General features: G+C 40.4%; 1 pseudogene; it reads right to left on the bottom strand.

Annotated features, from left to right (window-relative positions):
• Positions 1-30,587: 30,587 nt before the first annotated feature.
• Positions 30,588-132,181, bottom strand: LOC101716237 (E3 ubiquitin-protein ligase RBBP6 pseudogene; annotated as a pseudogene).
• Positions 132,182-144,179: the final 11,998 nt, after the last annotated feature.

Below are 144,179 nucleotides of genomic sequence, written 5' to 3'. Positions count from 1 at the left end.
GTCTGCTGCACTGTCTCATAGTCCCTCTGTCTTGGGTCTGAATCATTCTGGGGCTGGTTCCTCAACTGCCTAACTGTGAACCTCTCTGCTGTTACAGCAGCTCACAGTGTCATCTTAAGAACAGGTATTCTTCTGAGCCCGCTGTAGACAGGTAGGTCTGTGGATGCCATAGCAGCGTTGCGAGTTGCGCAGAACATGGCTAGTCAGCCCTCACCCCGGCAGCAATCCACTGGACCCCCCCACCCCCCACCCCGCTCCTCTGCACAGCCACCTGGTTCCACACTACAAAAACGCAGAGGACACCGGACCACCAGACCACCGTACTGAGTTAGAGTCATCTTCACCTCCCATCAGGACCGGGACTATCTTCAGGGGAAGGGCAGCTGGAACCTACAATACAACTCTGCAGAGTTCAACCCTACAGGAGGACAGGGAACTCAACTTGGGACTTGCAGCCAGAAATCTGCCTGAATCTCATGGGTCTGCAACTAGCTTGCTGAAACTCATTGACTTATATCTGCACACTGCAACCCACATTGTCTATTGTGACAGCAGAGACATACGCTGAAAGAGACCCTTCATCTTCATGGTTATTTTTTATTCCCAAAATTAGTTTATTATTTTGGTTTTTTCTCTTTTCTTTTCTTTTGCTCCTCTTATCTTTATTTTTTTTCCTGACTCTTTGCAAATATTTGTTCTTCTCTCTTTTCTTTTCTTCTTTCTTTTCTCTTTCCTTTCTCTCTCTCTTACACTCACTCTCTTGCTCTCCCACATTGTTCATTTTCCCTTTTTGTCCCTGTTTTGATCCTCATTCAGAGTCCTTCTTTATTTTCCTATTATTCTCTTTTTCCTTCTCACCTGTGTCCTCTGACCACACTGCTAACCTTCCCCTATCCTTTTTCCCATCTATCCCTCCCTCCCCAGCCCCTTCTAACTCTCTGTCCCAAAGGGTAAAGTTGTTATATTGAAGAGTTTATTCACTATATGTTGGGTTGGTCCTCGATCTTGATTTAATTCACACAGCTAAAGGTGATAGATTAATAACTACCACAAAATGTCATTTTCAAAGATGTACTTGATTCAGTGGTGTTGCTGATTGTATCACTTGGGCTAAGGTGTTGGTATTGATCTAGTCAATGAACCTTCCTCGTATAAGGAAAATGAGATAGCCTTAGAGTCATTAGAGACTCAAAACTTAAAGACCAGCTATATCTGGAAGACACTTCTGAGAAGCAATCATTCCATAAGGGTTCTAATTATAAGCAACCAAGATACCTACAAAAGCAATTTCAAACTATCAACCCAGGAGTTAAACCAAGGACAGTACCAAAAACAAAAATGAGAAGACATTTAAGCAAGGCACAAACTCAGACTTCCACCCCACCAAGGGTAAATCCTGGGGGAAATGAGATGGAAAAGTCTCATAACCAACCACCTGGATACCCTGAACTGATAGCACAGGAAGTAACAAGACAGATGAATGAGGCTCTAGAAAAGCTCAAAGCAGAAATAATCTCCCAGATATCCGCAGAGATGGTGAGCAGAGTGAAAGACATGATTAGATGATCTAGGACAGAAACAGATAAAAAAAACAGATGTGTTCAGAAATATGCTGGAAGCCATGAATACCCAGCATAAGAAAGAAATGGAAACCATGATCGCCCAACATAAGAAAGAAATGGAATCCATGAAACAGATTCAAACAGATATTCAGGAGATCAAAAACTCCATTGAAAGTATCCACAGCAGATTAAGGGAATCTGAAGATTCAGATATAGATATAGATATAGATATCAGATATAGAATATATATATATATCAGATATAGAATATATAATCAGATATAGAAGATATCAGATATAGAATACAGGATTGCAGTTAGAGACAATGAAAATAGAGATTTCTTAAAAATAGTAAGGGACCACGAGAAATCAATCCAACAACTGCTAGACGATGCAAACAAGAATAACATAAGACTGACAGGAGTCCATGAAAAAACAGGAGAAAGCACAATTGACATAAAAAAACTGTTCACAGAAGTAATAGTGGAAAACTTTCCAGACAGAGGTAGAGAATTGGACATATAGATAAGTGAAGCATACAGAACTCCAACTAGCCATGATCAAAAAATATCTATATCTAGACATATAATAGTCAAGATCCCAAAAACCCAACAGAAAAATAAAATCCTACAAGCAGTTAGAGAAAAAAACAAATCACCTACAAAGGAAGCCCATCAGAATCACAGCAGACTTCTCAACACAAACCCTCAAATCAAGTGAAGTATTTCAAGCCCTAGAAGAAAATAACTTCCAACCTAGACTGTTGTATCCTGAAAAATTATCTTTCAAAATTGATGGGGAAATTAGATACTTTCACAACAAAGAACACCTGGGAAATTTCATGAACACCAAACCAGCACTACAGGCAATTCTAAACAATATCCTAGAAAAAGAGCAATGAAGGTCGCAACTCCATGAGGCCCAACAGAGGGAAGCCACCAGGCAAGGTAAGACACTAAAGGGAAAGGGGGGAAAATAAAAAATAAATGAACCAACAAAAGTAAAACACCATGACAAGGATAAATCAATATCTATCAATTATAACCATCAATGTTAATGGCCTCAATTCACCAATCAAAAGAAATAGACTGGTAGAATGGATTAAAAAGGAAAATGCAACAATATGCTGTATACAAGAAACACACCTAACTCAAAAAGAAACTCATAGACTGAAAGTAAAAGGATGGAAACAGTCTCCACACCACAGGAACCCAGAAGAAAGCAGGGGTAGCAATCTTATTTGCAGACAAAGTAGATTTCAAACCAAAACTAATTAAGAGAGACAAAGATGGTCACTACATCCTTGTGAAGGGAACAATCCAAGAGGAAGAGATGACAATCCTAAATATTTATGCACCAAATACAAATGCCCCCAACTATACAAAACAAATATTAATAGACATGAAAAACCAAATGAACACTAACACAATTGTAGTGGGGAACCTCAATACCCCTCTGTCACAAATAGACAGATCATCTAGACAAAAAGTTAAGAAGGAAATTCTAGAAATGAACCAAGCTATTGAACAAATGGACTCCATAGATGTTTACAGAGTATTCCACCCCACAAAATCAGAATACACATTCTTTTCAGCTGCACACAGGTCATTCTCCAGAATAGACCACATGCCAGCTCATAGGACATATCTAAGTAAATTTAAAAGAATTGAAGTTACCCCCTATATATTATCAGACCATAGTGTAATAAAATTGGAGATCAATAACATAAGAAACCACAAAACACCCACAAACACATGGAAATTGAATAACACCCTCCTGAACAACCAATGGGTCACAGAGGAAATTAAAGAAGAAATTAGACAGTTTCTACAAGTGAATGATAATGTCAGTACAACATACAGGAATCTGTGGGACACAATGAAAGCAGTTCTATGTGGGAAATTCATAGCAGTGAATGCCCATATTAGGACAACAGAGAGAACTCAGTTAAATAACCTAATGCAGAACCTCAAGCTCCTAGAAAAAGAACAGCATAACAAACCCAAAGCTCATACAAGAGAAGAAATTATAAAGATCTGAGCAGAAATCAATGCAATGGAGACTAGGAGAATGATACAAAAAGTCAATGAATCGAAGAGCTGTTTTTTTGAAAGAATAAATAAAATTGATAAACCTTTAGCCAACCTTATCAAAACAAGGAAAGAAAAGGCTCAAATCCATGCAATTAAGAATGAAACAGGTGAAGCCACAACACATCCAGCAGAAATTCAGAGGATCATCAATACCTACTTTGAGAACCTGTACTCTAATAAAATGGAAAACACAGAAGAAATGGACAGATTCCTAGATACATATGAATTGCCAAAGTTAAATAAAGAAAATATAGAAATTCTAAACACCCCAATAATAATGAGTGAAATTGAAATTGTAATGAAAAATTTACCAACAAAGAAAAGCCCAGGTCCTGATGGGTTCACTGCTGAATTCTACAAGATATTTAAAGAAGAACTAATGCCATTACTCTTTAAACTCATCAAGGAAATTGAAAGGGAAGCAAGGCTTCCAAATTCTTTCCTGGAAGCAAATGTTACTTTGATTCCAAAACCAGGGAAAGACCCAACCCAAAAAGAGAACTACAGACCTATCTCCCTAATGAACATAGATGCAAAAATCCTCAACAAGATACAGGCAAACAGAATACAGAGTGTCATCAAGAACCTCATACACCCAGACCAAGTCAGATTTATCCCAGGGATGCAAGGATGGTTCAACATTTGTAAACCAATAAAAGTAATACACCATATAAACAGAGTCAAGGACAAGAACCATATGATCATCTCAATAGATGCAGAAAAAGCATTCAACAAAATCCAGCACCCATTCATGATAAAAACCCTACAGAAAATTGGAATACAAGGTATTTATCTTAACCTGATTAAGACTATCTATGATAAACCAACAGCCAACATCATACTAAATGGTCAAAAACTGAAAACTTTCATGCTAAAATCAGGAACAAGACAAGGATGCCCACTATCAGCACTCCTGTTCAATATAGTTCTGGAAATATTAGTCACAGCAATTAGAAAGGAGAAAGAAATAAAAGGAATGAAGATAGGAAGAGAAGAAGTTCAACTGTCATTATTTTCTGATGATATGATACTTTACATAGAAGACCCAAAAACCTCCACCAAAAGACTTCTAGACTTAATTGACAGATTCAGTAGAGTAGCTGGATACAAGGTCAACACTTAAAAAACAATAGCCTTCTTGTACACAAATAACAGACTCACTGAGAGAGAAATTAGGGAAACAATTCCTTTTACAATAGCATCCAAAAAATGAAATATCTAGGAATCAATCTAACAAAGGGAGCAAAAGACCTCTACACTGAAAACTACTGCACTCTGAAAAAAGATATCAAAGAGGATACAAGAAAATGGAAAGACATCCCTTGCTCCTGGGTAGGAAGAACCAATATAGTGAAAATGGCCATACTTCCAAAACTACTATATAGATTCAATGCAATGCCAATTGAAATTCCAACAATATACTTCACAGAACTAGAGAAAACAATCCAAAAATTCATTTGGACCCATAAGAGACCTAGAATAGCTAAAGCAATTCTAAGCAACAGAGACATGGCTGGGGGTATCAAAATCCCCAACTTGAAACTATACTACAAAGCTACTGTGATAAAATCAGCATGGTACTGGCAAAGGAACAGACCTGAGGATCAGTGGAACAGATTAGAAGATGCAGAAACAACTCCAGACATGCTCAGCCACCTCATCTTTGACAAAGGGACCAACCACCATCCTTGGAGGAAAGATAGCCTATTTAATAAATGGTGTTGGAAAAACTGGATTTCAACCTGCCAAAGATTGAAACTAGACCCATACCTATCACCATGCACTAAACTAAGATTGAAGTGGATTAAAGATGTAAATATTAAGACCAAAACACTAAACTTGCTGGAAGTTAAGTTAGGTAGAACTCTTGAAGACATTGGCATAGGAAAAGACTTCATAAACAAAACCTCAGCATCACGAGAACTAGCGGAAAGAATCAACAACTGTGATCTCATCTTATTAAAAAGCTTCTGCACTGCAAAAGAAACCACCAATAGAGCTAACAGACAACCTACAATATGGGAAAAAAATTTTAGCAGCTGTACCTCAGACAAAGGACTACTATCTAGAATATATAAAGAATTGAAAAAAGTCAGAGCTCCCAAATCCAAAGACCCAATTCAAAAATGGGCATCTGAAATGAACAGACATTTCTCAGACAAGGAAGTAAAAGCAGCAAACAAATATATGAAAACATGTTCAACATCACTCGTCATTCGAGAGATGCAGATGAAAACAACACTGAGATTCCACCTCACCCCACAAAGAATGGCTGCTATCAAGAAATCAACAAATAACAAATGCTGGTGGGGTTGTGGGGAGAAAGTAACCCTTCTCCATTGCTGGTGGGAGTGCAGACCGGTGTAACCACTGTGGAAGTCAGTATGGAGATACCTCAAAGAACTAGGACTAGAGGTCCCATTTGACCCAGCTATTCCCCTGCTGGGTATCTTCCCAAAAGAATTAAAAGAATCATACCACAGTGATATATGTGCACCCATGTTCATAGCGGCACAGTTTGTAATAGCCAAAGCTTGGAAGCAGCCCAAGTGCCCATCAACTGGAAACTGGATAAAGAAAATATGGGTTTTTTAAAAATAAAATGGAGTACTACTCAGCCATAAAGAATGAAAAACTAGAGTCATTTATAGCTAAATGGATGCATACCGAGGCCATACTCTGAAGTGAAATAAATAGGACACATGTGTAAATACTGAATAGTTTCACTAGTGTGAGAAACTGGTAGTGTAAACAAGGGTTAAAAATGATTAAAATGAATAATTGATAATTTGAAATAGGAAAAAAGGTCCAAAGATGAAGGAGTGAAGGGAGGGGAAGGGGAAAGGAAAAGAGGGAAAGGAAAAACTATGAGAAAGGAAAAAAAAAAGGAAATGAAATCTATGTAAATAGGGAAAGGCGGAGGGGGTGAAGGGTGCACAGGTAATGGGGAAAAAAATAAGAACCAAGATATATCATGTACAGGTACAAACATCCAATGATAAATGTAAATGAATTGTATACCTAAAATGTACCAATAAAAGAACTAAAAAAAAAAAAAAAAAGAGAACAGGTATTCTTCTTAGCTCCTTGCATACATACGCACTCTGCAAGGTTCCTAACATGAGCAACATTTTGAAAACTGAGGTTTAAAAAGGCTCATGCCCAAAGATACACAGGAAGTAAGTGTCTTGGGCTAAACCTGTCAGCCAGCTCTAAGATACACATTCAGTTCACTCTTCTGTGCTACCTCTAATGAGGTGCAGACAGGGCTGCTGGCCTCTGGCTGTTTCTGGGGAGAGAAGTCAGTCCTGGAGTGGTTGCCATCTCCTGGAGCTCACTTTTACCCCAGGCTACTTGCTGGTGAGGCTGGGGGATTTTCACAGGTGCTGGAGAGTAGACATCCACGGATCACAATGACCATGTTCCTTTAGCTAAGATTAAAGCTGGCACCTGGAGGACCAAGCTTGGTGAAGGGATGTCAATCTACTTGAAGGGGAAAGACAGGGCAGAAACCTGGATAGGTGGATGTAAAGCCTGTCTAGTTCAGCTCAGTTTCAATATATGGTCATCCCCTGGGATCTATGGGAGGGATGTGACAGTTTATTCCAGGACCCCCTTAGCCCCAAGGGTAACAAAATATTAAGATGCTTAAATTCCTTATATGAAATGGCTGTGCGGTATTTGTATATAATCTATGCAATCCTATCCTACACTTTAAATCATGTATAGATGGCCTACAATACCTGATGCCATGTAAACACAATGCAAATAGTTATTTTACTATATTGTTTAGGAAATAATGACAAGTAAAAAGGTCTGTCAGATTCAGTACAGGTGTATTTATTTTTCAGAATTCAGGATTCTGAAAAATCAGAATTCAGGATTGAAGCCAGGGTCTTAAACATACAAGATGAGTGTTCTACCACTAAGCTACACCTCAGCTCAGTACAGATGCATTTTTTTTGTTCTTTGCACATGTTAGACAAGCTCTCTGTTCTTGAGCTATCTCCATCCCAGTCCTAAGACACAATTTAAAAAAATATACTTTCTTTGAATACCTGAATGCTGAGGACCAGTTGTCCATGATTCTATTTTAGAAAGACCAGGAGGAAGTGGTCTTTAACATGGATGGATCCCCAAGACATCTTTATTTTTAAGTTAGTACATAATTTCCATGGCTATACTAATTTACATTCCCACCAACAGTGCAGAAGAGTTCCCTCTTCCTGCCTCCTTTCCAACATTCACTGTTTTTTTTTTTGTATTCTTGATGATAGACTGATTCTGACTAGGGTGAGATGGCATCTCAATGCACCTTTAATTTGCATTTCCCTGATGACTAAAGATGTTGAGTAGTTTTTCATCCCAAGATGTCATTTTTGAATGAAAAAGACAATTCATCAGCAGATAGGATGCTATGTATGTGAAGTAGCATATTTATATGCAAACACCACAAAGTTCCTGTGGGCATTTTGGAGCACACACATGTCTGTAAGGTGATGTTCCTCACTTGGGCTACTACAGAAGGTGGGACTGGAGAGATAGTCATGGAAGACTTGAGCCTTATCCAAATATTTTCATTTTAATTACTTTTTAGTGGTGCTGAGGATGGAACCTGGGCATCTAGGCATGCTGGGGAGGCACACTACCATCGAGCTGCATTCCCAGGTCCAAGCAAAGTAGATTTGTGGATGATTGTTGCAATTAAATGAAAAGCTTAAACCTATAGTTAAAAAAATGAAAAGGCTATTCATTTCTATAGCTGCCACCTGAGGGCTACCATTTGACAAATCACATTTACATCCTCTGTATACCAGAGATCCAGGGCTTCTGTCTGCTGCTCTGGGACTGGGTCTTCAAGTCAGAAATAGCACAGATGGAAGTTGGGTAAGTTCCCAGTGTCCTTGACTTTGAGTCAGGGCTGGTGGTCTCTTTCTTCCAGGCTTTTTCTTTCTTTCACTCTCTCTCTCTTACATCTCCTTAATCCATTACTTTTAAGGTAGCAAGCCAGAACAGCAAAGGCTTGGAGGTTCTTCATTCTAGACCCATCTACGTTTGACCAGGGAGTAGGAATGGTGTTCTGGAGAGAGGGATGGGCCACCTGTTTCCACTGCACACTGCCCCAAGGCAATGGGAGACTCCTCTCTAAATTGTGCTCAGTCCTGCAAAGCAGGTGGATCTTTCTAACAGGGCATTCTTTCTGATTCATGAGACATGGGATTAAAGATACTGCCTTTCCTCTTTACCTTAATCTCCAATAATCCCCAATAATCTCCCTGCTGAAGATGGCCAAGTCTTCAGTGGGGCTGACTCGTACTTCCTCTGGCTTGGGCAGCTGGGTGCCTGCCTGAGCATAGTCTCTTTGGGTTTCAACTCCAGTGTCTGGATGGGACCTGTAACCTGGAAAATTGACCTGCTATCAGAGGAAAATTCTTGCCTCTCTCTTGGCTATGTAACAGCGCCTTGATGTGCATATTCCAAGGGTACAAATCCACACAGCCAAACAGAAGATTTCAGAGTGCAGAACTTGTAACTTTCCTTCTTGATCTCCAACTGGAGTGGCAAGGAAGCCCAGACTTCCTTGTTGGACATTGAAGTCACATAACACAGCAAAGGATTTGGTGATAAACCAACATGAGGGGTGAATTTGAAGATTTGGAAGATGAAAATGATGGTTCACTTGGAAATAATGGCATTTTATTTTGATATAATTGATGACAATGCAGGGATATGTGGGACAAAAATCTTTATTTCCTGGTATAAATATGTAGCTGGTGACCCTTCCTTGACAAGGCAGCCCAGTATAGAGACCAGGACATGGATTCTGGAGGCAGAATGATGTGAGTTCAAATTTGAGTTCTTCCATTTCCTTGAACAAAACAGTCATCTCTCTGAGCCTCACTTTCCTCACCAGAAAAGTCAGTCCATAATAATTGTCTCCATAGTTGTGAAGCTTTTATATATATATAACACATACTGGGTGCTCAGTACATGGCAATACCATTATGTTATCATCTATGCTACATTAGTCAGGTGTCATAGTTACAAGTGATATAAACCCAATTACAATAAGATATGAACAAGAAAAGGGAATTTATTGGCTTATGTAACTGAAAGGTCTAGAAACTTCAGGCATGATTTAATCTAGGTACTCACAACTGGACCATAAGGAATCAGGCTCATGTTTTCCTCTCAGCTAGATTCATCCAGGTGATGGTGGAGAAGGATGACAGTACATCTAGATTTGATTCTTTAATTCAGTTGAACAATCCTAAGAGAAAAAAGGACACATTTGCCAATAATTTAAGCAAATTATCAGATAACTCTAATTGGAAATGTTCAAGTAGATCATCTTTCTGTCCCTAAGACTATCATTATGTCTGAGTATTGGTATATTAAGGTCGTGTATTGCTCTTGTGTCTGTTCTTGCAACCAGGCACTGAGATAAACGTCACATGAACCAAAGAGAATTATCAGGATAATGCTAAGGAACTTGGTATAGGTGCTATTATTAGAAGGAGGAATAACAGACTCTAGGCAGGCAAAACCAATATACTCCCATGACTAGGGCATGTTTTTAGTCAATTCTCTAATTGTAAGATTGAGTCAATCTTGAAAAATTAGAAGATTATTGATCAGTAGAAGCTTGCCATTAATTTCTCCTCCCCCTCCCCTTGCTTTTCCTCTTCCTCCAGTGCTGCAGATTGAACCCAGGCCCTTGCACACACTAAGCACACACACTCTACCAGTGTGCTATACCTCTAGCCCATTGCTATTGATTTCTTTAGCTGCTTGTAAGTCTTCTGATTTTGTAGTTTTTCAGAAATGCAAGTGAGTGACTGAGTTATATGTACTTTCTAATAGGTATGCAATAATATCTTTTGAAATTACCTATTGTCTTAAATGGCCATAAGATTAATCAAGCTAGAGTTTTAAAAGTAAGTACAGTGGACTTCTAGAAAATGTTTTCAGATCTTATTATCAATGTGGAGGGAGTTTAATAGATATCTCACATCCCAACCTGCGTTAATTCCCCTAAGATATGTGTTGCTCATTGTTTATTAATTGGGTACCTTTGGAGGCAGAAGTTCCTAAAATATCAGAAGGTTATTTCGCCATCAGAGAACACTGGATTTGCTTTGTTCCATTCACCAGTGATTGGCTAAGCAGCATGACATGAATGAGGGAGGGGCAAGCCCACCCAAAGGGCACAGTAAGTCCGTAAATAACCAATATAAAACAGAATGCAGATGCAATGGAAAATGTACAAGGGGCTATGGAGGATTCAGGAAAGGATACTAAACATTTTGGAAGCTTAAGTCCCTTCATGGAAGGGAGTGCACTGAAATGAGCTTGGAAGGGTGTGATTATGTTGGTGGACATTTTCTTGGCAAAATAAGTCTGGTCTTGGGGTTCAAATGAGAAAAGAGTTTCTTTTCATAGCCCCCAAATAAGAAATACTTAATTTCATAGTAAGTTTTTGATTTCTTAAAATGCTCTCACAAGCATTATCCAAGAATCAGAGAACCAGGGTTCTCTCAACTGCTTACTACCAATTTGGGACTTAGCTCTGAGGGTGACTTGCCTTGTAACAAATCTCTGTCCCCTGGCTTTTTTGCTTCCCATCCTTCCTTGAGCTGTGCATGGTGGACGTTGTGGCTCGATCTGGAAGTTAGATGAAAACATTGCACGTTTCAGAACTTCACTACTCCTAGCACTTTGCACCTTTAACATTACATGTAAGTAATGGATCATAGCTCATTAACAAGGAGCTGTGAGACAAGGCTTTCCCCTTCCTCAAGCTGATGGGAGCTCAGTGCCCAGCAAAGCCGGGTCACTGTGTTGGTTCCCTAGTGATCATGCGGGCTGGGCTTTTTGACAGTCTCTGAGGCTGCTTCCTTTATTCTGTGCACTTTTAGCATGGCTCATTAGTTTGTGCCTTGGACTGTCTTTTTGCTATTTTTTTGGAAAATAATTTTTTGGATTTTCCTTGTCTGTTGCTCTATGCTACAACCAGATTGAAAGGCAACCCAGACAGGAGAGGATTCTCCAGGACTAAGCATGGAGTTCTGAGGCTGTTGGGGTTTAATTTCTGCCATGGCACGGCTGCTGCTCTGGCTTTGGTCAGGTGTTTTTTCTGTCTCAACTGGGACCTCTCCATTTCTGGAAAAGATAAGATCCTTCTTGGAGCAGGGACACACTTTCCTGCTCAGGCTGCCCATCCAGAGACCCTGTGCTTGAGGCACAGGGCCTTGGGTGGTCTTAAGGCTTAGTTCAGAAGAAGTGGGGAAAAAAGAACACCCTACTAGGTGAGTGGTGGCCCAGGGCCCCCCTGAGGTCTTCCCTGTGCATCATGTACTGACATCAGTCTTTAAGAAAATTAATCTTTACTTGGCAAAACTTGCATATACTTATGGTGTACAACATGATGCTTCAAAAATGCACACATTGTGAGATAGCTAAATCTAGCAGATTAACATATGTATTACTGCACATGCTTATCATTTTTTTGTGGTGAGGTCATTTAAAGTCTCTCTTAGTGACTTTCAAGTGCAATACAGTCAGCTCTGTCTGTGGATTGAAGATATTTTTTAGTGTTTTTTTTTTTTTGTACCAAAGATCGAACTCGGGACCTTGCACTTGCGAGGCAGGCAGCAGAGCCACTGAGCTAAATCCCTGGCCCAGAAGATAGTTTTTAGAAAATTGTGTTTGTTTTGAACATGTACAGATTTTTCATGTCACTATTCCCTGAATAATATGCTGTAATAACTACTTACAGAATTTTTGTTATATTAGGTATTATAAGTAGAGATGATTTAAATTATGGGGTTTAAATGTAGGTTTTATACAAATACCACACCACTTTATATAAAAAACTTGAGCATCCTTGGGTTTGGCTAACCATGAGACTTGCTAGGACCAGTCCCCTATGGATACCATAGGACTACTGTCCATTGTTATTAATATAGTCATCACGTTGTACAATAGATCTCCTGAACCTATTTCTCCTGCCTAACTGAAATGTATATTTTGGCCAACATCCCACCAACATGCTCCCTGCTAATCTTTATCAGATCTCTTTTCTTCTCTCCTTTGTTAGCCAGGTCCTGGTCCCAGGCGCCCCTCCCCAATTCTGCTCAGCCCTTCAGAGCTTCCTGAGGGTGTGAGTGGGTGGTAGGTGGCAGGGGAGCACCCGAAGGCAGTGTCTCTGAACTCATGGGCCCTCTTGCTACCCGAAAGGGGAGAGCTGGCTTTATAGCCAAAATTGCTGGCATACCATGTGCAACTGTGCCAACCTAAACACTTTTTATATAGAAATCCCACACATTCTTCCTATGAAAGCCATGAACCTAAATGCGAAGGATCAGAGACCTCCTGATATTTGGACTCATTTAACATGAGAGAAACGTGAAAGCAGGATGCTTTGTGGGTGTGCACCCTGAGAGCTGTAGCCACAAGAAGGTGCCAGGGTGACAGGATTACAGCCAGGAAGAGGAAAATATCTGTGCCCACAGCCTGGCTGGAGAAATTTCTGGAGGAAGGGAGGGAGCTTGTGACTGGAGGGGCAGGAAGGCTGAAATCAGTACCTCTGTGCTCCGCTTCCTTTCACCTCTCCTGTGGGCAGTTAGGAATGGAGTGACTGGGTGGCCTGTGTGGGGGCAGGCCGTTCAGGGACACCCCAGGGAAGAAGGCTGACTGGCTGCTTCATCGAGTTGGGGTTGGGCTTCCCTGGGAGATGGTTTCGGACCCACTAGGACATTTCTGCAGGTACAGTTGAAAGGGTAGTGTATCAGGAAGGAAAACAAGAATACAGGATACCAATTCTCTTTGGTATATGTGGTGTATGTGCAGGTGTGTGGGGGGTGGTGGCATGGATTCTTTTTCAGCTAGCGAATGAGCTGTGGAGGTTTTCTCTGAGTTGCTCTGGGGACACACCATACTGGGGTGATGAAGAGTTGAGAAAGCTTCCTAAAGTCCTTGGAGAGGCCTCTCAACTCTAGGACTCAAAGCTAGAGAAAGCATATACTGCAGGCATGGGGAGCAGAATGCATTTATCACTATCAATAAATAGTAGGGGCACCTTGCTGAATACTTTTTGTTTTGTTCTGCAGTCCCGAGAATGGAACCTAGGCCCTTCACACTGAGCTACATCCCCAGTGCTTTTTAAAAATTTTTAGATGAGGTCTCAATAAGTCATTAAGCTGTCCAGGCTGGGCTTGAACCTGTGATCCTCCTGCCTCACTTCCCCAGAGTGCTGGAATGGTGTGTGCTACCATGCCTGGCTTGCTGAATGGTTTCATAGACCTGACTATCTGATCCCACAATACTCCTTGGGATAAACAAAGTAGGGAGGTTTTCTCCTCCCCACCCTTGTGTTTTCATTTATTTTATCAGGAGAGCAAGGTGCAGAGAACTATGGTATCAAGCCAAGAGTCTGACCTATGTTTTGGAGCATCTAGTTTTCACCTCCTTTATAGTTTGTGGACCCATGAAACAGCTTTTCCATGGAATTTTGGCCACTTGAAATACAGTATCTCATCTTGAGTACCAGTTGTGATTCCAATAGGTTTATCCCAGGGGCAAGGAATTGGCTTGAGCAGCTCTCAGGGACAGCAAACTCAACACACATGTTTCAGCTCAAGGTGTGCTGGTTTAGGGAACAAACCCCAAAACTTAGACCATGGGACATGGCTTTCTCCTTGATGAAGCTAATCTTCTCAAGCTCTCTTGGTACTTCCTAGAAAGACATCCTAGAAAGAACAAATTAGAAAGTTAGCCCTGAGCCTCCAGCATTAAGAGGTCACAGAGCAGAGCCTTTTCTATGTTTTAGAAATAGGTTTGTCTAGAGAGAGCTACAACTATTAAAAAAATCTACTTTTAATCATCATAGACGCAGTTCCTTCGGGCCTGGGACTTTGCTGGTGATGTTGGCCCACAACTTTTAATGCTCTTGGAGCAGTATGGCTCTGTGGCAGCTTTGAAGGTCCCAAGGGTTCTGTCACTTGAAATGGCAGGGAGTATTGCAGGGCACAGTGGACTTGATTGGGTGAGGCAGAGCCAGGTCTAGGTTCAATTCTATACTGTGTACCCTGCTGGCAATGTATCCTCGGGAAGTTCCTGGAACTCCCCAAACTTGGATTTCTTATCTGTAAAGTCAAGACAGTAACAATATTTTAGTCATGGGATTATTTCAAGGAGTAAATAATAATATAAATTAAAAGCACTTAGCTAAGTGTCTAAACTAAGTAAGCTATGAATAGATGTCAACTTGTTACTGCTGTTGTTTTATATTGTCTTCAGAGTATACTTTGATATTTGAAGTGATAACTGGCCAAGAATAGTACCATTAACTACCAGGAGTTTGAGATCAATAAATGTCACATTTCACCAACTTTTAAAGACTAAAGTTGCTGAATGTTCATGTAAATAAACTATTTAGTAGAGTCTACCCTCGAAAACACCCAAATTAAGGAGAAAATCTCAGGTGTTTCAATATTTCTCCACTGTTTACTTCACCAGAATAAAGTTTTATTCAATTACCAATTACAGCTGGTACTCTGCCTAAAGGAACATTGAGATTTCCAAAGAGGTAAAGTAGTAAAAATAGACGGTTTTCTTCTTCAGCGTGACTGATGCTGGGCCTTTCTGAGCACTCACTGTCTTTGGGGCTATTTGGCTCCTTTATGCTACTGCAGTTCTCTCCTGTTTCTCTTATAAAACTGGGGGCTTGTTGAAGGAACAGACCAGGTATCGCTCATCCCTGTATCCTAGACTGTGGTGAACATTCAGGGCATATTTGTTGTAAGAAATATCATTGGTGAATGATTTTCCTACCCAGTGAGGGTGAATAAATGAGTGGAACTCATCCTTTCCTGTAAGAAGTGCCCCAGCGGGTGGAGAAGGCAGATGTTCACATCAACCACACTGTGTCTGATAAAACTATGTGCAGGCAGGAGTTTTTGGTTGGTGGCTTTGTGGGTTTTTTTGTGGTTTTTTTTGGTACTGAGAATCAAATTCTGGACCTTGTGCTTGTGAGGCAGGTGCTGCGCCACGCCACTGAGCTAAATCCCTGGCCCTAGGCAGGAGTTTTGAATTGGGATGAGTCCTCTAAGGTGTCCTTGGAGACTCCCTAAGAGGACATGGGCTGAGCTGATTTTAAAGGAAATCAGATTACAGTGCTCAAGTTCTACATCAACTCTCTCCTCAGAAGTGCTGCCTACAATTGTGCTGTGATAGCCTGTCCCTCCAGATCACTCTTTGTTTTGTTCCCTCAAATGGCCAGGGAAAGTCACATCACCTCTTACTAATTCTGAGTCTCACCATGGGAACTTGCTCTGGAGGGTAAAGGTGTTGGAGCAAAAAGGTTGTATTTTGGCACGTTGGTTTTGATGAACCTCTGTAAATGAACACCAGAAACTAATCTTTCTATTATTTCTATTATAGGCTGGGTTCTCTGGAAGCAGAAGCTGAGAAAGAATTTGCAGGGACAGATATTTAATGGAGATCAACACCTGCCAAGGGAAAGGGGTTGAAGCAGGACTGGGCAAAAGACATTAAGCTACAATACGGACTCTACAATGGTGTAGATGGCCAATGGGAAGCACCGGAGCAAGTATTGCCCACCAAAGTTGCCCTCATTGGGCAGAAGAAGCAGAGCAGCTGGCCCTGCTGCAGCTGAGGCTGACCCTGGAGATGTGGATAGTTGGAGGTATCTGCAAGCCTCACATCCACAGCTGGGCAGCAAGGGCTTCCTTGGAGGGGATCTTTGTGGTGCTTCTCTGAGCTTACCATGCATCCCTGTGCAATACACAAGTCTGCTAAGGGTGAAGTGGAGTGTTCAGAAAAGATGCATCTTGGCTTGCATTGAGGTGTTATGAATTCAGATATTTTGTAAGCGAAGAATTTCTGGTCAACAACCTATCTTCTTCTATCCCTTACGTAGTGTCAAAAATTGCATGCCTCTGAAAGAAGCATTCTCCCAAAGAAAATAGGGCACCTCTAAGCAAGAGTGAAGACATCATTATTCCAGAGGCAATTAACTCATGGGCTGGACTTGCGGTTTCTCAGTTTCTGTGTAAGATGGACAATGGATCTACTCACCGTTGGCCTACGTGTCAATCTCTCATCTTGGAATTAGAATTCAAAAGTAAGATGATTGTGAGGGGATGCATTTTAACACATTTATTTGAAACTGAAGCCATTTATTTTTTCCTAACTGAAACTAGATCTGATTTGGCTACTTGGCTTGACAATAAAGACTGTCTTGCCAAATAGGTTACATGGCAGACATTTCCATGAACTGAATGATCTGTATATCAAAGGCCAAGGTTTTGATGAGAATGTATTTGAAACATGTGATGAGATAAAATAGTTTTATTAAAAATTGTATTGGCTGGAAGGGGAAGTGAGGAGTAATTGCTAGAGGGTGCAGGATTTCTTATTAGGGTGTTGAAAGTGTTCTGGAATTAAATAGTGGTTGCACAACATTATAAAAATGCTAAAACCCAGTAAACTGTATACTTCAAAAGAGTGACTTTAATTGTATGTGAATTATATCTGAATTTGTAAAGCAAAGAATCTATATTGGTAAAACTATACTAAAAATATAAAGTATTTTAATTTTCCCAACCCTCTCAGTTTAAACAAGGGGTCTCTAAGTAAATGAGTAGCAGGTACGATTACCAGTCATCTGAGAAGTTTTGGTAGAGTCTTTTTGGTATATTTCCCAGAATCAGGACAATGAATGACTAATGACTTGGTAACACTTATGATTTCATGTCTCATAGTTTCCATTTTTTTCTTTCAATAAAATTGAAGGAGGTTCAAGTTGATTTGTCAGCTGGTAGGCCATTATGAATTTTTTATAATAGATTATTATGTAATTTGTGGCATTGTAATGCTTCTTTCATTCACATTTTGTATTTTGGGCAAAGTTTCCTAGAGTTTTCTCTCTCAAAATATAAAGTAGGAATAGAATTGATTTTGGACCCTATAATTTTCATGAATGAAAAAGTGTCTTTCCAATTATTTATAAAAATTTATATCTATATTATTTTGAACAATTATATTCTGATGATTATTGAAATCATAATTTGGCCCAGAAAAAGCTGTTCAAAATTTACAAACTTATAGTGGATAAAAAATTAAAATTTCACTTTTTTTGTATGTAGTAGAAAAGAATGCTAATGATGACCATTTATGAAAACATTTTAAGCATAAAAGCATATGACAATTGTTAAAAAGTACAAAAAACAAGTGGAATGAAAATACTAACTCAGAGAAAAAATGAAACAATTAGTAAAGAAGTATTTTCATGCTTTTTATTAATTTTGGGGGTGTGCTGGGATTGAACCCAGGGCCTCACCTATGGTATTTAGTGCTCTGTCACTGAATATACCTCCAACTACTTTATGTATTTAAAAAATTGATAATGGTGGATACAAAATTACAAAATTGCTCTGGTATTTTGATTCCATTGGAACATTTAAAAGAATGCTAATATTTACAATATTAATGGTATCTTCAGCAACTATTTAAATTTATAATGAATTTTTTAAATGTCATTCATCTGAACACTGTACAAAGGGTCTATGAATTTTTGAACCACTTTTAGAAGGCACACAAACTAAAATAATTGGAGACCACTGGCACTGGGACTCTAGAAGGGTGACTGGATCTGCTGGGTGGGTGGAGCTTTACAGAGGAGGTGATGGTGAGCTGCACCTTGACAGATAGAGGAAGGTGTCTGCCAGGTGAAGGGGCCCTTGCCCGCTGCCAGCCTGGGGAGGCTGATGTTTTAGGGCCAAGGCCAGGTGCTGTCATACTCACTGGCATGCTCATTACCATAACCTTGAACCTCATGAATGTGGCAACTAGTACCATGGGACCTGAGTAAGGGAAGCAGTGAAGTGGTGGATCAGCAATTTCGCTTTAAGATGACCTGGCCATTTGCTGACTACTGGCAATACTCTGTGCCTTACCCTCTGCTTTCTCTTCCTGTTAGCCAAGTCATAGCACCTCTGTCATTATCCAGCCACATCCTGAATTAGCTTGGCTCCAAACCCCTATTCCCCTCCTTTGCCCCCGATTACAATCTCAGGGCCTAGAGAACAGCACAGCTTGTTCATTCCCAGCTTCCCAGAAGTCAGGCTGGCATTTTCCATCCCTGTGACCCATGGAGTCAATACTATGAGATTGGATTTGGAAAATGGACAGGAATAAATTTTTGAAGAGCAGAAGCAGTCTTTGTTTTCTGTCATTTTAGCAAGAAAGAAAATCTTTGGTAAAGTTGGTGGTGGGGGGGGGGTCAGGTGAGAATGCGGTCTTGGGTAGGAGAGTTTCCAGTGAACTTGAAAAGAAACTCAGGCCTTTTCATCTTCTGAGCTGAGTTCAGAAGTCTGTAGATGTCTTTCAGGGAAGAGAATCTGGGCTGCCGACCTCAAACTTGTGTTTGTGTTTAATGGGGAGCCACAAAGCAGGTATGGTGCTCTGAAGAGTTCTCACGCTTCTCGAAAATGTCACAATGGGTGCCTGTCTAGGACAGGCTGTCCCAGGACAGCTTTGGGGCACGGTCTATCCAGACAAGACCTTCAGAGGGGTATCTGCCTCCCACTTTCAGTATGGATTCTGCTTGTGTGCATATTTATTTTAAAGTGTGTATCCAGATGTGTGGGTTTTCTGGAGGGGACTTGGGAGGAGGGAAGCAAATGTGGCTGTGCAGAATGTTTTGAGCCGCAGCCACCGAGATCCAGAGGAAAATAGTTTACTTTTTCCAGCCTGCCCAGATGGACTGTGCATGTGGGTTGTTAGCTCTGGCAGCGACTTCTGGGCTCTGTAAACATCGCTGTGGTCCTCACCCCCAGGACGTCGTGTTGACTGTCATGCCTTACTGCCTAATTGGCTCTTGCTGAGGGTGAGGGCTGCTTCTTTTTGGTCTCTCTTGTTCTAGGGGAAGCCTCAGGAATGGCAATGGGAGAGAAGTTCTTTGGTTCTGTCCCTGAAAGTCCTCTTATTCATTTCCTGACAGCTAAAAGGGATCTGTCTTCAATTCCAAAGGATGATCTCCATAGCATGTGTGGGTCACATGGCAAGTTCAATTAGCTGTTTCAAGGTGCTTCTGCGAGAGAGAGCACTGGAGGCCAGTCAGCCTCCGGCCCTTCCCTCTAGCTCCCTTTCCCCACCATCACTGTTTGTGTTCCTTTCCGGGTCCTGTTTATGTTTCCCCTTCTGGATGAGCATGTTTGCTTTCTGCTCTCTTCATCTCAGCCGCCCAGATTGAGCCAATGGGGCCACATGTTCCATGGACACATGTACATGTGGAGCTAAGTCATGGACAGAGGCCAAGTGCCAGGCTACCCCACCAACAAATCACACCCATTCCCCAGCCTGCTCTAGCCCTTCTGAGACATGGGTCTATAAATCGAGCTGTGACAAGTCGCCTGGGAACTTCCTATGCTGCTGGCAGCTCCACACCCATGCAATTCCGTTTTCTTATAAAAAATTCATTCCCACCTCCAGCTCAAAACAGAAGGTCAGTTATACCGACACCTACTGCACACAGACTTTGTATTTTCATGGAAATATTTTCACTTTTGAAATCCAGCTCCTTGGGTTCCTTCCCTTCCCCCAGTCTCCACCAGTCCCTACCCGTGGCAGGAGCAGCCAGTGCAAAGGCGTCAAACTTGGAGGATGTGCACTTCAAGAAGTTATTCCAGTGGCAGTGAGGGGGATCCCCAGAATCACTCCCCCCAAAACTCTCCTGTCAGCAGGGGAAGGACATTGAGAGAAACACCTAACATCAGAAGACTGAACCTGGACAGAGTCCCTTGGTACATGGTTGGTCGTCTTAGTGATGATCTTGGGGAGCTTTGTCATCATCTCTGCTTCTCTTTCCTCATTTCTTAAATAAGAAATAATTTCACAGGAGGAAATGTTACCTTCAGGCACATTGTAAGTTTCCACCGTCGGGATGTTTTATAGAATGGTACTTTCTCTTTATGAGTGGACCAAGGGACGCTTTTTGGCTTTAATATGGATGTCAATCCTTTGAATTAAGGCATCTGTCTCCAGAAGTCTTGAGTTAAAATCAAATATATGAACTTAGGGAGGAGTTGGAGTAGCCATTTGTTGATTTTGCTACTCCCCATTCATGCTAATAGCACCCCATTTCCTTTCCAGGAAATTACCTCATCCCAGTTCTGTGCATTCCAGGGAATTAGCTCACCCTCAGGGTAGATTGTCAGTCAAGGCACTGCACTCTCCTGGCCAAGCAGTGGGCACGTTACCAAAGCAGGCCAACTGGATTCTCCCCTGGAGCAGCAGCAAGAGTCGGGACGTAGGATACACAGTCATGTTATCCTGCAGCAAGACCCCCAGAGAAGCCCTGATCTTGTTCCTTCTGACCTGGGGCAGTGGCAGCTCAAGGAAAGATTGAAATTAATGTTTCCTACCAGCCTAGTGCCAAATGAACAGAAAATAAACTTCTTCTTGCCTACCTGAGTTGGTGAACATAGAGGTCAAACCGCAGGGTGTCTAACATCATGCTGGGGATAAGAAGTTAATCCATGAATACTGACTGAGAATGGAACTCAGAAATGCTCCAAGAACTTTTTCCAAATTATAAAACACTGTAATTCAGGATGGCCAAACATATACTGTATGTCTTCCTGTGTCTGTGCTAAATAAGAATGGAACTACATCTCTTCATCCTCTTCTCATCAGCCTCCTCCTCCTCCTCCTCCTCCTCCTCCTCCTCCTCCTCCTCCTCCTCCTTCCCCACTCCTCCTCTTTCTCCTCCTCCTTATCTTTCTCCCTGTCCTTCTTTTGGGGCTGGAATGGGGCCCAGGGCCTGGGGCATAATAAGCATGTTCTCTACCACTGAGCTACACCTCCAGCTTCTTTCTCTTTTTGTTTTCTTCCTTACAGTGGAGGATGAAAATAGTCCTTTGTTGGATAGAGGCTGATTCAATCTGCATCTCTTACTGACTGTATGTAATCAAGGATTGGGGCCGGGGATTTAGCTGGATGGTTTTGCTGCTTGCTGCGCAAGAACAAGGACCCAAGTTCGATCCCGGTACCAAAAAAAAAAAAAATTTCTACCTCTATGTAATCAAGGATCATTGTAGCTGGATGATCAAATGTTCTGGGTCCATAATTGAAGTCTGCAACTGAGTTTGTCATTCTGAAACAGCTTTTCTGGAACTGAAAGTTGTGCCCACCCAGTTTAATAAGCCAAGTGGAAGGGGCAAAGTCACAGTGCCTCTCTCTTCCTCACTAGTGGCAGCCAAAGTGAGTTTCTTTCTTTTTTTTTTTTTTTTGGTACCGAGGATCTAACTTTGGACCTTGTGCTTACGAAGCAGCTGCCGGAACCACTGAGCTAAATCCCCAATCCCTAAAGTGGGTTTCTTGCAAGCATGCACAAGTCTTCCTTTGTTCCACTGGTCTTCAGAAAGAATATTTTCTTTCAGGATAACTTTTCACTGCTGAACTCACAGGCAACCTTGAGATGAGCTACATTTCCTAAACAGGGCTTACCTGTTAAAGTGCCAACAACAAAAGGAAACTCTGGTAACTATGTGAATTCTTCAGTAGAGAGGGAGAGTGCTCCAGATGGGTCTCCAAGAGCTGGAATTCTGGGCCACACAATCCCAGGAAATAGGTGGATGTTATCTCAGGACCTGTCCATAACTGAATTGTTGAAATAGTAACAACTTCCACTTCCTGTAATTGGGCCCAGTGGCCACTGAAAGGTCTACAGATACACTTTTACTAGTCTTTCCAATTCTCTTTTGTCTTAGTCATAGTAATTAATGCAAGCTGCTGTAACAAATGTCCTCCAAATTCCAGTAACTTAATACAAAGTTGTCATCCATGGGAATTGGCTGAGAGCTACACATCTGTACTCGCAGCTCTTCTCTAAGCAGTGACTTGGGGATCATTGCGTGGCCTGCTCACCTAGTCCTGTGGACAGAAGAGAGAGGGCCAAAGAAGCACTGGACATGGAGCTGCTTCACGCAGAAATGCTACTCCCTTGGCTAAAGCCAGTCAAGTGGTCAACTTCACTGGAAAGGCATCTAGGGCATAGGAAGGCAGCTCCAGGGATCAGTGAGCTCAGGTCACTCCGCAAAGCCTTCTAGGATAGGTTTGCAACCTCTGTAATACTAAGGTGAAAGTAAAGCATTAAGGAGAGACAAGTGTTCTTCCTCAGCAATATGCTATGTTAGGCAGACTGGACACTTGAACTTAAATGAAGGAAGTTCTTTTAGTTACTTTCAGGCAGGAAGATAAACTTTTGCTGGGTGATACTAGAATTTTGCTAATGTCCAGGTCCCTGAAATTTAGGTGAATGGTGTGATTATGGCCTTGTTGAGGGCTGAGCCCCACACAAAGCCCACACTCAGCTCCTCCGGCTCCTATAGGCATCACTCTTAGAAGTGACAAACACGGAGGGAATCTTCATGGAAATCCCATGTTCACTGAGGAGGTTCCTGTTAGCCCAGTGCTTGTCCATTTGCCCTTTAATTTTCTATTCAGATTTATGCTTGGGGCTTTTTTGCTCAAAAACAATGTGGGTGATTTCCATTGGGTGGTTCTGTCGTCTGGTGGGTGACCCTGGAATTTTATTCTTTGTGCTCTGATTTAGAACAGAAGCACACTAAAGAAAGAGGATGAGGTGGGCCGGGGGGGACCCTTCCTGACTCAGTTATAATGTGAATCAGTAATGAAGCTCTAAGTTCAATGCATGAGAAGAAAATATTGTTCTCTGTCCATCCATCTCCTGGTTCTAATTTCCAAGAACTAAGAAAAGAGCTTGAGAGAATGAAGAGGAAATAATAAAAGTCATGAGGAATTTGGGAGAAATAATCAAAAAGAGATTGAACTCAGGATGAAAACATAAGGGCAAATTTGGAGGCTACAGGCCTGCAGACCAGCTCCAGAACCCATATGCATTTTGAGTGGCTTCTGGTTTGTTAGTCCACACAGTATTTTGAAGAAAATGTGAATTAGGACCCTGCTTATTCTTGAAAAAAAATTAAAATTTGGAACAACATTAAGCCTGTATTCCAGCAAAGAAGTAACTGACCCAACTGGGCAGTGGTTGCCCCTTCAGACAGAACCATGGTTGTCCCTTCCTGCTGCTGATGGTTTCCACCTCCCAATTGCAGCCCTAACATAAGCCCCTGTAATGTTTACCTGTTTCCACTTCTTATTCTCAGCGCATAGCCTTCCTCTGTGCTGGCTGCCTGGCCTCTACAGGTATTGGAGTTTGTATGCCCTGACCTATGGGACTGCTATGCTTTAAAATTACTGAAAAGCATGTAAGACAATGAAGAACTGGCTATGACAAATTCTTAAATACAAAGGTAAAATAGGGATCACCTCCTTCAGAGAATTTGGTTAATGTATCAGGGTGATAACTTGAGACTCTGTTTCCATGGTAATCATAGCCTCAATGGTCAAGGATATACAGGAAATGCCAGGTGTCTTTGTATTGCAAGTGAGAGGTTGGATGAGATCTCTGCTGATATTGCATAGGGATATGTGGATGGGAGGAGAGGGAGTGGAAGCAGGGAGGATAGGCATCTGCTTCAAGGAGTGTCATTCAGATTAGGGAGGACTGACTTGGTGCAACACTAGGTAAGATCAAAGGTTGTCATTTAAACTGAGAGAGATCTCAGCATTTGTTTATTGATTGGAATGACTCAGTAGAAAGAGGAGTTCGAGATGCTGTAAAGAAGGGCTCAACCAAAGGTGTGAGGTCTCTGAGTCAGTGAGAGGGGGTGGAATTTGGTCTTGAAGCACAGAGTATCCACACATTAAACTAAGAGAAATGACAGAGATAAGGGAGAGATGAAGTGAAGTGGGTATATTTGAATGTTCAGATGGGAAATGTTCTGATAAATCTAGCCCTTGTCTTCTTTTCTATTATTACTGATAAGTATACTGAAATTCTATTAAATTTAATTTATCAGGTCTTACTTTTATGTAAGGTTGTGTGAGTTGTTCACTGCTCAAAGGCACCTAGCCAAGGGTATGAACTGTGGTAAAAGTCTAGTCCATGCTCTCTGCTCATAGCAGTATGACCTGATGTGGGGCCAAACCCTCTGGAGAGAGGGATATTCTCACCCCTTTTATTTTTAGTTTGCACAAAGCATCTTAGAGGCTAGAAGGGATGCTCCTTATTTTGTTCTCTAGTTTTTTGGGAACTAATCCTGTCTCAGAAACAGAAATGTAGGATTCCTGAAAGAAGAAGCTGTCTTACCAACTGTTGTTACCAACAACCCCCATACCAGCATATGATTTCTCCTAATATGGTTCATGGTATACTTTAATAATATTTAAATAGATGTCTTATAAAAAATGAAAATTAAAAGTAAAATAACAGGAAAGGCAAGCACAGAGTCATCAGTCAGCACCACAAAATGACCCTGAGGAAAAGGACCTGCCTACCCTTGCTGATAGCTCATGGGGCTGACATGCACCCGCCTCCATGTGCAGAGGGGGATTCAACCTGCTGTGTTGGTCCTGGTGAGTATTCTGCATGGAAAACCTGTCTTGGGGGCCTGTGATGATGTCTTAGTGAAGTTGAGACCCCAGGAGGAGGGGTCTGCTGGTTGAGCTGAGTACTCCATAAGGGCCCTTGGGCAATCTGACTCAGTATTTCCTTTACCAGGAAGACAAGACCTTCAAGAGTCTTGTTCTTTAGGACCATCTCGTTCTTTTATTACATTTTCTTCAGTCTTTAAATTCTTCCCACATTTTCCTCAAAACCATCCTACCCCTTTTCATTTTCATTCCTTTTCTCCCAGAAAGAACAGAAATGAGAAATGTTGGACTGTCCATCACATAGACTAATTGGCAGTGAAAAGCTATGATTATAAGGCTGTCTTGAATTCTAATTTTTAGTCACGAGGCCTCCAACAAGTAACCTCTGAACCTCTCTGGGCCTCCTCTTCCGCATCAATAAAATATTTTAAGGATAAATGAAATGAACATATGTAAAATACTTAGGGCTTGGCCGTAAGTAGGTACTCAGAGAAGTGTTGAAGGGTGGTCATGTCCCTGTTGCCATCATTATCAACATCATTTTGATACACTGATGATGTCCTAGGTGCACTGCAAAATTCTAATGATGCCCCTAATGCAGTCATAAATCTTGAGGATTCTTGTTTGACGGAGTGAATTTTTCATATTGCTATACTCCCTCTTTCTATTTTAGAAGATTGTACACCCGCTCCCAGATGCCAGATCACATTAGCCTGGATGCTTTCTCTCTTCACCTGGGACCATGCCCCCTTTCCCTCCACAGGAGAATGTGAAGGTTCCCTTACAATCTGTGAGGAGATGGACCTGGACATGTCAGCTCCTGAGTTTTTCCTGCGTGTGGTCAGAGTCTACGAATGTTCTAAGTGTGAGTGCTTCTCCATGGTCCTTGCCAGCACTTCACACTCAGAGTGCAGTAGATGCTGGAGGATTAATTCAGAGCCTAAGTGTTGGAGGCAGGAGGGCAGTTGGGTCTGCTGGACACAGGCAGCTTTGTCTTGTCTGGAGGACCTTGGGGACAGCCTCATTTAGTCACTTTTATAATTACTGTTAGTGAGAGACACTTGCCCTAAGGGAGAGCTGCACTCTCTGTGGTGGCCTTGGAAGGTCCCAAGATGGTTCCTTTCCTTGTGCCTGAAGCTATGGTGTCACATTGGCTCCTTGTCATCTGGTTGCCAGTGGTTGGAAATGTGAGTGGTATTTCCCTCTACACGGGCTGGGGCTGCCCCCCACATATTTCTGGGGAACTGGCACTCAGATCCCTTTCCTTGACTCTTTGTTAACATGTACTTCAAATGAATGGGCAAAGCCTGGCGCCAGGCCTGAGTCCTCTATCCTAGAGGCATTGTGTAACACACACATATGGCCATACCACCCACCAGCATAGCATCAAGGTCCCAAGCATATGATGAGCCTGTTTTTTCAACAGAGATGGTTTAAATAAATGGATAAAATAAACACACCCTCTCCCAGCAGCACATGTTCAAGGTCACTCAATGAGAGGAAATGGGATAAAAAAAAATCATGAGTTGAATGTTAAGTCCAAGGCAAACCCCATTCCAGATATGTCTTTTTTTTTTTTTTTTAACTTTTGAGTGTAGACACAATGGATGAATGTTTGCTTAGGGAAATATCTGGATATTTGAATTCAGATTCCCATGTGATATTCTTTCAGCCTATTAAGTAAGATAGTTGTTCACCAAAGGGGTCTCATGGAGATGGGGTTTGAGATCAATGTAAGTGTCAGAGCATGTTTGTTCCAATGGTGAATCCTCTGGACTGGCTATATCCAGATGCCTTGTGAAGCCAGTAAAATTGCAGATACTTGGGGCTCAGTCTAGTTCTTAGAAGCAACAGAACCTAAGAATTTGTATTTTTACAATGCTTCCTAGGAGATTTAAAAATACATGTAAATCTGAGAACTATTGATGCAAAGGTTATGAAGTAGAATCACCCTCAAGCTGGACACAGTGGTGCACCCTCTAATCCCAACTACTTTAGAGGCCGAGGCAGTAGAATCACAATTTTTTGGTTTTTTTGGTACTGGGGATTGAACTCAGAACCTTGCACTTGAGAGGCAGGCACTGCACCATTGAGCTAAATCCTTGGCCCTAATAGAATCACAAATTTGACCCCAGCCTGGAAACCTAGCAAGACCTTGTTTCAAAACAAAAAATGAAAAGGGCTGGGAATATAGTTCAGTGGTATAGCGCCCCTGGGTTTGATCCCTAATACTGAAATAAAAAGTCATCCCAAAATACTCTTCTATTTTGATTATTTGAATCTTTGAGGGTGGGTCCCAGACATCTGTATTTGCTAAAAATCCCACAGTGGTTCCATTGGAGCAGCACTGCCATGGGTCTCGGTGATTTTCCCAGTTTTGTTGGAGAATGAGGGTGTCAGGGATGGGTGTGGGGCTCTCCTTAAAATGTGCGTGCCAGGTCTTTAGTTTCTACACAGCAAGTTCAGAGTGGGGCCCAGGAATCCATATTTAACAACCTATTCTGCATGCTCTGATGTGGTCCTGGGTTTTTGAAGGCAAAGACTCTCCTATGGTTTGAATGTAGTTTGTCCCCACCAAAATGCATGTAGAGACACAGTCCCCAGTACAGAGGTGCTGAGAACTAGTGGGACCTTTAGGAAGCTTTTGCGGTCATGGCAGCAGAGTTCTAGGAATGGGTTAGTGCTTCCTTGTGGGAATAGGTTAGCTATTCTGGGAGTTTGGTCCAGCCTTTCTCTCTTTCTCAAGCACCCATTTGCTCTTCTACTTTGTCATGAGTTGAAGCTGTGCCGGGCCCTCACCAGAAGCAGTGTCTTCCTAGCCTCTAGAACCATGAGATAAATTTCTTTTCTCTACAGATTACCCAGTCTCAAGTATTCTGTTAAAATAACAGAAAATGGACTAACACAGAGATCCATCTTATGGCCCTTGTGGACTCTTTCTGCTTCCCCAGGTTGTGGAGATTTTGAGGCTACCTGCTTTCCCGGAACTGTGCTGACGCCTGTCCCAACCTGCACTCTCAGCATTGGAGGTAGCCCTGCCCTCTGTGGCTGTGTACATATCTGCAGTCTTTTCCAGGGGATTATTCTAAAGTGTTTCCCACCTTTTCTTTCATCTGAGTTTCATTTCTCTTGGGCCATGATGACAGGTGCCAAAGAGATATCTGGATTGCACATTCTGAATTTAAACAAAAATGTCTTGAAATGCAAACACTATTTTCTACCCTGTGAAGCCCAGAAATTTTTGCTGTTTGCAGTAAATCAGTGCTATAAAACTAGGTATGGGGTGGGGAAGGCAGAAGACTTAGCTATTTTGGCTCACTTATACTTACCATAAACAGAAATTGTGTTCATCAAGAATGGCTGAAAACCCCATCACCCTTATATTCAGGTATCTAGGCAAAATCTAATGCTTTCTTTCCCCCCTTTTCATAACAGTTTATATTTTGGGGTGAACTGTAATTTTATCAAGGTAGTATATGCACATACAGTGTATTTAAAAATTGAATGACACAATACTACTGATAACAGAAAAAACAATTGTCCCTAAGGACACATTTTGCAGCATTTCCCAGTGAATTTCTTGTCAACAGTTTTAAAAATTTATTTTCTATTATTTTTATTAGTACATGTTTGCAGTAAATAATAATCACATTCATTGTGGAAAGTTGGTACATGTACATAACACATTTTAATTCTTTTTATTTCCTCTTCCTTTCCCCTTCCAATCATCTCTAGATCTTCTTTCCATTTGCCAAAGATCTGTCTCCCTCTTTCCCATTGTCTGTCTTTTATCATTCTTTAAATTATTTGTACTATGCTTTTCCCATATAAAAGAAGCCATATAATATTGAAGCTTATGTGTCTGATGTATTTCACTTAATATTATGATCTCAGGGTGCATCCATTTTCTTAAAAATGACTTCTCTATTCTCTTTTTCTTGAACTTCTTTACGGTTAAAACTCCTAGCTTAAACCTTTAATTATTTATCTTTTATCTTGTTTTTTCCATTCTGGGTCTTTTTTTTTTTTTTTTTTTTGCTTAAATTCTTTTATTGGTACATTATAGGTATAAAATATGCTTACATTTCTCATTGGGTGCTTGTACCCGTACATGATGTATCTTGGTTCTTATTTTTCTCCCATTCCCTGTGCTCCTTCACCCCCTCCACCCTTCCCTATTTACAAAGACTTTGTTTTCATTTTTTCATTTTCTCATAATTTTTCCTTTCCCTTCTTTCCTTTCCCCTTCCCCTCCCACTTCCCCTACCCGCTTTGGATCTTTTCTTCCTATTTCAAATCATCAATTATTCATTTTAATCCTTATTTACACTTTCAGTTTCTCACACCAGAGAAACTATTTGGTATTTACACATGTGTCCTATTTATTTCACTTAAGAGGATCACGTCAATGTGCATCCATTTAGCTATAAATGTCTCTAGTTTCTCGTTATTTATGGCGGAGTAGTACTCCATTTTATAAAAAAACCATGTCTTCTTTATCCAGTCTGCAGCTGATGGGCACTTGGGCTGTTTCCAAGCTTTCACTATTACAAACTGCCACTATAAACACAGGTGCACACATATCGCTGTGGTATGATTCTTTTAATTCTTTTGGGAAGATCCCCAGCCAGGGAATAGCTGGATCAAATGGGACCTCTAGTCCTAGTTCTTTGAGGTATCTCCATACTGATTTCCACAGTGGTTGCACCAGTCTGCACTCCCACCAACAATGGAGAAGGGTTCCTTTCTCCCCACAACCCCCCCAGCATTTGTTATTGGTTGATTTCTTGATAGTTGCCATTCTTCCTGAGGTGAGGTGGAATCTCAGTGTTGTTTTCATCTGCATCTCTCAAATGACCAGTAATGTTGAACATTTTTTCATGTTTATTTGCTGCTTTTACTTCTTTGTCTGCATTCTGGGTCTTTTCCTTGATTGAAGGGTTACTTTTTATTTATTTATTTATTTATTTATTTATTTATTTAAGTTTACTGAAAACTTTTATTATAATTAAAACATGACATAACGGGGTTGTAATGAATTCAGCAAATCATTCTGCTGATATTTTAGAATTTGTATCAGCTTTTGCCAGGCAATTAAAAAAATTCAAATGTGAAAATTTCACAGTAAACTCCACCTCAACTACTTAATGGTGGTTAAAAATAATAGGCCCTAGCAAAGCGTCTCATGTTACACGGTTACAACTCACAGTTCTGTACAAAAGTTCATGTTATAAAGCTCTGATGTAAAAATCAAATAATCAAGCAGCGATATTTTAAGTGCAGCACAGGGTCTTCCATGTCATTATTTAGAAGGCTTGAATTTTTACATTATAACAAAATTTAATACGGATGACTTAGTAATTAAATCAATTAAAAAAACTGTCCTTTTACACAGGAACAGATTTCACTTTTCAGTCATCCTACTCCTCCTCCTTTTCTTTATCTTTGCTCTTCTTTGACTTTTTTTTCTTGTGTTTGTGTTTCTGGCTTTTTTCCAATTCTACTCCAGTGCCTGCATGTTTCGTGTGCTTCTTATGTTTTTTGTGTTTCTTGTGCTTCTTCTTTTCTTTCTTTTTCTTTTTCTTCTTGCTGCCCTGACTTTCTGCTGAGCTGGCACTGCTACTGTGACTTTGGGTCTGGCTTGCAGAAGGGCTGTGACTTCTACTTGGACTAACACTAGGGCTGCTTTGACTCTGGCTCCTGCTTAATGCCGACCTGTTCAACTGCTGGTGCGTCCAGGCTCCCTTTTGCTTTCTCTACCATTTTATCTTTCAGGTCCTTAGAAATGTTTCCAGAAGTTTCCTCTTCTTTCACAAATACATTACTTTCACTGTCGCTTTCATTATAGTCTGGTTCGAAAGCAGCTTCATCAGTTTCTCTAGTTAGGACAGAGGAGGGTCTAGAGGAGTGACTTAACTGGGGTTTAGGCTTTGGAGCATTCTTGTCAATTTGCCCAGCAATGTGTTCCTTTTCAATCTGTGGGTCTGGTGGGTTAGGTATATAAGGTCACTTACTGGCACTTGATTCTTTACTGTTCCGTGCCTCTAATACATGTTTCTCACGATCCCTACAAGAATTTTTACCTACAGATTTTGTCTCTTCAGTTGAGTGTTTAGTATCACAAGGGGACTTATGATCATGAAGTTTTTTGTCTCTTGAGGAACTAGAACTACTTTTGTTTGGAATCTGCCATTCCTTTTTTAGGCAAATCTCTCTCCTCCTTTGGCTTATTTTTCTGTCCAGATGCAGAATCTTTATTCCTAGAAGAAGACTCTTTTCTTCTTGTTAATTCATTTCTTTCATCTCTCCATTTGGATCCTGAATATTCTCTGTTGTCACAGTCATTTTTTTTTTGTCTCTACTGGGAGTAAAGTCTTTATTTGAGGAACTATGAATGGAGTCATGCTTTTCAGAAGTTCAAGTCTCTTTGGAAGATTGAGATAGATTTTTGAAATTTCCTTGTTCATTTAAATGGTCCAAATTACTATCTTTTTCCTGTTGAGTGTTAGTCTTCCTTTTTTCAGGATTTCCCTTTTCTAATATTGAATGAGCTCAATCTTTGGTTTTCCCCTTTTCACTAGATGTAGAATTTTTTGAACTTTTTACCTCATGTTGCATAATTTTATGGCTCACTTCCTTGGTGAGTTTCTGAATGTTCTCTGATGGCTCACTTTCTTTCTCAGTATACTTAACCGTATTTGATGGCTTAGTAGCAAGATTTGTAATAACACTAGAAGGCTTTCCTACTCTTGTTATAGGCTGTGTGGATTTAATATCTTCTTCTTCAGATTCAAAGTCATTTTTATCCCATTTGGACTGAGGAACCTGGATCATCATCTTCAGCAGGAGCTGTATTGTCAATATTATATTCTTCCATAGTTTTAATTAATGTTTGCTTTGTATCTGTTTTTTCTTCAGATTTCTGCACAAGACTGCCGCCAGTTGAGTTCGTACTGGTATAATCCACAAGAGTTGAGCTGGATCCTTCAGTTCCAGTTACTTTTCGTTTGATCTTTCCTTTGACTTTTTCCTATTTAATTTTGCTAGAGGTTGACTCCAACTTTTCAGAGGGCTCTTTTGTACTAGATACATTTTCTGTACTCCCAACTTTTTCCCCAGTTTCTCTGTTGAGCTTAATTTTTTTTGGCTGGGGCAGATGAGGATGGAATTTTGTCTTTTGCTGGGGACCAATCCATCTTTTCAATATCAGGTTCCATGTTGCACTTTGGTGATGGTTTCATTATTTCAGTTACTTCTGGTTTAGAAATTTTCATTGACGAAGACTCAAAATCTTTATCTCCACCTTTTTCTCTTTTTTCCCTTACTGTTCAATGGGCTGTTTTTCTCATTAGACCTCTTGGCCTTTTCTTCTTTATTAGTTAGCTTTTCTGATTTGACATCCTTGGAATAATCCTTTGTCTTTTCCTCTTTGACTGGCTTTATCTCTGGGTGTTCTTTTGCTGATTTAGAGTGAGCTTTCCTGAGGGTACCAATGATCTTTTCATCCTTCTGAGAGGAAGATGATGATTTATCAGAGCCAGTCTTTGGAGTCTCCTCTTTGGCTTTTTTTCAGTGGCGGTTCAGGCCTAGGAGATTTTTCATGTTCTCCATCTAGTTTTTCTTGGGGTCGTTTAGCAGGTTTTACAACATTTTCTTTTTTGGACACAGCATATCCATCATTTTTCCATTTGGTCTTGTCACCTTTTGGTTTTGGTTTATCTTTTTCTCTCTTGTCTTTTTCAGACACTGATTTATTTATTTTTAAAAATTTTATTTTATTGGTACATTTTAGGTATACAATATAATGACATTCATCATTGGAAATTTGCACCTTTACATAATCTCTCTTGGTTCTTATTTTAATTCCATTCCCTTCCTTATCCTCCCTCCCCCTCCCAATTCCCCTTCCCTTTTGCCTATTTTCTTCCTATTTCACATTATTATACCTTTTAGTCCTTATTTACACTTTCAGTTTCTCACACCAGAGAAACTATTCAGTATTTAAATGTGTGTCCTATTTATCTCACTTAAGAATATGGCCTCAATGTGCATCCATTTAGCTATAAATGTCTCTAATTTCTCATTTTTTATAGCTGAGTAGTATTCCATTTTATTAAAAAACCACATTTTCTTGATTCAGTCTCCAGTGGATGGGCATTTGGGCTGTTTCCAAGTTTTAGCTATTACAAACTGTGCTGCTATGAACTTGGGTGCACATATATCACTGTGGTATGATTCTTTTAATTCTTTGGGGCAGATACTCAGCAGGGGAATAGCTGGGTCAAATGAGGCTTCCAGTCCTAGTTCTTTGAGGCATCTCCATACTGATTTTCACAGTGGTTGCACCAGTCTACACTCCCACAAACAATGGAGAAGGGTTCCTCTTTCTCTACAGCTCTGCCAGCATTTGTTATTGATTTCATGATAGCAGCCATTCTTTCTGGGGTGAGTTGGAATCTCAGCATTGTTTTCATTTGCATCTCTCAAATGACTAGTTGAACATTTTTTCATATGTTTATTTGCTATTTCTACCTCTTTGTCTGAGAAATGTCTGTTCATTTCAGATGCCCATTTTTGGATTGGGTCTTTAAATTTGGGAGGTCTGATTTTTTTAAGTTCTTTATAGATTTTAGATAGTAGACCTTTGTTAGACACTGATTTAAAAGTGATGGATTCTACATCCATTGATTCATGCCAAACAGGTGTAGCATCATCTCTGCTTGGGAGAACAATGAGTCTGTCTTATTTTCTTCAACACCTGTAGGTTCTCTTGATTTCCTTGATTTCTCCTCGCCTTTTCTTGTTTTCTGTTTTTCTTATGCTTAGTTCCTTTACCATCTCCAGGAACACTTTCACTGTCCTTCTCTTTAGTCTTTGTACTATCCTTCCGGTTATGACACTCCCTTGTTGAAAGCTTCTCTGGATAATTGCCACCTATATTTCAACTTCTATGACTTTGTCCAACATAATCTTCTCTGCGACCTCCTATGAAGGGTGAATTCCTCACATTAACAGGTAAAAACCTCTCTGGAGAAAAGTTCTCTCTGTTTGTGGAGGGTCTAGGCTGTGCTCCAGCATCATATGCTTTATAGTATTTTTCATACCACTCTCTATATTTTCTCTCCCGATAACTCTCTTTTTCAAATGGATCTCTAATATCCACATTCCTCCCATAATATGCTTTCATGTCATAAGGTGGTAGAACTTCTCTGTATCTATTAAAATGTTCACATTCGGTTTCTCCTTGAGGGACATTACGTTTGTTGGGAGATTGTCCCCTAAATGCTTGAGGAGATCTTGATCGTGAATGATAGCAGCTATATGAGGTGACCTTGACCTAGATCAATGATATCTGTGGGATCTAGACCGAGATCAGTAATTGTGACTCTTGCCTCTGCCTCTTCTGGGGTATGGAGGTGATCGTGGATAGGAACGAGAATGTGAGCGGCTGAGTGATGGAGAGTAAGAGCGTGAGCGTGTTGAGCCAGATCTTGATTTAGAGTAAGTATATGGACTTCTTGAATATGATGACCCACTATAGGGAGATTTAGAGCTGGAAAATGAGCACTTTTTGAGTCTTTTTGTATTCCATCAATTCCTTAGCAAAATCATTTGTGAACTCATCTAGCTTGGAGTTTTTCTTTTCCTCTTCTTTTAGTCGGCGCTGTTCTCAATAGAATTCCTCCCTGGACAAAGGTGGTGCTTGTGTTGTTGGGATGGTATTTGAATGAGCTGCCTGCACTCCTGATGATACCCAAGTCATTGTTAAATTGGCTGGAGCTGGAGGAAACCCTGGAGGAGGGATGTCCTGGAGGAGGGATGCTACACCAGCAGGTGGTGGCTGGCCAGGAGGAAACTGAGGAGAAAACTGTGGGGGAGGAACTCCTGGAGGGAGAGGAAGTGTATGGGGTGGAGGTGGATACAAAGGAGGTGGTGGAATAGACACAAAGACTGGAGTCGCTGGCAGTGATGGGCCTCGAGTCCTCTGTGATCTTTCACTGTGGTGTCTACCCACAGTTTATACTTCTGTAGCAACTTTTCTCCCCTCTTCTAATTTGCTGTGGTGGAGAAACTAGATATCCAAGCTTGTTGGAATGTTCCCAACCTGGTTGACCACCACCTGGATGAGCAGCATTTATTCTTACTGGACCAGTTGTGGGGATCAGCTGTTCGTGTAATAATGACTGTCCAAGCAAAGATGGAGTTCCAAGAACAGGCACCTGATAACCCTTCTCTTCCATAAGAGCAGTGATTACAATTTAAGAAATTCCCTTTGAGTGCTCTGATGCAAGGGCTGCAGCTGGCAATATTTTATTATCAGAATCATGGAAAGGTCCATCTGATTTTACTGAATAGACAAATGTGGAAACAGTTGCAGTTATGTCAGGTACAGGAGCTGGGGTAGAAGACGGATTTTCAGGTACAGACGGGGCCAAAGAAGACTGACTTGAAGTTAATGAAGATAAAGAGGGAGCCAAGTGGGTAGATGAACATGTCACTGGAATCATCAAAGGATCTTGTTGTTGTGATATTGGATATCTCATCTGAGGTTGTAGGTTTCGTTGAATGAGTGGTCTTGGAGGTGGTATTGGAGGTAGTGGTGGAACTAACTGTTTTCGTAGTCTTTTTGTATAGCCAGTTTCATTTTTGAAGTTAGCAACAGCCCTGCCATAAAAATTTGTTGGCAATTAAAGCATCAGGAGAGACATCATTCCGATGACATGTTGGACATGTATGCTCATCGGATTCCAGGAGTGCTGTTCTTATGTACATTCATCACAATAACTGTTTCCACAGCAGGGAATGACAACAGCGTCAGTCACAATATCTTTGCAGATCAGACACAACAATTCATCTGGGATAGGATCATCTTCTTCTGAAGAAGAAGATGGTTCCTCTGGTAAGAAGGGTGGTTTTTCTTTCTTTCCAATTGCATATGCTTCTGCATCTGTAGTTGGTATTGCATATTTTCCAGTGTTTGTAAGCATTGCACCTTTCATGTTAGGATCTTTTACTTCTATCATAAAACTTCTGGGAATTCCAGTGCTCTTTTTAATTCTAGGTCCAGATTCAAAGTTCTTATCCTCATTTGTTGCGCATTTCTTAATATAATGGCCAGCTTTACTACAATGGAAATATGTACAAGACAGAGGTGGTGGTTCTAGAGGTTTCTTCATGTAATTAATTGGGTTGTATTCATGGCCAGACTGTGACATCATTGCTTTAATTTTATCTTTTTTGGAAGCATTGGCTTCAGCCAGATTGGCAGTCTTTGTAAGCTGGGCCAGAGTAATAGATGCTGAAGAGTCATCAGTTGCTTTTGTAGTTCCCATTATGGGTTCAGTTCGACTTATATGTCTTGCTTGTAGACTTAACACCTCCTATAGGAATTCTTCTAACAATTACAGATGAATTCTTAGGAATTAGAACATTATCATCAGTATATTCAAAATTTTCTTGCTGTTAGGTCCACTTCAGGGTGGCTGCTTTTCTTAAATTAAAAATATTTTGTAGAGATCTCAGTCCACAGACAGCTGGCTCCAAGGCAGGGCAGCATGGCAGAGGGGCAAGGTAGGGCAAGTAGAAAAAACAGCAGCAGCACAGTCTACTTTGTCTTTATTGCCCAATCCTTTCTTGACATTTTTTACTTAGCTCTGATATTTAAAATTTTCAAAATGTCTTCATTTTTAGGGTATCCTGATATTACTTTATGGGTATAACATCTTCTATTAATTCTTGGGAGTTACTGATTTCTGAGATTTTTATTTTCTCTCTCAATGGCTTTTGTCACTTTGGAGACCTGGGAAGGACCCAGCCTCTTGAACTGAGGGCCAGGGAGGGCTGTGTTCTGGTTTTGAGGTGAGAGGGAACTGTAGGTTTCATTGTTAGAATGCAGCTTTTTAAAGTACTCCCAGGTCTGTGCCTTCATGTTCAGGGTCTCTCTGGTTCTGTTACCCATGGCTCATGTGGTCCAGTTCCAAAGCCCCTCACTTTCTGGAGGTCATGGAGTATTTGAAAGGTGGCTAGTCAGAATAGAGAGGTGCTATGAATGTGAGACATGGGATTGTGAAGACTACATTAAAAAGATAAAATATTTCATTAGTATTTTAAAAAATGGAATTACATGTGAAAGTGACAATATATTGGATATACAGTCAGCTTTGTATTCATGGGTTCCATACCCATGAATTCACCCGAGTGTTATAGTAGTAATACTATGTGAGTCATGATTGTGTAGGTATTATAAGAGATTTAAATGTGATTTAAAATATACAAGAAGACATGCATAGGCTGTATGTAAATACTATGCCATTTTGTATGAGGGACTTATATATTCACTATTAAAATTGATTTTACCTTTCTTATTGTGGCCACTGGGAAATTTTAAATCACACCCATCATATTTTCTCTGATGGTGCTGCTCTATTATGGCTGTAGGACGAGGATCCCGTGGTCTAGCTGCTCTTCGTGCAGGTCTACATGTCTATTGGAGTTGTGGCTTCTCATTCCTGACTCTTCCTGGACTCAGCAGGACAAATTGCTTGTTTTTCCTTGGTTTCAACTTCCTCTGTTCAGTTTAGGGCAGCTATCAACTCCCCATCTGCTTTCTACCTTCAAGGAGTTGATTGATGTATCTCCTCTTCTATTTTCCTAGGATTTATGAGTTTCATATTTTTCCTTTCCTGTCATTTTAGTAGGATTTTGAAAAGGAATGGAGATAAATGCATATGCTTAATCTGCCACTGATAGGTTTTAATGGCCCCTTGAATTAAATTAAATTGTCTGCTTTAAGGTCCATGATAATTTCCCTTTCATGCTTAGAGTCTTACTGTTGGCTACATGGGCTGCCATAATCACATACTACAAACTGGGTGGCTTAAACAACAGGTTTTTTTTCTTACAGTTCTGGAGGCTGGAAAGTTCAAGATCTAGATGCCAGCTATTATCCTCAGTTCCTTATGAAGGCTCTTTTCTTGGCTTGTTGTGTCCTCAAATGGTGGAGAGGAGAGAAAGAAGAGGCCAGTTTTCTGGTCTCCTCTTTTAAGGGCACAAATTCCATCTTGAAAGTCCCTCCCTCATGACCTCTCTAAAGCTGATCACCTCCCAAAGCTCCATCTCTAAATACTGTCACTCTGGGTGTTTGTACTATGACTCTGGGGGGACATAAGCCAGTCTGTGGCAGTAACCATACTGGGTTATCCTCCTTGCTTCTCTCCCTGATACACTTCCACCAGGATGGTCATCTCAAAGTTTCGGTCATGTTTTCTGTAGCAAAACCTTGCTCCATCACCTTAATGCAATGGTTAAAGATATTTTTGTCCAGGAATGAATAATTCAATTTTAAAACTTATTTGGGAAAGCAAAGGACAAGAATAGCCTAGACAATCTTTTAAAAGATGATCAAATTTGCTGGACTCATAGTGTTTGATTCAACTCTACTAATGAGGTTAATGTGGCATTAGCAAAGGTCACATATATTAATGGAACAGAACAGAATATCCAGAGAAAACCCATATATACTTGACTAAATAAAATTTGACAGGCGTGCCAAAGCAATTGGGGAAAATCTCTTCAGTAAGTGGTTATGGAACAAAGGGATATTCATATATTCATATATTCATGCATATGTGTATATATTTGATCTCAAGCCTTAGTTTATGTTATGAAGAAAAATTAAAGATAAAAAAAGAAAAATTAAAGATTGATGTAATACGAAGAATAATAAATAAAAAATAATAAAGGTAATAAATAAAGCTAATAATAAAGCTAATAAAGCTACTAGAAGAAAACCTAGGGAAATATCTTCATGAATTTTGAGAAGACAAAAATTTATTAGAGTACAGAAAGCATAAATCACAAGAGAAAGTAATATAAGTTAAAGAAAGAATGTTAAGTTGGACTTCATCAAAATTTTTAAATTCTGCTTGTAAAAAAATAACACTATCAAGAAAAATAAAGAGGCAAGCTACAGACCAGGAGAAAATACTCACAAGACATATATCTGACACTGGATTTGTATCAGTAATATGTAAAGAACTCCTGTAACTCAACAATAAAAAGACAGCTCAGGTTTTTTTTTTTGGTACCAGGGATCGAACTCAGGTCCTTGTGCTTGCGCAGTAGGTGGGGAAACCACTGAGCTAAATCTCCGGCCCTGTCAGCTCAGTTTTTAAAAAATGGACAAAAGAGATAAAGACAGTTTAACAAAAGCGTAAATATGAGTGGTCAATAATCACATGAAAATACGTTCAATATCATTTATCATAAAGGAAAAGTGAAATAAAATCATAATAAGAAACAATTATACACTACCTGAAAGGCTCAGCACCAGCAACTATTTGAGAGGCCTTGAGTGGAGAGGACATAGCACATAGTGCTTGATTGAGTAATATCACAGTCTCATCCCAGAAAGTTTTAGCTCTGCTCCATGGCACTAAACAAATATTCCATTATCTTAAAATGTTCCAATTAATGGGGCAAGTTTAAGAAAACAATGGAGATGATATAAACAGTAAAGTCTTTTAAGAGGAACAAAGAGATTTGATTGTGTAAGCAATTTGAGCAGCCTATTTTGGGAGGATTTTCTAGGTTCCCAGTATATCCCACTTATCTTGGTCTTCAATGTGCTTACTGAAGAATGGAAAGGAGTCAGGAGAACACTGACTTTTTAAGAGCTATCATTTAAGATTGGTGTTCTTGTTGTTAAAGAGCTTTGTAGGCTGCATTGGATGCCTACTTTTCTTGGCTTCCATTAGTGCCATAACCTGCAGTGGACTGGGTTGGGTCATACTGGCTCCCCAATATGTAGGGCCAAGTGCTATTTGAGTGGGAGTGGGTTTTTCTCTGAGGTCAAGGGAGCTGGTAGCCTTCAGAGACACTCAGAACATCAGGGGCCCCATTTACAAAGTACTTTGAATGGACCACATGTCACAGGAGATTCAGGACTGGTTTGGTGTCAGCACCCTGCAAGGGGGGTCTTGTTAGTTGACCTAAGAGATTCCACTCCAATGTGCTGAAGATGGATTTTAGGTTTGGACTTTGCTGAGGCTAAGAAAGATTCATTGCAGATTTGTGTTTACTTGTCTGGCTTTTGTGGTATAGCCAGTGTTTTCCCTTGTTTTAGGTTATCTTTGGCAGCAGGGCAAGAAAAATAATCCAGGATGTCTTGGAAGTTTAAGCCTATGCTATATGGGCCTTTTAAAAAATATTTGGTTATCCAGCAAGATATTTCTTGTGTTTTTACATCTAAAATTTCTCTGTGGTTTGGCAGTACCAAAGCTTTTCATGGCTGCCAGTCATATCTTAATTGGATCACCTTGTGGAAATTTTAGAGCAATTTTCCTAGAATTTGGTTCCCATTTCTGATGCCAGCTCAGAACTCACTATCTAAGGTGAGACAGACACACAAGCACCTCATTTCCCTTCTCTTTAAAGGGACTTGTGGCATTGAAAAAATACCTTCCAGAGAGTACATACTCAGAGAAAAATTTTCCTTTCTTGGCAAAGGATGTTCCTTGCTATCTCTGTTACCTCTCACATGATAACATTTGGAAATTTTATTATGTAAATGGCAGAAAATTCAAAGAAATGAGAGAAAAACTTCATATGCCTTCCTCAGCTTATTGCATTTAAAAATATGCTTATTGGAGTCTCATAAACTATCAATGTATCATAAACTACAAATATACTTTGCCATTTTTCCTTACAAAATTATAAGCTCCTTGATGGCAGCGAAATATTTGTCTTCACCTTTTGAACATCAACCAGGGTGTCTGATGAGTGACAGACACCTGGGATGCATTTGTGGAAGTAAAATGCTTGATATATATATATATATAAAACACAAGTAGGTATTAAATGTGTTTTCCAAAAATATTTACTGTTAATGGCATGAGATATATGGTTTTAATGAAAAAAGAGAGATATAAACTTTGCACATAATAAGATTTAAATTTTGTTATAAATGGGCACATATAGCTGCATATAGAAAAGAGATTAGAAGAAAATATATGAAAATAGCAAACAAGGCAATTTCAGGGTGGTAAGATTAAAAGGTAGTATTAATTCTTAAATTTGTGATTTCAGTTACATTCAAATTATGCACAATAACCAGGCATTCCTTTTATATTAGAAAAAAAAAGAACTTAAAAATTTTGTCCATTCATTTTATAAAAATCATTTTTCTTGAACATTTTAAACCAAGATATTTTTATTGGATTAAAAATGAGGGCAACTGGGCCAGGAATTTAGCTCAGTGGTGCTGCGCCTGCCTCACAAGTGCAAGGTCCTGAGTTTGATCCCTGGTACCAAAAAAAAAAAAAAAAAGATGGCAACTATTTTCTCTTTGGTTGGACAATCGTACCAAGCACTATGTGGAACACTTCACATGCTCATCTCTGGAAATTGCTACTCTGTGACCTTGTTCTGTATGTCTTCTTGTTCCCATTTGACAGGTAAGGAATTGGCGCCCACAGAGGCTAAGAGCAGCTGCTCCAAAGAGGGTGTCTGGGCTTGGCCCAGTGGAGGCTGGGGCTTGGGTTGAGCAGCTCAATCTATGCATGGCCAACTAGACTCTGTGTCATCATGGAGCCTGTAAGTTTCACACTATCCTCTTTGCTCTTGTTTACTTATTAAAAAGTGTCCCAGGCATATTGTCTTCTTGAAGTAGTCCTTTGTAATGAATTCCTAGAGACTTAATAAACATAGGTTAACAATAATAGCAATAATAAATGTTATATGTATAGAGAAAAAGAACCAATTGGGGAGCATATCATATTTTTTTATATTTCATATTTTTAACAATAGTTGCAGGGCACATTTTCTAGGTAATGTCATTTTGTAATGTTTTAATTTTATGTAATGAACATGTATTATTTTTAGTCAGAAAGGCAATGAAAAAATGTGAGAAAGAGTGGAATTAATTCACAGCTTGAAGCACGGTCAGCAAATTTTTTTTTTCTGCAAAGGGCCAGACTGTAAATAATTGCAGCTTTGCAGGCCATATGGTCTGTGTGGCAGTTACTTAGCTGTATTACTCAGCTCTGCCAGGGTCATGCAAAGGCAGTCACAGTATTGCACAGAGCAAAGATCTTGGCTGTATTCCAATAAATCTTTATTTACAAAACCAGGCAGGCCATACATGGTCATGAGCCATAGTTCGCCAACTTTGTCAATTAGTTTCCTGTAGCCACTGTCACAAACGACCACAAATTGGTAGCTCAGATTAATGGTACAGATTTATTCCCTCACAGTTTAGAAGTATAGAAGTCTGAAATCATGACACTAGGGTAAAATCTAGTTATCTGCAGGCTGCATGCCCTATGGAAGCTCCAGAAAAGAATCTGTCTCTTCCAGGTTCTAATGCTGCAGGCACTCCTTGGCTTGTGGCCACATCACTCCACTCTCTGCTTCTGTAATCACATTGCCGTCTCCTCCTCTGTAATCAGATTTCCTTCTGCCTGTCTTATAAGGACACTTGTGTTTACATCGAGCATCCACTTGGATATTTGAGGATCATCTTCTCCTCCCAAGACCTTTAACTTAATCACATTTGGGAAGTCCCCTTTTGCCATAAAAGGTAACATTTATAGGTTCCAGAGATTAAGATGTGGATATGGGGGATCATTAATTATCCTATCACAACCTGGTAAAGTAACAACAGGGTAGGGGGTTGCATTATAAAGAACATTGATTTAGGAGCAGACTTAATTAAATTGGAGGCCTGGCTCCAGCAGGAACAGTGCATAGTCTTGGGAGACTCATTTTACCTCTCTGGCTTTTAGCTTTTCTCACCTGTGATGTGAAGGAATTAGACAATATGACCTCCTAAGACTCTTTTTTAGCTCTGTCATCTTTAAATTCTCTCTCTCTCCCCCTTCTCTCCCAGCACTGGGGATTTATTCCTGAACCTTTTCCCTGAGCTATATTCCCAGCCCTTTTTAAATTTTTTATTTGAAGATAGGGCCTTGCTAAGTTGACCAGGCTGGGCTTGAAATTGTAAAAATTTTCATTTTGATAGAGAATATTTTAAAAATATCTGCCTTCTTTCATAGTGACCTTTACCATAAATGATAAGTAGCTTTCTACTGAGTTGCATCTAGGAAGATTCAATATTTATAAGCAAAATAAAAAAGATAAATTTTAACTATTTCCAAGTTAATATAAGCATGAAAAATTATAGGTCAGACTTTGCATAAAGAATGAGACTTTAAAGATTTTATATGCCACTCTGTACAGAAAAGCACTTGAGTCCCATAAAAGTTCATGCACAACTTGAAGATGAAGGATAATAAACTCAGGATGATGGGGTGGGTGTTGAATTATTCAATGGAATTAGCTTAAGAAAATGTCCAGAAAGACATGTTCTCAGATTTTCTACTGGCCTTAAGGGTGAGCTATGATTCTGTCTGGAATTTTCCTGGTGAAAAAGGCAGAGAGAAAAAGATAATCATGAAAGAGTAACACTGTTAATAGAATTTTAAAATAAAATCTAGGAATTCCTACAGCATGAGTGATAGTTCCCATGAGTCTCCCTCATCAGGAACACAAGACTATTTTGCAACATCAGATTATTCAGTAATGCATCCAACAGATGTTCATTGGTTGTTTTCTATGTATCTGGCACTGTCCTACTGACAAGAAGATAGTCATGAACTGGATGGAAGTGCCCCTGTCTTCTTGGAGCTTATAGTCTGGCAGGGAGTGGGAATGTTGACAAGCTTAAGGAGGTTCTGAATGGGAAGAACTAAGAGACACAGAAGTGTATAATGGAGGATTTTATGTGTTGACCAGTTGTGGGGGGATCTCTCCGAAGAAGTGATCCAAGGTGATCCCTTTGTGGCATTCACCAGACAGAGTACAGGAGGGAGTTTCCAGGCAAGACCAAAAGAATGGCCTGTTTGAAAACCAATGCAGACATATGTGGTTGTCCAAGATCACTGTCCAGTGTAGTGGGATGAAGAGAGAACAGGATACTGACTAGTGTGACATTGTGGAAAGCCACATTAAAGATGTTGAACTTTATTCCATGGTTAATTGAAAAATGTACCAGTTAGAGTACCATTAGCTGCTGTAAGAAATAAACTTCAAAGTTTCAGTGGCTCGGCACACATTTCAGTCTATTCCCGACTCTCTCATCAGGCCAGTGAGGTGTTTCTGGTGGTTGGGCATCTTTCTCCCAGCTGGTGATTATACTGTATGTCTCCTCCATCCTTCAGTCTTCCTGCAACAGTGAAGGGGAGAGATATAAGGAGTGGAGAACGTAGGCATGCTTAGCCACCTTGGCCTCCAAAATGATTATTAGTTAGGGTTCTCTAGAGGAACAAAATCTATTTAAAATATATGTATAATTATACAAAGAGAATTATTAGGTAGGCTTACAGGACCAGAGGTAAAAGAGTCTGAATAGCCTTCTGCAGATCAAGGTGGAAGAATCCAAAATGACTATCTACATACTAGAAGATCCAGTAGCAATTGAAGGTCAAGGCCTGGAAGTTCACGGTACAGTCACTGGTATGAGTCTGTGTTGAAACCCTGAAGAATAACTAGACACCAATGCTCAGTCCAAAGGCAATGGACCTCTTCTAAAAAGGCAACACTTCCTTTTTCTTTCCCTTTTTATTCTGTCCAGGATACAAGCCCATTTGTTTGAGCCACTCACACCCAGGATGAGTCTTCCCCACTCTGTTTTCTGACTTACATGTCAATCATCCATAGATTCACCTAGCACTTTATTAATCTGCTAAGTGATCCTGACTCAAATCAAGTTGACGTATCACAATTAATGATCAGCACGACATATTGTTTCCACATAACCCGCTGGCCAGCTGTTGTCACTAAGCCCCACCTAGAAGCAGTGGGTTGGAAATATAGTCCCGGACTGGGCAGCTGCTTCATAGCAATAGCCCCACTCTGAAAAGGGGAATGGACTGGGGGCCCCTTGTTAGCTGAATTGTCAGCAGGACAGAAGTGGGATCAATTCTGAGTGTTAAAAAGACCATCCTGGATGCAGAATAGAGACTGGAGAGGAGGGTCAAGACTGGATGCAGAGAGGTCAGGCAATAAGTATGATGTAGTAGCAACTGTCATAAAAGAATTCCATAGGGGATCTCACAGTGACAGCTGAAGACATGAATTCAACATACATTTAAGTGCAAATTGTTAGAGCAGAGGTATCAGTTAGAAATGTAGTCACCTCTCAGTATCTGTGAGGGACTGGTTCTAGCGGATCCCCCAACCAGGTACAAAATCTTTAGGTGCTCTCGTCCCTTACATAAAATGGTGTTGCATTTGTGTATAACCTTGGTACATCCTCCTATGCATTTTAAATAGTCTCTAGATTATTTTTAATATTTATAATACCTAATATAATGTAAATGTTATATAAATAGTTGTTATGATACATTGGTTAGGGAATAATGGTAAGAAAAATGGTCTACGTACAGACACAATTTTCCCCCCAAATATTCTCCATTCACAGTGGGTTGAATCTGCAGATATGGGTGGAACTTACGAATGTGAAGGGCAGCTGTACATGTAAGCATAACAAACAGAGAGTCACTTTTCCTTCTATAACTCGAAGTCTGTAGGTGGGCTGCCCATTGTCTGATGTCAAAGGTGAGGAAAGAGAATATTGAGGAGTATATTCCTCTGTCTTCTGTGTCTCATCCTTAATGTGTCATTTTCACCTGGTCACAGGATTGTGGATACTCCCCAAGACATGAGGAAGGGGAAAGAATGATAAGTTAAAGCTGATTCATTACAAGGCTTCAGCATTTTATTCAGGAAGGGAAGAGAAGCCCAATTCAGGGTTACCCATATGCTTCTCGTGGGTCACATGACATCCCTGGGTGCCAGGGAGTTTGAGAGGTTGAGTACAGTATTTTAGAAGTATGTGTGTTTGCATGTGTGTGTGTAGGAGGGAGGCTTGAATTCTAGGGCATACCCTGGAAATGAGAGCTGGGCCTGAAAAAAAGTATACGCTGCTTCAATAGGAATACAGTGTGGAGTGTATTATTCCGTATTGAAAATAACTGTATCCTCATGGTCAGGGACATGAAGGCTCCTTATTTTATCCAGTCTCTCCAAACACCTATGAGATGGTTTCTGGGTGATCATCCCTTATCCCTTCCTACTACACAGGTAGACACCAGTGGAGGAACCTTCTTGAATGTCAGGGACAGATACCTGGATGGCTGTCCCCTTTACCAATGGCACTGCTCAGTGATGCTGATACTGGTCACATGACCAGAATGTGTAGGGACACTGGAGAAGGTATAGTTGTTCAGCTACGGAAGAGGTGGGCTCTCAGGCCAGCACTGAGTCATACCCTTCAGAGAAGTAGCCGCTGTGCAGGAGGAGGGAGCAGAGACAGGCACAACTAAGAGAGTTAGGAGAGTTGGAAACAACCCTAAGAACTCTCCATCGGTGAGCCTGGTCTTTTCTCAGGACTGAGAAGAAAGGTGCTCAGTTGGAGGGGGATTGAGGAGACAAAGGTAGGGTTGAGGTGGTCCCTGCACAGCAGAGTTTGGGGAGAGTTGACTAGAGGATGCTGAAGAGGCCCAGACAGGGCCAGGCCTGAGGTTTCTGTTGGCTTCAGTCTGAATCCTGATCACAGAGCTTGGAAAAGCCTGCAGAGGGACAGCAGGGAGCTGGCTTGGTTCAGGGTGGGAATCTGCTGGAGAAAGAGTAGGAAGAAGACCCTCAGTCACTGTGCAAAGGATGGGTGCATTCCAGCAAAGCCTTGTTGGCCTGAAGATTGGCCACATTAGCACATCTTCCACATTAGCACATCTGAACGTTCTTGAAGGCTTCAAGAAGCCCTGCAAGAAGTCAGGACACTGAGTTGGACCAGGGTTTCTCTCTCAATCTTCTTGACAGTGGAGGCCTTTTATCACTCCATGTTATTAACCTCCATGGAACAGTGTTCTGTGAATTATCCAGTTTGGCAATGGTGGCTTAACACAAAAGTCTTCTTTAAGGATCTCTGCTGAGAAGAGTTGTTAAAAAATTGATGAGCCCTGAATTTGAAGAAATATAGGAATACATTCACTTAAAAAATAAATTATATAAATTATATCTAGTATATATAAATTATATATAGTTGAGCCCTCAGCGATGCATCCCTTCCAGAGTAATTTGGAAATGATTTAAGTTGACAAAATAGTTTTAAATTTTTAGCCTTGGTTCTAGTTGTTATTAGGAAGGAAAAGTGATGCTAAAGATAACGATGAAAACCTAACTATTAAAAGCAGTGAAGTTTTTTTTTTCATCTTTCTGGTGCTGGTCATTTGGTCCAACTGTAAGTGGTCCCTAAAATGTTGAAAATATAAAGAGAAGAGTTGGGTTTTCCCTTAGCTCTTCCTCAACAGCAAGTTCCTTGGTCTCCAATTCAAGTTTATTAACCTTCCTTGGCTCTGTAAACCAGAGGAGTAAAGAGTCTCTGTCAGGCCACAAAGGCACCACAGGTCTCTGTTCCATGTCAAAGAAACATAGGTTCCTTAAATTTGCATGGCAGGTAGTCTGCCTTGCTCTAAAGGTCTTTCTATCTCTACCTAAAATTATTTTCTTTCAGTACTGGGTATTGAACCCGGGGCCTTTGATACTGAGCTACATCCCTAACCCTTTTTTATTTTATCTTGAAACAGGATCTTGGTAAGTCACTAAAAATGTCCAGGCTGGGCTCAAACTTGCAATCCTCTTTCATGAGCCTCTAGGAATGCTGGGATTACAGGCACTTGCCACTACACTCAGTTTAAAAGAAAACTTTAAATTGTAATTTTTCTAGCTAAATTTTCACCTATCTAGTACTACCACTTGAGCTTGACTAGAGATAGCCAAGCTTAACTCATTTGAAAACTTGACCTCTTCCTTCCCTTCTTATAGGTCATTGATAGCTTTGTTAAAGAAGTTTTCAAACTACTTAATGAAGGTCCCTGGTGGACTTGTGGGAGAAAAGGGAATCGGACCACATTAGTTTGGGTAAGCAAGGCTATGATAACCAAATACTCAAGCATGAATTGGCAGCCACATGGGATCCACATGTATTTCTCACTGGATCACTCTCTTGGCCAAGTGAACAGGCCAGTGAGTTGTCCTCCCCTGGGCTCCTCTGAGTCCAGGCTGATGGTTTCCATCAACTCGTGGCATGTCAAGAGTGCATCTTACCTTTCTCTTTAAATTATTATCAATGTTTATTTTAAAATAGTTTAAGACTTTTAAAGAGTTTCAAAAAATAGTAGAGTTCCCATACTTTCTCAGTGATGATCTCTTATGTAACCATAGCGCATTGTCAAGCCCTGGAAATTGACATTGATACCATATTCTTTATTTTTCTTTAGTGGTACTGGGATGGATCTCAGGGCCTCATGAATGCTAGGCAAGTGCTCTACCACTGAGCTTCATGCGTGCCTAGTACCATACCATTAATTCAGGTACAGCCTTTATTTGGTTTCACTGGTTTATACACACATATTTCAAAAGATGCCTTACTTTTAACCAAATGAGTCTTTTGTTTCATATATGAATATATTTCAGGCACTGTAAAGGATCCAGTGAGTAGACTTCTAGATGGATGCATGGCTCCATTCCTGGTATTTTCTCTCTCTGGTTGGGAGCCAATCATATTACCTTGTATTTTTTCCTCTTCCTTTTTTCATCCAAATACATTCTAGCAATATTTAGTCCTTAGGTCACACATATTGAGAGATAATATTCTCATTGTCCAACTACTTTAGCTTGAAGATCATTGCATCTGACACAGAGCACAGTCTCTTCCTCTCACCAAAAGTCGTACACCAATTAAATGCAAAATTGATAAGCATGTATTCTTCAAAATTTATGTCCAGTTAATTCTCCCTTTCATCCAGTGGCCTGATAACCCTTAGAAAGAGATTAGCTCCTCTCTGTTGGGTTTTAGTTTTCACTTTCAGCATAATACAATTATCTGGAGGGAATACTTCCATCTGTATGTGCAGCTCCACAGCACCTCTTGGCATTGAAAACACTGTTCTTAAATGGCACAGAATGGAGAGAATTGTGAAATTCCTGAAATGTACCACTTCATTGCCAAGAAATCTTCTTCTGGCTGTGTCCAAAGTAGTGGCTACCTTTTCTGGAGCCTGGTTTCTGAACTGGCACTACACTCTCTCATTCTTCTTAATAAGTGGGTTGAACATCTAAAGCAGCCACAGAGATTCCTGGCATTTGTCAGAGGTGGAAATCCACAGGGCAGACTGAGAGAGTCATAAAATCTTTGTTTTAGTTTGAACTTGTTTAAAAACTGAAATAAATTAAAAAAATTTTTTTCTTATATGGTCATAGAGGTTTCCTTTTATGAGGTGGGAATTTTACCAGGATATAATGTATAAGAAGAAAAAATGACTCCTGGAGTTTTGTTTTTGTGCTTTAATTTGCTTATCAGCAGCAGTAGGAATCTTCTAGCTTTGTTCTGAGTGTTCATGCATCCCTTTATTATAGTCAAAGACTAATATCTGATATGTGTTCTTACTGATGAGTTTTAAAGATTTGCTTTGCATTATGATCTGAAGATGAACAAGCTTTCCTTTGTGTGCAAGCATCAATTCCTCAGCCTTATGTAGGTTCTCTGCCATCCAGAAACCAATGTCTGCCCCCAACTTCAGATCAGAAGAGTGTAGCTTTAGTTTGTGTTCTCATCTTTCAGTGTCTCTTGTTACAATAATACACAGCAGTCAGAGAGATCTGCTGAAAAGGGAATAAACTTCTCTTATTCCTCTTTCCCAGGTGACTCCATTTCAAACACATTCAAAGGCAATGGAATGGTAGGAGCTAGGTGTGCTGATCCCTAGTTGGTGGATGATACTGATTCATTGATTAAACTTGGGCACTATTCATAAAACCATCATTTAAACTAGAAAACAAGTTAATAGATACAGCCTCAGGCACTGGATGAAACCCGACCTTGAAGGTTAAATGAGGGATGATTCTCATGATGAAGTATGTCCAGTTCTTTGAGCTTGAATACATCCAAAGTTGGGTCAGAGTTATGATTAAAATTCTTCCATCTACCAAACACTTTCTGTTTCTACCTGGGGCAGATATGTGTTTGGTTTCAGATACCCAGTCCTGGTAGTGGTTCCCAGCCAGTCTAGAAGTGACAAGCAAGATCATCACCTAGCACTGTGTCATGAGGCCCACGAATAGGGCCACACCACAGGCTGAAGGGTGCAGAGAGGGCCTGGGAGGTACAGGATGCTACTCAGGGAGGGTGGAGATGGACAAAAGGCATGTGAATAAAAAAAGGCATGTGAAGTTGTTTTTGAGATTAAGTAAGGCATAGCCTAGATCTTAAAGGTCAAGGGGGAGTTAACTGTGAAGGTACAAATAAAGATGGGCCTTTAGAGACAGGGGAAGGCAGCACAGAGCTCTTAGGTACTGAATAGAGGAGGAGGTTTGTGGTATGGTATGACTAAAGAGAGAAGAGACTGAAAGCCTGGGGCTTCCTCATTGTGTGAGTCTGCTTTTAGTTACTGTAATAAACACCTGAAAAAGTCATCTTATAAAGAGATTAGGTTTATTTTGGCTAATGGTTTTGGAGGTGTCAGTCCATGATTGGTTGAACTCATTGGTTTGGGGCCTTTGGTGAGGCAGAGTGGCAGTGCATGGTGGAGCAAAACCATTCATTTTATGGCCAGGAAGAAAATGAAAGAAAAAAAAAAGGAAGAAAGCAGGATCCCACAATCCTTTTTGGGGGCACACCCTCAGTGACTCAAAGATCTCCCAGCAGGCTCCACCTCTTAACTTTCCACCATCTCCCAATGGCACCAAGGTGGAGATCAAGCCTCTTAACATATAGATCTTTGGGCAATGCTTGGAACCCAAACCATAGCACTTATGAAGAGTCAGCCAGAGGATTTTAACATCTGCTTTCTATAGGCAATGCAAAAAGTTTAAGCACACACATGATATAGCTTAATTGATAATTTCATAACACAGGACACTGTATCTTTTGCATTTTAGTCCTTCGAATGCAAAAGCAAGTCAGTCAAATTATTTGTCAGAGCAATTTGACAACCTGACTTGGTTAACTCTTTCAAAGGAAGAGTTATAAATTAAGATGTTTTTAGAAAGTTTCTTTTATATTCTCTTGTGCAGCAGCAGAACTCACCCCACTAACTCTCCAATCACTACTGTTCATCTTCTACAAAGTAAATCATCAAAACTTGAACCCTGTCCAACATCTATCGAATTATTTCAAAAAATAGCCTCACCTTCCAATTTACCCTGTGTTCTAAATTCTATCCATTTCTATTATCTTCTGGGGGAGAAGGTGTCTATAATGTATTCCTCCTCTTGGTGTGATGACCATTATAACATGATTTTTTTTTCCATTCTCCCTACCACATTTTGAATTTTTTTTATTGGAACATCTTAGGTATACAATATAATGATATTTGTCATTGGAAATTTGCACCTTTACATAATCTCTCTTGGTTCTTATTTTTTACCTCTTCCCCTGTCCTCCCTTCAGCCCCTCCATCCCTCCCTATTTACAAAGACTTTGTTTCCTTTTTTTCATTTTCTCATATTAATTCCATTCCTTTATTTCCTTTTCCCTACCCCTCCCACTTCCCCTTCCCCTTTGCCCCTTTTCTTCCTATTTCCATTATCTGTTATATATTTTAGTCCTTGTTTACACTTTCAGTTTCTCACACTAGAGAAACTGTTTGGTGTTTACAAACGTGTGTCCTATTAATTTCACTTAAGAGTATTGCCTCAATGTGCATCCATTTAGCAATGAATGTCTCTAAATTCTCATTTTTTATGGCTGAGTAGTACTCCATTTTATTAAAAAAACACATTTTCTTTATCCAGTCTCCAGTTGATGGGCATTTGGGCTGTTTCCAAGTTTTAGCTATTACAAACTGTGCTGCTATGAACTTCGGTGCACATATATCACTGTGGTATGATTCTTTTAATTCTTCTGGGAAGACACCCAGCAGGGGAACAGCTGGGTCAAATGGGACTTCCAGTCCTAGTTCCTTGAAGTATATCCATACTGATTTCCACAGTGGTTGCACCAGTCTACACTCCCACCAGCAGTGGAGCAGGGTACCTCTTTCCCCACAGCCCTGCCAGCATTTGTTATTGGTTGATTTCATGATAGCAGCCAATCTTTCTGGGGTGAACTGGAATCTCAGCGTTGTTTTCATTTGCATCTCTCAAATGACAAGTGATGGCAACATTTTTTCATGTTTATTTGCTATTTCTACTTCTTTATCTGAGAAATATCTGTTCATTTCAGATATCCATTTTTTGGATTGGGTCTTTATATTTGGGAGGTCTGATTTTTTTAAGTTCTTCATAGATTTGAGAGAGTAGACCTTTGTCTGAGGGACAGCTGGTGAAAATTTTTTCTCACGTTGTGGGTTGTCGCTTCACACTGCTGTTGGTTTCCCTTGCTGTGCAGAAGCTTTTTAGTAAGAGATCCCACTTGCTGATTGTTTGTGCTAGTTCAAGGGCAACTGAGGTTTTGTTCATAAAATCTTTTCCTATACCAATGTCTTCAAGAGTTTTTCCACCTAACCTCTGTTCCAGCCGTTTCAGCGTTTCTGTTTTAATATTTAGATCTTTAATTCATTTTGATTTTAGTTTAGTGCATGGTAAGAGATATAGGTCTAGTTTTAGTCTTTGGCAAGTTGAAACCCAGTTGTTTCCAGCACCATTTATTAAAGAGGCTATCTTTCCTCCAGTGAGGGTGTTTGGCTCCATTGTCAAAGATGAGGTGGCTGAGTGTGTCTGGAGTTGTTTCTGCATCTTCTAATCTGTTCCACTGGTCCTCTGGTTTGTATCTCTGCCAGTACCATGCTGTTTTTATCACTGTAGCTTTGTAGTATAGATTCAAGTTGGGGGTTGTGATGCCCCTTGCCTTGTCTCTATTGCCTAGAATTGCTTTTGATATTCTGGGTCTCTTCTTGTTCCAAATGAATTTTTGGATTGTTTTCTCAAGGTCTGCGAAGTATGCTGCTGGAATTTCAATTTGGATTGCATTGAATCTGTATGGGAGTTTTGGAAGTATGGCCATTTTTACTATGTTGATCCTTCTTACCCAGGAACAAGGGATGTCTTTCCATTTTCTGATATCCTCTTCAATCTCTCTTTTCAGAGTACTGAAGTTTTCAGAGAAGAGGTCTTTGGTTTCTTTTGTTAGGTTGATTCCTAGGTATTTCAGTTTTTTGGATGCTATCGTGAAAGGAATTGTTTGCCCTATTTCTCTCTCAGTGAGTCTGTTGTTTGTGTAGAGGAAAGCTATTCATTGTTGTGTGTTGACCTTGTATCCAGCTACTTTACTGAATTTGGTTATTAAGTCTAGAAGACTTTTGGTGGAGTTCTTGGGATCTTCTATGTAGAGTATCATGTCACCTGCAAATAATGACAATTTGACTTCTTCATTTCTTATCTTTATTCCTTTTATTTCTTTCTCTTGTCTAATTTCTGTGACTAATGTTTCCAAAACTATATTGAAGAAGAGTGATGATAGTGGACATCCCTATCTTGTTCCTGATTTTAGTGTGAAGGATTTCTGTTTTTGACCATTTAGTATGATATTGGCTGTTGGTTTTTCATAGATGACTTTTATCAGTCTGAGGTAGAGACCATCTATTCCGATTTTTTGTAGGGTTTTTATCATAAATGCTTGTTGGATTTTGTCGAATGCTTTTTCTGCATTTATTGAGATGATCATGTGTTTTTTATCCTTGGTTCTATTGATATAGTGTATTACATTGATTGATTTGCATATGTTGAACCATCCCTGCATCACTTGGATGAATCCCACTTAGGGTGTATGATCTTCTTGATGATCTTCTGCATTCTGTTTGCCAGTATCTTAGTAAGGATTTTTGCACGTATGTTCATTAGTGAGATTAACATATAGTTCTCTTTTTCAGTTCATCTTTCTCTGCTTTGGGGATCAAGGTGATGCTTGCTTCCAGCAATGAATTTGGGAGTATTGCTTTCCTTTCAATTTCATTGAAGAGTTTAAAGAGTAGTGGCAGTAGTTCCTCTCTAAATGTCCTGTAGAATCCAGCAGTGAAGCCATCAGGACCCAGGCTTTTCTTAGTTGGTAAGGTTTTAATTACTTTTTCAATTTCATTGATTGATATTGGGTTGTTTAGAATTTTTAGGCCTTCTTCATTCAATTTTGGCATTTCATAGTTATCTAGGAATCTGTCCATTTCTTCTGTGTTTTCTATCTTATTGGTGTATAGGTTCTCGAAACAGGTATTGATGATCCTCTGGATTTCTGCTGGGTCCATTGTAATTTTGTCCTTTTCATTCCTAATTGCATGGATTTGGGCCATTTTTTTCCTTTTTCTGATAAGGTTGGCTAAGGGTTTGTCAATTTTGTTGATTCTTTCGAAGAACCAACTCTTGGCTTCATTGATTTTTTGTATCATTCTCTTAGTCTCCATTGCATTGATTTCTGTTCTGACCTTTGTAATTTCCTCCCTTGTATGAGCTCTGGGGTTGTCCTGCTCTTCTTTTTCTAGAAGCTTGAGGTTCAGCATCAGGTTGTTTAATTGGGCTCACTCTGTTTTCGTAATATGTGTATTAACAGCTATGAATTTCCCTCGTAAGAGTTCTTTCATTGTGTCCCATAGATTCCGATATGTTTTATTGTCATTATCATTTAACTGAAGGAACTGTCTGATATCTTCTTTAATATTATCTGTGACCCATTGATTATTTAGAGGTGTGTTGTTCCATGTCCATGTGTTTATGAAATTCTTGTGGTTTCTTTTGCTATTGATCTCCAATTTCATCGCACTATGGTCTGATAATATACAGGGGATAACTTCAATTCCTTTGCACTTCCCTAAATATGTTCTATGAGTGAGTATGTGGTCTATTTTGGAAAATGACCCATGTGCAGCTGCAAAGAATTTGTATTATGATTTTGCGGGGTGGAACACTCTGTCAAAACCTGTTAAGTTCATTTGTTTAAGAGTTTGATTGAGTTCTAGTGTTGTGCTGCTTGCTTTTTGTCTAGTGATCTATCTATTTGTGACAATGGGGTAGTGCGGTCCCCCACTACTATTGTATTAGTGCTTATATGATTTTTCATGTCCGTTAGTATTTGTTTTATATAGTTGGGTGCACTAGTGTTTGGTGCATAGATATTTATGATTGTCATCTCTTCCTCTTGGATTCTTCCCTTTACTGGGATGTAGTGTCCTTCTTTGTCTCTCTTAATCAGTGTGGGTTTGAAATCTACTTGGTCTGCAAAGAGAATAACTACTCTTGCTTTTTTTCAGGTTCCTGTTGCATGGAGTATTGTTTTCCACCCTTTAACTTTCAGTCTATGAGTTTCTTTTTGAATTAAGTGTGTTTCTTGTATGCAGCATATTGTTGGATCTTGCTTCTTGACCCATTCTGACAGTCTATTTGTTTTGATTGGTTATTTGAGACCATTAACATTGATGGTTATAACCAATACACATTGAGTTATCATTGTCATGACTTTTTCTTTTTGTTGGATTCTCCTGATTTGTGTTTAATTTCTATAGTGCTTGGTGGATTCATTCTGCCTGGGTTCCTGCCTGTTGTGATCCTCATTGTCTTTGACTAGGATATTGTGTAAAATTTTTTGGAGTGCTGGTTTGGTATTCATGAAGTTCCTAAGGTGGTCTTTCTCATGAAAGTATCTTATTTCTCCATCAATTTTGAAAGATAGTTTTGCAGGGTACATCAATCTGGGTTGGAGGTTGTTTTCCTTTAGGGCTTGAAATACATCACTCCAAGCTCTTCTTGCCTTGAAGGTTCATGTTGAGAAGTTTGCTGTGATTCTGATGGGCTTTCCTTTGTATGTGATTTGTTTCTTTTCTCTAACTGCTTTTAGAATTTTGTTCTTCTGTTGGGTTTCTGGAATCTTTATTATATGCCTATGTGTACAATTTTTTTTTCTGCCATCACTTCTGTGAACAGTTTTTTTATGTCATCGGCACTCTCTCCTGTTTCTTCACTGACTCCAATCAGTCTTATGTTATTCTTCTTTGCATCATCTAGCAGCTGCTTGACTGATTTCTCATGGTCCCTTACTATTTTAAAGAAATTTTTCTTTTCCTAATCACTAATTGAGATCTTATCTTCTTTATATGAAATTCTGTCCTTACTTTGGCTCATTCTGCTGCATAGACTTTCAGTGGAGTTTTTAATCTCCTGGAAATCTGTTTGTATCTGTTTTATGGATTCCATTTGTTTCCTATGTTGGGATTCCATCATGTTCCTCAACTCCTCTATTTTTTTATCTGTGTCCTCTCTAGATTTATTAATCATGTCTTGCACTATGGGCAGAATCTCTGCTGTTATGTGAAAAATTATTTCTGATTTCATTTTTTCCCGATCCTCTTTTGTTGCCAGTTCAGGGAGTTCAGGTGGTTGAGTATCAGAGTGTTCCATCTTGTTTCCCTTTGGGATTGCTGTAGGTGATCTGGAAGTCTGTTTCTGAGGCTTGTTTACATGTCTTCTCATTTCGACGGGTGTGGGGGGTGCTACTGGTGCCCGTTGAGCTCACCTCCTCTGTGCTGGGAGTGGTGGTAGGTTGGCCCAGAAGCCTCCTACTCTACACTGGGAGCTGTGGCATGTTGACCTGGAAGCCTCCTCTCCAGTGGGAGGTGTAGCACATCGATCTGAAAGCCTCCTCTGTTACATGATTTTTAATAATTAATGTGACATTATTAGCTCAAATACAGAGATGAAAGCAATGCAATATGAAACTAATAGTGAAATTTGAAGTATTTTAGGTAACTGTTGGAGTTCATTTTGTAGAACATTAAAGTTCTTAAAAATGCAGTATTTCTGGAGATTAAACACAAGCTATAATATTCAGGTGAACTCATGCTAAGAGACTTACAGAAAATAACAATTTTGATGACTCCTTTCAGGGTTCATTTTAGACAAAGTGAGAGAAGACATTTTTCTTTGTTTCATCTTCCCTTTCGTGGGAGGTTACAAAATACTCCCTTGTCTTGGACAGTTCCACTATAAGTTTATTATACTGAGGTCCTAGATAGTTTAATGTTGGTTCCAGATCTTCTACTTCTCAGTGAGAAAATATTATTAATGCTTGCATTAAAATAATCTGGGAAAGGTGTGACAGACATCTGCTTCATCCTTCCAGCTTCTGGTAGGCTCTTATCAGGTAGAATGTGACACATACGGTTAGACAATAACAATCCTACTTTAACATGCATGCAGCGTGAGTGAAATATATGGTGAATGGTTAGAATTTTTAAAATATATTGCAAATAAAAAGCATATCATCATTAACTTCCCTCAAAATATTCCCTCTTGCTTTGAAACACTATCCCATCATTGTTGTCACTTTCTGAAGCAGTTCTGGAAGTCTTTCATGAGTCTCTTTAGTTACACTTTGTGACTGCCTTGATGTCCTGAATTGATTCAAACCCTTTACCTTTCGTGGTCATTTTGACTTTGGGGAAGAGCCAGAAGTCACACAGTGCTGGACCCAGTGAATAGGGTGGATGTAAACATGCCACAATGTCTTTACTTGACAGAAATTGCTGTGAATATTTCATCAGTGAGGTGTGTTAAAAAATGTAGTAAATGTTTGAATGAAAACATTTATTGCAGTAAAAAATACATTGTCGTTGATTCCTTCAAAATACTTCCCCTTACTTTGAACACGCTTATCCCACTGTTCTTGGCAATGTGTCTTTACTGTAATAATTTTTAAAAATTTAAACATTCACCATATCTTTTAATCACCTCCTGTATGTACATCTGAAAAGTGTGAACAAGTCTCTTTTGCTGGCCCTTTCTAAAATTAAGAATAATACCTTTCTTTCTGGGAATGCATGCTGGGCTCTTATCAATTAATGCACAGTACGCTCAGAAGCCAAGCAGTTAGAGAGAGCTCCTTTTGATTTGGGGCAGGAAAACACTGGATGATGCTGACCCAGGCGTCATTTGACATTTGCAATCCAAAGGGCTACAGTCTACTGCAGCTATAACATTACTGCCTTGGGCTCTCCATCTTCAGAGTCCAAGGGGAGCATGGGAAATTGTTAGCTGTATGTGAAGTACAGGAAAGAAACAGAGGTGGAGCTAGTCTGTTGAAACTGAATGGTGTTGTCATATTTATCATTCATCATATGATGCAACTTGCATTGTACTAACAACAGATGAGAGTTCCTGTTGCTCCACATCCTTGCATTAGGAATTTTTGGTGTTTTGGATTTTGAACATTTTAATAATTAGGTAATGATGTCTCATTACTTGCCTTTCTCTGGTGACTTGTGATGTGAGCATTTTTTCATATGTTTATTTGTCAACTGTATATCTGCATGGGGAGGTAACTATTAAGGGGTTTGGCCCATTTTATAATTGATTTGTTCTCTTATTGTTTCATTCTTGGTTCCTGGAGGGTTTTAAAAATTGATTCTTTCAGACTTTTTTTTTTTACAGAAATAGTCATGCCATATGCAAACAAAGATAGATTTATTTCTTCATTCCCACTCTGTATACTTTTATTTCCCTTTCTTATGTCATTGTATTAACAAGGACCTCCAGTACAATGTTTAAAAGCAGTGGTGAGGCAGAGGAGCAGAGCATAACCCCCCCTACCCCACACTGAGCACCAAGGAGGTGACCCTTTCAGGCTGCTGTACCCCCACCCCCACTGCAGAGGAGCAGAGGGCCCCCCAGCACCAAGGAGGTGAGCCTTTTGGGCCACCCTACCAAAGACCCCTGCACAGAGGAGCAGAGCTCCCCCAGTGCTGAGGAAGTGGGCCTTTTGGGCTGCCATACCACCACCCCTGGTGCAGAGGAGCAGGAGCCCCAGCACTGAGTAGCTAAGCTTTTTGGACTGCTGTACCACCATCCCCAGCACAGAGGAGCAGAGACCCCCACACCCAGCGCCAAGGATATGAGACTTTTGGGTCACCATACCATTGCCCCCAGCACAGAGGAGAAGAAATCCCCACTAGAGTTTAAGAGGGGACCCTTTTGGCCCACTACACCACCACCCCCAGTGCAGAGGAGCAGGGGCCTCCAGTGAGGAGTAGCTGAGCTTTTCGGGCTATTGTACTACCACCCCCAGTGCAGAGGAGCAGAGGCCCCCAGCACCGACTAGCTGAGCCTTTTGGGCCCCATACCACAACCCCAGCGCAGAGGAGCAGAGGCACCCAGTGCCACATAGCTGAGCCTTTTGGGCCAGTGTAACACCACAACCAGTGCAGAGGAGCAGAGCCCCCTCCAGCCCTGAGGAAATGAGCCTTGCCGGTGCCAGCAGCATTGCCCCCCCACCTCCTGTTGAAATGAGAAGACACATAAACAGATCTCAAGACCAGACTTCCAGATCACCTACAGCAACCCCAAAGAGAAATGAGATAGAACCATCTGATACTCAACCACCTGAACTTCCTGAATTGGCAACAAAAGAGGATCGGAAAAAAATGAAATCAGAAATAATTTCTCACATAACAGCAGAGATTCTGCCCATAGTGCAAGACATGATTAATAAATCTAAAGAGGACACAGATTAAAAAAATAGAGGAGCTGAGGAACATGATGGAATCCCAACATAGGAAACAAATGAAATCCATAAAACAGATGCAAACAGATTTCCAGGAGATTAAAAACTCCACTGAAAGTCTATGCAGCAGAATGAGCCAATGTGAGGATAGAATTTCAGATATAGAAGAAAAGATTCCAATTAGTGACCAGGAAAAGAAAAATTGCTTTAAAATAGTAAGGGACCATGAGAAATCAATCCAAGAGTTCCTAGATGATGCAAAGAAGAATAACATAAGACTGATTGGAGTCAATGAAGAAACAGGACAGAGTACAGATTACATAAAAAAAACTGTTCACAGAAGTGATGGCAGAAAACTTCCCAAGCAGGGGAAAAGAACTTGACAAACAGATAAGTGAGGCATGTAGGACTCTAACTAGCCTTGACCAAAAAAACCCCCCCAAAAACAAAAAAAACCTACACATAGGCATATAATTGTTAAGATTCCAGAAACCCAACAGAAGAACAAAGTTCTACAAGCAGTTAGAGAAAAGAAACAAATCACATACAAAGGAAAGCCCATCAGAATCACAGCAGACTTCTCAACACAAACCTTCAAGGCAAGAAGAGCTTGGAGTGATGTATTTCAAGCCCTAAAGGAAAACAACCTCCAACCCAGATTGATGTACCCTGCAAAACTATCTTTCAAAATTGATGGAGAAATGAGATACTTTCATGACAAAGAGCAATTTAGGAACTTCATGAATACCAAACCAGCACTCCAAAAAATTTTACACAATATCCTAGGAAAAGACAATGAAGATCACAACCCCAGGAAGCCCAGCAAAATGAATCCATAGGGCACAACAAGAAACTAAATGCAAAGGGGGAGAATGCAACACAAACAAAGTCATGAAAATGGTAAGTCAATATGTATCAGTTATAACCATCAATGTTAATGGTCTCAACTCACCAATCAAAAGAAATAGATGGTCAGAATGGGTCAAGAAGCAAGATCCAACAATATGCTGCATACAAGAAACACATTTAATTCAAAAGAAAACTCATAGACTGAAAGTTAAAGGGTGGAAAACAATACTGTGACAATACATGTGACAAGAACCGGAAAAAAAGCAGGAGTAGCTATCCTCTGTGCAGATCAAGTGGATTTCAAACCCATACGTCTTAAGAGAGACAAAGAAGGACACTATATCCTTGTAAAGGGAAGAATCCAAGAGGAAGAGATGACAATCATAAATTTATATGCACCAAACTAGTAGTTACGTAGTTCACCCAACTGCATAAAACAAATACTAACTTACATGAAAAATCAAATAAGCACTAATAAAATAGTAGTGGGGGACCTCAATACCCCACTGTCACAAATACATAGATCAACTCAACAAAAAATAAACAATGTGATAGTAAAACTCAATAAAACTATTGAATAAATGAATTTAACAGGTTTTGACAGAGTGTTCCACCCCACAAAATCAGAATACACATTCTTTTCAGCTGCCCATGGGTCATTCTCCCAAATAGACCACATACTCACTCATAGAACATGTTTAAGTAAATGCAAAGGAATTGAAGTTAATTGGAGATCAATAGCAAAAGAAACCGCAAGACTTTCATAAACACATGGAAATTGAACAACACACTTCTGAATAATCAATGGGTGACAGAGGAAATTAAAGAAGAAATCAGACAGTTCTTACAATTAATTGACAATGCCACTACAACTTATAGGAATCTATGGGACACAATGAAAGCACTCTTACGAAGGAAACTCACAGCAGTGAATACACATATTAGGAAAAAAGAGGGAGCCCAATTAAACAATCTGATGCTGAACCTCAAACTTCTAGAAAAAGAAGATTAGAACAAACCCAAAGCTCATGCAAGGGAGGAAAATATAAAGATCAGAGTAGAAATGAATGCAATGGAGACTAAGTGAATGACACAAAAAATCAATGAAGGACAGAATTGCTTCTTCAAAAGAACAAACAAAATCGACAAACCCTTAGCCAACCTTATCAAAAAAAATGAAAGAAAAGGCCCAAATCCATGCAATTAGGAATGAAAAGGGTAAAAGGACAATGGACCCAGCAGAAATCCAGAGGATCATCAATATCTACTGCAAGAACCTATATGCCAATAAGATGGAAAACACAGAAGAAATGGACAGATTCCTAGATACGTATCAATTACCAAAGTTGAACAAAGAAGACCTAAATATTCTAAACGACCCAATATCAAATAATGAAATTGAAAACATAATTAAAAACTTACCAACTGGGCCGGGGATTTAGCTCAGTGGTTTTGCCCCCTGCTGCACAAGAGCAAGGACCTGAGTTTGATCCCCAGTACCAAAAAAGAAAACAAAACAAAAAAAACTTACCAACTAAGAAAAGCCTAGGTCCTGATGGCTTCACTGCTGGATTCTACAGGACATTTAGAGAGGAACTACTGCCACTACTCTTTAAACTCTTCAATGAAATTGAAAGGAAAGCAATACTCCCAAATTCATTGCTGGAAGCAAGCATCACCTTGATCCCCAAAGCAGAGAAAGATGAACTGAAAAAGAGAACTATATGCTAATCTCACTAATGAACATACGTGCAAAAATCCTTACTAAGATACTGGCAAATAGAATGCAGAAGATCATCAAGAAGATCATACACCCTAAGTGGGATTCATCCAAGTGATGCAGGGATGGTTCAACATATGCAAATCAATCAATGTAATACACTATATCAATAGAACCAAGGATAAAAAACACATGATCATCTCAATAAATGCAGAAAAAGCATTCGACAAAATCCAACAAGCATTTATGATAAAAACCCTACAAAAAATCAGAATAGATGGTCTCTACCTCAGACTGATAAAAGTCATCTATGAAAAACCAACAGCCAATATCATACTAAATGGTCAAAAACAGAAATCCTTCACACTAAAATCAGGAACAAGATAGGGATGTCCACTATCATCACTCTTCTTCAATATAGTTTTGGAAACATTAGTCACAGAAATTAGACAAGAGAAAGAAATAAAAGGAATAAAGATAAGAAATGAAGAAGTCAAATTGTCATTATTTGCAGGTGACATGATACTCTACATAGAAGATCCCAAGAACTCCACCAAAAGTCTTCTAGACTTAATAACCAAATTCAGTAAAGTAGCTGGATACAAGGTCAACACACAACAATGAATAGCTTTCCTCTACACAAACAACAGACTCACTGAGAGAGAAATAGGGCAAACAATTCCTTTCACGATAGCATCCAAAAAACTGAAATACCTAGGAATCAACCTAACAAAAGAAACCAAAGACCTCTTCTCTGAAAACTTCAGTACTCTGAAAAGAGAGATTGAAGAGGATATCAGAAAATGGAAAGACATCCCTTGTTCCTGGGTAAGAAGGATCAACATAGTAAAAATGGCCATACTTCCAAAACTCCCATACAGATTCAATGCAATCCAAATTGAAATTCCAGCAGCATACTTCGCAGACCTTGAGAAAACAATCCAAAAATTCATTTGGAACAAGAAGAGACCCAGAATATCAAAAGCAATTCTAGGCAATAGAGACAAGGCAAGGGGCATCACAACCCCCAACTTGAATCTATACTACAAAGCTACAGTGATAAAAACAGCATGGTACTGGCAGAGATACAAACCAGAGGACCAGTGGAACAGATTAGAAGATGCAGAAACAACTCCAGACACACTCAGCCACCTCATCTTTGACAATGGAGCCAAACACCCTCACTGGAGGAAAGATAGCCTCTTTAATAAATGGTGCTGGAAACAATTGGGTTTCAACTTGCCAAAGACTAAAACTAGACCTATATCTCTTACCATGCACTAAACTAAAATCAAAATGAATTAAAGATCTAAATATTAAAACAGAAACGCTGAAACAGCTGGAACAGAGGTTAGGTAGAAAAACTCTTGAAGACATTGGTATAGGAAAAGATTTTATGAACAAAACCTCAGTTGCCCTTGAACTAGCACAAACAATCAGCAAGTGAGATCTCTTCTTACTCAAAATCTTCTGCACAGCAACAGAAACCACCAACAGTGTGCAGAGACAACCCACAATGTGGGAATAAATTTTCGCCAGCTGTCCCTCGGACAAAGGTCTACTCTTTCAAATCTATGAAGAACTTAAAAAAATCAGAACTCCCAAATTTAAAGACCCAGTTCGAAAATGGGCATCTGAAATGAACAGACATTTCTCACACAAAGAAGTAGAAATGGGAAATAAACATATGGAAAAATGTTCACCATCACTCGTCATTTGAGAGATGCAAATGAAAACAACACTGAGATTCCAGCTCACCCCAGAAAGAATGGCTGCTATTAAGAAATCAACCAATAACAAATGCTGGCTGGGCTGTGGGGAAAAGAGGAACCCTTCTCCATTGCTGGTGGGAGTGTAGACTGGTGCAACCACTGTGGAAATCAGTATGGAGATGCCTTAAAGAACTAGGACTGGAGTTCCCATTTGACCCAGCTATTCCCCTGCTGGGTATCTTCCCCAAAGAATTAAAGGAATCATACCACAGTGATATATGTGCATCCATGTTCATAGCAGCACAGTGTGTAATAGCTAAAACTTAGAAGCTGCTGAATTGCCCATAAACTGCAGTCTGGATAAAGAAAATGTGGTGGTTTTTATTTTTTTCCTTAAATACTTGTATTGGACATTTTAGGTATACAATACGTTTACATTTATCATTGGGTGCTTGTACCTGTACATGATGTATCTTGGTTCCTATTTTTTTTTTCCCATTACCTGTGTGGACTTCACCCCCTCTACCCTTCCCTATATGCATAGATTTCATTTCCATTTTCTTTCTTTTCTCATAATTTTTCCTTTCCCTTCTTCCCTTTCCCCTTCCCCTCCCACCACCCCTACACCTTTGGACCTTTTCCTATTTCAAATTATCAGTTATTCATTTTAATCATTTTAATCCTCATTTATACTTTCAGTTTCTCACACTAGAGAAACTATTTGGTATTTACACGTGTGTCCTTTTTATTTCACTTAAGAGTATGGCCTCAATGTGCGTGCATTTAGCTATGTCTCTAGTTTCTTGTTCTTTATGGCTGAGTAGTACTCCATTTTTTTTTTTTTTAAAAACCCACATCTTCTTTATCCAGATTCCAGTTGACGGGGACTCGTACTGTTTCCAAGCTTTCACTATTACAAAGTGTGCTGCTACAAACATGTGTGCACATATATTGCTGTAGTATGATTCTTTTAATTCTTTGGGAAAGATCCCCAGCAGGGTAATAGCTGGGTCAAATGGGACCTCTAGCCCTAGTTCTTTGACGTATCTCCATACTGATTTCCACAGTGGTGGCACCAGTCTGCACTCCTACCAACAATGGAGAAGTGTTCATTTGTCCCCACAGCCCCACCAGCATTTGTTATTGGTTGATTTCTTAATAGCAGCCATTTTTTCTCGGGTGAGGTGGAATCTCAGTGTTGTTTTCATCTGCCTCTCTTGAATGACCAGTGATGTTGAACATTTGAGAAAATGTGTTTGTTTTTATAAAATGGAGTACTACTCAGCCATAAAAAATGAGAAATTAGACAAATTTATTGCTAAATGGATGCACATTGAGGCAATACTCTTAAGTGATATAAATAGGACAAACATGTGTAAATACCAAATAGTTTTTCTAGTGTGAGAAACTGAAAGTGTAAATAAGGACTAAAAGATATAATAGATAATGTAAAATAGGAAGAAAAGGGGCAAAGGGGAAGGGGAAGTTGGAGGGGTAGGTGAAAGGAAAGAGGGGAATGGAATCAATATGAGAAAATGAAAAAATGGAAACAAAGTATTTGTAAATAGGCAGGGATGGAGGGGTGGAAGGGAGGGCAGGGGAATGGGGAAAAAATAAGTACCAAGAGAGATTATGTAAATGTGCAAATTTCCAATAATGAATGTAACTGTATTGTATACCTAAAATGTACCAATAAAATTAATTTAAAAAAATAAAATCAGTGGTGAGAAGGGACATGCTTGCCTGCTTCCTAATCTCATTGGAAAACTTCACGTTTCTCATAATTATGTATGATGCTCACTGTAGTTTTTTTTATAGATATTCTTCATTAATTTAAGGGCATCATCTTTATTTCTAGTTTATTAAGTTTTAAAAGAATTAAGAATGGGTGCTGGATTTTGTTAAATTGTTCTTATGCTTCTATTAATATAATCAGTTGTGCTCCAACTGTCTTTAAAAATATTTCGATAAATTGTCTCATCATATTTTAACTTACATTACCTTAGCCAGAATTTAGTCACAGGTCTACATGTAGCTGCAAGGGAGGCTGGAAAATTTAGACTTTGTCATGATTAGTGATGGATAAAGGTTAAAATGAAGAATTCTAGTATCCTGAAAGAGGAAAGTCCAGAAGAGCAGTTCTCACCACACACCATTCAGCAAATGCATCCTACCTTCCAAAAGCCACACAGGCTGAGTGGCCTAGTTAGAAAAAACACTGCTACTGTGCCTTTTAAATATTACAAAGAGGAAGACTTGAAACAAGACTGAATTCATGTGCCTAGAGAATGCTTTCCACAATCATAACCCTTCCTAGGATCTCTGCTTTCATTTGAAGTTTACGTAAAATTTGAAACTATTCTAATATGTATATATATATATATATTTGTTTAAAATATAAATTATGTTAAAGATAATTATTATAGAAAAAACAGAATGTCTTAAGAAAATACCCTTATTTTTTCTTTGACTGCATACGCACACACATCCTCATTTGAGTACAGGGTGTTTCTTAAATCTCAGATGGATCAGCTATCCAAAGGGCATTTGTATTTTAACACAGCTTTCCCAGTTCTAGGGAAACATTTTTCTTTTGGTGGCATTCAAGCGACTGAGAAGGCATTGTGGACATGGGGCTCTCAACCCTCCCTTCCTACCTCCCAGATAGACAGCTAAGGCCATGAATTTTGTATGTTACTGAGATTGGTCCAGGTTTTGATAGACAAGAGTTTACTTCTTTAATTCATTGTTTCAAAAGATGCTGAAGCAAATTAAAGTTGTGAGGGTTAAGGTCTGGAAACCATGTGTTCTCTATGTGTTGTTCATGTCAGTATTTAGAATTCTAGCATCAATCATTTGGAACTTCAGTGCATAAGCCATCCATCTTTTGCATCCACCCACTAATTATTATCACACTTAGCAACAAGTCTTTCTAGCAAGGAAATTGCTATGATAATTATAAGATGACATGAAACTGTTGGTCACTTATGAGGAGCCAATGTTAAGTCTTTAAGAACTTAATTTCCATTAAAATTTACAGATACAATATAGAGAAATTTATCAGGAATTCTGAATATGGGTAGGAAAAAATTTATTCATTTATTCAAAAGATCTTGATTGTTTGCCTAAATGTGACTGCCTTGCAGTGGACACTGAGTATGCATTGGTGGCAAAAAAAAAAAAAGTCAACCCAGGCATAAACCAGCTATTTATAATACTTAATTAATTATAATACCAGATACTTATAATAATTAATTATAATAACAGATACTTATAACACTTAGTTAATTCATTGTAATCAGTGCAGTGAAGGAAAAGGTGCATAATAAAAATATTTAACCTACTCTGGTAGGTAGGCCAGGTTTTTCAAAGGCAGGTCATGTTCAGAGGGGAATGAGTTTGGGGATCCGCATTTTTGGACCTATCAGATTGCCCAGGAGATGTTTAATTTGTTTTTAAAGACAGGGTCTTACTGTGTAGTTCAGGCTGGGCTTGAACTTGCTATGCAGCTCAAGTTGGCCTCAAACTCATGGCAACCCTCCTGCTTTTGGTTCCCAAATGCTGAAATTACAGGTGTGTGCCACCAAGCCTGCTGAGACAGTTTTTAAAGCTGGAAAAACATTGTGATTTTTAAGAAATGCAAGCAGGATTCCTTGAGGAATCACTGAAACATTTAAGTAGAGAAACGAGGCAGTTAGATTTGCTTTGTCAAAGGGTCTGGAGATTGGTAACATTGGTTTGAGAATAGCAGCAGAACTTTCCCCAGAAAGGAAACTGGAAGTCCAGGGCAACAGTGGTAAATAGGTGGAGATGGGTGATGTCAGATGAATGGTGACAGGGCCTGCAAGTGGATCTGATGTGGGGGTGCTGCTGGGGGGCAGGTGGGAGTAAGCCACTTAAAAATTTTTATAGGAAAGTTGAGGTAAATTCTGATATAGTGAAGGAGAGAATACAGAGGAGAAGGAATAAAAGCAGAATCAAGGGGAAGCGTGTGAGATTATGCAATTTAAGGGATCAGTGAATCCAACCCTTTCACTTTGGCAGGTGTTTGGGGCCAGAAATAAGAAATAACTCCGTCTAAGTCCTTTCTCCTTGAGGGATGGAAACTTTTTAGATGTGCAAAATCTTGTGCCTTCCCTGTCCTACTGAATCAGAATGTACATTTTAATAAAATCCCCAAGATTTGTATAAATAAAATTGGAGAAGCACTGTTTCATTAAATTAATAAGTTGCATAGTGGAGTTAGTACTAAATTAAACATAGACTAAAGATAAGTTTTTTAATTAAACATTTTCTTTACATACGGGTTAAGAATGATACCTAATTTAAAAAAGTAACTTTAGGACTGCTGCACTTTGGGAACACTTTATTCAATGGGCAAAGTTATATTAAGGAAGGGAGAGAGGAAGAGAGGAAAGAAGGAAAAGAATGGAAGGAAGGAAAAGAAAGAAAGGAAGGAGGAAAAAAGGAAAGAGAAAAAAGGAGAGAAAGAATCTTCAAGGCCTATGCATCTAATATATTATCCACAATTTGTGAAAACGGGTTGAGAAAGAGCTAGTCACATCAATTTAGCTTACATATTGTAGGCATATGCTTCAATATATTCTTTGAAAAGGAATCAAAACTCCCAAATAACTTTTTCTTACATGAGTTTCTTTTTAAGGAAGGGATATTGGTAATAATTACGGATTTCTAAATGTCACTTTAAAAAAAGGAAAAGGAAAGAAAAGAAGAATAGTACTACAAAAACTTCACAGCAAGAAATTTCTTTTGTTTGTTTTTGTTATTTATTAAGCCCTACTGGGTGGGAATTCCAGCTAAACGCCATACCATTGCCAATGTGTCTGGCATATTGTTGGTGCTCAAGTGTCAAATCTTAGTTCGGGTGTAGAGTTGAGAACCTGCAATTATAGTGTACATTATCTGTTTTGGATAACAAACTATCCCAAAATTTAATAACTTAACATAGCATTTCTTGTCTCACAGTTTTAGCAGATCAGGAATCTGGGTTTGACTTAGCTAGCTGCTTCTGATTTAAAGTCTTCATGAGGTTCTATCACAGACAACATGGGGCTGTGGTATCATCTAAAGGCTCAACTTGAAGGCTCAGTCTGCTCCTAGGCTCAGTCATGTGATTGCTGGCAAGCCTCAGTCCATTGGCATATGGGTTTCTCTGAACCTAGAGTGAGAAATCCAAGAGACAGAAAGAACATGCCAAAGGCAAGAGCCACAGTCTTTTTATAACCTAATCCCAGACTTGAGATTTCAACCCTATCCCTTCTGAACATAATCTGGTTTTAGAACAAAGCAATGAAGTTCGGCCAACCTTTAAGGGAAGGGGATGACATAAGGATGTGCATACTTAGAAGTGGGAACTAGGAGGTTCAGCTTAGAAGCTGCCTATTACACTATTATTTCCTTCTTCATTTCTGCTCTTATCAGAGTGAAACAATATTTAACAGTTACTTCTTATGAACTGTTCTCAAATCAGCCCGGGGCATTGAATTGTACTCCAATGTTCAGAGTAGAGACTTTGGTAAGCTATCTTAGATGGGATAAATGCAGCAATACCAGAAAGCCTGCTGAGATGAGCTGTAAGTGGGTGTGGATGCAGGTGAGGGGAGTAGGTGAGTAGGCCACTTCTCATACTCCATGATCTTGCCCTCCACAAGAAGGCCTTCTCTTCATCTGTTCCTCCCTTGCTACCTTCACACTTGAGTAAAGTCTATATTCAGCAAACCTCTTCTTGCCTAAGACCACTCCCTGCATTTCTGAAGGTCCAGCTTGGACCTCAGCAGTTCCCTGGCAGGCCTTGTTTCTCTCTTGCCTGCATTCCCCTTGTTCTTGCTGATTGTGAGCCTGAGCTGTGTCAGTCCCTGGGTAGGTATGAAGGACAACTAGTGAAAACCAGAGATACCTGTCCCCTGCCTTCCAGAATCTCACTATCATTTTGGAGAGATAGACGCTAATCAAAAGACCACACAGAGAAATGTGTCATTGCCTCAATGGCCCAGTGGTGGACATCAAATCTCATCTGGGTTTAGGCACAGACACTGAGAAAAGGACATTTATGCAGAGTTTTGAGAGGGGAGCAGAGTTAGTTGGACAGAAGCAAGACCAGGATAAGGTGGCTGATGGAGGGAAGAAGGCAAGTGAGGCTGAAATGGACACGTAGGGAGAGCTCCACCTGAGATGCAGATCCACTCTAACACAGATACATAAGGAAACCACCTAGTTTGTGTTACAGAATGACAGAAGTAGATCAGAGACACCCACAGCTCAAGGTGGCTTGGGAGCAGAATAAGGAATTCCAGCTTCCAGGAATTCCAAGTGTGAGCCAGAATGTGGTAGACCTCACATGTTTGGAAGACTCTAGGCCTGAAGGGAAACTTGGGAGGTGAAATGGACCAAATCTTCACCTATGTTCCTCCCCCACCCCTTTCTTCCACCCTCTCAGGCTTGTGTCTCACTTTTCTCCTCTGCACCAACACCTAAATCACCATGCTCCTATACCTTGTTCTGGGGGTCCCAGAATTCTCCCCACTGGGCTCTTCTCTCTCTGCCCTAAACTTCGTTCCAGGCTGGGCTCTGCTTATCATCAGCTTCCTACTGCTGTCTTCTTTCTGCTCTGCGAACAGACCAAACTTGTTTCCAGCACAGGACCTTTACACTTCCTTTTCTCCTGCCTGGAATGCGCCTGCCTCTTCTCCAAGTACCACCATCTCAGAGCGAGACCTACTGTGTCACTTATGGGACATGGTGAAAAATAAAAATAGAAGTCCCCTATTTAAAAAGCAGTTTGCTTTTTCCTTCTGCAGTCTTGGGGCAAATATTGATGTTTTTAGACTCCCGGGGCCACACTCATTCTACACTGGCATTGAAACCTTTGTCAGGCACAAAAGGCAGCAGGAGGTGCTGGGCAAGCGTGTGGGCAAGAACTTGTCCTGGGGCATCCAGGAGCATGATCCATTGACCTATCAGATGTCACTTGTAAAGCACACATGAAAGACAAAATTATTAACAATTTCATAGTATCAATCTCTAAGTACAGGGCCCCTTTTGAGCATGGAGCCTCATGTGATTTGCAGTACCCGAACTTCACTGAAGCCAGTCCTGTCTCAGGACTTGATCTAATCCCTGCATCCAAAGTGGTCCCTTCCTGTCACCCTGCACAAGTCACACCCTATTACATCACCCCATTTCGTCTGCCTTGGAGCAACATTATATTCTGAAAGTCTCCCTTTAATCTGTTGTCTATTGTCTGCCTCCATCGGGAGAATGTAAACTTCATGCAAGCTTGTCTTAATTATCTCTATGCCTGGTATAGGAGCTGGTATAAGTAGACGGTCAATAAATATTTGTTGAATGAATAAATAAATATAAAAGGGAATTTATTGGGCACAACTTTAAGTAAACCCGTTGTCTCTCCTAGCTTATGAAAACTGGCATTGTGACAAAACCTTTTCAGCTAATGGCTTTTCTGTCTTGGATTTGGGGTTACCAGCCCAAACGTGAATGTTCTTGCTTTTGTCAAACCATCTAAAGGCCAGTTCTAGGCTCACCTTGGCCTTGAAACTTGTCCCTGGTTGCTATGGGCCCTGGGTGCTTTGACTCTCTGCTGCCTTCTGTGCTGTATCAATGCATGGTTCCTTGAGCTGAGTCCTGGGAATGTAGCAAGGCCTGGGCTCCAGGAGGCTGGTTCCCTCATAGTTCATCAATGGCTCAACTTCTTAGAACACTTGTCCCTCCTCCTCTGTCTTTCTGCCTGCCTAAGGCATCCAGCCAGGTTACAGTGCTGACAGTGACTTCCCATGGAGCTGAGCAATCACTACTGGCCTGCAGTTAGGTTAGGTTTTTGGAAAGCCCCAGGGATGAGATCTCTTGATCCCAGGAGTGAATTGGGGCAGTGTTCCATCAGTGAATTCTAAAGAGCTTGCGTATTCTAGATTTTAAATTTACATATATAGCCTTAAACACATTCATTATGTGCAACAAAGAGGCCATGAGCAGAGCAGAGGCTTGAAGCATTTTTAGTTATGCAGCACTTTTTCACTACAAACTAAAGTAGTATAAGGTCCATACTAGGATGGGGGGGGTGAAAATTATTCTTAACAGCTCTATTGCAGATATTCAACAAACTAACCCAGAAATGAACTATCAATCCTCTGATTATTAAAAAGCCATTTGGGTTTTATGTTTTCTAATAAAAGTAGCAATATTTTTGGAAAATTCCCACATGTTGGATTTGTTGCATATTTAAATTTAAACTATGGTTCAGGCCTTGTTTGGTGACCACCCTATTTGACAAGGCATATGAAGGTACATTATGTCTATCTCATGCATAAATATACTCTTTTCTAATTTGTTGTTGAAATAAATATTAGTGGCTTCTAATTTTCTTGGAGTAATTTGTCTATTTTCTAACAAGCATAAGAGTGGAACGTATAATATTCATAAAAATGTGTGGCTGCTTTTTTTTTTAATTAAGGTTTTCAAAAAACCAACAACTGGCTTTGTTATTTTCTAATTGTTTATTTTCCATTTCTTTGTTTTCTCTTTTTATCTGTATTTATAGTCTTTCTTTCTTTCTTTCTTTCTTTTCTTTCTTTCTCTCTTTCTACTCTGGGTTTAATTTGCTCATTTTACTCTAGCTTCCCAAGATAGAAGCTGAGATAATTGAGTTTAAACCCTTTTTTCTTTTTCTTTTTTAATAAGTTATTGAAGTGAATTCATTTCTCTCTCAGGACTGCATAAACTGCATCCTACAAATTTTGACATGTTAAGTTTGTATAATATTAGGTTTGAAAGTTTTTCTAGTTCCCTAATTGTTTCTTCTTTTTTAAAAAATCTGTATTATTTCAAAATATATGCTTAATTTCCAAATAGTTGGGTATTTTCTAGATAGCTATTTTAAAAACATCTCTTTGTTATTGATTTCTAAGTCAATTACATTGTGATTGAATTTCAATCCACTAAACTTTACTGAAACTTGTTTTCTGGCCTAGAATAAAATATACCTTTTTAGTCAATTGCCTCATCACTTTCTATCTTTAAAACTCACTTCACATTTCCCTCTCCCATTTAAACTCAGCCTGGAGATTAGAGCCAATGTGCATGCTCAGAATAAGAACAAATAATACCAGAGCAGGCCCCACTTCTAGGGGAAAGATCTGTTTACTTTGCAATTAACAAAGATTGGCAGGTCTCTTCTAAAATGTTTCCTCCAGGGCACAGATTTAAAATATTCTCTCCTGAAATCAGGTGATGAATATAAGAAAAATGTGGTTATTTGTCTGTGTTTTTCAGTAAGTTACTTCTCAGCAACAAGAGGCACCCGCTGCATCTCAAGAGTTAGGTTTGTTTCTGTCACCCAATATTTCAGTGTCTGTGTCATATCCCATCCCAAATTCCAGTTTTTTGACATTCCTAGTGTTTCACAATCTTGGATGTGACAGACACTCAGGAGATTTTGTTTAACTGGATGATAAACAGATACTGAGTATCCTTTAGCAGTGAAATCAGAAATGGTGGCACTGAGAAAACAAAGTTATAGAAGTGGACATTCCCCATAAGACCCCACGTGGCCACCTTTATAGAAATTGGTATGTTGGATACTGCCAAGTCACTCAATTGGTCATTTGTAAACACTGGTGCTTTTATGAAAATAGAGCTCCCTTTAAAAAAAATGCAACAGTTGACCCTAAAATCAAGTTCCAAAATTTTAACATAAATGTAGGAGGAAGCTTTATTTATAAATGAAAAGTCTAAGCACTATAAAATACACCAAAAGGCAGATTTGATGCGAGGTGGAAGAGAGTGAAGTAGGTAGCTTTCTTTTTGCGGGGATGTCTGATATATATTGGGTGAGTCAAGAGAAATGCCTGCAAGGCAGTTTTATCTCTGTGATTAAATTTAATCTTGTATGGAGAATGATGTGTCAATTACATTGTCATGATTTTGTTTACCAGATTCCAGAAGAATGTGTTGATTCAGTATACTTGATTTTTGAACGAATGGACATCATGTAGCCAAAGTACTGAAAGTATGAGTTGCTCTGTAATTAACTATTTATTTTGATGTTGTACTGAGCCTAGCATGTGATCTTATATATAGTAGATTGTCACTGAATATCTCTTAGTTTTAGCAGATATTTTTATAGAGCTGGACTGGAAAACATAATTAAGTCTTGCTCTTGTAAATGCTCATTTTTTAATTAAATTCACTTAAACTGAGAATCAATAAGCTAAAGAATATTTTTATTCTTTATTAAATTTTTAGAAGTTTTTACTTCTCTATTATTTTTCCTTTGCACTGACCACTTAACTATTTCCTGTGCACCTCACTGATCCTCATGGCTCTACTCAAAACATCATACCCTGTCTTATCGGTGATCTCCCTGAGTGACCCCTGTGCCTTTGCTCTCTGGGGACCCAGTGACAGAGCAGAGTTGGCATCTGATAGGTGTGATAGGTCAGATTCCCAGGAAGGGGGCTCTGAGCAGATCTTGCACACAGCAGGTGTGCAAGGGAAATCTCTTGGGGAAAATACATGTAAGGGCGTGAAGGAGGGAGACCCTGTGCTGTCACAGCTCCTAACCCAGGTCTCACAGGGTGATGGCTGCCACCATGTTGCTGGGTAAGCAGGACAGGGTGAGCAGGGGTGAGGGGTGAGGACAGATTCAAGGGAAGGAAAAGTTCTGGCTTCTAATCCCTAAAGAGAGATGTGAGTTGGGTGAGTATAAAAGTGGACCGATGGATTTCGGGTCTCAGTGGGATACTAGAGAAGGTAGAGCCCTATAACTACCACTGATGTCCAGAAGCAAAGTGCTACAAATGAAGGTGATGGGAGTGGCTCAGGGCTGCTAAGGGACCAGTGTGTAGAGCATGGAACTAAGAGATAGGGGGATAGCAGCCTTAATGTAAAGATGAGGGGATGGGAATAATCCCCTTTTAAGTCAACAAAATCATCAAACTTTATGATTTTAAGAAATTTATGAATTTGAAAATTATTAAAAATCAATTCAAGTGATTTTTATTGTTACTATTTTTTTTTTTTTTTAAGGAAAGGCCATTGGCATAGGGAATATAATGGGAACATGTTTTGTTTCAAACAAGACCACCAGACTGGTAGTCAGATTTCAGATAGTACATCGAGATTTCTTAGAAGGAAGACACTGTTTCCAGTGTGAAGCTGTGGTCCTTGTCTTTCTGTGATGATGGCACTGCAGTTCTCTGGAGCTGTCTCCATGCTACAGACCATTCTGTCCAGGTGCCTTCTCCTTGGGGGGCACAGCTTAACCAAGTGCAGATGGTCTTGCAGTCCCTGCCCTTTGCTTGGGGCCAGCTGTGGCTGGCAGATGTTTGACCTCCTCCTCAAGAGAGCTTGGATCAACTCTTTTCCCCCGGGGCTTTAGCTTTTCAGGTCTTTCTCTGGTCCCGGTCATGGCTCCCAGCTCCATTATGCCTGTCCCCAGCAACTCTATGTAAAGTCAGCCAGTCCCATAAATTTCATTATGGATAAAGCATTAGAAGGTTAATAAACAAAATTGAATGCATGGGAATTTTGTTCTCATTTTTGTTGATTTCCGGGAAAAAATTCGACACCTAGTTCATAGTTAGATCTAGGGATCTTGATTCTTCTGGCTTTTGGTATCTATTTCTGTCATTTTTATTTGTGGTCTGCCTTTTTAATTTTTTCCCCTCATGTTGATTTATTTTACAATGTAAAGTAATTTCTCTACTGGAAAATAATCATTTTTCTCCTCTTTTATGTTCTCATAGTTTTAACTCCCTTCCCTAAACAATTCCCATTTAGTCCTTAGCTTTGTAAAGCTTTCTTTGTGAAATTTGACTTAAAATGCCCCATGGTCTTACAAAACACTACAGAGGCAGTGTTGCTGTTTTAGTTAGGGACCTATAGGTGTTCTGAGGCCACCTCTTGAATTTTGCAAGGCTGTTTTTAGTCTGGTAAATCGAAACATTTAAAAATCAAGCCCAGTTCATACAGGGAATTCATGTTGCCTGTTCTGAATATGATGATCTCCTCATTACTCTATGGACATAAAATGGCAATCAACATCATTGTTGTCAGTCACCACAAACATGCTGGGAGCCCTTAGCCCTAGGCAAATGCAAACAGGAGGGCCTTTGTCCTAATAGCAGATATCATGCCCTAATCAATGCTGTGAGTTGATTAGTACTGCTGTATAGAAACCTAGCATGAAAAGCACAAAATCACAGAAAATTAATTTTTGTTTTCAGAATTCCAGGATTTGTTTTGCAAGTAGAGTTTTAAGCATATATATATGTATTTCCTTATCATTCAGTTAGTTAAAAATTTGAGCTGTTTCTCTAATTATGAATTTAATAAAGGTTAATTACAGAAAAAAGGAAATGATAAAAACTATAAAGAAAAAATACAATTTATTGGTAACTGCATTGGTTAGAGACATTGTTTCCTAGATTTTTTTTGTTTTGCTAGTACAAAAGTGGTATATAGCTTATAAATTCTATTTTCCTCAGGTTATGGTCAGTTTCTCTTTTCTTTAAAAGGAAGGTAACTTTATCTATCAGATATTTATTTATCAATCCTATCAGATGATTTGCCATAATTTATTTGAACATTTCTCATTTGTCCTATATATTGGCTGTTTCAGATGCTTTGTTATCCTAAACAATTTACCATAAACAAGTAGAATTACTGGTCCAAATCTCAACATCTTAAAATTTGACCAAAGCTTACAAAAAGATGAAGGGAAAAAGTTCAAAGCCAATCTATGAAAAATTGTCCTGAGTTTAAAGAGATTTCATTATTTTCTAGACATGGTGTGAAAGGTCTCTTCCATTTCTTCTTTCTTTATTAGCTGATATAATTGTTATAAAGAACTACATGTGGAATATGCATCTCAAATGTTCTATATGTATTTATTTATTTGTGCTGCTGCCCTACCACTAAGCTACATCCCCAATCCTTCAAATATTTTATTGATGCCAAAGACTTGAGGGTCAGAAAATGAGGGCTATATTCTATATTCTAACCAGCTAAAGTCAACAGTGCAGTCAATGTGTCCCAATAGCAAATGATTTTCTAAGAACAAAAGAGGATGGACCTCTTCAACTTTGCCTAGACTTGTATGGCCTATTTCCACCATTTATAACCCTATAACCCAAATCCCAAGCCATCATTCTTCTCTCATCTTTATGAATTTGTCATTGCCCTTCCTCAACACTGCATTTGCCCTTGATTAGAACATACAGACCAGGCTCCTCTTTGCAGTGGCCACTATGGCCCACTGCTCTTCCCTCAGGAGATTAACCCAAGATGATCTTTACTCTTCTTTGAATGCACCTTCATCCTTGAACAATTCATTATCTCTACCCAAACAGATTCAATGATTCTCTTGTTTCTTATTAGATAACATTACCATATTGTGTGGTGGTTGTTAGTTTATCTGCCAGTTATCTACATCAGAGATGCCCTATCTACCCCTGGGTCCTCTCTTTCTGCACAGAGCCTGCCTGAGTGTGTGTGATGGTAGGTACTTAGTATTCGTTAGTCGCATGGATGAGTGTAAAGCTCTGCTTAGTGGCTGCTTTTGTACAGCTTCTGGAATGAAGGAGAAACCAACTGTGTGAATGAAAGATTATGTATGTGCATAGGATCATAATCCCTTTTTTCCCAGATGATTTATAATATCTAGTTTCTATGGTTTGGACCTTGAGGGTTCCCAAAGGCTTATATGTTAAAGGCTTGGGCCCCAGCACAGTGCTATTGAGAAGGAGTACAACCTTTAATAGGTGAGGCCCAGTGGGAGGGTTAGGGTTAGGGTTAGGATCTTCACAGTTCAATATTTTGATGAGCTAACAAGATTCCTAAAGGAGATGCTATGGTTTGGATATGGTTCGACTATATCCTCAAAGGTTCATGTATGGGTAGCTTGGCAATATTAAGAGGAAGTGGAATCTTTAAGAGGTGGAGCTTAGTGCAAGATAATTAGGTTACTGAGGGCAGTGCCCTTGGAAGTATTCATGTAGTTCTCATGGGAAGGTTCTTACAAAAGTGCAAGACCATCCCCTCTCTGTCCTGTGGGCTTCCTCTTCTGTGACAGGATCTCTCCCTCTTATACCCTCTCCTCCCATGATGCCATCCACTATAAGGAATTCACCAGAGGCTGAATAAATGGGACTTCTCAATCTTGGGCTTTCAGACTCCAAAATTATGAGATAAATAAACCTTTGTTATTATCACCCAGAGCCAGGTACTTTTTTTTATAGAGATGGAAAACTAACTTGGGGAACACAAGCCCCAGCTTTAGATTCCTTAGGACTCCACTTCCCATGGGGACTTTAACCCCGGGAAGAATGGCATAATGATCTGTCTCATTTACAACCTTTAGTGTGAAGTATCTATGTATAAGGCTGTGGTCTCCAACTCATACCGATGCTGCAGTCCATGTATGGATAGCATGACTCTGGTCATTTATCCCTATGGCCTGGCTGGTTGCTCTGAGGCACAGTTATGATTGTGATGCTGGAATTGGAGGTGGTGGTGCCTGCCCTTGTTTTGTGGCCAGAAGAAGATACTATGGGGCGATAAATCCATGTAACCTAGTGGGAAGTGCTGCCATTCTCTATCAGGGAAGGAAGGTTGTCATTGCCATTCTCTCTGCCACCCATGACTTTAGACTTTAGGGGCCAGTGACAGTGGAGAATGTTTATCCCCCCTCCAATGAGATGCCCCATGAGTTAGTTAGGGCTTCATCAAGACATGAAATATGGAATAGCACCCATTCATTGTGGATATTAGACTTTGGCCTGACCTGTTCATCATCCACCATTAGAGTCAGAAATAGTGCTGGGTGCTTCTTGTGTCAAAGGCTGTGATAAGAAGGGCTGAGCAAAGTTGTGGTCTGTTAGCTTAAGGCTTTTCATACAAATAAACTGTGCACATATGTCAGATATACAGTGCATGTGCCTCTCCAGATTTGATTAGAAGTGAGCCTGAACAGCTCATTTTCTCCTCTTATTTTAGAGTATATGCTCCGGACATACTGTGTAATGTAATACCCCGTGCTGGGCACTGAGTGGTTGCTTCATGGATTTTTTTAAATTAATTAAATTTATTGGCACAATTTAGATATACATAATGATCACATTTATCATATGGATTGTTCTTGTACATGATATATCTTGATTCTTATTTTTCCCCATTCCCCTCCCCTCCTTTCAACCCTTCTTCCCCTCCATATTTACAAAAGCTTTGCTTCCATTTTATCTTTCTTTTCTCATTTTTTTCCCTTTTCCCATCCTTCCTTTTCCCCTCCGTTGTTTCTCTGATGTGAGAAACTGAAAGTGTAAATAAAAACCAAAAAGCATAACAGATAACATGGATTTTTTTTCTCCTAACTTACCAAAAATGGTCACTGAGATTTTTCAAACATCTTTTTAGGAAGCTGAGATTGTAATTACTTTTCCTATTTGGATTTGAAAGTGTGCCATATTTTATTGAGAGAGTTCCTTATGTTGAACTATCCTTGAATTCTTTTTTTTTTTTTTTGGTACCAGGGATCGAACTCGGGTCCTTGCGCTTGCGCAACAGATGGTGAAACCACTGAGCTAAATCCCTGGCCCTATCCTTGAATTCTTGGGAGATAGCTTAAGGAGTCATAGTGTGCAATTATTTTATATTTTGCTGGATTCTATTTCCAAATATTTTATTTGGAATTTCTGTGCTTATGTTTATTTGAAAATATTTGGTTCAGATTCCCAAATGAAATTTGTATATAATATTCCTTTATTTGTCTGATTTGAGTAGTATAGCTATCTTAGATTACAAAATAGACTACAAAGATCTGCATATTTTTCCAGTGACTAGAGTAGTGGAGAATCCAAATGATCTGTTTTCATAAAGCATTGACTGAGCCTTCACTTTTGCATTTGTAAAATGAAAATCACATTTTTTTCTCCTTGCTTTCCAGGCTTGTCATGATGATCAACCTACATGAAAATTCTAACATGCTATACAAATATAATAATAATGATAACAATGATAAATATTATTATTATTCTAAATTTAAAGGTTGAAGTGGTCATCATGTTTTTATTTATTTGTCTGCAGCCCTGGACTCGCCGCCTGATGGTCACCAGCCTGTGTCTGACTGGGGTGAGGAGATGGAACTGAATTCTCCCGGGACAACCCACCCTGCTGGTGCCCTCTTTCCTGGTGAGACCTGGGCTTTTGGGAGTGCATGACACTGGCTGCCTGTGTGTGTGCATGAGGGGTGAGGCAGGTCCTGGGGACCCTGTGCCCCACTGACCTAGAGGCTGGGGAGGGCAGTCTATGTCCCCTCTGTGCACTTGTGCCTGAATCTCTGGAATGTCCACTCCCAGAGCCTGACCTAGATCATTCAGAGCCCTTCCTCAATAAAGAATTCATACCCTAGGGCCAGGGATTTAGCTCAGTGGTTCCACAGCCTGCCCCCAAGCACAAGGACCTAAGTTAGATCCCCGGTCCAAAAAAAAAGAATTCATACCCCCAAGTGCCAGTCCTATAAGTGTGTCCTTAAGTTCCATCTGTCCCCTGGGCCTTCTCCAGGGATGGAGAGATACTTGAGGGGCAGGGGCTCGACTGGGCCTCCCCTTCCCCAGGAGGTGACCAGCCAGCCCCTGCCTCCCGTGAGAGTAGGCCAGGCCTCCCAGGAACCCAGAAAGCAGAAGAGGAGGGGTCTTAGTCAATTCTAGGTAGGGGTGCATGTGCTTTGGAGGTGCCCAGGGCCTAATGCATGCTAGGAAAATGCTCTACCACTGAGCTACATCCCAACGCCTCATCTGCATGTCTATAGCCATATTGCCACCAAATATCTTTCCTTTATTCTTTCTCTTTCTTTGTGTTTTCCTGGTTTTGAAACTCAGTATAATTAAGAGCTCAGATTTCAGTCTTTGGCTCTGGCATGTACTAGATTTGTGACCTTCCTTTTAATCACTGAATATTTTTCAGCCTCAGTTTCTTTGTCTATGAAATAGGGACAAAGAATTTACTTCACGAGAGGGTTGCTGTGAGAATGAAGATATTTTGACCATCATTTTAAGTATACTTGCAAAAAACAGCTTGATGCCTGGCACAGAGGAAGCCTGAAACAAACATAAGTTGTTTATCACTGTTAATAATACTTTGGAGACTGACTCCAACTTTGTTGGGAGAGCTGGGATGGACATATTAGGCAATTTGACATACTAAGAAGCTTATTAATACTTTTCTTTTATAAGTGAAAGCTATTTTAATTCAGGTTCTTCCCCTAGATGACATTCTCATATACACTATCATTTTTTTTTAAATCTGCTGTTTAGCCACTAAAAGTTATGTTGGCCCCCTTAGACATGTGGGGAAGAATTTGTTGATTTTACTGTATTTTGGTGTGCCAGGATCTGAAGTGCCAAGGTACATACATCTGGGCAACACACTAAACTACCCATCGTCATTGAAAAGAAGGGGGGGATATACCTTGACCAGTCCTCCCTACATTATGCTTATGTCCTACCAACCATTCTTAATTGATGTGTACTCCGACCCAGATGTCCCCTTGGCAGACCTCAACATGACAGAGAGGGAGCAAACCAAGGAAGTTACTAGTCAGTCCTACTAAGTCCAGTAGATGAGACTTGGACTCAAAATCATGGCATGGAAAGATGGTTTTCTAGAAAAATGTGAAAAGGCAATTTATTCTTATTCCCAGAATAATCCAAGGACATGTCATATCATTTTCGCGAGGTGTGCTGTCTGTCTGCAAAGGGCAAACCTGAACCTTTACCCTGTGTTTCCTCAGTGAGAATTTTACCTTAGCCCTGGCCATTGTGGTCCTTTCCTTGTTCATCCTTGTTCCTTGTTCTGAGCTACAGCATTGACTGTGAGGCTTGTCTTTGTTCATTCACCAAAGTGGAAAATATAGGGCTCCTGTAGTTAGCAGTCTAGAAAAAATATCAACAAACAGATGTATCTTCTGTGGCCAGCAAGTTTTGAGCCAGAGAGACCTCCCTGAGGAGTCAGGGATATCTCAGGGGACCTGTGTGTAGAAATGTCTGACTATACAGCATTTCATGGGGACAGAGGCAATGCAGCCACATAATTGCTGTTTTCCCCCCAAATTTTATGTAGTGAGGAAGGCTATTTTAATGTAGCTATATGACCAGCCAATTGACAGATTTATATGCATGGTTTTCATAAAAAATATCAAAATATGTATACTTTTGACCTGGCGATAAAGCCGTTTCTTGTAACTGACCCCCCTCCTTATCTCAACTTTTATTTATGTCTTAATTTGGAAAGTTTTGAGAGATTTTGCTAGTTACTTTGGAAGCATAAGAAAGATACTAAGTGTTAAAAACTCTTATGAAGATCACTTATTTCCAGTGATGTGCTGGAGCCAATGTGTATTCATAACAGCTCATCTCCTCCCAAACCCACAGTGAGGGCTACCATGTTGGTAGCTTAAAATAAACCATGGTTGGAATAGTTACGCCATGGAAATCAGTAGATACAGACAGCCATCCAGAGATCTTGTTGTCAAACCCTTCCTGGTTCTCTGCTTCTTATCATTATTTTTCAATAATTGATCAATTGAGGCCAGCCAGGTGGCTGTTTTGAGACATAATTCTATAAAGACAATCTCTTTGGCATGCCCTTTCTTAGAAAAGGGGGCGGGTGTTACTTCAGGAATGAATATTTTTCTCTTCCATTTGTCCTCCCTTGAATAACTCTTCTTCAACTTCCCTCCTCATTTGTGCATCATCCATTGGTACTCGCTCACCAACAGTCCAGAGCTTTGAGCAAAGTCCACTTCTGGCTCAGAGATAAAAGTACTGTATGTCACATAGGCCCTAGCCAATGACAGCATCATCTTCTGTGGCTACAGAGACTCATTCATGGGCATGTGATCTATTTGGCACTGAGAAAGCAAATGAGACTTTTTGCCACAACTTCCAGGAGAGAGACATTTGCTCTATCTAGTGAAACTGAATTATGAACATGTAAGTTTGGATTTTCTGGGGCCATCTTGCTATCACAAATACACAAGTATTGAGAATGAAGAAGGGTGAATCAGAGAGATGAAGGATGCAGCTGGGCCTGTGGGCATTGTCCTTGATGTTCTGCCTGATGCCCACTTTTCCTTTTGGGTTTTTATTTATATGCTTCAATATATTTCCTTTATACTTAAGTCATTCAAGATTGGGTTTTCTATCACTAATATCCAGAGAGCCATTTCTGGCATAACTGGGAATTTGTTAAATAACTTTTCCTGATAGTATAATGAGTGTTATATTCACACTTCTTTTAGTTTAAGAAATTCAACTCTAGGTTTACATAATCTGGGATGGCATGATACAGTACTCATTTTATAAGGAACTAAAGGTTATTCTCAGACAATATCAATTTTTCATAAATATCTACTACTCCTAATTTGAATACAAATAAAAAATATCCCAGCGAAAGTTAAATTATGAGCTCTTCATTTGTTTTGCACACTCAATCTTTAGAAACAGGATGTGGTTCCAAGATAAAAAAAGAACATTTGGACAATCTTAGAATTCATCAGTGGTGGCAACTCATGGCAAGCACTAAGACATTTGAGTGGATCTTTCTAAGCCAAGGAAGAGCATCATCTTTCTGTTCCTGTCTTTGCCCAAATCTGTGTGTCACTGAGCCTCGTGGGGAAATTTCTTTTTGATCTACAGAAGATACTGTGGTAGTAACCACGGTGCAATTCCCTACGTTCTCATTATTGGGTAAGAAAGATGCAGCTAATCCGCTTGGATTCATGCCCTTATCCAAAGCCCAGATCTGCCATTTGCACTTTAGCTTTGGTTAGACCATGGCAGTTTCTCGGCAAAGGCCAACACATATGTTGAATGGGTGACTGGAAACAGAGATAATCCTGAGTAAATAAATTGCCTGATACAGTGAGGGTGAAAAAATAATGTATTTATGTTAACCAGTTTAAGTAGGCACATCTGGAAAGACTATTATTATTATTATTATTTGTTTTAGCTTTAAAAGAATTAAGGCTCTATTAGGACACAGGCTCTTTCTTCCATTGAAATTTTTATTTTGTCTATTGTTTAAAATCAGTTTTCAGCCATAGATTTAGCTCAGTGGCACAGCACCTGCCTGACAAACGCAAGGTCCTAAGTTCAATCCCCAGTATCAAAAAAAAAAAATAGTGTTTTCAGGGCCAGGCGTGGTAGATCTCAGTGGTAGTGGTACAGCACTTGCCTGTCATGCCCAAGGCCTTGGGTTCCATTCCTATCATTGCCCTCCCCGACAAAGTCTTAAAAATATCAGACACTTTATTAATCAACTACTTAGTTAAAATTGCAATTTTACTTATTTTCAATTTCACAGGAAAAAGATACTGTTTTTAATCTACTCTTGGTGAAACAAATACCTTTAGTATCCCTCTTCCCACACCAACCCCAAACATGTTCCTGTCCTGTGGCAGATCATGCTCACCTGCGATTTCATGAGAAGGGTAGCTTTATTTTTTTTAATTTAAAAAAAGATTAAAATTAAAATTTTTTATTAGTACATGTTTGCAGTACATAATGATTGAGTTCATCATGGGGAGTTGTTACGTGTACATAACACATCTTAATTTTTTTACTTCCCCTTCCCTTCCCTGCTAGCCTCCCTCCTTCCATCTCTTGGTTTGGAAAAGCAGCATTAGAAAAGAGCTGACTAGTTCATTTTGTTACACTTCCAACAATCACGGTGCCAAAGAGATTAAGGTAGTAAGTTTAAACCTGGATGAGGCAAGCAGTTCCATAGAAAGAAAAATAAGAAAACATTTCACTGTGTTATGATCAGTCACTACTGTGGTTTGGATATAGTTTGAGTGGGTCCTCTAAGGTCCCATGAGTTGAAACTTAATCCTCACTGAGAAGTGGAAATTTAGCCTGAGTATGGTGTCTAGAGGTGGATACTTCAGGATTGATTAGAATTGGCATTGTATTAGCACCGTACACAAGGTGGCTGAAAGCATGAATCTGATTGTAGCAGTTGAAATGCTCACCATGACTAAAAATTAGTGGCTTTATAAGAAGAGGAAAATAGACCAGTGGACACACACACACACCTGCACATTCCCTGTCTCTTGCTGCATGATCCGTGAGTGGCCCCTTAAGACCCTGCTATCAAGAAGGCCATCAAACAATGAGGAATAATGGGCCAAAATGAACCCCTGCTCTTTATAAGTTATCCTGTCTCAGGTATTTTGTTATAGTAATGCAAAAATAACTAATAAGGTACAAAAAGAAATCCTAAACCTGGATGTCCAACTGACAAGCCCAGTTGTTTTGTTATACAGAGACAAGGGGAGATGGTTCAAACTCATTATCATGCTTTCTTGATGATGCTCATAGATGGCATCTGGATCTGTAGAATGGGCAAATTTTTATATTGCAATAACCCACCAAGGAAGCCCAAACTAATGGAACAAGCCCTTTACATTTCCTTCAATGATATAAGGAGTTTCCTTCCATTAGAATTTTATGGTTTTGTCTTTACAGTTGAAGGTCCACAAGGTCCTTGGAAACCAAAAATATTCAGTGGTCTCCAGATGAAGCATTTATAAAACAGAACAATATCACTGTCAATTCAATAATGGTGTAGGTCAGAGGTTCTCAAATTTCTCAGTTCACAGCTTCCTTAATTTCCCAGTGATTTTTTTCAAGGCATTCTAGGCCAAAAGAAATACTGAACACTTCCATTTATGAAGTAAGTCCAAATACCTTAATAATATTTATGTTCTAACAATCTAGTAGCTGTTTCAAGAAATAAAACACATTAAATGAAAGAGAAAAATATTTTATTTTATTCTTGAATAACCAAAATCACTAATGGGACGTGTGTGCCTGTTGGCATTGAAGAAGTTCTTAAACCTTGGAATCAGAACCACCCCATCAGTTCCTTTTTCACATGGGTTTTCATGCAGTACTGGCTTTTTATCACAGAAACCACCAAAAACCCAGTTTTACAGAGATATGGTATCATCAAAAGGAATGTGGTGCCATTTGATGTTGAAACTGTGAACGCCTCTCAGAGATTGATTCACTCAGTGTCTAACAGATGTTAAATAATTCTGTATTTCCCTGAATATTTTATAATATTTTGTTATGTCCATGGCTGTTCACAGCAGCATCCCTGGTGGCTTGACCCACAGTTGGAGAACCGCAAATGTAAGTGATATTAACAAACATTCTTGGTTTATCATTAAGAGTGTTAATTTTTTATTATCCTTAGATAGATAGTTTGAAAGCTGTGCTTTATGTGTTTTTTCTTGAAGTACAAATGTTTTCATCAGCTATAATACTTGCTTTCCAAAAAATTTCCAATCTATTGGTGACTAAGATCAAGATAAGCAGTTGTTTTTCTCTTACAGATTTGAGGACAACATCCATATTTAAGCAGTAATGGGTTAATTTTTGTCATTTGCAAGCATGTTGTTCATAAAAGACTGTAGAGAAGTTGTTGAACTGGTAATTGGACTAGATAGATCAGCTAGAGTTTGAGTAGATATAGAAGGAGAGCAGTAAGATGAGAGAAGAATTTCCATTAAATGAAAAGGGGATTGGAAATCCACTTCATCTTTCAAGACCCAACTTGTGGATACACTTTTTGAAAAGCTTTGTGGTTCCTCTCGCCTAGAAAATCGACAACTCTGTGTTGACTTCTGCAACCCATTGCTGACACTGTATGTACCAGGATTCCCATCAAGAGCTCACTGGAAGCACAGACTCTGTCTTTTGTCTCTGTTATCCAAGAACCAAGCACAGTTCCTGACCAGGAAAAAATAGATGACCTTCAGTATTAAAAATAAAAGCTATAAATGTTTGTAGAAAGTGCAGGTAGAAAAAAAAGTACTGTTAAGAGAAATTAAAGATATTGTTGAAGAGAAAATTCTGTTTAGGCCAGGTCTCTAAGGAAATATAGGAATTCACCAGTAAGCACAGGGGAGGGAGTCTGAGGGAGGCATTGCAGGTAGTCAGAAGGAGGTAGGGATAGAAATGGAATCTTTGTAATGTGTGAGAAGTTTTCTGAGGTTGGAGAGGAGAATATCTAGAAGTGGCAGAAGTGGAGAACAGAGAAGTAGGTGTATACTAGAACATCAGGGCATTGTATATCATTGCCAGGAGTGTAGGTTTAATCTACTAGGCATCCGGGAGCCTCCGCAGCATTCTTCATGGCCCACAGGATGGGAAGAGCTGAACTGGAAATGGTCCATTGAGGTGCAGGGCTGGGAAAAGACAAAGGAATAGAAATGAGTAGCCCAGAAAAGAGGAAATGGACATCTTCATGGCGTCTTGGTCTCTGACTCCATGGCCTTCATCAGCATTCTTTGGGAAATATATTGATACTGCATAAAAAGGACTTTTAAAAACTTTTCATTATGAAATAGCTTTAAACTTACAAAAAAGTTGCAAAGTGTTACAATGTACCCAGGTAGTATTTACCCAGCTTTTCTTCAGATAAATATCTTACATATCAATAGATTAGTTACCAAATCTAGAAAATTAATGTTGAAAACACTCATAATTAATCTACATACTTCATTAGAGTTTGATTTTTCCACTAATGTCTTTTTCTAGTCTAGGATTCCATCCAGGATCCTAATTGTGTTTAGTTGTTATGTCTCCTTATCGCTTCCAATCTGAACCAGTTCCTCAGCCTTTCCTTTTTGTTCATGAGCTTGACACTTTTGAAGAGTATTGGCCATCTATTTTTAAAGTATCCCTCAATTTAGGTTTATGTCATATTTTCCCATTATTAGTTTTATGTCATGTATTTTGAGTGAGAATACAAGATGGTGTTCTTTCTACCTTTCCATGAGCATCATATCAAAAGGACATGATGTTGATGTATCTTACTATTAGGGATGTTAACAAAGGGAATACTAGGGCCGGGGATCTAGCTCAGTAGTTTCGCCTCCTGCTGTGCAAGTGCAAGGACCCGAGTTTGATCCCTGGTACCAAAAAAAAAAAAAAAAAAAAAAAAAAAAAACAAAGGGAATACTTTAGGAAATCTTTCCCTCATCTTTATCACCACTTTAGGCTCTTTATTATTTTTATTTTTCTTTCTTTCACGAAGAGGTTCCCTGATTACTTCAGTAGAAGTTGGTCTCTTAGAATAGTGGTAGGGACTGATAACTACTCCCACAATGGATTCTCCTCTTCTTCTTTTTAGTCATAGAATACTCCAAGGTTAAACTGGGCTTATTCTGCCTAGCTAGAGATTACATTTTCCAGATTTCCTTGTAACTAGATGTGAACATGAACTAAGCTGGGGAATGAGAGTGGGCATGGTATGTATTAGTGGTCACATCACTTTCCCTAGACAACTTCTTGGAGCTACCAGTAACTATAGAGACAAAGTTAACTGGAGCAGACACCTTAATCCTCAGCTAAGCCACACAATGGCATGGCAGAGATGTTCGTGGACTGTTTTACAAAAGAGAAGCAATGCCATTGTATCTGAGGCATTTTTGTTACATCAGCTTAGCTTATTCTCTAACTATCCCAGGCACTTAGAGAGTTAAGACATCCTAACTAAGAGTGAACACTGCAAGCCTCTGCCCATAAACCTGCTGTTCAAGGCCTAAGGCAAAATTGCTGTCATCCACAGAATTGTACTGAAGAGCAGCATACATTAAGCACTCAAGTGGTGAGGAGTGTGGAGGCAGGAATGATGGGAAAGAGTAAGAGATGCAGCCTCTATTTTGGGCATGGGTTGCTTCTGATACATAACCATGGTGGCCAGACACAGTGGTTTTGATTACCATACCAGTGCCTTCTGTGGAAGGGAAAAGAGGCTGCACTCAAGCCTCACTCAGCTCCCTGAGTCACACACCTTCATGTGAGGCTGACTTGGCCGCAGGGAGAAAAGGCAGTTTCCTAACTTATCAAAAAGCCTTCATAAGAAATGAACTTGAGTGCAGCCCTCTCCATTCATTTCTGCTCCCAAGTGAGCCCTAATCTTGGCATCCATCATTACTATTTTAAAATTTCATACCATTTTTTTTACAATGTTTGTTACATGGCTTTAGCATCATAAAAACAAATGCACTGTCTCCAAAGCTTGGTGCATTGGAAAAAGCCTGGGTTTTTGGAGTCAAACTGATGTAGCTTCAAATCCTGGCTCTCACATTTAATCATTTGTCACATTGGACAAGTTGGCCAATTTTTGTGTTCTTCAGCTTTCTTATCTGTAAAGTCAGAATAAAATTTACCTTGAATTATGTCCTAGGAGCAAGAGAGAAGATATACACAGGGTCTATCAATGTGCCTAGCATTCATGTACTCAATAAATAAGAGCTGGTATATAATATTTGGGAATAGTAATAATTAGATAGAGAGTGTGGGGAGCAAGAATTACCCTAATCTTGTTTGTATAGAGTTGAGATCTCAGTGTGGATCTGTGTGTGTGTGCACATGTATGAAAACACTATTTTTGTCATAGACAAGTCATTGAGTTTTCTTACATTTTCTTTTATTCTCAGAAACACTTTACTAATGTCATTTTTAATCACTGCACAACAGACATTGTGTGGCTCCACAGACTTTTATAGCCAACCTCCTATCATTGGACCTTTGAATTGTTCCTAGTTTCTCTCACAGTTGTAAATCCCATACCTGCTCTTAACTACTTTTCACAGGTCACCAACCCTTTAGCATGTGGAAGGAATGCAGGACAATTTGCAATCCAAGCACCAGACCAATGTTTGGAATTTTCTCAAGAAAGTCAGAGAATAAATGTCTTTTAACCTCATCCCCACCCCCCAATTATCTACATGGTGACTAACTCAGAAAAGAAAATCTTCAAGGTGATAGGATGAAGAGTCATAGCAATGTTGCCAAGACAAATACAAACATCAGGAGGAGGCTCCGGGTACAGGGGATTGAACCCAGAGCCTTTGCAATGAGCTAAATACCCATCCCTTTTATATCTATTTTAATTTTTACTTTGAGACAGGGGCTCACTAAATTGCTAGGTAGCCTAGGCTGGGTTCTAACCTGCTATCCTCCTCCCTCATTTTCTCAGAGTGCTGAGATTATAGGCAGGCATGTGCCACCAGGCCTGCTGAAGGAAAACTTTTAAGGGAAATTAATGCTTAGGGCAGCAGAGCTGAGGCTGGGCAGGGAACACACTGTTAAAGCAGTCCAGTAATCCCTTGTAAGCACTGACCCAGAGAACGTCCCACAGGAAGTTTCATGTGAGAAAACACAGGCAAATGCTGGAGCTCTTAGCAGCATTCTTGGAAAGGACTTCATTTCACAGGGCCCTGGCCAGCAGCTGAAGCAGCAGCCAGTAGAGGCTCCTCTGCCATTGCTATTACCCTTGTGGAGGGCCCAGGGCCCAGGTGCTCCGCAGTATGATTTGCTTACTCCGCCCTCCAGGAGGTTTTATTATCTCTGTTTTACAGATAAGATAAGGCTTAGAGAGATTAAGCAGTAGGCCCAGAAGGTAACATGTGGCTAATAGGTAGTAAGCCTGGGCCTGTGTCCAATCTTGATGATGTGCTGCTCACTCCTCCCAACTACAGCCCAATAAATCCATGCTCACAGCTTGAAGGTGGTCACAGGGAGGATGATTCACACCATGGACATGGAATTAAATGACACAACCCAGGGACTTTGTTGTTGTTGAGAGCCACCTATTCATTACTACTGTATTCTTCCATACTACTCATTTGGTGTCTACATCAAATAAATACACATTTTTTGTATAGGGAAAACCAATAAGAGAAATAGGAATGAAGATTCTGTATAACCAATGACAAGGCATCAACCTAGTAACACTGAATCAAACTACTGGTAAATTCAATATCAAACTATTAAGACATTTCTGATTGAATTCAAGGTTCTCAAGTTGTGGTCTCCAGACCAGCAGCATTTCTGTGACCAGCATCACCACTGTGTTAGTCAGCTTTCCATTATGGTAGCAAAATACCTGAGATAATCAATTTATAAAGAGAGATTTATTTTGGCTCACGGTTTCAGAGGGTTCAGTCCATGATCACTTGGCCCTGTTACTTTTGAGCCTACAATGAAGCAACATGTCATAGTGGGAAAGACTTCCATCTAGGCCCCACTTCAAAAAATTTCCATCACTTCCCAATAGCATCACAGGTGGTGGATCAAACCTATAATATATGGGCCTTTGAGAGAAATTCCAAATCCAAACTATAGCAACCACTAACATTATTATCATGATGACCACCACCACCACCACCACCAGTAGTACAACCATCACCACATCATCATTACCACCACCATTACCCCACCCCCTCCCTCATCACACCACCATCAATACCACCTTGGAGCTTGCTTGAGCCAGATGTTCTCAGACCCAGCCCAGACCCCTGTGTGGCTTCATGTATTTCCAATGTTCTCTACAGTTTCAGAACCAGTTAAATAGCTTAATACCACATTTTCCTTTTAATCACTCTTTATTTTGTTTCTGTCAAAATAGGTGAGTTTTAAAAAGAAAAACACTTCATATCAAAAAATTCAGATATACGGAGTAAAAATGTTTTCTTCTAATTTTTCTTCAAAGATGATTCTATTTTTATTAGAGATTAAAACCCCAAAATGCAAATCAAGTTTAGAGTTGTTTGTGCTAATAAATATTGAATTTACAATTTAGATAAAGTATTAAGTAAATTGATTAAGTAGGGGTCAGTTCAGTTAACTGGTTATTTGTTGGGTGATCACCATGCTGAAATACTGGTTATAGTCAACATCTGACTGAACTGAAAAGCTCTTGCAGCAAAAGCCAAAGGAGGACTTGAAGGGACAGAACATCTGGAATCTTCAGTTATGCTAATGTATGTGAAAGTCTTTATGATGATAAAGCAGATAAAATTCTATTCAATCTCTCAAATAGTAGACATCTCTTTTATGTCCTAGATTGTCCTAGGCACTGAGGATCAAGTTAACAAGTCATATCTTTAAGCTTAAGGAGCTCACAGCTAACTGACCTAGGCAGTCTTGTTAAAATATGAGTTCCATAGTTGAAACATAAATATATAACTCTGGGAGCAGAGGAGGTGCTTAACTAAGTTTATGTGTGAATAAGGTTGGGGATATGTGATTATTTAAATATCACAGGAACTTGCTCTGGTCTCCTCCATCTTTATGCATTTATCTGTGGATTGCAAATATCTGTCATCAACTACTAATAAGGTTGATAGCCCGCACACTGCTTATTCCACTCTTGGAAACATTGAAATAACCTGATTAAAACAGAGACCTCACATGTCAGATAATGGAGGCAGAGTTGGAACTGCTGCTATTTTTCTTGGAAAGAGCCCTCATTTGGATGGCAGAGGTGGGGAGGGAGAAACTTCAGAAGACACGTGTTCCAAAGCCGACATGTATAGCAGGAAAGTAGGAACTGTGTTTGCTTTGTCTTCCCATTGTCATTTTGGGGTGGCAGACTCTTCCCCATCAGTGAACACAAGGCACATATCCTCACTTTTCTCTCTCAAACAGAAATGCCTCTGACAAAAGGGATCTGGCAGCACAATCTTGGAGTAGAAGTCATCAATCTAAGGAATCCCAGAATGGTATTCCCACAGTCAGTCAAAATCTACATATACACCCACCACAGACACAGTAGTCATTTAGATTGACTGCATTAGTGGCTCCATTTGAAAAAGAATATAGGGGAAAGACCCTACTCACGTTTCATTTGTGGAAAGAAAAGTGTGCAGCTTCATTTGCAGCAGAACCTGTTATTCTTCATGAGTATGTCTGATGGAGTCTCAGCAGAGGTGGAGAGTCAGATACCAGGAATGGAAGGAGAGCTCACTCTTTGTTTGTACAAGTATTTATAAAGTACTTTATAAAGATAGAACTTGAATTTAATAAATTCAACAGAATGATGGAAATGTCATAAGCAAATTGCAGTAATTATGCCAGGGAAGAAAAAAAAATAGAGCCTGTTTATCAAAAACAATATAGACACAATTAGCAAAGTATCTCTATATAAAGGCTGTCTGACTGTCCTCCAGAACCATCAGCTCCCCGAATGGCTCTTCTATCATCATAGCTCAGAAAGCACACAAATCAATACTTTTCCTGAGATTGCCATTGTTCTCCAGAACTATCATGGTTGTGGAATCATGAGAGAAAGTTCTCCATCACAGGAATATATGTACCTATGCAGTCCCACACACTCATAGAGAGAAACACGTACATGCACCCACTTGTGGTTCTGGAGATGAAGTCAGTGGCAGAAAGAGTACATGGCTTTTCATAGGCAGGATTGAACTTGTAGCTTCTAAACATGAAAATTTGAACCAGAAATTACACACACAGAGAGAAAGAGAGAGAGAAAAAAAACAGATGAAAAGTTCCACACAACCCCTTTCACAGAATTTTTTAATTTCTCCTCTTCTGGCTTCCTAAAGTTGAGAATTCCTCTTCCAGGTCTTACCAAAGTCAACTCTCCATTTGGGCAAGCATGGCCCTGTGGGTAGACTCTGGGGAGTTATTTTCACATCTCTAAGGTTCCAAGCCACTCACTTCCAGACCATGGAAGCAGAAAGTTCTATTGTAAGGATGAATGTAGGTCTGTAGCCAGATCCCATGAGATGCCATAGACTTGACCATTCTTGCTAAGGGAGCTTGGATTTGTCTAGAAGTCTGACTGATGCCCACCCAACTTTATTTTCATACTTTTTTCACTAAATAATTGCAAGCTGTTTATAACAAATTCCTCTTGCTCAATGTTTGCATGAAAGCATAAGAACAAACAATACAAAGTCTCTCCATAGACATGTTTCATATTACCGAATGATTTTGGGCTCCACAAAGAACACAAAACATACAAAGCAGTCCCTTCACTGCTCTCGAGTGGAAATACTATTATTAGATCTTCCATATTGTCATGAAGTGTAAAACCTGTGCCCAAAGGGATCCATAGCCTCCAAAGAAGCCAACTTCCCCCAGTTAAGGTGTCTGCATCCCAAGCACGGAGAATGTGCCACTACCAGTCTCTATCATGTCTTCCTTTGTACCCACCATTCTGGAAAACTAGACAACATTTCAACCTCCACCTGTACCAGTTTCTTAAATGATAGACTTTCCATTCAAGAAAGCATGCCATGGAATCACTTCTGACCCCTGTTGGTTCCCAGAAACCGGGGATGAAAAGGCTCCCTTTCATTGAACAGCCTTGATGATGCCACTGAGGTAAGAACTTTATGTGATTTATCTCATTTACATAGCTCGATGACTCTTCAAGTTGGATATAATTGGTCCTATCTTAGACAAGAGGAAAGTGTTTCAGACAAGCGAGAGTTAGCTACTGGGAAGGAAAGGAAAGAGCAGGGATTCCAGCCCAGATCTGCCTGACTTCAGAGCCCCTACTCTTCACCAAGAGGGCTGCTGACCTCTGTCATAGTCTTTTGATATCTTTTGCTCCCGAGACAGACACGCTGTAGACCTTTGTAAATACTGATTGGAACTCAGAGAGTTAAACATTGGAAATGAGTAAGAAAGGTGGGCTAGAACTATGTACCTAGATCTGACTTAAAAATCATCTTCAACAAAAAAATAAAATATGCCAGTGAATTTCCAGTGAATATTTGTAAGTGTAATGAAGGTTTCCAATCAAACTTTTTTTCATATCCTAGTTGGGACTGGGTATTTTTAAATGCCATTTAAAAAGCTGAGTTTTACCATCTAAATCAGATCAGTCCTCTGAGAACTGAGAGGTAGGCATCTAAGACTCAATTTTTCACAGTGAGAAGCAACTCCCAAAAGGTCCCACCCAACTGGAATTAGTCCATTTTTTCTTTACTATAACAAAATACCAAGGGGCTAGGGATTTAGCTCAGTGGTTCCACTGCCTCACTGCCTGCCTTGATAGCGCAAGGTCCCAAGTTCGATCTCCAGTACCAAAAAAAAAAAAAAAAAATCTGAATACAAAATACCTGAGGCTGTGTACTTCAAAAGAAAAGAGGTTGGGACAGGGATTAGCTCAGTAGTGCCATGTCTGCCTTGCAAGCACAAGGTCCTGAGTTCAATCCCTGGTACCAGAAAAAAAGAAGGGAAGAAAAGAGGTTTATTTAGCTCACAGTTGTAGAGCCCAAAAGTGCAAACAGTATAGCAATGGTTCTGGTGAGTGAGGGGTCCCATGGCTGCATCATCTCCTCATGGTAGTGGCACTACAGTGGCAGAGTGCAAGCGACAGAGAGCAATCCCATTATCAGACAGGAAGCCAAGGTGAGGGGTAAGGGCCAGCCTTAAACCTCCTACTAGACTCCACCTCTTAAAGGTCCTGTCACCTCTCCACACCACCACACTGGGGATAGAGATGTCATTCCCAGCACGTGAACCTTGGGGGCACACTCAAACCATGTCCACCACTCAACACATTGCCCACTGTTATATATTGCCTTTAAAGAACTTGTCACTGTAAAATCAGCTTGTCTCTGTGTTTGATTACTTAACTACTATCTTGCTCCCAAATGTCAACTGCCACTCCAGACCTAGCACCTAGCATGGTGCCAGGCACATTCTCATTCTACCATAGATACTGACAGGATTGAACCCTGTGCTGGCAAGAAGAGGTGGCATAGATGTGGAGAAGAGGCACAACTGGAAATAGAACCACCTGTCACAACTGGGGCAGGAGACCAAATCTCTCCTCATCCATGGGAACATCAATGTCATTCAAAGTGATCAAGCCCGTGTCTGTCTGGATGGAAGGTTAGCAACTTAACTTTCCTTGTTGGCCATTTGTGTTGCCAATGCAAATTACAAAAAAGCAGACAGAGCCCCATAAGTCTCTCCTATCTGATCTTCTACTCTCCATAATCTTCACTGTGGCTAATAAATGAAAGAAATCATGTTTATAGATAAGAAAATAAAGCCCTCTCTACTCTTGTTTTCACTCAACTCATGTATTATGCACTTACTGTGTGTCAGGCATTGTTCTAGGTACTAGGAATACAGTATCCAGCAACATCTGGGTACTTGTTCTTGAAGTGCTTATGTTCTAGTGACAGGAGACTGATAAGAGACAGAAAATAAAGATAACACATTGTAGGAAGTAATGAGAAGAAAAACACAAGCAGAAAAAGAAGACTAAGAGAGTTCCTGGGAGGGGAGGGGGACATTCCTATCTCAGGGATCAGAAAAACCTTCCCATAGTTGCCACCTCAGAAAGCCCCAGGCACGTGATGGCATGCTAGACATGTCCAGGGTGCCATTGGGAACCTGAACTATGTTCAGGGCTGGGGTCCTCTAGTTTGAGGTCGAGGGCACTTGAGGAAATCCTCATGGCAGAAGGCATTGAGGGCCCAGGCTTGGCTCACCAACAATGGGGAAGTGGAAGGAATAATCAGTAGGGATTCTTCTGCTGTCCTCTACTGGGCCCAGCCCTACAGGCTGCTGTGTCCTGGGAGAGGAGGTAGCAACAGTCAGTACCATGCAGAGATCCTAGCTGTAGGGCTGGGCAGCACAGCTCAAGGTGACAGAGCACAGCCACCAGGTGGGAAAAAAGGACAACTGTCCCTTCCTTCTCCTGGGTCCCCACTGGAGTTTGAGTGGCCTCAGCTGCAGGGAACAGGAGGGAGAAGCAGCACCAGGGAAGGAGGATGGTACATGGCCTGTGGCATCTGAAAGGCCCTGTATGAGTTGTCTCTCAGTTCTGGATAGGGTGGATCCAGAGAAATGCTGTGGTTATGAGGAAACACAGGCTGCCCTTGCTGACAATCTAAGGTGAGAATCAAAGCCCAGGGAGAACACAGTCAAGCTTCAAGCTGCAGTTCCAGGGGCCTCTGGCTTTTCTGGGACCTGGGGAGACAATGGAGCCTGAGAGGGCAAGCACAAAGGATACTCTTCCAGCTGGCATCTGGGGTGAAATAGCCTCCTGTGCCAATAATGTCATAGGGGAATGATTAAGACCTGAGAATTTGTACTTAATAGGTAATGAAATGATTGTGAGGAACTCTATAAAAGTAGTAGAAATGTGTGGAGAGAGAAGCTACTATCTATTGTGACAAATGAGCCTTTCTATTTGCAGGTCTTGACCTTGGGCCACTTCTTGGGCCAAGAAGTTGAACAACAATCTTTAAGCTCATCTGTGGTCTATGTGGGTCTGTTTACCTGGGATGTTGACTGTAACTAACCAGTCAGTCTATGAGTTCAGAAAGGGAGAGTTTGTACTTCTTATCCTGAAGGAGAACCCCCTCTCTGACCTCCTAGCCAACTCTCACCTCATTCCTTATGCACTGTGAACATTCTCTCACTTGTATCACCTGGTGCCCCTGAAACAAAGCGATTCAAAATTAACCAGGGGCTGGGAAGGCATTCTGTGAAATGCAAAACTGAAGTACCACTACCACACGCTTTCCCCCAATGGCCACCACTCATGTTTCCTTGGAAAGCCATCAGGACCACAAACTCAGAGACTCAAGAAATCCCCGCAGGGCCTGCCCCTGTGGTGACATGGAGCCTGCTCAGCTTCACTAAATGTGGGTTGTGTGAGAAAGGGGCCATTCTGTACTCAGGGCCTAGCATGGTGCCAGGCATGGCATAAAAGAAATTGGCCCTGTGACCACAGCTTTGCCTTTTCAAGGGAAATCAGAACTCTCTTTTGTGAGATGCACATTCTTCTAGGTCTTAACAGTTAGTGATTTTTACAATGTAAAGCACAGTATGGACCAAAAAGGTAAGTATATGTATAGGCAGGATTTTCCCTATAGCCCAGCAGTGTGAGGCCTCTTGGGGAGCCCTTTGGGACATCTCTATAGAATACTGTGCATTCTCTGGACTGTTCTCTATTCTCTCCTTGTTGTCCTCAACATTTCCATGAATCATTCTTCCAAAGAGAGCCAGTGGCTCATTTGGCAGGTTCTGCCTTGGGTCGCCCATGTGACGTAATCATGGTCCCTGAGTCCGCTACACCCAGGTCAAATTGCAAATAGGAGGACTTTCACTGAAGTACATCTTTCAACCTTGTGGTGGTCTCTGCTAGCCATGGAGGTGAGGTCACAGATAAATCTGGCTCCAGGGAGAACAAAGATGGATGACAGGACTCTGGAACCTTGAAGATACTGATAATGACCTTGTCCTTTACTTAACAAGCCACCCAGGGTGGGAGGAGCACCACACATGCTGAGAAGCGATGTTGAGACACCAGCTGTGTGACCTGGGCTCCAGGCATTGCAGAGAAAGCCAGCATGGAGCAGAGAAAAGTATCTCACCCCCAAGTCCTGCTCAAATTGCAGATTCATATGCAAAATAAATGATTCTTATTCTTTTAAGCCACTAAGTTTTGAGGTGGTTAGTAACATAGCAATGGATTACCACAACATTCATGGTGCCTCTGGACAGTCAAAACCTCAGGCGCTAGAAGGAATCCGGGGAATCATAGCCCCCCTGAAAGCCTGTCTGAGCTTTTGAGGATGGGACCACAGCACCTCTCCCATCTTCTCCTCCTTTGGACCTTCAGCCTTGTCCTGCATGCACACTCTCCCCATCCCATGTGGTCCTAACTTGCCACAGCCCCATATGGCTGTGATCCTGTTATTAGCCTATCACTTTCTGGGGCCTCTCACATCTCCTCATCTCTCTTCTAGCTTAATGGCTTTCTTTATGTATCTGCTAAGAGTTAAATGTGTCACAAGATTTCATGTATTAGAAACTTAATCCCTAAATTCATATGTTAATGATATTTGGAGGTGGGTCTTTAGAAGGTAATTAGCATTAGATGAAATCAAGGTGGCACCTCCTTGATGGCTTTAGTGGCTTTATACGAAGCCCCTCAGCAGATGCAGACCCTTGACCATGGATTTACCAGCCTCTAGAACTGTGGGAAATAAGATTCTTTTTTTTCCTGAGTTACCCGGTCTGTGGTATTCGGTTATAGCATCAGAAAGGGACTAAGACAGCCCCCAAATTCAGATTCTCCCTAAAGAAAGTCTCAGTTCATCATTTTGTTCCTGGCAGTTAATTGCTCTCTGGCTTACAGATTGGCTGTCATGTAATCAGATGCCACCTCTGGTCCAATCAGGTATGGCAGTCTCTGCAGATGATGTATGTTGGAAGAGGGATGCCACATCAGGAGGGTCCATGGGAGAGCATGTTTCTCTCAGGAGGCGCTTTAGAATTGATTGACACATCTAGAACAGAAATGAAGGAAAGAACAAATGATAGGAGACTTTTGTGCTGTGGACAGAATCTTCAAATGAAAATCCACATGATCTGTGAATCTATGATCTGTGATCCAGTGCTAGATGGTTTTCAAAAAATCAATTGGAAGTTATACTTTTCTAAAATTGATTGGGATGTATTCTGGTTTTCCTCATATTTACTTTTAAAATTGACCTTGGAGCCAGAGGTAGTGGCACATACCTGTCATCTCAAGTACTCGGGAGGCTAAAAGGCAGGAGGATCACAAGTTCGAGGCCAGCCTGGGTAATTTAGACCTTGTCTCAAAATAAAAGGGGCTGGGGATGGAGCTCAGTGATAGAATGCATGCCTACCATGTGTGAGAATGTGGGTTTAACCACCAGTACTGCAGGGAAAAAATGGCCTCCTCTCACTTTATAGAACCTAGACCTATCCTTATCTTTTCTGAATATTCTCAAATGAATGGCTTGAAGGTATGAAAACCTTCATAGTACATAACAAAGATATAATTCAAATGTTGGTATTGCCTATTATTGATCTTTCATTCCAGGGTCCATGAAACATCTCTTTCCATCCTTCCATCACAGTAAGACACATTCCCCCCATTATTTTCTCTTTTTAATGGTGATTAATGTTGATATGAAGTGACTACTCAATCCAGAGTACATTTGTAATGATTTGAAAGCTTATGGTACTAAAGATGGCTGCTAAAACTTAAACATTTATTTTGTTGTTGCTGCAGAAGAATACACTGATTGCTCTATTCTGCAAAATTCTTGAAGGTTGTATCTCCCAGAAGTGGACTGTAAGCAGGCATTTCATATATGAAATGTTATGGGAGATGTGGGTGCCTGTGGGCGGAAGTACCCTTAGGAAGAGAGAAGAAGGCGGAAGGAGTTGGGGAGAATGAATAAGGCTCAGAGAAGCAGAGCTCTGCGGACTTGACCATCATTAAAGAGTAGGTCAGAATGCTATCACCTCCACCTGTGTTATTATACCCCCACCACAGCCAATTGTTGAATGTGGGCCATCTGGGCAGACAGAGAGCCCAGGCTAGAAGTGATGCCTGAGGTTGATGGTGACCCACCCTGGACTGGCAGTACTCACAGCCACAGGGGACAGTGACAAATCTTCCTTTGAAGAGTGATAGAGGACACATCTTCATTAACACTGTAAATGTCCATACTTATGATAACCAGAAATGATTTTCTTCCTTCAAACTTATGATGAAAAATTTCCAGGTATAATCTTCAAAATGCAAAAGTTTCACAATTTGTGAAAACAATTTTAGAGAGATGTGAGCATACAGTTCTTGGAACTGTGACACCTGGGTGATCCTGGTGGTGGTCACTACTGGGGAGATTTGTGCTTAAAGCCTTTTAAAAATTGATATCTGGAGGGTCAGCCAAGCAGTGTGAAGCTCCTTGGCTGTGACCCGGTTCCTGCCCACACCATGGTGAGGTCCCAGGTGCAGCTTGGACCCCTGCCCCCATCTGGCACTCCATTTAGCAGTGCAGGCACCTGCAAGGCCCAGTTCCACTTCCCCCTGCCGCCCTCCGGCTCTTTTGCTACCTGGTCCCACACTACAGAGGCACAGGGGATTATACTTCATATAGTTAAATGTGATAGATTAATGACTACCACAAATTGTCATTTTCTAAGCTGCGCTTGATGCTATGGTATTGCTGATTGTATCATTTGGTCTAACATGTTGTGATTGATCTAATCAGTTTTCCTTCCTGGTATAAGGAAAATAAAATAGTCTCAGAGTCATTAGAGCCTCAAAATCTAAACACAAGCCATATCTGGAAGACACCACTGAAAAGCAATCATTCCACAAGGGTTTTAAACACAAGCAACAAAGAAACCTGCATTAAGCAATTTTGAAATATCAACCCAGGAATTAAACCAAGGACAGTACCAAAAATAAAAATGAGAAGACATTTAAGCAACCCACAAATGCAGGCTTCCATGCCACAAAAAGGAAATTCTGGGGGAAATGAGGTGGAAAAGTCTGATAATCAACCACCTGGAGACCCTGAACTGATAGCACAGGAAGTAACAAAGCCAATGCATGAGGCTCTAGAAAAATTCAAAGCAGAAATAATCTCCCAGATAAATACAGAGATGGTGAGTAGAGTGAAAGACATGATTAGAGGCTCTAGAGCAGAAACAGATAAGAAAACAGACAAGATCAGAAACATGCTGGAAGTGATGAATGCCCAGCATAAGAAAGAAATGGAAACCATGATCGGCCAACGTAAGAAAGAAATGGAATCCATGAAACAGATTCAAACAGATATTCAGGAGATTAAAAACTCCATTGAAAGCATGCAGAGCAGACTCAGAGAATCTGAAGATAGAATATCAGATATAGAAGACAGGATTGCAGTTAAGGACCATGAAAACAGAGATTTCTTAAAGATAGTAAGGGACCATGAGAAATCAATCCAACAGCTGCTAGATGATGCAAAGAAGAATAACATAAGACTGATAGGAGTCCACGAAAAAACAGGAGAAAGTACAATTGACATAAAAAACTGTTCACAGAAGTAATAGCAGAAAACTTCCCAGACAGAGGTAGAGAATTGGAAATACAGATAAATGAGGCATATAGAACTCCAACTAGCTGTGACCAAAAAAAATATACACCTCGACATATAATAATCAAGATCCCAGAAACCCAAGAGAAAAACAAAATTCTACAGGCATAGAGAAAAGAAACAAATCACCTACAAAGGAAAACCCATCAGAATCACGGCACATTTCTTAACACAAACCCTCAAATCCTCAAATCAAGGAGAGCCTGGAGTGAAGTATTTCAAGCCCTAAAAGAAAATAACTTCCAACCTAGACTGTTGTATCCAGAAAAATTATCTTTCAAAATCGATGGGGAAATTAGATATTTCCACAACAAAGAACACCTGAGAAATTTCATGAACACCAAACCAGCACTCCAAAGAATTTTCTGCAATATCCTAGAAAAAGACAATGAAGGTCACAACTCCATGAGGGCCAACAGAGAGAAGACATCATGCAAGGTAAGACACTAAAGGGAAAGGGGGAAAAATAAGAAATAAAAGAGCCAACAACAATAAAACATCATGGAAAGGATGAGTTAATATCTCTCAATTACAACTATCAATGTTAATGGCCTCAATTCACCAATCAAAAAAAATAGACTGACAGAATGGATTAAGAAGCAAAACCCAGCAATATGCTGTATACAAGAAACACACCTAACTCAAAAAGAAACTCATAGACTGAAAGTAAAAGGATGGAAACAGTCTCCACACCACAGGAACTCAGAAAAAAGCAGGGGTAACAATCTAATTTGCAGATAAAGTAGATTTCAAACCAAAACTAATTAAGAGAGACAAAGATGGTCACTACATCCTTGTGAAGGGAACAATCCAAGAGGAAGAGATGACAATCCTAAATGCACCAAATACAAATGCCCCTAACTATACAAAACAAATATTAATGGACATGAAAAATCAAATAAACAATAACATATTTGTAGTGGGGGACCTCAACACCCCTCTATCACAGACAGATCATCTAGAAAAAAAATTAACAATGAAATTCTAGAACTGAACCAAGCTATTGAACAAATGGACTTGATATATATTTACAGAGTGTTCCACCCCATAAAATCAGAATATACATTCTTTTCAGCTGCACATGGGTCATTCTCCAAAATAGATCACATGCTAGCTCATAGAGCATATCTAAGTAAATGTAAAAGAATTGAAGTTATCCCCTGTATATTATCAGACCATAGTGCAATAAAATGGGAGATCAATAACATAAGAAAGTGCAAAACACCCACAAACACATGGAAATTGAATAACACCCTCCTGCACAACCAATGGGTCACAGAGGAAATTAAAGAAGAAATTAGACAGTTTCTACAAGTAAATTATAATGTCAGTACAACATACAGGAATCTGTGGGACACAATGAAAGCAGTTCTATGAGGGAAATTCATAGCAGTGAATGCCCATATTAGGACAACAGAGAGAACTCAGTTAAATAACCTAATGCAGAACCTCAAGCTCCTAGAAAAAGAAGAGCATAACAAACCCAACACTCATACGAGAAAGGAAATTATAAAGATCTGAGCAGAAACCAATGCAATGGAGACTAAGAGAATGATACAAAAAATCAATGAATCGAAGAGCTGTTTTTTTTAAAGAATAAATAAAATTGACAAACCTTTAGCCAACCTTATCAAAACAAGGAAAGAAAAGGCTCAAATCCATGCAATTAAGAATGAAACAGGTGAAGCCACAACACATCCAGCAGAAATTCAGAGGATCATCAATATCTACTTTGAGAACCTGTGCTCTAATAAAATGGAAAACACAGAAGAAATGGACAGATTCCTAGATACATATGAATTGCAAAGTTAAATGAAGAAGATACAGAAATTCTAAACACCCCAATAACAGTGAGTGAAATTGAAATTGTAATAAAAAATTTACCAACAGGCTGGGGATTTAGCTCAGTGGTTTCAATGCCTGCTGCGCAAGCACAAGGACCCGAGTTCGATCCCTGGTACCAAAAAAAAAAAAAAATTTACCAACAAAGAAAAGCCTAGATCCTGATGGGTTCACTGCTGAATTCTACAAGACATTTAAAGAAGAACTAATGCCATTACTCTTTAAACTCATCAAGGAAATTGAAAGGGAAGCAAGGCTTCCAAATTCTTTCCTGGAAGCAAGTGTTACTTTGATTCCAAAACCAGGGAAAGACCCAACCCAAAAAGAGAACTACAGACCAATCTCCCTAATGAACATAGATACAAAAGTCCTCAACAAGATACTGGCAAACAGAATACAGAGTGTCATCAAGAATATCATACACTCTGACAAAGTTGGATTTATCCCAGGGATGCAAGGATGGTTCAACATCCATAAATCAATAAATGTAATACACTATATTAACAGAGTCAAGGACAAAAACCATATGATCACCTCAATAGATGCAGAAAAGGCATTTGACAAAATCCAGCACCCATTCATGATTAAAATGCTACAGAAAATTGGAATAGAAGGTCTTTATCTCAACCCGATTAAGGCTATCTATGAAAAACCAACAGCCAACATCATACTAAATGGTCAAAAACTGAAAATGTTCATGCTAAAATCAGGAACAAGACGAGGATGCCCACTATCACCACTCCTGTTCAATATTGTTCTGGAAACATTAGCCATAGCAATTAGAAAAGAGAAAGAAATAAAAGGATTAAAGATAGGAAAGGAAGAAGTGAAACTGTCATTATTTTCTGATGATATGATACTTTACATAGAAGACCCAAAAATCTTGGTCAAAAGTCTTCTAGACCTAATTGACAGATTCAGTACAGTAGCTGGATACAAGGTCAACACTCAAAAAACAATAGCCTTCTTATACACAAATAGCAGAACCATTGAGAGAGAAATTTGGTGAATAATTCCTTTTACAATAGCATCTAAAAAAATGAAATATCTAGGAATCAACCTAACAAAGGAAGCAAAAGACCTCTACATTGAAAACTACAGCACACTGAAGAAAGAGATGGAAGAGGATATAAGAAAATGGAAAGATATCCCTTGTTCCTGGGTAGGAAGAATCAATGTAGTGAAAATGGCCATACTTCCAAAACTACTATATATTTAATGCAATACCAATTGAAATTCCAACAATATACTTCACAGAACTAGAGAAAACAATCCAAAAATTCATTTGGAAGCAGAAGAAACCTAGAATAGCAAAAGCAATTCTAGGCAACAGAGACATGGCTGGGGTATCACAATCCCCAACTTGAAACTATACTACAAAGCTCCTGTGATAAAATAGCATGCTACAGGCAAAGAAACAGACCTGAAGATCAGTGGAATAGATTAGAAGATGCAGAAACAACTCCAGACATACTTAGCCACCTCATCTTTGACGAAGGAGCCAACCACCCTCATTGGAGGAAAGATAGCCTGTTCAATAAATGGTGTTGGAAAAACTGGATTTCAACCTGCCAAAGATTAAAACTAGACCCATACCTATCACCGTGCACTAAACTAAGATCGAAGTGGATTAAAGAGCTAAATATCAAGGCAGAAACACTAAACTTGTTGGAAAATAAGTTAGGTAGAACTCTTGAAGACATTGACATAGGAAAAGACTTTATGAACAAATTTTCAGTAGCATGGGAGCTAACACAAAGAATCAACACCTGGGATCTCATCTTATTAAAAAGCTTCTGCACTGCAAGAGAAACTACCAACAGTACCTCAGAATATATCTAGAATATATAAAGAACTGAAAAAAATCAGACCCCTCAAATGCAAAGACCCAATTCAAAAATGGGCATCTGAAATGAACAGACATTTCTCAGACAAAGAAGTAAAAACAGCAAATAAACATATGAAAAAATGTTCAACATCATTGGTCATTCGAGAGATGCAGATGAAAACCACACATGAGATTCCACCTCATCCCACAAAGAATGGCTGCTATCAAGAAATCAACCAATAACAAATGCTGGCAGGGGTGTGGAGAGAAAGGAACCCTTCTCCATTGTTGGTGGGAGTGCAGACTGGTGCAACCACTGTGGAAATCAGTGTGGAGATACCTCAAAGAACTAGGGCTAGAGGTCCCATTTGACCCAGCTATTCTTCTACTGGGTATTTTCCCCAAAGAATTAAAAGAATCATACCAAAGCAATATATGTGCACCTATGTTTATAGCAGCACAGTGTGTAATAGCTAAAGTTTGGAAACAGCCCAAGTGCCCATCAACTGGAAACTGGATAAAGAAGATGTGGGTTTTTTTTTTTTATAAAATGGAGTACTACTCAGCCATAAAGAATGAGAAACTAGAGTTATTTATAGCTAAATGGATGCATATTGAGGCCATACTCTTAAGTGAAATAAATAGGGCACACGTGTAAATACTGAATAGTTTCTCTAGTGTGAGAAACTGAAAGTATAAATAAGGATGAAAATGATTAAAATGAATAATTGATAATTTGAAATAGGAAAAGGTCCAAAGGTATAGGGGTGGTGGGAGGGGAAGGGGAAAGGGAAGAAGGGAAAGGAAAACTTATGAGAAAGAAAAAAAATGGAAACAAAGTCTATGTAAATATGGAAGGGTGGTGGGGGTGAAGGACACATAGGTAATGGGGAAAAAATAAGAACTAAGATACATCATGTTCAGGTACAAATACCCAATGATAAATGTAAATGTATTGTATGTCTAAAATGTACCAATTAATACATAAATTAAAAAATTGATATCTGGGGCAGAGTTGTAGGAAAGTTGTCACAATCCAAGGAGCCACTTGTGTCAAGCCCTAATAAATAAATGAAGCTGAGAGGTGAGGAAGGAGCGGTTCTTATATCTACAAGAACTGTCGCAACAGACTCTGCCAGAGTCCTGACACTGCACCAAAGCCACCATTGCCTGACAAAAAGAATTCTTTTGGAAGGATGTCCACTTGCTATTGGTCCTTGTGGTCAAGGTCATTTCAAAATAACTTACGTCATCCTTCTCCTTTTACCTTTAAAAGTTTCCTTTATCAGTCTCTCTGTCTCTCTTTTTCCCCCTCTGTCTTTCTCTCTCTCTCTTTCTCTCTCCCCTAGATTTATTTTACTTCCCAACTTCCCCTGCAGATATACAGCACATATGACTGACCTCTGATGATCAGAGAATGTGGAAGAATTAGAGAGAATATGTACACCCACATGATCTTAAACTGTGAGTTCTTCACACTCCTGCTAATCTCTCCCCTGCAGGTGAGATGCAGGTGATGAACAGAGACTTTTAAGCCTCAGATGACACCAGAATATGGAACAGAGCCCCCTCAACCTGCCTCTGGCTGTGATATGATCAAGAAACAACCCTGTTACCAGTTGCATGTCACTGAGAGTTTGGGATTGTTTGTTACATCACTTACTCTACTCTGACGAATACAAAAATCTGCTGAAAAGAAGAACTCAAGTGAACTCAGCTGTTTAGGGATTTTTTAAATACCATGTATGGAAAGGAACAATATTGCTTAGGGAAGCTTAGAAAAATGAAAGTTGAGAGAGTTCCATGAATAGCTTTCACTAAGAAGGCACCCAGCCTGGACTGTCAGAAGGAGACAGTCACAATGAACATACTTTGTCTTTTTCCTGGGACATGTGAGAAGTGATTCTGGTGGGTGTGTTTTGTACTCAGGATGTATCTCAGGATTAACTTCAGCTCTAGGAAAGGAAGAAAATCTAGATTTAACCACATAAAGGTTTACTTTTCTCTCAAACTCAGAGTTACGTAGTCCAAGGCATTATGAGATCCATCATGGCATCAGGGACCTAAGGTTTATTGGGTTTTCTGCTTAGCCCTTTCTAATTGTCGGCCTCATTTAATGTTCATGACCTCTACAGCTGACATGTCTATGTTCTTGGGAGAAGGGAGGAGGAAAAGTGGGGTGCCCGGGCAGTGCAGGCTCTGGCAGATGCTGAGATGCTCTGGCCACATTCCCTGGACCTCTCCTTTTCACCAGCTGTGTGCAGAGTTCTGTGCACATTATGAGCATACACAGCAGCCACATCGCAGAAGATCACCCAGCCTCATGCAAGAACAACCAGTAAGTTTAGGGGAGTCAACCGCCCAGGGTGATTCCCAATGGATGGGAAAGAAGATTCTCTAACCTACTGTTGTCCAGTGAGACCACAGGAGGTGTGTTCCCCATAGTTCCTTAGGCCCTCAGGGAGCTGAGGCACTCCCCAGCAGCTGGCTCCTTAGTATTTCTTTCATTTGCCTTTTTCCCTTTCCTTTTTCCCCTCCTCACTCATTCCTGCTTCCTGGGATAACCTCACAAACAAACTACTTGTATGCTGGTCTTTGTCTCAGGGTCTCCATTTGGGGAAACCCAAGCTAAGATACTAGCAGAGTCTGCCCCGGTGAGGGCTTTCCTAGGAATCTTTCCTGGCCAATTCCAGCCAACCTCATGGGCTACAAACAGATCACATGGTCATTCCTAAGTGCAAGACACTGGGAGATAAAAGCTTTCCAGATGGGTAGGTTGGCACCCCTGACTAAATTCAGGCCCTGCCTACATGGAAGAAGAAAATGATGTATATGTGATGGGCAACTAGACTTTCCTGAAGGCAAACAGATGTTAACAGGATCTTTTTGATAATGTTGCATCATTAAATTAGTGAAAATTAAATTTAGAAAATAAAATATATAAAAGTATAAGGAGGCATAAAGAAAATAAAAACATGTTAGAGATTTTAGAACATGGATAGTTTAGACCTGGTATGTTCTCCAAGAACATTAAAGGCTGTTAAAAGCTTAGTCCCCAGCTATGTGTTCAAGGCTTAGTCCCCAGCTTGGTGCTATTGGAAGGTGGAGGAAACTATGAGATGGGGCTTAGTGGAAGGTTTTAGGTCATGGGAGCACGCGGTCCCTCCCTACTGTTTACCCTTATCCCCACAACTAGGAGATGTACGGTACCAGGCAGCTTCTCATGGTCTGAGACTGTATCACTCAATGCCTACTAGAGAAACATATTCAATGCAAGATATGCAAATATATAAGAATTTACAAGATTGGCTTACAATGGCTGCCCACAGAGTCAGGTGTGGAAAAGTACAAAGGGCTATCTGCACTGGGGAGCCGAAGGATCCAGTTGAAGGCCTGGCTCTCACTATAATGTCCATGCAAGCCCGTATCAGGAGGCTGAAGGGTCTCCAATGGAGAGCTACAGATTCTGCACTGGAAGCCAGGAGATAACATCCAAGGTGACGGTGAAGGTTGGAGCTCCTTCAAGAAATAGAAGTGAGCCTTCCTTCTTCATTTCCCTTTTATTCCATTCAGGCACCAAGCCTATTGGTTACTATCACCACACACAGGGTGAGTCTTCTGTCTTCAGTAAATCCCTTCAGCCAAACCCAGAACTATGCTGATCCAATTTAGTTGTGTGTTTCTTACTCAAGTTAATACGGTTAGCTATGACAGAGACCTTTAACACTGTGAGCCAAAATAAACCTTTCCCCTTTATAAGTTGGTCATTTTAGGTATTTTGTTTTAGTAATGGAAAGCTAGCTAATATAGAACCTAACCTTTGGACATTAAGGATCCCCTTAAACAGGCAGTGTTTTATATAGTGAGAAATAATGTACTTTTTTCAGTCTAGCTATTCTCTACTAAAGGCCCCTTTGACTCACCACTGTGATTATTTTTAATCTTTGGAGTTTGCTTTGATAAAATAAGTTAAAATCAATTTCTCTCTCTGTCTCTGTCTCTCTCTGTCTCTCTCTCTCTCTCTCCTATCTATAATTTACCCCTCTTCTACAGAAAATCCAACAATCCAAGGTACATTACAAAAGAACACAGGCTATAAAGCAAAAATAAATGAAAAATAGATCACACATAACAAGAAGACAAATTCTAGAGGCTGTGCACTTGTTGCAGCTGTGGTTCAAGTTTATCCCTGCACATCCTGGTACACAATCTTAAGCAGAAAGGGCTTCTCCTCACATTACTTGTGTCACCAAAAAGAGGGAGGCATTCCACTTTCCCTAGAGCAAGTGAATCTTCCTCAGTCCTGAATTCTAAAAGAAACCTCATAGGGGGCCAGGGATTTAGCTCAGTGGTTTCGCCGCCTACTCCGCAAGCACAAGGACCCGAGTTCAATCCCCAGTACCAAAAAAAAAAAAGAAAAAAGAAAAAAAGAAACAAACAAACAAAAAGAAACCTCACAGAGTTTCCCATTAGGGGTAGGAAGTGAGGAATGGAAACTGTCCCAATATTTTTATGGCAAAGCCCATAGGCCTTGTGGGCTTGGGTCCCACACTATAAGAGTTCAAGATGGAGCATTAATATTTAATTAAGTGATAGTGATTGCACAAGGAGCAAAAATGTACATTCTCTAATGATTTTGGAGTTTTCAAGGCCAGATCTTGAGTTTCTAGAGGGCTATAGAGACTGCCTGACATTCTGTAAGCTGGAAGGGAGCAAAGTCACAGCCAAGGGAGTGCTCTGCTTAAGCAGGTGATCCCAGTGATCTGTTTTTTGTTGAGGGAATCACTCATTGCTTAGCTAACACAACAGCTCCTTCCAACTCCATTTGCCTCGCCTGTCTTTTTCTATTAAAGCCCAATGGCCAATTTCAAAATCTTCCTTGCAGCTAGGGGTGGCCAAATGACTCAGATATGGTCAAAGAGACCTAAGGGGAAATTTTCTTTCAGGCTCTTAGGAAAGATTTTGCTTTGCTGATAAAGTAAGTGGTGTGAGAAGCAAGATGTTGACATGACTTTTCCCTTGTCCTTCTTATCTAGAATATGATGTGATATCTGGTACAATGGCACCTCTCATGAGGCAGTGAGGATGAAACTACAATGCTAATGAGCTGGGGATGGTGAGAGACAAGGTGGAGAAGTCTGTGTCCTTGCTGGCATTGAGGAAGTCCAATTTTGAGATAGCTTGTCTACAAATTCTTGTCAAGCAAACAAAATAGCCATGCTGCTTCCGCTACTGGTGGTAAGGTTTTCAATTTCTTTCTACTGGAAACAGTTCATCTTTATGAGATGGGAATCTGTATTTTAAAAAAAGAAGTGGTTGGATAACATTCTGTGGTGAGGGCTGAGATGTGGCTCAGTGGTAGAGCACTTGCCTAGCAGTGTGAGGCCTTGGGTACTATTTCCCACTCTACAAAAGGGAAAAAAATCTGTGGTGAACATAAGAAGTCCAATTGAAAACACCAACTCAAATGTGAACAGAGGTGGGACATTCATAGAGTCAGAATTTTACTTAGGAAACCCCTACATGGAAATAATTGCTTAATCATGACTTCAATACATGATGCCATAAAACCTGAGCAAGGAGATTTTAATCACTAAAAATTTTAAAACAGGAATAGTCACTCATTGGAGCCACATAAAACCTCAGTGTATCTATCTTGGAATCAAGTGCCTTGAAAAACATGGCTTCTCATTTAACTGAATTGGGAAATGTGTTACAGTTCAGCTCCCCATCATGATGACAAATTAGCCAGGAGACTTCAACTTAAGAAAGGAAAGATTTATTTTGGTTCATGGCTTCAGAAGTGTCTGTCCACAGTCATCTGGCTTTATCATTTCTGGGCCTGTGGCAAGGCAGAACATCATGGTGGAGAGCATGTAATGCAGAAAAATGGCTCAGCTCATGGCAGACAGGATGGAGGAAGACAGAAAAAGAGAAAAAGTGAAAGAGAGAGAGCACAGGGTGACAGTAGCCCCTTCAAGGCCATGCTCTCAGTGACCTACTACCTCCCACTAGGCCCAATCTCCCAACCACACCACCAGCTGGGGGCCAAGATTTCAACACAGATTTCAACGAACCTTTGGGGGATATTCCAGAACCAAACCATAACAGAGAAGGTATCCCTAGATTACTAAATTAATTTATCTACAGATTGGGGTTGGTTAGTATAAGTAATTAAATTCTGAAAACTTAAAAATAATGACTTTTAGCTTTCAGAGAGTTAATATAACTCTGAAGTCATGATTTAATATAACTCTGAAGTCATGATTTCTGAAAAGTAGAAACCATCACTGGTTCTTAACAATGAGAGCATCTGTCTCCGAGACCAGGTAACATGCCCTAAGTTTCTTTCAAGAGGTTTCAGATTCTTGAGAGAATATAAAGCAAAAAAAGATGTGGAATACCATATGCCTGTCTAAAACAAATTAAATTATTATTTGATGGTATTTCAAACCAAATCTTGACTTTTATGATGAACAGAAGTTCATATTGTCCTCATGTAAATGAGCCACACAGTTACTGTTACTGAACGGGCTGTGAAAAGTATTTCTCTCCCTGCCTCCCACTTTTCTATAAACTTGCAGACAAGGTCAACACTTCATAGAAGGGCCTTAAACATTCAAGAATGTTATTGTACTTGCTACTTTAGCTTCAACTCTATAACATCAGTCCTTTGTGAAAATTGAAATAATGATGAAATAAGAAGAGAAGCTATGGTTACATTCCCTATGTATAATTAAGTCATGAGTATGAAACTGAAATGGACAAAGTGCTTTCCCCCAAATGTTTCCAATTATAAGATGAAAATGAAATTGTTTTTATAATTCTTTGGTCTTTTTTGTTTCAAGTATATTGGGGTTTTTTGAAAATATGGGAGACGGAGATGCAAATAATTGTTTTCTTTACAATTATCTGCTATGAAACCCCGAGTTCTTTTTTTGTTTTTGTTGGGTGTAATTTATCATTTCTTAAGCTGTGTCAGAACCCACTGCTGCAAGACACATGGTGGAAAGTCTCCTATGGTAAATGAAATAGTAATTCAACTTGTCGTTGTTTAGGTCATGGCGTGTTGGAGGAGACCACTTTTTCTGGATCACTGGCAACATAAACAAAGGGTTTATCACAATATAAATAAATGTAATCTACAGTTTTCCATTTAAGCCTATCAAAAAACATTTGGAGGACATGGCCACATGTTCATTCAATTTAGTCTCAGTAACGTTACTTGTATGACAAGGCCAACAAGAGTTGCCAAAGTCAATACAGTGGGCCAGGAGGCGCCAGGCATGTTCCACAAGGGCGGTGAGCTTTCATCTCATGGGCCTCAGTGTCCATCCAGATGCAGTGCTGTTTCTGGACCTCCCATAGCAGGGGTATCCTAGATCTAAATGATGTAAGACATTAGGGATGTTGGGAAGACTGAGAGGTTTGGAGGAGACAGAAGAGAAGGAATGATTGCAGAGACAGCGTATATCAATGGTGACTTGAAAATACACGGTGAAATCTGGGCTTAAAAACGTCAGAGAAGGGCTGGAGATTTAGCTCAGTGGGTTCTGTCACCTGTCTCACAAGCACAAGGTCCCTAGTTCAATCCCCGGTACCAAAAAAAACAAAAACAAAACCAAAAACAAACCGTCAAAGAAACATCAGTAAAACTTAACCACATTGAATCTCATATATTTGCAGTTAATGCATCATTTACTCTAAATGGTTTTTTACGTTTGTTAGATTTCATCTGTTAATTTCTATAATATGTAAAGCGTGATTATGGCACAAAATTAAAGTTAAAAAATGTGTACAGTATAAAACATAATTTTCCTTCCTACCCTTGTCTTTCAGCTATATATCTCCTTCTCCTCCTTACAGCAACTACTGGCCAGGTATGGGACACACGCCTATAATCCCAGCTCTAGGAGCCTGAGGCAGGAGAATAGTAAATTTGAGCTCACTTGGAAAACTTAGTGAGGCCCTATCTCAAGAAAACAAAAAACAAACAAACAAAAACAATGTAGCTCAACGCAAAGGTCTGGGTTCAATCCCCAGTAAAAACAAATAAACAAACAAACGAAAAACCCAACTACTGTTACCAGTGCATTATAGATATTTTCAGAAACATCCTATAAATACATAAATGTGCACATACACATTGGCAATTCTCTTTGACTTAGTCATATAATAATCTTTTGTATCTGAATATATATATATTTCTGTTTAACAATTGCAGGGTATTTCATTGCTTGGAAGTTTCATTTCATTCTTTAATTAGTTCCCTATCTTTATTTTAATAGTTTACTATTACACAAGCTACAACAATAGACATCCCTGAACACAGATTATTTCATAAAAGTGCAAACATATACAAGTGGAATTATTGGGTCAAAGGTTTTATTCATTTATAATCTTTAAAGCATTTACCAAATTGTTCCCCCAAGAGATTTACCAGCTCACCCCCAGGAATACACGAGAATGACCCCTTACAGTTCACCAGCACAGCACATTATCAAACTCAGCCCCAAATTTGAATGAACTCTTTTATTCAGACAGTAGTAGTAAGTCAAAGTCACACTATTTTAACAGCTTCTTTTGCTTTTAGGGACTAGAACAGCCAAACAACCATCTATTCATCCATGTAACAAATGCGCATTGAGTTCTTATTAATTCATTCAAGAACACCTTCTATGTACCAGGCATTGTGCCAGGTCTGGGGATACAGTGGTGATACAATGATCCTGGATTTTATTGACAATGGGAGAGAGAGAAATAATGACAAAAAAGTGCTCAGAAGGAAAAGCACAGGATCTGTGAGGTGCAAAACAAGAGGCCTGCTCTTTTCTTCAGTGGCCATAAAAGCTTCCTTGAGAAATGCTGTCTGACCTGAAGGATGAGCAGAAATCATGGAGTGTGTGTGTGTGTGTGTGTGTGCGTGCATATGTGCATGCGTGTGTGTACCAAGTGTGTGTGCACACAGAACATTCCAGATAATGGAGGAAGAGCATGTCACCTTCAAATGTGCAGAGAAGGCCAGGATGTAAGAAAGAGATACAAAAGAACACAAGGAAAATTGGGTGCAAAGCACTATGGGAGATGTCCCCTACCTCAAGGGACTTGCCCTGGAAAGGACTGGAGATGCCTAATTATAAATAAGTCTAGTGAAGAATTGAATGACAAGAGCCATTAGGTGATAATAAAGTGCAAGAGGAATGTAAAGTGAATCCCAGTAGCTTTAGCTCCCTTATGTAGCCATGTGCTTGATTTATTTCCTTCATTTGTTTTGATAAAAAAAAGTACAATGATCTTGACTGCACTTTAGCATGTCAGCTGTTACTGCCTTGTGCCCTTTTTTGACCACTTGATCCTAAAAGACCTGAGAGATTCAGGTGTTTTAAACTCCAGAAGTTCACGCCTGTGCCTGTCTTCATCAGTGTAATGAGTGTAGGGTCAAGACAGATAATCCAGTTGCCCCAGATGGTTCTCTAACCTCTCCAGGTGTGTGTCATGGTGTGTAGCACACCGAGATTAGGTGGTAAGGCACCCAAACATTTTCAAATGCATAGAAGAGAAGTTAAAGGTATTGCCTCTTGAAATTATTTTTAAAACATTCAAACCTCAAACTTGGTTTATATTAATGTCATATCAATTTCATAAAGCAAATATGAATGAAACAGCAACTATCGCCTTGGCTATTGATATAATATACTTTTCAAAAAGATAAAAACATAACTCTCATGCAAGCATACAATTGCATACCTGCCGAACTTGCGCTCAGCTCATTAATGGGTGAGCAGACCAGTAAAATATTAAGACTATTTTGAATGAGAATTTGAAGAACAGATTTTGTCCTTCAGATAGAGGAATGCTTAAATAAACTCACTAAGAGACATATAACTAATATTTTGCAACAAACCATAATATCTGAGTGTTGGGGCTGTCTTGTCTATCAGATAGAAACAGATTGCATCTGTAATGAGACAAAATTCATGGGCATTGTGATAATTTTCAAGCAAGAATTCTTTTGCATTGTCATCAATTTTCCATAAGTTAAGATCTTGCTCAGAAGCACTGCTCTGATAAAACATTCTATAATCCCCCTTCCTTTTTAAAATATCATGTGCAGTGGATTCTCTCTAAGGAGGTCAAAGCACCCATTTACTCCCAAGGATTTTAGGACCCTATGATCATCCCAAGACTGATGTTTAGAAACTAGTACTCTGCCATTGCACCAAGATTGAGGAGTAGTCTTCCCAGCATCACATGTTATTAAGAGCTAAAAATTAGCACCTGAAGCAAGTTAAAGTACAACCTATAATTAGATGTTCTCACAGACCCAATTAGAAAGATCATGCCCTTTCAACCACATTTTATTACCTTTATTTCCAGTACAAACCCCTGACTAAATTTTCAGCCCCAGAAAGCTGTGGCTTTCCATATAGCTGTTAAGTTCCTTAGTAGGATCAACGTAGCATCTGGTTACCTGCTTTCTTCTTGAATAGGGACCTTTGTCAAAATCTGGTGAGAGGGTGAAAAATGGAGTAAACCTCAGGCTGTGGAGGGAGGCAGAAATGAGAGATGCCATTTCCAGGCCAAGAGGTTCAAAGCAAAAACAAAGGATAGAGAAGAAGCCAGATGAGCCTTGCTATAATTTAGATCTGGGACATTCCCCAAAGGTCCATGTGTTAGAAGCTTTGTCACAATTCTGTGTCACTACTGGGAGGTAGGCAAACCTTCAGGAGGTGGAGTTTAATGGAAGGAGGTGAGGCCATCGGAGGGTGCTTTTGAAGGGAATGTTGGAACACCAGCCACCCTCTCTTCTTCTTCCTCACACTATGGGGTGATTAGGCCTTCTTGGTGACATGTTCTCACCATGGTGTTCCATGCCACCACAGACCCATAGCAACAGAGCCAAGTGGCCATGGGCTGAAACCTCTGAAACCGTGAGCCAAAATAAGCCTTTCCTCTTTTTATTTATCTCAGGTACTTGTTACAGCAATGGAAAGTTGAACACAGTTCCAATAAGACTGAGGTGCAACCTGAATCAGATATTGGGAGATCCCAATAAGAAACATAAAAATCTATAGAGAAGAGTGTAAAACCCAAGGTTCATGGGTGTGACAGTTAATGTTAAGAGAAGCAGAACCACTATCAATATTTTGGAATTAGTAATTTAATAGAGAGACTGGATTTTATACAATTGTATGCAGAGATAAGGACATAAGGATCTGAAAAAGGACTTTGAGGATTTGAAGGAAAGTCACTGCTCAGTCCTGGTGCCGGTGAATGAGTCAGAACTTGCAGGATATCTTGAATCAAGGCACATGGAGCCATACGTCATTGGTTCTTGGAAGTTGCCACTTCTCTGAGTCTAAGGCAGTGCCTCTGACGCTAGGTCTGGCATTGGGGACCAGGGCTGGCAGTCAGAAGAACAGGTAGATAGGAGTGGGAAAGGGTTAGGACAGACTGGAACTCACTGATATCTTCCATCCCGCACTCAACAGTGACATTCAGGACATAATGGCTATAGTTTCTCTTCTACCACATCTTGTGCAACATCACTTTTGGCTAATTATAACTGGATAATACAGGAAAGGAGATCCAAGAATACATTATTGAGAGTTGACTATTCCAGTACCTGGTGGCGAATCCAAAAGCACGAAATGAGAGTTAACTCAAATAAAGGCATGAAAGCCAGAAAGAATAGTATTTTCAATATCCAAGAATTCTGAAAATTATTTATAGTAGGCTGGCTTCCTTGAAGAATACAGATACCTATCATCACCAACCATGTCACCAATGGTCCAAAAAAGCTGGACATATACAGAGGCTGTGACATATGTACAAGCTGTGTCTGAGGCCTGCCCATGAATTAAAGAAACAGATGCTTTGTGTCCATCAACAATTTGGATTACAGGAACCTGTGTATACATGCTGACATGAATCATTTCTGTTACCAATTCACAATGGCTCATTGCTTAAGAAGGAAATCACCAAAGAAAAAAATCAAATCTCCATTTGGTTGTTTTCTTTCTAAGTCCTCACTCCCAAATTGATGCAAAGTTCCATTACAATTTCTCCTTTTTCTTTTGTCTATTTTCCTCTCCTTTTATCCCTCCCTCATTTATCCACAGAGCACAAAATGGTGATGGATTGTTGATATGACCAGAGTTGAAAATGGAAATGATTTTAGGATGTAATATAATAAAGTGTGAAGAGTAACAGATTGAATCAGGGAAACATGGACACTCCTCTAACACATGACAATTAAGGGCAAAATATTTCTGAGATTTCCCCAGGAGCTTTATTAGAAAAGGGTGTGTGTATGTGTGTGTGTGTATACACATACACACACGCACATATCACAAGCAATAACCTGAGAGAGTCACAAAACACCTTAATTTCATAAAAGCACATCAGTAAAGAAATCTTTCCAACTTCTTCCAACCTACTGTTTCCCATACTAATCTGTCTCTGGAGCACTTTATTGTAACTTCTATTAATAGTCTGCAGATGAAATATACTTTGGGAAATGCCCTAGATGATGTCTAGGTTAATTATTTTACCTCTAGAGTACCCGGAAATTTTTCACTTTTCTCATAAAACTCTAAAAATAAATTGAAAGGTCAGTTGAACATTGATCAGCTTGTAAAGACACTTTTTTCCATAATGCCTTCATACTGAGGGCTAATCCAAGAGGCACTATATGAGGTGCATTTAGTAATGTAGATAGAGTCATTTTGATGACTCTCCATTCAAGAGATGTAAAGTTAGTTGTGTATTAGCGTTTTTCAGACACTCACAGAGAATAATCCCATTCAAGAATGCTGTCTTTGAATTCCAACAGCAAAAGTATGCAAAAAAAATATTACCCTGCAGCTGGGATCATATGTCATCAGATTCTCTACACCATGGTGGCCAGCTAGGATCCTAATCTTCCTAGGGCTTGGTGCCTTGGCTAGCTCAGCTGGTTGAAGGTTGTGTAGCTGTTGGTTCAGGCTGGACATCAAACTTCCGTTATCCAACTGTACAGATCCTGTTACCTTTTGGGTTTACCACTAGGGGTCACTAAAGAGAGACAGGAGCCATCTCAATCTCGGGCCTGCATCCTTCCAGAATCGCTATAGGCTTTGGTCAACACTAGGCCCCATGTGCACATGAGCAGCCTGTAGTTTCTGGGCAGATTATGATGCAAGAGATTGGAAGTGGGACTTGAGCGTCTACATTTCTAATAAGTTCCTAGATGGTGTCAATGTTGTTAGGGCCAGGGGGAAGGGAGGCACTAGAGGATAGACTGTTTTGGAAGAGATTGACCTCTCAAGATAGAATACGCCTCAGTTTTACTCTCTTGGCCCCCATGTTTCCTCCCCTCTCCTTCCCATCTTTCCTCTCCTCCATTTTCTGCCAGCTCTACTTTGAGTTCATTCCTCTCCTAGGATACCTTCCCAACCACTTACCCTTGGAGTTTTCCTCATGAAAACAAACTTGGTGGCACTGATAATTATTTATGAAATTAGCATTGGAAGGCTAGAAGCATTGGACTCATATTTCTTCTAAATTATATCTCTCCTTCTGCATATATCACTTTATGTGTAAATAGATGAAGCTAATTTTGAGTAACTCCAGTTCGGGCTAACCTAGGCCAGGTAGATGAGTGACATCAAGTACCTGGTGCTGGAGACCATTTGATTTTATTCTGCAGAACCAACTATAATGTTATGTAAGCCAATGAGAAATCTGTTTCTATTATTTTTTTCAGAGTTGAAGAGAAAAGACTGTGTGAAATCCAAAGATTCATTTCCCATTCTATGTGATAATTTACTTACATGGAAGAAAAATGAGAGCTATAGCGATTCATTTTGGTGTGAGACAGTTGAGAAGAGGCCTCTATGTAAATTTTAAAGATCTGCATTATTTTTTTCTAAGTGTAATTCAGAAAATTTGGAAAACATAAAACTTCAATTTTTAGAAAAGTGTCCAAGTACTGCCACGTAGAGATGATTCAGGGCTAACAACATGATATAGTACCATGGTATCATGGTGTAATGACCTTCCAGGAGTTTTTATATATTTTCTCATGATCATGGAATACTGCTTTAAAATATGATGCTTTCACTTAGCCATACAGACTAAGTACTATATGATCATAGTATTTCCTGCACCACAATTGTCAATGGTCTTTTGATAACCTAGGATAAGTGTATTCTACAATGGATTTAATTAATTCCCTATTGATGGATATGTGGGTTGTTCCTAGTTTTTCACATCAGTAAAAAATTTTGAACCTTCTTTTATATACATATTTATGAACACTTTGCATTATTGGGTTTGGAAAAGCTCCAAGGGGTAAAACTGGTGATCCAAAGGCCTTTTGAAATATCTAGTAAAGGACTGTCTTGGAAATCTGGGTGATTATTATTTACCACCAGCAGCAAAATGTGAGAGTCTCTGTTAAAGCAGCTGTAGCATAGATTGTTTAAACAGGATTGACAGTCAGTTAGCCTGAGTCTGAGCCAAACTTGGAAGATGGTTTAATCTCTCTGCTTTTGTAAAATGGGATAATATCAGTTCCTACACCATAGAGTTGTTTTGCTGGTCAAGTGACAGAATATACATAAAATGACACATAAACATTTAATGAAAATTAGCTGTTGTTGTTGTTGTTGTTGTTGTTATTTGTGTACATTCTCAGCAATAACCCCAGGGTCTTTAAATGCCAATGATCCATAAATCTGGCTTCTGTATTCCTGCCAGGGCCATCTGCTGAAGTCATAGGGGCTAGCAATGGCTGGGAGAAGCAGTTGAAAGGTGGACTTTAAAAAGTGGGTGAGGGCCGAGGATTTAGCTCAGTGGTTCCACCGCCTGCGCTGCAAGCGAAAGGTCCTGAGTTTGATCCCTGGTACCAAAAAAAAAAAAAAATGTGGGTGAATAATAAGGCTGCTTTCTTGTCACCTCAGAAGGCTCCTTGCTAGCCCTTTGCTGGAAATGGAGGCACACAAGAAACAGGGCCAAATATAACTATTGGTGATCCCAGCGCTTGCCTTTAACTTCATACCCACAGCCTCTGAGGATGAAATCCTTTAGGACACAGCACCATAAGCTCAAGGTCCCTGTGGGCAGGGAAGGAACTGGGGAAGCTGCAGAAAGGAAGGAAAGGAAAGGGAAGAGAGAGAGGGGAAGGAGAGGAAAAGGGAGAACAGGGAAGGGGAGAGGAGGGAGGAGAAGGGGAGAAGGGGGTAAGAAAGGAAGGGGACAGAAGGGAAAATTTTCTCTCTTTTTTTGGTTGCATAGGAAAGCTTTGGAATGTTACCCAGGACAGGAGCAAATACAGCTGAAACAAGATGCAAGCTTCCTTCTCTCACGTGAAGTAGAGACTGCAGTGTGATAGATAGTCCAAGGCCTCAGTGGAGTTACTAAGTATCACCTGGGACCTAGGCTCCTTTCTTTACTCTGAAACATTCTAAACACCTCCTGGCCCAACACAGCTATCCAGGCTGCAGCCGTCATGTCTACTGTCAGTACGTAGAATTTCATACCTGGCCATATCTAGCAGCAGAGGAGAGTGAGGAGCGTGTCCAGGTAAGAGCTGGCGTTCTTTCACTACAGGAGAGGAAGATAATGGATACTGAGAGGCATTCATAAGGAGAGACAGGCATTAATCTAATAATGACATAAAAATATACAAGTTGAGGGCCAGGGATTTAGCTCAGTGGTGCCGTGCCTGCCTCACAAGCACAAGGTCCTGAGTTTGATCCCCGGTACAAAAAAAAAGGTTGAGTATCCCTGATCCAAAACTTCTGGGACCAGAAGTGTTTCAGATTTGGAATTTTTTAAAAGTTGCCTGAACATAATGAGATACCTTGGGAATATGACCCAAATCTAAATATGAAATTCATTTATGTTTCACATAATTCATTAACACCCTGAAGGTAATTTTATGGACTATTTGTAGTGCACCTGCACTTTGACTGTGACCTGTCACATTGAGTCAGGTATGGAATCGCTCACCTGTGGCATCAGGTCAACACTCAAAAAGCTTTGGATTTGGAATTTCAAATTTATGGATGAAAAATGTTCAGTCTGTAATGATGAATCAAGAGAGCTGCTGTGAAAGAGACAAAGAACTACGAGAGTGACAGAAATCTGTATGTTCAAGGGAGCATGGAATGTTTAAGAAAGATGCTCTTCCAAAGTGACCTTCAGTTAGTTCTTGATTGACGGGTAGATGTTTCCCCAGAACAGACACAGGTGGAAGATGATCTCGACAGATGGCATGGCACAGGCACTACCATGAGCTTGGGGAGAATTTGGTTTCACTGTGATCTAGTATAACTGGCCTGGAGTAAGTATAACAGAGAGAGGCTGGGAAGGTAGGAAGGAACCAGTGAATCAGGAGCTTAGGAGTTATGTCAAATATTGTGCATTTTGTTCAGCAAATGTTAAGTAAAGGACTGCATTGAGAGAAGGGAAGAGGTAGTCAACTCAACACCACTGGCTGAGAAGTCTTTCCTTGGGGGTGGGTGTATCCAGCTCCCATCCATGACCAATAGTCCCAATGCCAATGAGGCTTCCATTCAGTGACCATAACAGGCACTGAACAATCAGATGGATTTCTCAGATCATGTTTTTTTAGTGTCTGCTACTTAATCAAGCTTCACAGGAGTATTTGTCAGTTGAAAAACTACTTTGGTTGGCTAAGAGTAACCAAGGCAAAATTGGAACTGAAAATGGAAGGAATGAGTATTGTTGAAGGGCAAGGAAGAAATCTGCACCTCCAGTCCATGCCCACCTTAGGTGGTGCATTCTCTTGAGGATCAGGTGACCACTGGACTTATTCCAGATACAGGTTACAACTCATATCAAGCCATTTGGTCCTCTGAATATTCAGCCTGCAAGAAGTTTGAGCCCATCAAAGCTCCCTGAGTTTCTATTTGGACATGAAGCCTGTTTCTCAGAATCATTGGTCCACCTCTGATCCCAAGAAGCTGGCCTGTGCCTTTGAGGTCACTGCTGGACTCGGGTGAAAATTACAAGCTTAAGACAGAAACAAACTGTGACTTCCTTGTAAATCAAACAACACTGATGGAGCAAAGCACAAGTTCAAAGGTCACCACTGACATGACCAAAATGTTTTCTTTGCTATATATTTTAATTATGCAAGTAGAGCTGGAGATGAATAATAAACACACTGTGGTTAAGTTTCATTTTTAGAATGTTTTGGATGGACGAAGTGAGCAGCACCACCATCTTCATTGCAAACCTAGCTAAAAATTGCCGTGTGGGGCTTGAGTGCTAACAAACACGGACTGGAGAAAAATGTACAGATGGAACCTTTGCAAAGTCCAGGTCTGTTATTGATGTCCCTTTGTCACCTCTGGCCAAGGTACATAGATAGTTTTATCTTCTTGCCACAGACAGACCCAAACATAGTATTCTTCTACCACTGAAATGTTACAGTGGCAATAACAGATCTGGCTCCTGGTTCAGGCCTTACGGACACAAGGGGGTTTAACCCAGGGTGCTTTCTTTGCATGTCTCTCAGCTCTCTTGCATTTTCTGGGTATCCTCTTTTTCCATGAAAGCATTTATGTCCAGAGACGTGCCTTAGAACTTACCAGGGCTCTACAAATTAAAGGGAATGAATTTAAAACCACAGCTATTTTACCTACTTCTTGAAAACAAAAAATAAAAGCTGACATCTGGTAAGTAAGCAACTTCCACTGGAACCCGAGTAACTGACTTTTATTTTTCTCATCATGAAAGGGACGGATCTCCATTGGTGGCCTCTCTTATTTACACCACACACATGGCGATGGCTCCGACCTCCAGTCCCTTTAGTATAAACAGAAAGGATGGTCTTTTTCTGAGGAAGTTAATGAATTGAGAAACAGAGCTGTCCTGTGTACCCACTGGTTCCAAATCAGTGAAAGAGCTGCAGTGTTCTCCGCTTGGGCAAAATAGCTGCATTCAAATTAATTTTGCCCCCTCCCTCTCTCCCTTCCCCAAGTTCCACTGCTCCCTCCCCCACCCTTCTTTTAAGAAGAAAAAGAACCATTTAATCACCTTATAAGGACAGAGAGCATTAAGGAAGCAGAGCAAGAGTCACGAGGCCCAGATCTTATTCTTGGCTCGGACAGGGCCTCTCTGGGTGATCTGGGCCTGTCCCTCAGTTGCTGTGTGCCTCTGTTGATGCAGCTGTGATATGGGGACACAGATGTGTGTGTGTGGTACCCATGTGCAGCATTGGATGAAAGATCCAAAGCTCCATGAGGGGCCTGTTTTGTTAAGGGGCTGTTCCCATCTGACATTGCTGTTTGCAATTCAGGATTGGGAGGTGACCTGGTAGGTCTTGGATAGATACCTAGTAAATAGATGCATTTAAAAAAAAAGTCCTAGGGGGTCCTGATCTCTTGGAATTAGCTTGCCATGGTCTACAGTGCCTTGGTAAGCACACAGAGGCCATCACAGTGTCTGATATTTGTTACCAGTAAGCCAAGGTGCATATTTTTCCTCTGAAAAATTCACATGATGTTGTCTGAGGGGTACTTGAAGAATAAGGAAGAAAAGGAAGCTCTTCAGGGTCTGCTAAGCAATATCTGGGATGATGATCTGGTCAAACTTGTCACCTGGGCATGGCGCTTCTGGCATTTGACCCTTTCTTTTTTATTTTATTGCATTCACCCACCAAAGTCATTAGGGGCTAATACAGTACAGGCTGCAGTGCTGGTTTCCTGGTTGTGCTGGGTGTGGGAGAGGACCTGGGCCCAGTGAAGACACCTTCCAGGAACCAGTGTGCTGCTGACTTCTCTGCTGAGTGCCACTGACTCCTGCCCTTCCGGTGGCTTCACTACCTATCAGAGATTTCCTTCCTCTTCTCTATGGCTGCCCTGACCCCCACGGACCTGGAAACTCTTAAGGACTATCTTGGGAGAAGAGTAGAATATTGGGTTGGACTGAGTAGCTCAGAGCTAAGCCTGAGATAGGAGGGCCAGGAGTTGGCTGTACTTACTGCTACATGATGGATGCCCTTGAATGTGCGTTGGATCTGTCACCTTCTGCTTGCAGGCTATTTGAAAACCAGAACAACAACACAGATCAAAGCAAGTCTGTAGAATGGGGGCCTTGGCCCATCCATCTCTCTCCTCCTCCTAAAAACACTTCATCTTTCCAGACAGTACTCTTATGCACAAGTGACACTGTATGATTTTACATCTCTTGGCTCACTGACAGCTCTGCTTCTTCTCACATGTGCTTTTTGGGGGTGCTGGGATTGGGTCCTTTCTGCATGCCATAGCATCTTGTTTTTATCTTCTCTCACTCTATTTCTTCTCCACTGTCCTACCAGAGTGAAACAGACAATTGGCCACCTTCGCTTATAAACTCTCTTTGCTTGTGAATGAAGCCCAAATGTCTTTATGCTTCCTAGGAGGCCCTTTATCTACCTTCCTCTCCACTCCCTACTTCTCCTTACCTTTCTCCAAAAAGTTCCAGGTCGAAGGATACTATACGTTGCTCCTTCTCCTGGAATGTATTGCAGTTGTACCTCGGTTCACAAACTTTTGTTCCATGATTTTGAAAAAGACATTTTTGTGCAGCAAAGATGGCCAAAGTCATATCTGTCACCTGATGTAGAGTTTGCAAACAAAAATAAAAATTTGCCAGACACTTCTGTTTGTGAACCAAACTGTTGGCAAACAAAAGCATTCATGATCAATGGTACCACTGTAATTTCTTTTCATCTCTTTTCTTTCTGGTGAACACCTTTGTATCCTTCAAGACCCAATTCCAATGTAACACTGTAGATCAAGGCTTCCCTTGAGATTGCTCCTACCTCTGCCTGAAGGCAGTGTTAATCACCCCACCCTCCCAGCAATTTCTGCCCCTTTGTGAGTTTCTCTTTTAGAGAAAGCATCACATTGCAGTAATTACCTACTCCTTCTTCTCTGTGACCCACCTCCCTCATTAAACGATAAACTCTTCCTAGGCAGGAATAAGGTCTTGATCATCTTTATGACACTAGTTCCTAGATCAAAGTTAACAGATACTCTATGAAAAAAAGGAATACACATATTCAATTCTCAGGTCTGATAAATATATGTCCCTAATCAGAAATCTGAAATGTTCCCAATTCTGAGAGGTTTGAGCCATGGTGACAAGATGTCACAGCAGAAAATTCCGTATGATGAAATTGTTTCATGCACAAAATTATTATAAATATTGTCTAAATTTACCTCCAGGCTACATGTATAGCATGTATATGAAACATAAATGGATCTTGTGTTTAGCCTTGGATTCCGTCCCAAGATAAATCATTATATATACATAAAAATTCTGAAATTCAAAGAAATCCCAAAACCAAAACACTTGTGGTCCTAAGCATTCTGGCTAAGGAATACTCCACCTGTAATTTTTGATTTTTTATTTTTTGAGATTGTATTGAATACAGTTTTAATATGTATTGAAGTCACCAGCAGCATATGTAAGTTTTCTGCACTTTAAGAGATAGGTATTAATGCAAACTCACCTTTAGAACATCGTGCAGTTGGGGGAGAAGGCTTCAGGAGAAGAGCTCCATGTACATGCCAAGCTCCTGTTTCTCATAGACTAATGGGGAGAAGACTGCCTGTAACCACTAGAGTAGTAAGTAATCCTTCAGCTTTGCTGGCTGTAGATCATGCACCAGGCACTGCTAAGCCTTCTCTATGTACTGTCCCTTGGGTTCCCTCCATCTTTTCAAGGTGAGCATTATAATTCTCATTTTGCAGGTGGGATAAGTTCTAAAGTCATACAGCTGGTAGAAAGCCAAGAAGATTCTGATCTCAGGGAGTCTGACGCTGTCACCTCCCTATCTCCCTTCCCCACAGCCTTTTAATGAGCAAGGAGAGTAGGGTACATTATCAAAGAAGTGATCATACTAATTTTAGAACTACTATGTGGCTGTCACAGTTCTGTGTATCAACTCATTTAACCCTCCCAATGACCCTGTAAGGCAAGGCAATTATCGCCCTCATTTTACAGATGAGAAGAGAGAGCCGTTGAGGTTAGGAGTTTGCCCAGAGGCCACAGGGCTAAGAAGTGGCAAATCTGGAGTGGAAACCCAGACAGACTGGCTCCAAAGACCAGCTCCTAACGACCCTGCTCGGCAGTCTCCCAGGAACCCAGGGACAGGATAGCTGTTCAGACAGGATCAGGACTGCAGGAGCATGAAGAATTGGAACCAGAATGCCCTTTTGCCTTTCCCAAGACACACTGAGTATGTGTGATATCTTAGTGATGCAGACAAAAGCTTCGTGACAGTCAGCAAAGAGGGCTACTTCAGTCCTCTAGGTGGACATTCTGGAGCACTCACATGGCTCTATTCACAAGGACTCTGCCATTCTCCCTGCTCAAGCACTCTCTTTCAGGCATTTCACCTCCTCCAACTCCCCCGGACACATTCTCTTCCTCTACCTTGTAGCTTCTGCTGATCATGGCTCCTACTTTCTTCACAGCCTCAAATTGGCAGGGCCCTGGTGGCTTCCCTTACACGAGCACTTGACTCTGTATCCATCCTCTCCTCTCAGTCTCAGCTACCATTGCTTTATTCCTTGTACTTTTTCTCATTCTGTTTTTGGAAGGAAGATACTCACAGGCCTGGTTCACCTTTTAAGAGAGACATGATACAGGCTGCTGCCCACCTTGTGATCTTATCCTGGGCTCATGGATGAGTACCTGAGCTCTCTGGAAAGATGGGTGAGAACAAAGGGTAAAACAGAACAGAGGCACATGGGGAAAGAAATAGTCACCTGGGCTGCCTATTCATCAAGGGCTGAAGGGGGCTACCTTGCCGTCAGATAGGGCAGTCAGCTGGACCAGTGTGTTGGATACATTGCTTGGAGTGTAGACAGTGTTCCTATTCCCATCACAACTTGATCCTCTCCAGAGACAAGGAAAGTTACTTCCCAGTTAGAAGCAGAAGGGCCTTTTGTTGCAGTTATTGTCTATGCACGAATCCACCAGCTCCCAGCAGAAAGCAGATGACTCCTGAAAACTAATAAATAAACAATTTTCAAAGCTGTGGAAAGTGACCAAGAGATGTTGGTACCACTTAGGGCCAGCAACACTTGAGAGCTGCAAGGCCTAAAGGGCAGAGTGGGGAGTGGCCACTGGGGCCCAGATTGCTGGAGCTGGGTCTGTAGGAGAGTGGACAGACAGCACATAGCTTTCAATGGGGAAATGCCACCTCTGCCCACCAGTGACTCAGAGGGAAGGAGCTGGAAGATCCACTCCTGCACCTCTGTCTCCCCCTGCCCCATGATCTACTGCCTGACTGGAGCCCCAGGGCAGAGGCCCAGCCTCCCAGTGCACAGAAAACCTCAGAGGAAGACAAAGAAGGACCGAGTCAGGGCAGTGGAGGATGCTCAGCACACTAGCTTATCCCTTCCATGGGTACTTGCTGCCCCAAGGCATGCACGGTGACTGCCCAGGAAAGTACCCTTTCCTCAGTGATTAGCATATTAAAATGTTTGTCACAATATTCATGGAGTAGAATGTGATATTTTAATACATGCATATATGTGTATTGCTCCCATCTGGGTAATTTGGTATATTTTAGAGTTAAAGAAAATTGGCCACTGGAGGATGGCATCCTAGAGCTTCAAGTAAGGTTTCCTGGGATTTCCACTTTTATGAAGTCCTGAAATATTCCCATGACACCAAAAAGACATCGATGTTGGATAAAGACCTGCCAAAGACTGGTTGTTTTGCTGAGGGGGATGCAACAGGGCAGGCAGTGAGGACTCCCAGCCAGAGCAGGGCAATGCCATATCCCACTGGATGAAAGGGGACTGTCACCCTCAGCCAGGAACCATGCAGAAGACCTCCAGCCTATAAGAGACAACTCTGGAGAGAAGTAGGAAGAGGGAAAATGTAGAAGCAAATTTATCCTGAAATGACGGAAGTTAAATTTCTAACATCTGGTGGACTAGGGTTTTCAAAAAGAAATAAAGTTTTACTTAAAAAATAAGATTTATTATTTTTTTTTCAAATGCTGCCTTTAGGAGTGGCATATTCTGTAATCACAGCAAATTCTATTGCTGCTATTTTGGTTAGAGAGAATAGCGCTTAAATTCAGAACTACAGTACAACTTTGGCTCTTCCCATATCTGCATTTCCTTTAGGATAGAACTATTTTCGAAGGAGGATTTTGTCCTGAGTTAAAAGGTGTTAACTGATGTGCTGTTCAAGTCTATAAAAAGTTGATGATAGAATAAGATATGGTGCTCGGGGAAAGTTGCTTCATTATTTCATCTTTGAAGGCCAAATGAAGGCATGTTTAGATAAAAAAGAAATACCTCCCAGGGAGTTAAAAATGCACTGGCCCCAAGTATATCTTTTTCCCATCGCTCACGCATGTTCACACGAAGAGGAAACCGCGAAGGGATTCTTGATGTTTAGTTGTTCTAGAAGTTGGTGGGAGGCAGGGAGGTTGAAGGTCCTGGCATGTGCCTCTAATTTATTTCCTTCTACTTTCCCAAGAGTGGGAGAAAAAATATTTGTGAACTCTGTGTTATTAAAAAGTTCGTGCTGTCTGCTTAGCTCTTACCTATAATCCCATCAGTTCTCTAGACTAAGAATGAACTCATTCAATCAGGCTGACAAATTTTGATGTTGTGTGATTTATGAAAAGCTGCATGTGAAAGATTTCTCTTTTCAAAAGACCCTTGATATTGGCTGTGTCTTTTATGTTTTTCTCCTGATGTGTCAGCCACCTCACTCATGACAGCCCAGAGAAAAAGGACAGACATTTAAGAGGGATTTTCCTCTCCCCAGCTGTATTCTCTCTGTGTGTCTTTAACTCTCCTCCTCTTCCTCCTCACACACAACTAACAGTGAACAGGTTATGGTTGGTGTTTTCCTAGCAACCTCGAACTCCAAGCCTCCCCCACCCACCAAAGATGTCTGGTGGTGGGGTCCCATGACAGCACCCCCCATAGCTTCTTGCCTTGGCCGCTAGACACCCTCTCCTGGACTCATGAAATTCAGATACTGCACTTTCTACAGTTATCCTGAACAGTGGTTTTTACATCACGGGTCTTGAAACCAGGCAGGGTTCATGACTAGCATTTAAAAAGCAATGAAATAGGGTAGATTTGAAAATCTCAAACCGTGTTGCACAATTGAAACACATAGGAGAACTCTGCTTTTCTTATGCCTATTTGTATAGTAACAAGTGGTGTAAAATGTCTCTCCTATTGTGGATCACTGCAAAAGTGTGAAGCCACTGAAACTACATCATTGAGGGCAAAGCCCCCCATCCACGGGCAGGTTTTGGCCCTGAAGATGTATAAGCCTCCAATGGGGTGGTGCCCAGGGCCCCTGCTGGGCTTCACGTTTGTCTATCTCCAGTTTTCAGTTTCTCAAAATCATGGCCAACTCTTCTATCCCCCAAAGTGCTGCTCACAGCCCCTTCACATCCACCTCTTCCCACTATTCCAGTCCTCAGAGACCCCCTGGCTGGTCTAGCAGTGAGTGGACTTAAAACTAGCATCAGATTCTGCTGACTAGGAAACTCCTGAAGAGGTGGGCCTGGAGCTGATGTCACAGAAAGACTTTTGTCCTTTGCTTTTTCTTCTGGCACACTCTGTCATATCTCTGGCCCCTGACACCAAGTCTTGGGTATCTGTGAGATGCCTTTGCTATACTCTGATAGCAACAATAAGAGGACTATTGCTGAGGATATAGGCTAGGAAATTCCCCAAAGTGCTATGACCTTGACTGTTTTGCTCATTCTTGGATAATTGTGCACTTATGTTTTAAAGGGTGCATGAAATCCCATCATTCCAATCCCAAGAGTGAATGTAAGTTTAAATTAAAAGATCAGTGGTATGGGGCCGGGGATTTAGCTCAGTGGTTCTGCTGCCTGCCTTGCAGGCGCCAGGTCCCTAGCTCAATCCCCAGTACCAAAAAAAAAAAAAAAATCAGTGGTACAACAAATTCCATCTGTTACTGAATTCCGTTTTACTATGTAATCATACAGTCTCTCAAAAAGCATTTATTGAGCAACTATTTTTCTGGGTAAGCCCCTACACTAGGTGCCAAGTACTAAGCTGGGTAGACAACAGGAAACAAAACTTACTAGCCTCCAGCTGAAGAGACAGTGACCCCACAGAATTATGATATAATGTGATACTTGCTTTCAGAGATGTGTGAATGTAATATTTTCTCAGACCAAGGATATATCCCTGCACCTGGGGACCATAAGGTAGAGCTCATGAAGGAGGTAACACTTCAAAAGGAGGTCATGAAGTGTTGGGGGACATGGAGCTGGGGGGGGGGAAGCCTCTAGATTTTAGAGTCTAGAGTCCCTAGGGCTGGCTACAATGAGCTCCGTTTGTCAGATTTAGGAGGATAGATCACCCTGAGGGCAACAGGGAGCCAACAAACATTTTAAAGCAGTTGATTTATATGATCCAATTTATAAACAAAAGTGTTCAGTCCAGCTTTGTTTACAATAGCAAAAAATTAGGAAAAAAAAACTGTCCCCAATCAGAGACCATACTTAGTAAATCACTGAGTATCTGTCCAATAAAATAGCATAGGGCCAATAAAAAGGATGATGTATTTGATATGCATTGGCCTAAAACACATGCTTGTTGGAACTTTATTGAAATGCTTTTTTTCCCCTACATTTACTGGTGCTGTACTTTCTTTTAAACACAGATTAAAATTCTGAATTTGAATATGTTTTAAAAATTGCCAAATAAAAGTTCTATGCAAGAGAAAAGAGTCTGAAATAAAAAAGAATAACACAACATAAATAATACATAATACTAATTATTTTGTTTGTTTGTTTGTTTTTGGTACTGGGGATCGAACTCTGGTCCTTGCACTTGTGAGGCAGGCAACGGAACCACTGAGCTAAATCTCCGGCAGAATAATTATTATTAATGAATAAAAAATAAAAAGAAAATCACAACAAAATCAGAAATTCTACCAAGTTCATAATATACTTGGGATGATTCCTTGAGTCTTATAGCTATGGTAATAGAAAAATACAGCATTTTCCTTTTATTTCTGAAATTTCAGCCCCAGAATATCCTGAGCCCTTTTATCTGTGTAGCTCCATCTGCCCTATCATCAAAGCCATTTGCTCTTCGTCTACAGCTGCCAGCTCACATAAACCTCTATCTCATCCAGGCAAATGTGCTTCTGTGAGGTCCAATGGCCCGGCACCCAGTTCTCTGCTACCATCAGGACCTATTGTATTCTACTCTGCTCTTATCAACAAGTCTAATGGTCATGGCCAGCTGAGCTTTTCATCCAGCATTTTTCTAGGGGTAGTTTCTACTGAAATCTAGATTTATCGTGCATGATTGACTTAGTTCCTTTATGAACTGTAACAGAGAAAGTTAAAATGATGATAATTCAAGGGGATAGCACAAGAAGAAAACAGAGTACAAGCCTCAGAAAGAGATTCTAGTATACTTAAGAATTTATTAGTATATGCTAAGTTAAATAAAATAGAAATACTGTACTTGCCGACATTCTAAACATAACCTAAAAATATGTCCCACATGGGCTGGTCTTAGCACACCAGCCCTGGAAGAGAACAAACCGATGTGTACGTTGCTGGGCTAAGTTCTGAGAAGTTCATTGGGCAGCTTCAAGGTGTGTTGACATCTGAGAGGGTGCTCACCATGGCCAGGCAGTACCAGTTATCACTTGTCATGGTGAGCATAAGATGAATGGGGCTGCTGCCAGTGTAACACAGATAGCCTCCAAAACAATGATTAAAAATGCAGTAAATATGTAAACCAGTAACACAGAGCCTTATCACGATTATCAAGTATTATGTATGTAATTTATGTGCTATGCTTTTATACAACTGGTAGCACAGAAGGTTTGTTTGCCCTGACAGCATCAATGACATCATTAGCCCATAGGAATCTTTCAGCTCTGCTCTAATCATATAGGACCACTGCCATACATTTGGTCTCACTGACCGAAATGTCATCATTCAGCACATGACTGTATCCCATTTAATATGCTATAAAGGGTTAGAGGAATTTTACTACAGATTTTCTTTAAAAAATTCATCTGTAGGAAACTTCCCAAATAGATATTTCTCATCCCAAAGTTAAATGCTCACGTAACTCCTAGATATCTCTCCCTGGCTCACCCACACCACTTCTTCATAGCTTTGCCATGACTCTTCCTTGATCTCTGCTCCCTCCGCTCTGTGCTCCACAAGTGGCCCCAGGACTTTTGTTTCCACCCTGGTTGGTCGGTAGTTAGCCCTTTGAGAGCAGCCAAGGGCTTCCAGAATCCCACATCCTAGTCCTCCCTGGCTCCCTACGGACAAATGCACATGGTCAATCCTCAGAAATAGAGCTGTTTTCTCACTTCAAGAAAAACCTCACAGACCATTTTAGGGAGCAAAATTCTCCACCTTGTTAACAAATCAGTAGGGAAGGAATATTTAGTAATTGGTAGCTGATACTACTGGTTAACTATTTGGAAGAAAAGTTGCATTTTCTCCTTCACACCAAAATACATTCCAGATGGTTTGAAGAGTGTAAAATAAAAACCTAAATGAACTAGAAAAACATAGGTAGATATTCATCTAGTGACATAAAAGTAAAGAAAAGAATAATAAAACTAAAGACCTTGGCTATCACTTTGTAAAAATATACAATTCTACATGTCATAATGGGCTGCAGAAATTTTTAGAAATAGGAAAACTGAAACAGTATTTGCAACTGTAATGAGCAATGAATGTTTATTCTCACTAACTCACAAAGAAGATCTTACAAATTAGTGTGAAAAAGACAAATGCTTTTACAGGATAATGGGCAAAAATTGTAAACAGATGATTTACCTATGAAAAGCCAAATACCTATTGGAAAAAAGTGTCAGCCTTCCTGAAGGTAACAGCACTTTGAAGGCCAGCTTGCTCTGGTGGAGGAGCCTGAGAAGGCTCGAGGCCTGTGAGATGGTGGAGAACAAGATCTGTCCTGGTTCAGTATCTCACTTGCTGGCTTGGGGATGAATTTCTAGAGGTGGAGGTAGCAGTTCTTTCCTGGCTGGGGGAGAGGCCCTGGAGGGTGGATGCACAGCAGAATACTCACTTTACTCATGACCATGACCACAAAGTGGCTCTGTTCTAGCTCTCCGGACGGTTCTGGGGAAGGGCCCCGCAGCCTTTGAGATTTGAGATTTTCTGGCCTTGGAGTTCTGGAGCCACCTCTTAACATCTCCTGGCCTCCTTACAACCCACAGCTTCTTCTGGAGAAAGAGTACTGTGGCTTGGCCTTTTCTATCTTCGGGCCTTCCCCAGGGAGGCATGAATCCCCAGATCCCTCATGGCCAGCAACTGCCGCCTCTGTACCATTCCTGCTCAGTGCCAGTTCAACAGTTTCAAAATAAAAAACAGAGCTGGGGATGGGGACGTAGTTTAGTGGCGGGGAAAAAAAGTCAACATTGTTACTTATTCATGTAATGTCTATATCTACAAGGTTTTATTGTGTTGTGTTTTGGGGTTTTGACGGGGTTTTTTTGCTTTATTTTGTTTTACCTGCTAACTGCTCTTACTATTCATAGTCAGTCAGCTCTGTCCACTGAGCTATACTTAACTGCTTCTACTGCAAATTAACATGAAGTTGCTCTAACTTTTGGTCAATATTCAAGATTTTGTTACTCTCCATAGTGAAAGAAGTGATGTTTACTGCTTTCATTAGTAATAAAAAGAAAATATGTGCTATTTTTAGTAAAATAGACATTGAATCTAGAGAATTAAAAATATTTTTAGCAATAGGAAGTACGTTGAATAAAAACATTTTTGCTCTAGTTATAAAAGATTTTAAATGGAGTCAATGAAGCCAAAACAGCAATTCCTTGGGTCTTTAAAGATATTCTCTGGGAAAAAAAAGAAGAGAGAGTTATTCTCTGGTCTTGGGAAAACTCCTTTGCTGTGGGTGGAAACAGGCTTCTGGATTAACCAAACTTTCCCCAATGCCCTAGGCTTCCCAGAGACATCAGCTCCCCGACTACCTCAACCGTCCTGCAGGACTAGATGCTTCCCATGTCTCACTGGTAACTCAAGCCCCTCAGAACTCACTCTCCTTATCTCTACCAAGGACAACCCCAGCTCCTCCTGATGGCTTTGTCCAGCTCCTGGAAAGGCTGAGACCACATGTGGGACAGGCTGGACATGACAGATAGTTAACACGCCCAGGAGCAGTTCTTGGTCAATAATGAAGATGAGTGGAAAGAAAAAGAGCCCAGCTCCCTTCCCACAGCAAGAGGTAACTTTGAGGCCTGGTTTGTCTCACAGAAGTGCACAATGGGATCAAATCCTGGATGTCTAGAAGAATCAGCTGTTGACTATTGACATCTCTCTCTGCCTATTTCCCCATTCTATGCCCTGTGGTTCCTGAGACAAAATTTCAAAGGAGCTTCTTGCACAAACACCTGATTCTCAAAATCAGCTTCTGGGGTCCAGTGTGACACAATGTTGTGTAATAGAAATTGTCTTATGGAGAAAGCAATGGCTAACATTTTTGAGGAGAGAAGATGGAGTAGATGGGAAGTTGACATGTTGATGGAGCACACCAAGAAGATGTGTAGGTACAACACTGCCTTTGGGGTAATGGGCAGCTGCCCACTGAACACACACAGGAACACAACCTGCTCTTCCATCTGTTCAAATCATGTGCTTTAAAAACATACTGTTAAATTATTCTTCCTTTTGGGTGTCCCAAGAAAATTACAATCAGGCTCCGTATCTGTGGGTTTCTTATGTGTGGACTCAACTAACAGTGGATGGAAGATATCTGGGGAAAAATTGTCTTTGGTATCCACAGGATCCCCACAGGTACCATAATCTGTGGATGGTCAGGTCTCTTCTACATAATAGCATGGTATTTACATAGGACCTACGCACATCATGCTGTATGCTTTAAATCATCTATAGATGACTTGCCACGCCTAATACAATGTAAATGATTGTTATACTACATTATTTAGGGAATAATGATGAGGAAAATGTCTGTATATGTTTAGTAAAGATTACCTTTTTAGAAAACATTTTTGGTCCATGGATGTGGAATCTGTGGATACAGAGTAGCACAGTGAACTGCAAAACTTAACCCATGGTAGAGCCTCAGGGAGTCAGATTTACAGCTAGCAATGGGAAGGAATGTGCTAGCAGTCTAAGCAGGTCATGGGCTCCTGTGGAGGCTGCAAAGTCTTCAGAGCAAAAGGATCCAAGCAGAGGCCTGAGATCTTGCACTATAAGCATGTTTAGTGGGTGACCAGCACTGCCAGATTTGAGGTGCAGAGTCAAGATCACAAAGAGCTAGGCCCACAGACACTGATCAGGCCACTAGTGAGTGACTATCTTCTACACCTCTAGAAGGCACATGTAGAAGACATGGGCTGCTCACAAGCATGCTATCTCTTCCCACAGTGGAAAATACCAGGCACATACTTCAGAGACACAGTAAATATCAGGTGACTCCTTACTGTCCTTTACCTGAGACAAAAGAGGGCTGGATGGGAGGCAGAAAAGGAGGAAGGAGACCACAGTGTCAATCTAAAGCCTGGAGTCCCTCTGCTGAGATGCTTGGCCCTGAGTTGGCAAGGAGGACAAAAGGAGACCATGAGTGGTTGTGGGCTAAGGGGGCAGCCCCCAGAGTCTGTCATAGGATGAGCAAGTGGCCCTTTGCCAAGTGATGGCTAGCATCACTGCAATGGAAGTTGGAGATCTGGGGCTCTGGACCCAACCAACATGGATAAATTGAAATCCTGCTGTGCTGTGTAATCTCCAGCAAGTTCACTATGCAATAAGGTCATGCTCCTTCAGTACAGCTTTGGGGTTAGAGAGAATGTTTGCAATGTGCTTAGGTGGGGCCTGCCTCGTACCAAGCAATTGCTAAACACCATTATTAGTCGTAGTAGTAGTATTCTGAGTTTAGGACCTTTGCCTAATCTATAATGCTCACTATCCCAGTACATTTCAAGTCTCAATGTTTTTATGCAATCACAGAATGGAATATGATCTATAGTCAGAGAAGCTTCTGGAGACAACTCTGGGAGTTTTGGACAGAGCTGAGATCTTCCATTTAGTAAATGGAGATGGCAGGCCTATTTCCTATATGGCACTCAGGATTGAAGAAAATGATGCACATTTTAGTCCTAGAAAGTCCTTTAAAAATTAACAATTATTTTCATCATTCTGACCAATCACTTCATCATCACTACAGTATCTTTTATAACTTGGAGCATAAAGCCATTAAAATTTTTTTTCAGTTTTTATTACCTAGCTGTTGATTTGCTCATTGATAACGATTTGTTTTCTCAGAGAAAATCGTCTATTTGGTTAATTGATAAATATTTACTGATAGTCAATTCTACAATGCTTCAGCAGGCTACTCTAATGCTATGAAATCTTTACTGCCCTATTAGGGTAACCCAGGACATTGTTTTTTAGTTAATTTATATTTCAACAAACTCTTAACCAGGAATGATTTTGTCCCCAACAATATCTGGGAACTTTTTCTTTCCTTTTACTGTAACTGAAGAGGAGGTTGTTTTTGACACTTAGTTGATGAAGGAGTCAGGGATGATGTTATGTAAAATGCGCAGGACAGTGCATCTTCCCAAGAGAGACGCAGCTGGCCCCAAATGTCAGCAGTGCTGAGATTAAGAAACCCTGGCCTATATCTACCCTCCTATGGCCTCCACTTAAGAAAAACCAAGAAGACAGAGAACTGGTGTCTTTGTGGTCTATTCTACCAGGAACTATTTCTGAGAAAAGCAAGTTGTAGGACCTGAAAAGCTTTTTTTAGCAAAGAACAAAATCCCAGGGAACCAAAGCACTAAAAAAACACTCCCTCCTTCAGACTGGGTGTACCCTTCTGGCTTCTGCCTCCCGCGTGGAGTTTGTGCAAAGCCTCAGAGATTCAAGCCTCCTAAGAATCCCTGAAACAAGAGCTGCAAAGACTGTTTGCCCAAGACCAGAAGGGGGAAGGGATTGTGTTTTGGGGGACCGAGTATGCTGAACTTTCAACCCTTCTTGGCAGTGTTTGCTGGCCAGAAAGCAAAGCCAGCTGTAACTTGGACAGTACTTTACACAAACAGACAACACAGACTGTTATCTCCTAAATTGGAGGCTTTCGACAGTGTCTTCTCTTGTGGGCACCGGCCTCAGGCAGGAAGACCACCCACAGGCGAGCACGCAGCACCTCCCAGGGAGGCCTCTAATCATCCACCCTCCGGGCCACCTGTTCTGGGGCCCAGTTATCAGATGTGAAGGAGCCAGTTAATAACCGTTTATAAGCTATAAATGGAAGTGGCCATTGAAGGGAGTTGATAAACACTTGGGGGCAAATTATTTGTGTAGCTGACTGTCATTTGCACTCCTCTCAACTGCTTGAAAGTATGTGGTTCAGGTTACAGAGCATCAAAATGGCTGTTGGTGGCCATTGGTGGCAAGCGGCATCTATTGAAGTGCTGACTGTGTTCTTGATCCAGGCCACAGACAATGATAACTGCCCGGAGGTTTTCAGCCTTCCTGGGTATCCTCTCCCCCTAACCCTGCCCCCTGCCCCTTATCTCTGTTTGAGGGTGAATGGAAAATCTCAAAGCTAGAATTCACTGAAGTATTCCACGCATTTGGAATCACAAATCTCAATTTGGGATTAAAACACATTGACACTATTCGGCATTGAGTTGGTTAAAAAGTGAGCTTTTATGTGCTATATTTGTGTTGGATTTTTGCTTCTGTTTTTTCTGCTAAAAGAAGGAGAGGATGAGATCAGCACATCTAAACTGATAACTGACAGAGGTAATTGCAAAACCAGGATCAGGATGGCTGGAGTAGCTCAGAGGTAGATTTCAAAAAAACAGCATGGTTGAAAATTTGCTATAGTTTGTGTGAGGGTCCTCCAAAGGCCTACAGGTTAAAGGCTTGGTTCCCAGCCTATCCCACTATTGGGAAGTGGTAGAAACTGTAAGAAATAGCGCTTAGAGGAAGCAAGTTGGGTCACTGGGGTATGACCAGAGGATGTTGGGACGCCAGCCATCCTTGTCTCCTCTTTCATTTCCAAGCTATGTGAGCAACCTCCACTAAGCGCTTCCACCCTGAGGTGCTGCTGGAGGCCCAAAGCAACAGGGCCAACTGGTCATGGACCAGAACCTCCAAACTGTGAGACAAAACAAAAACAAACCTTTTCTCTAACTTGATTCTCTACATTGGTTATTATTTGTTATAGCTGCAGAAAGCTGATCAACACAGACTTCTTAGCTTGGGTGGGCAGAGATTAGCTAAAGGGCCAGAAAATTATGTCCCTCTCCTTTTTGGCAAAGCAAAGGGAATTTCTGAAAGCCAGAAGGAGACAATATAAATTTATTTCTTGTTTCTATTGCAAAATATTTACCTAGAAGATTTTGTTACTAGAATTCTTTTACAAAAAACTTTACTAATTTCCTCAAAGTAAAATTGGGGGAAGGGGATCAAGAGACGGATGAAGGGGAGAGGTGGGAGAGGAGAAGGGGAAGGGAAAAATTAAGAGGCACCCATTCCCCACAATGAATGCAATCATTATGTACTGCTAATATGCACTAATACAAATTTTTTAAAATTTAAAATAAATTTAAAATCTTACACAGAAAAAAATATTTGAAAAATAACAGTAAAACTTACCTCTCAGGGATCCTTATACATGTTAAAATATTACGCACATAGTTGGGGAAGGAAAGCATCCAGGTTTCCTTACAACTTACGTAAGGTTTCAAGTTAATGGGAGTTAGAATTTAAGACTAGTATTTATCATTTCTTCTCTTAAACTCACACCAGAGCCAAGCTACCTCCCATAGAGTTTCAGGGGAAAATGAAATCAGAAACCCAGCTATGGCAATTTTTATAGTGTTGCAGTTTTTGCCAAATTTGGGTGCTGAGAGGAATTTCTCTACAGGACACTTTGGCAGGAACCTTGCTTTCTTCCTTTTTTTTTTTAACTCTCACCTGGGTCCTCTTTTGTATAGCAGTTGGCTTCAACTCTTCCTGCTTGCCTGTTTGATTTGAACAATGGAAAAATGATACCATATTGAAAGAGAAAACTATACAAGAAAGAGTACGATTCAATATTTTTAGCACTTACTAGTCGTTCTTCCATAACCGACCAGTGAGCAAAAAGAGAACAATCGCCATTCATTGCTGGAGAATTAGTATTTTCTGTCAAGCTATGTTTTACCCAGGGAAGTTGAGCAAAAATGGCGATGGGTGGCTTGCTGAAGCCATTGCCTCAGGACTGGGCCCAGCCCTAATAATCAATACATGGCAAGGGATTTGGCTCAGTGGTTCCACCACCTGCCTCGCAAGCGCAAGGACCCGAGTTTGATGTTTGATCCCCGGTACCCAAAAGAACAAAAAACATAATAATAATAATAATAATAATAATAATAATAATAACAACAACAACCAATACGTCCACACAAGGCTAAAATTAAGCTAAGACTGTAAAGAAATTCAGAAATTTCTATTTTGGTTCATTATATTTTAAAATTCAAATGATAGGATTTTACTCCTCTAAGGGCCAGAAATAAACAAATAAGCAAGGTTAAATTGTTGGTTTGGATAACACAAAGATTGCACCCCAGTAACCAAGTGTTTTCTTAAAACCTATGTGTAAAGCTGAGGTAGCCTGTTGTAGAAGTAATATGGTTTTGTGTTTTTTTTACATTAAGAAAAATTAAGAGTTGATTTTGTTGCTCAACTCTGCAATTCTCAATTCCAGGCTGATGACCAACCGAGACCGAGCACGCAAGGGCTAGCATCGCCACAATGCCCCCTGGTGGTAGTCTGCCAGTCGACATCTGACATTGATCCCAGGGTTTGCGGGTAGTTGATGGTAGTCATCTGGTGGGTCCATAGGGTCTGAAGACCAGCAAAGGAGGAGACCTGGGCAAAGATGCACAGCCAGAAGCTGACCCCCAGGGAGCACATAGAGGCGAGTTGAGGACCTGAGTCATTGCTATAAAGGATTGAGGAGAATCTGAGTCATGAACATAAAGAAGAGCCACAGTAAATAGGTATTGTTTTTGAGAGCAGACTGAATCAGGAATTTTGGGTTGCAGTTTTGCACTGAGCCTCTAATATTATTCTTCCCCACCTTTATCCCACAACCTAGTATACCATTCTTTCCTGCCTATCTCTCCCCTAGGACTGTGAAGTTTGGGGTCAGGGTCAGTGTCATCTTCATCTTTGGGTGCCCAGTGTTGATACCTAATAGGTCCTCAGTAGGCATTAAATGCATGTCAACATGTGAAGAACTGGATGCCTTACTGAACCAGAGTGTGGTGACTATCTGTATCTTCTCTAAAGTGAAGGGATTGTGTGTTTCTCAGTTTGTGTATACCACATGCTCATGGAGCTGGCTGGAGCTTGGAGACCTTCATATTGGGTACCATTCTCTTTTATAAAGAGACGAATCCCCCTGAGGAGGGCTCTGCCTTCACAACCTAAAAGCTAACCATAACCCTGACCCTAACCTAACTGGACAATGGATGACAGTATGATCACACACAGTCCAAGACTGAGTTTAGAACCCTACAATCTCTACCTGGAAATGGGAAAAAGTGAACCAAGTCAATGTAGTATTAAAGGAAAGTGAACTCCTGGCTTAGGGATAATAGCAAAGAGGGCATCATTCAGAACATTATACATTTGGATTTGATTATAGTGGAAGTGAAATAAACAAGGAAATTAAAAATATAGAATATTCAAAAATGTTAATTTTGGCTAGGGGAGTGTACCAAGGATTGAATGCAGGACTTTCTCCTTGAGCACATCCCCAGACCAATCCCTTCATTTCCTGCCTCCCTTCTTCTCTTCTTTCCTTCCTTCCTTTCTCCCCCACCTCCCTTTCCTTATCCAATTTTGAGATAGTCTTGCTAAATTGCCAAGTTTCCTAGGCTGGCCTCAAACTTGGATTTTCCTGCCTCAGCCTTCCAGAATACTAGGATTATAGATGTGTACAACCACATCCTGGTTTTTAAAAATATTAACATATTAAAGTTTATTAGTAAACTTAGGGACCTGTTCATTGACTCTGTGCCAACAGTTTAACTTCTCAGAGTGTATTTCTTAGACTGGGAGCATCGATAGCTCCCAGCACTTGTAAGAAACACAGAACCTCCTGCCTGAACTCAGGCCTACAGTTAGCATGTTGGCAAGATCCTCAGATGATTCCTGTGCAGATTAAGGTTCTAGAAGTGTGGAGCTGGATGATTTGCTACACAGGCTTTTTAAAAACCCAGTAAATAGCATTTATAATTGGTTCTAAATATTGTCTCTAATATTAGACTCAGAGTGATTGTGTTATAGAATATAATTTGCACTTTGATTAAAGGATGACAGGTATTTAGCAACTTTTTCTAGAGAAAAGCATAATGATACAAGGATTTTCTAACTACAGCACTTCCTCAGGTAGAACAAATTCTGTGACCCAAATCTTGGAAAGAATTAAGTTTGTGAACTGAGGTTCCAGTGTATCTGAAATTTAATTTGAATTATTTTATTCATCTTACACTTACCTGCTTTTGTGAACAAAAGTACATGATTGAAGTATAAGATAAATACTTGGATGTAAAAAACATGTGCAGATCATTTCAATATGAATTGGAGAGGTCGCGCGGAAGACACCGAATCACCCCACTGCAGACAGGCAGCCACCTGGTTCCACACTACAAAGACACAGAGGACACCAGACCACCAGACCAAGGTACTGAGTCCCGCTGTTCCCTGCCGAGAAGTAGGGGCTTCTGAGCCATTGTCCCATGGCTCCTGGTCCAGAGAAAGGGGCTTCCCTGGCACCATCCCTCCCGCTGCTCCCAGCCCAGAGGAAAGGGCTTTGGGGCCACCTTCTGTCCCGCTGTTCCTGGCCCAGAGGAAGGGGCTTCCAGGCCACCATCCCTACCACCACTCCCGGCCCAGAGGGAGGGGCTTCTGAGCCGCCATCCCACTGCTCCTGGTCCAGAGGAAGGGGCTTCCTGGCCACCATCCCTCCTGCTGCTCCCAGCCCACAGGAAAGGGCTTTTCAGTCACCATCCCTACTGCTGCTAGCGGCCCCTGGCCCACCTCACCCAGCTCAGAGGAGGTAATCCATGCAGGTGCTAACAGCCCCCTGGCCCAGTCGAAATGAGAACACACCTAAATAAGTCTCAAAACCAGACTTCCAGATCACCTACAGCAACCCCAAAGGGAAATGAGATGGAACACTCTGATACTCAACCACCTGGACCCACTGAACTGGCAACAAAAGGGGATCTGGAAAAAATGAAATCAGAAATAATTTCTCAGATAACAGGAGAAATTGTGCCCCTAGTGCAAGACATGATTAATAAATCTAGAGAGGAGCTCAGGAACATGATGGAATCCCAACATAAGAAACAAATGGAATCCATAAAACAGATGCAAATAGATTTCCAGGACATGAAAAACTCCATTGAAAGTCTACACAGCAGAATGAGCCAATGTGAGGACAGAATTTCAGATATAGAAGATAAGATTGCAATTAGTGACCAGGAAAAGAAAAATTGCTTCAAAATTATAAGGGAACATGAGAAATCAATCCAGCAGCTGCTAGATGATGCAAAGAAGAATAACATAAGACTGATCGGAGTCAATGAAGAAACAGGAGAGAGTGGAGATGACATAAAAAAATCTCTTCACAGAAATAATGGCAGAAAACTTCCCAAGCAGGGGAAAAGAGCTTGACATACAAATAAGTGAGGCATATAGGACTCCAAATAGCCTTGATCAAAAAAAATCTACACATAGGCATATAATTGTTAAGATTCCAGAAACTCAACAGAAGAACAAAGTTCTCCAAGCAGTCAGGGAAAAGAAACAAATCACATACAAAGGAAAGCCCATCAGAATCATAGCAGACTTCTCAACACAAACCATCAAGGCAAGAAGAGCTTGGAGTGACATATTCCAAGCCCTAAAAGAAAACAGCCTCCAACCCAGATTGATGTACCCTGCAAAACTATCTTTCAAAATGGATGGAGAAATAAGATACTTTCATAACAAAGAGCACCTTAGGAACTTCGTGAATACCAAACCAGCACTCCAAAGAATTTTACACAGTATCCTAGGAACAGACATTGAGGATCACAACCCCAGGAAGCAAAGCAGAATGAACCCATCTGGCATGACAAGAAATTAAATGGAAAGGGGGAGAACCCAACAAAAAGAAAAAGTCATGGCAATGACAAGTCAATACATTTCAGTTATAACCATCAACATTAATGGTCTCAATTCACCAGTCAAAAGAAATAGACTGGCAGAATGGGTCAAGAAGCAAAATCCAACAATATGCTACATACAAGAAACACACTTAATTCAAAAGGAAACTCCTAGACTGAAAGTTAAAGGGTGGAAAACAATACTCCATGTGACGGGAACCCGAAAAAAAGCAGGAGTAGCTATCCTCTTGGCAGATCAAGTAGATTTCAAACCAACACTGATTAAGAGAGATGAAGAAGGACACTACATCCTTGTAAAGAGAAGAATCCAAGAGGAAGAGATGACAATCATAAATATCTATGCACCAAACACTAGTGCACCCAACTATATAAAACAAATACTAACGGACATGAAAAGTCATATATGCACTAATACAATTGTAGTGGGGGACCTCAGCACCCCACTGTCACAAATA

Source organism: Heterocephalus glaber, unplaced genomic scaffold (assembly GCF_053883595.1).
Source record: "Heterocephalus glaber isolate CG9 unplaced genomic scaffold, H.glaber_assembly_v1.0 deba00000594, whole genome shotgun sequence".
Classification (NCBI taxonomy): domain Eukaryota; kingdom Metazoa; phylum Chordata; class Mammalia; order Rodentia; family Bathyergidae; genus Heterocephalus; species Heterocephalus glaber.
Note: the sequence above shows the minus strand (reverse complement) of the source record. Positions and strands in the feature narration are given on the sequence as shown.